At 43.0% G+C, this 144,179-nt stretch overlaps 1 protein-coding gene across 1 annotated transcript; it reads right to left on the bottom strand.

The window, feature by feature from the left end:
• Positions 1-1,633: 1,633 nt before the first annotated feature.
• Positions 1,634-71,714, bottom strand: ADORA2B (adenosine A2b receptor). The gene is made up of 2 exons (XM_066599530.1): positions 70,994-71,714; positions 1,634-7,697 (listed from the first exon to the last, which is right to left on the bottom strand). Exons 1-2 carry the CDS (start codon positions 71,341-71,343, stop codon positions 7,007-7,009), a joined length of 1,041 nt encoding a protein of 346 aa, XP_066455627.1. The 5' UTR covers positions 71,344-71,714; the 3' UTR covers positions 1,634-7,006.
• Between the last annotated feature and the right edge of the window lie 72,465 nt (positions 71,715-144,179).

The following is a 144,179-nucleotide window of genomic DNA, read 5'->3' on the forward strand; positions in this document are numbered from 1 at the left end:
ATCATTTGTGCGCAAACTAACCCTGGATTCATCAATGAAGAGAGCCCGGTTCCACAACGCCACTGCAAACGGAGGTGGCGGTGGGTGTCAATTGTAGTACACATAATGGGCACCGTGAGACCGAATATCCTTCAGCCAAGTGCCTGGAAATGGTTCTGACAGACACGGGCCTGTAATGATGGTGCCACCTGCCATTGGATGATGAACAATGAAACCATTGGATATGCTTGTCCTTGTAGGACAATCAGACAATCCTCTCTACTGGTGGTCTGTCGTGATTGTACTGAGCTTGGTCGCCTTGTGTGAGTGCTGTCATGCACCCACTGGCCCCAGTACTTGCTACAAGTATGGTCAGAATGGCTTAGGTGGTGGGCAATACATCAATACGACCTTCCATCTTCTCGCTTTACAATAATGCGCCCCCTCTCAACCTGTTAACTGGGCAAAATCTCTTTGATTGCGTTGTAGAGATGTCCAGTGGTCAACAAGCTCTACACAAGCGGACAAAGAGGTCACTACACACAAGGAGCCTCCGAGAGCCTTTCCATAGGTCAAGAGTGGAACCAGTTTTAGGTGGCAAGACTGTTCATCTAATCACGACTAATAATTGGCATATCTGCCTGAGATGTAACTGCATCCCAAGTTGAGCAGCAAAACGACAACTCCTTCTAGGGATTTGATTTTTTTTTCTACAAAGGGTGTAGTTGGATCTTGCTGTTTCTCAGTCTGTGGCATTTCCTGTATTATCCTGATACAGATAGTCTTGTAGAAATCCTACTGGTGTCTTCCACTTTTCTCTGGTGGCCAGCTGAGGGGCAGGGCTTATTTAAGGAGATGGAGTTTAAGAAGACTCTGTCAGCTCCTATGAGCCCCATGAACTAAAGCTGTCAGCTTATAGGAGCTGGTAAATAAAAGGGTTGTCCTGTTACAAAACAAGTTTTTAAAAATAAGTCCAACACTCAAAATAAAAAAGTGGAGGTACTTACCCATTCTCTGCCTTGGCAATCCAGCGGTGCAGCTTATACATCTTAAGGCCATCGTCACTCATGGATATGTGTATTTGCATGAGTGCAGAGTTTTTGCAGGACGAACTATGCTTTTTTGCGCATGCATCGGTGTATTTTACTGTACTTTTTCCACGCTCAAGGCATGTGCAGCCTGCACACGAGCGTTCCGGATTCCGCTAGCGGATTTTCACGCGCGTATGGTACCTAAATGTGCTTGCGGATAGGTGCGGATGCGTGAAAAATCACGCGCGGATATACGCGGATGTGTTGCGGAAAAAAACGCGCAGAAAAACCAGCAGACACCCCTTATTGTAAACCCAACCCCTAGAGAACTGCCCATTCCTTGGAAAACAGCTTAAAAACCAACACCCAGACTCCGTTTTGTCCCTCTTGCTTGTGCGAGCACCGTTAAATTATTCTGGCAACATGCTTTCACCCGGTGAGCAGATGTCTTTGTGGGCATGGTTGATCCATGTAACCTTTTTTAGGCGCTTCTCCAGCGTGACTTTATTTCAGTCACTGCAAAAAAATTCGCAAGAGGAATTCATTACTACAGATTTTGCATTCTTACATCCTGCATTGGCAAGAAATACTACCTATCTCCCTCTACAAATTTGCCTGTGAAGCTCTGTGCTGTGTGTTGGGACGCTTCCTACCATGCCTACTTCCTGTAGTCATAGCAACCAGTGACTCCATCTGCAGCTGCACTGCGGATGTACTGCGTGAAAAAATGCACCCATTCACTTGTATTGGAGGCTTCACGCGCAGAATCCGACCCAAATTAGAACAGGTTGCAGATTTTTTCACGCGTGTGAAAAAACGCGATACAAATCCGTCCGTCTGGGGACAACTGCGGATCCTCATAGGAGTATATTGGCTGCGGTCTGGGGCAGATAATGTGCCTAAAATAACGCGCTGGAAATTCCGTTCGTGTGCAGGCACCCTTAACCACATTTTTGTCCTACTGCGGACAGAGCAGAGGGGGGAGGCTCCTGCTGCTGTCACACAGGGGCATGACTGAGTTTCTGGGACACATACAGAATGTTTTTTAAATATACTACTCAATTTAAATTTGGGGAGCTGGGATATTTGACTATTTTCGAGTATTTTTTGTGCTTAATGTTCCTTTAAAGGGGCCATTAAACATGAAATACAAATGGATTTCTGTAAAACCAAAGTTATAAATATTCTTGTTAAAAATATATTTTCCTGAATTTTTGATTTGGAGATACAGCAGGATTCCTATATTTAATGACATGGCTAATGCACTGGGCGCCTCACATTAAAATGACTATATACAAATTTGTACACAGCGAATGTGCAGAAGTAGCAGAGATGTGTCATTCTACTATCATTGGCACACTATGTGTAAAGGCCCATTTCCACGCAAAGATGATCGCTCAAAATTCATTCAAAAGATAGCTTAAATGACAGTTTTGAGCGATCATTTTGCATAAACTACTAAGCAGCTACTTGGTAGTTTATTAGCTTCATTTGCTGTAAGCTGAGAACAGCTAGAGGTCTGTTACCTGCTTACAGCTCCGTTGTTCTTCAGCGGGACAGCAGCTAAAACAGTGTTATCCTCGCTGCCCGCAGAGAATACAGCATGCGGTCCCTGCTATCAGGAATGACAGATTTTATGCTGGCTTGAGGTTGGCGATGAATGAAGAGTGCACAATGGGTGCGCATTTACATGCAAAAATGATCGCTCATAGGCTGTCGTTCGGACGAATTTTGAATGATAATCGTTGTGTGTAAATGGGCCTTAAGACCTGGCCATACATTGCCGTCTCTGTTGAAATTAACAAGCATGCTAGTCCATGCTGCATGTATATGGAGGAATCAACAGAAGTAGGTTTTGGTCAAGCAAACCTTCAGATCAGGGCGATCTCATATCTATGGACAACTTAAAAATTAAATGCAGTCACATGACCAAAGACATCACATTGCAATATGGTGCCAAATTCAGCTTTGGCATGTTTCAGTAGGGCATGTTTCTTTAGTTAGCAATGGACCTTATGTATCAAAGCGTCCTAAAACTAGTGCAAGAGGGTGGCAGGTGGAGGACTTCATGTTTAGCAAATGAATTTTTGATACTGTTTGATATAGACAGGAAGGACATTGGCTTATTAGTCTTAGCTGGTGCAATACATCTCTTGGCAGGTTATACGTGTCCCTGCTTTACAGGTACATGTTCACACATTGTGGTTGAGTCATGGCTTGAATGAATACACCATAGAAGACCTTTATAAAATATGAGTCACTTTTAAGAATATGCTGTAGACATTACCCAGACACGTTTACATGAACCTCACTGATAAAACCAACAACTTACTATGTGCAGACAGCACATATATATGATATAGGTGTGTATACGGCTTTGTATTTCAGATCCTCCGGTCCATTATATCTGTTTTCTCCCGCAGTGCAGTCTTATCCAATTTCTTCACATTGTAAACTGTCCAAATAAAACCTGATCACAGTAATGTGTAGCCCTTCACCATTAAAGAGAACTTTAGATTATCTGCAACACAATGAAAACATAAGAGCTTCCCATTAGATCCATCACACAGTGGTTTTGAACCACGTGAGCCGCTTTGTATTTTCCTTCTTGCAATCACAGAAATAGTACAAATATATAAATATATATCTATTTACAACAACCTCTAGCGATTCATTGGAGATACTTAGGAATTGTGCTTTGCCCCCCCGGATCTTGAATAATCATTGACCTTTTCTTTCGGTTTCAATCTAAGATAAGCCTTCAGGGACAAAAGTGCCCTGCAGCTGTTCTCCGACTGAACCCTGCAAAGAGCAAAGCAAGACATAGCCAGTGAATTACTCAGAGTGCTTCCCAGGTCCAGTCATTAGTAAGAAATTCAGAAAGTGGAAAGTGTCTGGAATAGTTCACATGCATGACATTACAGTCCACCCCCATCGTTGGGCTTCCAGACCTTTTGCTAATTCTCAAACACTGGACAAAAGCACAAAAAGGAGTCTTGGATGTACAATTGTGCATTACATCATTTCCAGTAAAACATAGTTGGAAGGTGAACATAAAAGGGCTTTTCTGGGCAACTACTATTGATGACCTATCCTAAGGATAGGTCGTCGGTAGTTGTTGCTTGGCATCCACTGTTCAGGATCCTCAGCGATCAGCTCTTCGTCCAGCCTACTGTCAGTTTAGCGGGTCGGACGTTGTCATCAGGGTCAAAGCAGGATGTCTCAGAGGCGGCTTCACTCCTACTAAAATTAATGGAACAGAGCTGCCTCTAAAGGCTCATTTACACGCAAAGACAATCTTTCAAAATATTTAGCAATCGTTTTGCATAAAGTACTAATGGGCACTAATGCCCACTAGCCCTTTATCAGCTTCATTTTCATGTAAATGAGCCTTCAGCAGCTGTTTGCAAATCCCAGTATGTGGTCTGGACTTTGCACTCAGCTGCATTGTCTTTGTATAGGCTGCCACAGACTATCAGCTGAATACATTGTAATCAGCTGCTGCAGTGAAAAAAGCGTGCAGTCCCTGCTATCTCTCCTGCTGAACAATGGATTTTATGCTCAACTAAAAATCATCGTTCAGCCGAAGAGTGAAGGATGGAAGCATTTATATGCAACGATTATCGCTCAAAAGCCATCCTTTGAACAAATTTTGAGTGATAATCGTTGCGTGTAAATGGGGCTTAAGACTTTCTCCACTGACCCCAATGCAGAGCAGGAGGTATAATATGTGGCTTTGTTCTCATTGATTTCAATGAGATTGAAGCCATCTCTGAGATTTCCTGCTTTGACCTAATGAAGAAGTCCGGCCTTGCTACATTGACAGCAGACCAGCATTCAGCTGCTCACCAGAGATCCTGAGTGGTGAATTCCCGGTGAACTGTTCGTGACCATTCCTGAGGACTGTTTATCAATAGTATTTGCCTGCGAAACCACTTTAAAGAGGTTATATGGGAGTATAAAACATGGCTGTTGTAGCTCAGATTTAGCTGCAATACCTCATACAACCCACAGACAAGTGTAGTGCTGTTACTGCAGAAAAGTCGCCATGTTTTATACTTTCATGCAAACCGATTAAAAAAGTCAAGTGTGATAACCTGACATTACATCAATATTGTGGTTGGCTCTTGAGGGGATGTTACGATAATCAATTTGCACTAGGAAACTCTCCAAGATATTGGCATTGGTAAACCACAAACTATTACCCATAGCTCCTGAACGTCTTGTAGAAGCAAATCTTTGGCTTAGAAGGGAGGGAACAAACTAAAGGGTTGTTCACAAAATCATATTTTCTACAGGATAGGTGATAAAACTCTGATCAGGGGTGTCTCGCCGTTGATGCTCCACCAATCCCAAGAGCAGGGGTCCTGTGTCCCCCTCTCCTTCTTACTGCCCCACCTGCAGTGAAGAGGAGCTTGACTGGAGTGACGGCACTTCCAGAGATAGCTGAGTATAAGCACTTGGCTACTTCTGTCACTCCCATTGAAAATGAATAGACCGACACTGTGTATGTTCAGCCAGTTCTCTATTTAAGCTTCTCTTCACTGTGGGGGATGCACTGAAGAGGAACACATGACTCTCATTCTCGGCATCAGTGAGGGTTTTAGCTGTGAGAACCCCCAATCAGAATTTAAAAGTGTTGTCCAGTTGCAAACTGTTGACGGCCTATTCTTAAGCTTCGCCATCAAAAGTAGATTGTGAGGAGTTCACCATCTAGAACCCCATCGATCAGTTGTTTGCTGGGCTGATTTCTGCAGGAAATGGACAGCTCTGTTCCCACTTCCTGGCTCAGTATTACAGACAAAGTTCCCATTCTCTTCAATGGGAACTTTGCCTGTAATACGAAGCCTTGCCACTTGAAAGAGAACGGAGCTGTCAACTTCCTACAGAAATCAGCACCAACGCACAAGCGTTCTTGCCTAGTGAACAGATGTCTGACGAGGATCCTGGCTAATAGGCCCCCACTAGTCTACTATTGATGGTGTATCCTGCAGATAGGCCATCAATAGTTTATATCTGGACAACCCATTTAATCAATCACCAATCCTGCGGGTAGGCAATAAAGAATGATTCTGGGGATCCCCCATTAACTTCCCTGATCTGCATTGCAGAAAGACATCCATGCAAAACAGATAGCCTATGCTCTTGAGCGCTATGATGCCAGAAGTGAGAACAGTGATGCTACTGCCTCTGATTGGCAGTAACATGACATGTCTGCAGCGCTGGGGATGGGTATGTACCGCTGGATTTGATATTTTAACCTGTGATTAAAATTTCATACAGTTTACCGGACAACCCCTCTGATGCCGTGTATGAAAACTCCATGTGGAATTTGTTTTTAGGTCAACATAGTGTTTTACTGTTCCACTTCCTGTTCATATATGTAGTGAAGTAAACTTATTCCAAGTTACAACTTCTTAGCATGTATCATCTTCTAAAGATCACTTTACGCACCTTCATTTGGACAAATATACAGACGGACAAGCTAGAACATTAAACAGATTGAACTGTATGAAGGATCTCAAAGAAAAATAACATTTCTGAAATAAAAATGTACAAAAGAATAAAAATTTACTCTACATCCAACCAAAGTATAAAAGGTTGTATAAATAATGTGCTTTAGAAACAAACTAGTGTACATTCTTCTACAGATTTGAAGCTTCTCTTCCACTGGTACTAAACATGACTCGGATTGCTAACTCTACGTGTATTAGTTTTTGGGGATTATCTGCATATCCCTCTTATGGATGTTCATAAACTACAGTATAGGCATTGTCACAAGCTTATGGTAAAACCAGCAGAACATTTGTCAGTGCAGAGGAGTTAGGAGGAACCTTCAGCAACACCTTCGAATCAAAAATAATAATGGTGAACATCACAAATGAACAAAGTGCAGCAGCAAAGTGGTCAATCATCATATTCTCAATGGTCCCACCAACAGATTTACAGTATCTATCCATGTAACCCACCGAACAACAGTCTGTCTTAGCTGGGGGTCACATAAAAGCATTGCCAGTACTTACAGTACTAATATTCAAGTGCCTGGAGTTTGCAATGCTGCCCTTGGGGCATTTAGAAAAGTTGTCCTTTTTGCAGATAAGGTACTTTGAAATGATTTTACGGAAGGTGTAGCGAAAGTCTCTGATTTTGTAGGCGTATATGATAGGGTTCACCACCGAGTTGGCATGAGACAAGATAATAGCCAAGTCCATAGCCCACTGTGGTTTTTCCTTGTTCAATTTAGGGTCAAAGAGGGTAATGCAGTTCAGTATATGTATGGGCAACCAGCAAAAAACAAACAGGCCTACAATAATGGCCAAAGACTTGGCTGCATTCACTTCTTTCTGGAGAGTGGTCCTTGAGTTATCTGCACCCACACACTTGAGTTCGATTTGCCTGAGTTGCTTGCGGGCAACCATGAAGATCTTGATGTAAATTCCCAGCATGATTAACAGTGGAAGAAGAACGCAACCAAAGAAGTTGAAGTACACCATGTAAGTCATTGTGACTACTTTTTCAAATAAGCACGACACGGTGCGATTCTGAAAGGAAATGCTCTTTCCTCCACCACAATCTGCTTCGAGGCAATTCCAGCCCATTAGTGGTGTCAAACCTATACCGAATGAGAGAATCCAAAAAACCGCGATAATGGCTCTTGCCCTTTTTCCAGTGACCAAACTCTTGTACCTGCAAGAAAAAAAAATAATTTTAATGCAAAAATTATCATTTTGACTCTATTTATTATACTACACCAATAATATATTCATACTAAATATGCAAATTAATAGTGTGCACCTGAAATGGTTTAGAATGTATGGGACATAGTGGTTATAACGGTAACAAATAAAAAATATTTTTTTATGAGTTTTTATTACTTTGGCAGTAGTACTGATTTGGTATTGCAGTTAATGTATGGTCACTTTGTGTGGCAGTTATACTAAATATTGTGTTTGTAAGGTTATTACAGTATCTGTAGGTAAGGGCTTATTCAGTGCACTGAGCTCCCGCCCCGTCTCTGCCACTCGACACTATTTGCAATGGGAGGGGGTGGAACTTAGCTCCACCCCATCCTGCCCCCTCCTATTGCAAATAGTGGCGAGGGGCGGGAGCTCAGTGCACTGCTCCCGGCTCTTCCAGCCTCCCCACCCTGCAGAGAGGGACACCGTAATTTGGCCGGGCATGAAAACCAGGATGATATACGGTCGTCCGAAGCCACCCTAACTTTCGGATCCAAACCTATCAGGAGGTTTCTGTGATCCCCTATTTGACAATCAAAAATGATTAGCAGCAGCATGGTGATTGACAGCCTTCTCTTTACACACAGTCATACTGGGAAAGCTGTCTATCCCTGTGCATGAGCGGGACAATCAGGACTCTCACTGTGTCTCCTAGGGGTCCTATATGGACTTATTCCCCTGTTTACTCAAAAATCCTTCCCCAAATCATATAAAGCTCAGTTCGTCTCACCCTGTCATATCCTAGTCACTGATAGGGCGGCACAAATCATCAACTTAATAATGCATTTTCTAAACTGGCATCTCAGATAAAATCCACAGATAACAGTATAAGTTAGTACTGCATGTAGACTGATCATTTGAACCCACATTTTGACAGGCGGTAATAAATACCTAAATTTACACCTTTTATGATTTTTCTTTATAAGAAACCCGACTGTTTTGATATGCAAAAATGTCACTGTCCAAGCAAAAACCAGCATGCTAGTAACTTCAGTCTCATCCAGATGCCTGAATAGCACCATTTCATCAGCATGCCCTCCTTTGGCAGACAGGACAACCAGTCATTCTGTAGGCACCTGCATGGACCTGACACCGCTGAATGCTGGCTCTTATTACAGCAATTTGTAGGGGTGGGATTACCCGGCATTACAGAGACATCTGCCAGGTTTTAGCAGCTTCTAATTCTATATGTTAGAAAATACTCCGCGAGTATAAAGCCTTCAGACAGAGAAATCTGAGTCTTTGCTGGAGGATTGGCTTGTAAGGCATGCCTATTTATGTATCATGCAGGAAATAACTAGCGATACATAGAGAATCTCCGGCTAGAGAAGGAGTTTACTATGGACATGATGTGGAATTTAGAGGTTTAGTATAAATTATTACAGCAAGTGGACAAGATATAACTATATTGTGTTTTACAGCTTTACGCATCTATTTTCTGTCTTACAATGTATTCTGTCCCAGGATGTACGGTAAAGGCCCTATAAACATTAATGTTAAGTTGTCCAAACCTGCTGATTTTGCGGGACTGGATAAGTGTATGGGGGCAGCACAACTTTCTACCAACAGATGAAGTCAGGGAAAACGAGCATCGTAGACGTTAAATTTCAACATCCAATCCTTCTGTTCCATGAGATATAAGCCGTTGCCAGAGCTCTCCGTGGCTTTCCGCATTTTAAATATTTCTTGCATATCTGCAACAGCAAAGTTTTGCTGTGTGTGAAGGAGATTTGTAACATCTCATTCTCTTGGCTTATACTGGCTATGCTGCAGCGATTCTGTTAGCGGAAATTCCGCAGCGTTTACTGCCTGTGTGAAGGCGGCCCTAAACTTGTAAGCTGGTGAAATATTTGAACCACCCGCCATCCTCAAGGTCCTGCAGCTGTAGAATGAACTCTCTATTAGGGGCCCTTCACATGGCCATAGGCGTTTTTACGTCTGTCCACTGGCACCGTAAAAACACACGAACTGGCGCACAAATCTAACATTTGTGTGCCTATTCAGTTGGTACAGGCCTGGCGAATATATATGCCAAGGCCGCAATGCTGTTGGGCTGCGGGAGCTCTGCTAATCTGTTCTGCCCCTCGCCGATTCTTTGCCTCTTTCCTCTCCTCTGGCTGTTTGCAATGGGAGGAGGCAGAGCTAAGTGCCCGCCTCCCTCCCGCCTGCAGCTAGCAATGGGGGGAGCTTGGCTCCGCCCCCTCCCATTGCAAACAGACGGAGGGGAGGAGAGAAGGGGGAGGGAGTTTAGCAGTCACGCTGCTAAACCCCCTCCCACCTCCCTTCTCCAGGCACTGTCATTGGCTCCTATAGGAGTCTATGACAGCGGCCGTATTCCGGCCCGGAACAATAGTTCCAGGACTATCTTTCCTGCTTGACATGAAAGCGCCTGGTGCTATATTGGCCGGCCGGGCACTTTTACACTGCGGGAATGCACCTGTCAGATCTGATGCATTGGAATTCAATACATCAGATCGTAGCATACATCGGCCGGTTGTGAAAACATTTGCAATGGAAGAAGGCGGGACGGGGTAGAGCAAAGTTTTGGGACTTAGCTCCACCCCTCACATTATAAATAGTGGTGAGGGGGCGGGAGCTGAGTGCACTACTCCCGACTCTTCCAGCCTTCTCCCCCTGCAGAGAGGGACACTGTATATCGGCCGGGCTTTAAAACCCGGCCGATATATGGTCGTCTAAATAAGCCTGAAAATGCATTGATTGTCTGCTATTACATCTTATACAAGGGGTTTTCAAAACAATTTGCTAATACTCTAATAACATTGGATTGTAACAACTCTCAAACCACAAACTGATTATTATCATGTCGCTTGAATACTGTAGCTATGTGTTTGTGAATGTCATTAGTAGGCTGCTTTCACATCTGTGGCGGGAATCTCATTTCCTTGCCCCGTTCAGAGAGCAGGAAAGGGGAATCCCCTGGCCGAAGTGGATCCATCTTATGACGGAACCGAACAGCAGTGAATGAAATCCATTGACTATAATGGGGTCCGTTCAGTTTCTGCTCAGCTGCCCAGCATTTTACCGGAAGAAAAAGCTCTACATGCAGCATTATTTCTATTTCCATTTTCTGCCAGATTGGCCATGGAACCTCCAGCTCGGATGTGAACCCGGCCATAGGCATTCAACCTAAATTATATTTAGGATGTTTTTATACAAAGTAACAAGGCTTAAAATATGAAACATATAAAAAACACAAAGAATTCACCCCGTTACATAACACAATGCTCCGTATTTATAGCTGCGGTCTACAGCTGGACTGGGGGTGTTTGTGTCAAGCAGATTCATCGCAGCCACAGTCTTCATTAGCTAATGAGGTGTTAAGAGGATTTCAGTCCAATGGCCAAGTTGTTTTTAGCTGCTATCATCTGTAAATAGAGGGAGCAGCTAATAATTAGCGCAGATGAGTGCACCATCAGCTGGGATCTGGGATCAGCTCCTCAAGATGTGCCCCATTATACACAAACACTGTGATTTCCAAAGTGACACTTTTCTAGTAGACATTATTTCAGGAAGAAGAAAGAAAACTAAACAGGAGCCGCAGAACCTCACTGGAAGGTTTAGGCTTCCTTCAGGCAAGTGTTTTGGGTGGTTTGTAAGGCTTGTAATAAATTTAATGAATTTCATCTATTTTTTTAAAAACATTTTTTGGGCAGAATTTTTTTTATACAAACAGGGTTTTTTTTCCTATAGAAAAGTCTAGAAAAAGACACCAGAAAACAAAGCTTTGGGTCAAAACTTTGTTTGCCGGTCTAAGTAAAGTATGTGCGACTAATGTATTAAGAGCTGGTAAAGGATTGAGCTGTGAATTAACACCAGTAAATCTGATTAGAAGTTACCATCACACCCCCTAAGCGCCATTTTAACGCTCAGATAGCCGCGATACAACTTTGCGGCTATCTGAGCATTAAATCAGGTGAATGCATAGCAGCCACGAGCATGTCACAGCTGCTATTAGCGAGAGCGCCGCTCCCCTCCTGCCCCCATCCTTTGCCAGTCTATGGGAGCCACCGGCGCTGTGCCGTCAAAAGATAGGACATGTGCTATCTTCTGACAGTGAGAAATTTCGGCACGCGACAAAAACGTGCATCTGAAAGAACCCATAGGAAATTTAGGTTCTTTTAGATGCAATTTTTTTGTTTTGATGCACCTACTCAGAGTCAAATTGACGCTTGTGTGAAAGAGGCCTTACGCTGGCGCCCACCTACTTTTTGAAAAAAATAGCTGGCCTAAACTATTAATAAAGAGTCACATTTTTGCAACTTTTTTGCGCATTGAAGGATGTTTTTTTGCATGTGTATCGGTGTATTTTACTGTACTTTTTGCGCCCGCAAGGCATATCCATTTGCATGTGGCCAACAAAGACGCACCAATTTTAATGGCTAATTAGTCTAATGAGCTCCACATATGTTCCTTTTCCAGTGGAATTATATAGCGTATTACGCATCTCCTTGTATATTGTGCGCGCATTTGTGCATCCCCCCATTGACTTCTGTTTGGTGCGCAAATGTGAAGAAAAATAGAGTATGCTGTGTTTTTTTATGTGACCGAATGCGCAGGTAAAATGCTGCACATGTGAACAAACCCAGTGAGATCAATGGGTTCTATTCTCTTCGTATTGCGAGCACAAATTTTCCGTGCAGAAATACACACGCCAATACGCCCATGTGAAGAAGGCTTAAGACACTACATGCTGCTCTGACTGGCCAGCACTGCTCATGTGGGCAGGACTAGTCAATCAAGGCAGATGTAGCGTGTTAGACTAGTGATACTTACAAATACAGTGTTCACCAGGTAGTTCACAGTGTTCACCATCTTTGTCCAGGCCGGAGCTTGGTTTTGAAGAGGAGTTGGAAATATGCTGGATAGCTATTCCAACAAATGACATTTACTGCTTATTAGGGATGAGCGAGTATACTCGCTAAGGCACTACTCGCTCGAGTAATGTGCCTTAGCCGAGTATCTCCCCGCTCGTCCCTAAAGATTCGGAGGCCGGCGCGGGACGGGGAGCTGTGGGGGAGAGCAGGGAGGAACGGAGGGGAGATCTCTCTCTCCCTCTCTCCCGCCCGCTCTCCCCTGCTCCCCGCCGCAACTCACCTGTCAGCCGCAGCGGCACCCGAATCTTTATGGACGAGCGGGGAGATACTCGGATAAGGCACATTACTCGAGCGAGTAGTGCCTTAGCGAGTATACTCGCTCATCCCTACTGCTTATCCATGGATCCCACCTCTTTGACTCTCGACTATCACAGGGGTCATTCTCTCCGTCATAGTTTAAGCAGATTATGGAAACAGTCAAGAATCTTGCCTAATGTAACTAACATGGTAGATCAATATAGTCTATATTATTACATGCAGACACTAATGATCCTTTCTTTGCACCAATTTCAGGTACTGTTATCTATCAGGTAGTCCACACAATACCAGCAGCAAAAATATAGCTGCATAGAGAATAATATTATACAGTGATACACTTATGGGATGTCCATGTGATAGACATCATCTATTAACAACACTCTGGAGTCTTTACAAGCCATTTGGGATCCATGGGACACCTTTAACACTCCCATTTCTTGGTGAGATCCATGTTGCTGCCCATTCTTCTAGAAACATGTACTGTATGGCCTGTATAACCCCCCCCCCCCCAACCTTCTCAATTTACCTTGTTTTCTGTCTCATTTCGGTTCTATTAGTCTGCTTTAGATCAGGATGATAAAAAGACAGGAAATTGTCTGCAATTTCACCACGGATGTTTTATGACAGACTGTTATATGATGTTTTCATTTTGTTGCCTTCCATGTATTGCACATCTTATTTGCTTGATATCAAGATGTGTTTTATCTGTATTTATAGGTTCCTTGTTTGGCATTTATTTGGACACTTGTGCCCTTTTTTGCATTTGGTTTCTTTTTGTAAAATTCAATAAAAATTATAGTTATAAAAAAAAAGTCCATAAGAACAATTTGCCTAATGGGGTCCAAGTGTTCGGATTCACAGCGATCCCGACATCTACACATAACCCCCCATTTGAATGGAACTATAGCGTGCATGAATGACAACCGTTCCATTTATTTCTATTGGATAGAGGGAGATTGTTGCGCTCAGCAATCTTCCTCCAACCTATGGAAGTGAATGGAGCAGTTCAGGATGCGTAGATATCGGGATCGCTGTTAGACCCATAGTGACCAAACTATTATTTCCTGTCTTACGGATAGGAGATAAATGTTATTAATGGGAAAACCCCTTTAAGGTCGCTGGTAAAAAATTTTGTGGTATTTCTATCTCACTTCTGGGTCCTGGATCTCAACTGACCACCTATTACAACCACATTCAGGAAAGGTGGATGTTATGCATGTGGCGCTTTGGAGGTTATGAGAGTTAAGGAGCCAGTGGGTCTCTTAGACATCATATGACTGGTGGCCACTTCTTCACAGCATGGTAGGATTCATGAACAGCCATCGGAGAGAATGGGTGCTAGAGGCCCCCCAAAGTGGTGAAAGTCCCAATATATATGCCCTATGTTCCCACTGTATGATCCAGCACTGACTATTAGGTTCACCCATTTCTACAATGCCATATACAATACCATGTTCAAGACTAAGGATCCCAGCAAATGGGGAGGAGGAAAACGTTACCTCTGCTGTGATCTGTACTAATGAAGTTCTTAAAACGTTCCAACAACTTCACTATTTAATAATGGCAACAGCACAGAATCGTATCATCAGTTTACAATCTTCTGGGGCCACATGCCAAAATATAAAAGACTCTGCAAACAGATCTGGGACTATGACAGAACAGTCCCATGTGAGACATTAAACTAGCGTCCTGTTTCTTGGATGTATAAAGCAGATGTCTTTATTTTCTTTTTAATACGCATTTTACATCTAACAATTCAGGGACATTCAATTTTCTGACTTGGAAACTCCATTTCTATATATATAAAACAGTACATCTAACATTTTACCAAATATGTGCATACACACTGACGTGCCAAAAGTCACGGGATAGCAAAATATAAATGAAATGGTGTTACCTCAGGTGATGGCTTGGGAACACCCACACCGGTATAAGATGTGAGGCATTATCATGTGAGTGAGGTTGAACACTGGTTAATGCACTCATGGCAGGGTAACATGAATTATCTGAGTTTGAGCAGATAAATGGCATGAGGCCCCACATGCATATCTTGCAAGGCTCTTTATCTTTGTGAAGTTGCTAGCTGGACCTTAGAGGACTGGCAACATGTGGCATGATCTGATGAATCACAGTACCAATTGTTTTGGGTTTCATGGGGTTTGTGTGTGCCACGGACCTCAGTTCTCATCAAGGCACTGTGTAGGTTGGTGGGGGTTCCATACCGGTGTGGGGTGTGTTCTCATGGTATGGGATGGGTCTACTGGTCCACCTAAATGCATCATTGACTAGTGGCCACTACGTTTCACTGCTTGGTGACCATTTGCAGCTCTTCATTGACTTCACGTACCCCACAATGATGCGATAGTCCATTAGGATAATGCATTGTGCCATTAGGCACAATATGTCCAGAATTGGTTCATGGAGCATTTTGGAGAGTTCCCAAGAATGGTGTGACCTGCACATTCGCCCAACATGAGCCTAAGGATATGGTGGATAGGTCAATTTGAACCCGAGATCTTGCACCTACAAATACCATGGAGCTTTGGGTAGCTATCCAGAAGACATGGCTCGATATCCCTGCAGATGTCTTCTTTCCCCTTGTGGAATTGATGCCATGTCAAGTTGCTGCACTTCACTAGGCTGGAGGAGATCCTATACGATCTTACAACCTGTCACATGGTTTTTGGCATGTCAGTGTATATACAGACTTACACATTACCTCTACAGTAACTTTTTAGGTTTTGCTTCTTTTAAAGTAATTTAAACATTGTAAATCTATTAAATGATTTAGAGGTAAGCCAATGTTACCTCCTGTATTCAGCTAGCTTCCATCCCCAGCAAATTATACTGAAAAATATATATATCCTGTACTATATGATCAAGCTTTGATGGGATTTTTAGGGATCACACACATCCATTCTACAGCTTCCACTATTAAGTAAAATTAACTTTGTGCATATAATTTAGTACATGTATCAGCCCTGACTCTGTGGGATGGACCTCTAAATGGGCCCTAGGATTGCTACTGTGCAATAATTTGCAGGTTGAAGTTCCATGAGAAACGGAATTTAGTTCGGACAAGTCATGGTCAGGTCATGGTGATAGGCTTACAGTAATCACTAAGTTGGACCATAATACAGAATGGTATTGAAAGGGATCACAAGGTACAGAGGATACTAGAAGCAATGGCATCACTCAAGCTATTGTGTAGACTCCGAGCAGAGATAATACTGGTTCTCACAAATACATGTTTATACCAAGAAGCATGCAAAGCATGATGTAAGGCCAATTTGCGAGTAGAAAATAAACATCTTTGCAGCCAAGAACGTACATAAGCACAGGAAGAGATTGTCCAAGCCAGTGTAACTTGAGTAACAGATCAGAGATAGTGTTGTCTTATAATTGCTCGTTTTTTTCGGTCTCTATTTAGGGTTCTGATCAGCAAGTTACACACTGCAATTTTTTTGAGGGCCCTAAAATAAGGAAAAAAAATTCCAGTAAATACACCGTAAAGGGCATTTTACACGGCCGAGCTATTGGGTAAGAACGTTTGCCTAAATGTTCATTTGCCCACTCATCCTGCCACTTAATAGGGCAAACATTAGCCGACCAACGAGCGACTTGCTGGACAGTTGCACATTGCCCTGTGTAAGGGTACCTTTACACACGCAGATCATCTGACCAAGCAAATGAGCACTGACCAAGAATAAGCATGGCAGTCAACGCTCTTTCATTGTTCACATGGGCAGATGATCTGCTGTAGGGGGACAAAGGATCATTACTACAATTGTTCTTCTTCATACTGCTGTTACTGGTTGGCAACACATTTTTTTGTTAACATGGGGTGATGTGCAGCTAACTAGCGAGCGTTTCTATGGTTGCATAAAAGATATGATCAGCCAATGAACTAGCGTGTGTAAAAGGCCCTTAAATGTGAGCATGTGTAGTCAACCAACGCTGAATGTATGGGGAGAAACCATTGTAGTAACGATTGTTTGTCCCGATACAGAAGATCATTAGTCCATCTAGACCAGTGGTGGCAAACCTATGGCACGCATGCCAGAGGTGTCACGCAGAGCCCTCCCTGCTCGTATTGCGCCGTCGTTGGCCGCTTACCACGTTAGTGAATACCAGCAGGGGCCGTGGCTCCCCTGCTGGTATTCACTTAGCTGCACTGGTACCGGTGCTGATCCCGGGGCACACTGTGACGTCAGTGTGCAGCCAGGATCCTCCTCCCCCCCTCCCCCGACGTCTCCTCTTAGCTTCCACGAGAGCAGGGGTAGGAGGTTGTTGGCAGCCCACACTGACGTCACAGTGTGCATCTGCTATCAGCGCTGTTAGCAGCGGCACTTCCACGAGAAGGAGGGACTAAGTATATGGGTCTCAGGGGGGCACTATTACTACTGGGGCCACTGTGAGGGGCACTATTACTACTGGGGGCCGCTGTGGGATGTCACTATTACCGCTGGGGCCGCTGTGGGCTTTCACTATTACTGCTGGGGCTGCTGTGGGCTGTTAATATTACCACTCGGGCCGCTGTGGGGGGTAAATATTACTGTTTGGGACGCCATGGGTGTAACTATAACCACTTGGGTATGTTTACATGTGGCGTAAATGTTGCAGAATATCCTCAGTGGAAATTTCAGTGGAAAATTCTGTATCTCTGCATCCAAAAAGCAGTGAAAATCTGCACCCTGTCTATTTTGAAGCGGCCCTGTCCTTTTTATAACGACGGAGGTAAAATCATATGTCGTGATAAGCCCCGCCCACTGATGTGTCGGCACTTTGCGATAAATAAGTGGGTTTTGGGTTGCAGTTTGGGCACTTTGTCTCTAAAAGGTTCACCATCACTTATCTAGACAATATAAACGAGCACTGACCAACTTGCTCATTGTTGGTTAATGCTTGATTGCACAGCAGATGATCTGCCCAAGTAAGAGAACCCTTAGTCTTTAAAGAGGTTCTCTAGTTTGGATACCCCTATCCACCTATAGGTTTCTTTGGCAGTATGACACTGGCTACAAGAATCCACCATTACTAGATATTGCCAGTGAAAGTGGTCAGCATTTTCAATGGCACCTACTGAAGTCAATTGGCTCTTTGAAGCAGCAATTTGCTCTGGGCTTTTGATGAGGAAGCAGGTCACCCCAACCCATTCCACTACTTCCCTTTATACGTCCAATAGAGCATAGTAAAAGGGGTTGTCCAAGTTTGTTCAAAATTCTAATCAAATATTTCTTAGGTATATATGTTTCTGGATGACAATGAATAACACGGTTATGTCCCAGAGTCACAAATGGAATATCTGCTTAGTTACGTAGCAGGATTGGAGCACTGCATGTGTCATTACATAACTGGGCAGATGCCATTTAGCTGGTTGACAGACATTATAACTGCCACTTAGCTTTCACAGAGTTCTGAACAGCAAGTCTGCCTAGTTGGCAATGTGAACTTCAAAGTTCCTGGCAATGCAAAATTTGTAATATAGTCCAATGTACCATATATAATACTATTGTCTTCTTCTGTTGGAGAGGGACTTCTGAGTTCCCTCAAGCACCAGAATTCTTGTAGCTATAATGGTGCCACCTCTGCACCCTTATAGCTACATCAGTGGATGTGATACATCTTCCACTACTGGACACTAAGGGTATATTCACAAGCAGCAGATTTGTTACAGAAACTTCTGCAATTGAACATCTGTTCCACTCATCTGAATGGGTTTGCTTCAATGGCAATCACATGTATTTCTGCAAGCCCCATTCAGATGAATGAGAACATCTCCGAAATTTCTGCAACAAATATGCCACATGTGAATATATTTTTAGAAAGACTGTGTCATATGCGTACAGTCCTGTCAGAACAGTGGCAGAAGAAACATGAAGACAGGTGGTAAAGATAGGTTAACTAGACTAGCTGGGAGAGTAGAGCACCCGCCCCGAAAAGGGCAACCCCAAGGCCAGGGCCTAACTCGATTCCCTAAAAGTCTTTACGTGTAATTCAGGAGTGTGGGAAGGCAGAATGACTGAGCAAAGAAGGTCTAGAATGCAGTACAGGGAATAGACAAAAGATTAGCTTAAAAACAAGTCCACAGTCAGAGTCCAGGAGAGAGTTAAGTCAGTACCAGAGACAAGAGCAAAAGTCAAAGTCAGGAGTCACAAGGCATACACAGGGAGTCAAAATACCACTAACATAGAAACCACCAATACCTAATGGAGACCTGAATATGAGACTATTACCAGCATTCTCAAAACAGAGGCACTGGAATAAATACCCTAAAAGAAATAATGAAGGCTGGCCGAGGCACTTGACAGTTCAGCCAGATTATCAGTACATTAACAGAAGGTAGATGTTACTCCTGCAGCATCTAGCACCGAAATGATACTGCACATGCGCCAGTCAATGTATCACGTGGTCCGGTGCTGACCCCGTGACGTCACAGCAGAGCCTTAAAGGGGTTGTCCCGCGCCGAAACGTTTTTTTTTTTTTTTTTAACCCCCCCCCCGTTCGGCGCGAGACAACCCCGATGCAGGGGTTAAAAAAACAAACCGGAGAGTGCTTACCTGAATCCCGGCGGTCCGGCGTCTTCATACTCACCTGCTGAAGATGGCCGCCGGGGTCTGCTCCCTCCGTGGACCGCAGCTCTTCTGTGCGGTCCATTGCCAATTCCAGCCTCCTGATTGGCTGGAATCGGCACGTGACGGGGCGGAGCTACACGGAGCCGGCATTCTGCACGAGCGGCTCCATTGAATGCAGCAGAAGACCCGGATTGCGCAAGCGCGGCTAATTTGGCCATCGGAGGCCGAAAATTAGTCGGCACCATGGAGACGAGGACGCCAGCAACGGAGCAGGTAAGTATAAAACCTTTGATAACTTCTGTATGGCTCATAATTAATGCACAATGTACATTACAAAGTGCATTAATATGGCCATACAGAAGTGTATAGACCCACTTGCTGCCGCGGGACAACCCCTTTAAGAGGAGACTGCTCTAGTGCTGGCCATATTGTTCTTCACTCAACTTTCCAGAATAGATATAAGAAAGAAATAACTGAATTTAATTTAAATCAACCTAATAACACAGAACAAAACAAGGCAATTTTAGCTGATTTTCAAGGAAAATGCTCTGAAAACATTACTAACATTCAGCACTAAATATCATAAATATTTCGGTAAAGTATCTAGCGGTCCTGTCTCGATTAACCTGCTCAGGCTGTAAATAGCTAACTTCATTGTACAGGGCGCTGACATATTTAAGACTATTTGCTTTGAACGGTAGCAGCTGCCAAATTTTACAAGGTCCCGCTTGAGCACTTCATAAAGGCACGTAGACATAGCTCGTCTTTAGAACTAAAAACTATCTTGTTTTGGGTCAGCAAAGCAAAAGACATATTACACTAAACACGATGTAGCCTACAAATACTTCCCTCAGCTTCGACATAAAAGAGCGGAATTGTTCTATCAGGACATAAAGTGCAATGGAGGAAAACAGAACAAGCACAAACCAGATAGGATTTGCCCAATGATAAAGTATTATCCAGTCTGGACATTAGACGAAAAGTTTATTCTCTTCTGCTGGGGAACAATTACCAGAAGCCATGACTTGTTAATCCTGTTGGAAATCCTGCGGGTGCAAAGTTCTATGGAGCAAAATGTTCAATGTATACAATGTACTCACAAGGTGCATGACGGCAAACAGACAACCTAATGTATGACAACCGGTGGACACAAAAAGGGGAGAAGGTTCCCAGATGGAAAAATCAGATCCTAGTTCTAATTACTCCATGGGTAGGTAATTACTCCATAATTACTCTATGGCTGGTTGGAATATAAGTGGTTGGTTATTTTTGCTATGGGTCGCTGCTCCATATTTTATTTCCTCTAATTCTCATGCTTAAGGCCTATTGTGTTTGAAATGGGCTTATATTCTTATATTTCACACAACTCATTTAGCATTTTCTTCCTCTTATATAATCTGGTCATGTTCCATGGCGCAGATTGCAATCAGATTATCCCTGTTCACCATGTAATTTCCTTATCTAAAGTATATGCTAGGGTTAATTTCAATGGAACCTATGACTATGTTTGTGGTGTGTGGGGGGATAATCGATGAAGAAATTCTATGTAGATGTTAGCCTTTGGTCAGGTTTGAAGTCAGAAACCCAATGCTGCTCGGCTATATACTTGGGGCTCGTTCACATGGGAGTCTAAAACACACAGGAGTTAGCTGTGTAAAAGAAAAAGCGGCTAAGTTGCCGGAAAATCGTGTGAATAGTCGATTTTTCGCGATTAAGTCCGAAGATTAATTAGCGTTGAAAGCGCCCATTCACTTGATCGGGAGCTGCATCTTGTTGAAAAAAAAGCGCCGCTGCTCCAGGAAGAGAGAGCAGGGATGGAGGGGTTTCCCTGCAGGGTAAATGAAGGGATTCCCCTGCAGCAAGGATAGTGGGGTTTCCCTGAAGGGGAACCCCTCCATCCCCGCTGCTGGTGAATCCCTCCATCTCCCCTGCGAATCCCTTCATCTCCTTTTGCCGGACAGCTAACATAATCTCCCATTGGAGACTATGGAGGCTTCAGCGATTTTCTGCCACAAGATAGGTCAAGACCTATTTTTTCACGCAGCAGGGAATTTCAGACGCTGAGTCCAGTCGCTGATGTCCCATCTTGTTTGATGTGTTTTTTTGGGGGCGTAGCTACAAATCGTTCATCTGAACGTTTCCATAGGAAACCATTGGTTCTATTAGTAGTCATTTTTTGACACATGTAACTCAGCTGCAGAAAATCGGCCATGTGAACGAGGCCATAAGGGGGCTTTCATACAAGTGGAATATTTCCACAATCCGCACCTAAAAACGCAGCTTAATCTGGATTTCTGCTCTGGTTGCTTAAGGTATCTTTACACAGGACAATAATCATCCGAATCATCGCTAACAGGGAATCTGCATGATAGCTGTCCCGTGTACATGTGGCCACCGACAGGCCACTGACCGATAATTTGCTCACTAGTCTTTAGTCATTCGTTTCCAGCTCACCTAACAAATTATTGTTGGTTGATGAATTATTGTCTTGTGTAAACACAACTGAGCTGCTGCAGCACCAACTTGGTGGGAGGCGATCCCTTAGTTTTAGCTCACCTACAAATATCTGCAGGTTTATTAATTATTTCCTGGTGTAAGCAGGGAATCGTTTGTCTTTGGACGACTAGCCAACAACTTTGCAGGGAGCTGCGCGCTTCAGCAATCGCAAAACTGAATAAGTGAACAAGAATCGTTCTGTGTAAAAGCACACGAAGAACAGTTATTGGTATTCTGAGAACTCCCTTTAGCAACTATTTCCTGTGACTATTTGGCCGATAGTTGCCCTGTGTATACCTACTTTTATAGCTAAGCACCTGTGCAAATGCACACGCTTCACCACAACGCATTTGCACTATGAACAAGGTTGATTTGTGTGCATGTCTGCGCATTGTACTATACTTTTTGCTCTTGCAGACCTTGATCATATGTGCACGCAAAGCGGCCACGCTCTGACCTCAATGGCTATTTACCCTTATGAGGTCCAGATGTGTTCGTTTTTTAATGGAATTGCGCAGCATTTTGCACATTTGTATTTGCATTGCATTTTCGCACCTCCCATAGACTTCAATGGAGACCTTTGGTGAACAAATTGCACAAAATAGAGCAGGCGCACACAAAATACGGAAAATGTATACAACCCCATTGATATCAATGAGTTCTATTCTCTGCATATTAGGCTTGCAAATTTTGTGTGCGCAAATATGTGTGCAAATACTCCCATCTAAAGGATTCCTTAATTTTATTTTATTCCTTCCCTTCTTTATTTCTTCCTTTATTCCATAAGTAGAGATGAGCGAGTATACTCGCTAAGGCACATTACTCGAGTGAGTAGTGCCTTAGCCGAGTATCTCCCCGCTCATCTCTAAAGATTCGGGGGGCGGGGAGCGGTGGGGAAGAGCGGGGAGGAACGGAGGGGAGATCTCTCTCTCCCTCTCCTCCCCCCCCCCCCCCCCGCAACTCACCTGTCTCCTGCGCCGGCCCCCGAATCTTTAGAGACAAGTGGGGAGAGATACTCGGCTAAGGCACTACTTGCTCGAGTAATGTGCCTTAGTGAGTATACTTGCTCATCTCTATTCATAAGAAGGTGCAGCCCACCATATATGATGTTAGACCCAATGGGTAGACGTATTGAACAACAAACAGGTCAAGAAAAACTTTTAAAAGTTGCTCAAACTTCTCAGTTAGAGACACGGTCGTCGATTTAGACATGTGAACCCAGCGAGTTCTGAGGAAATGGTTTGCATACCTCGAAACACGTATATGAGCTGCTTTTAATAAATAAACGGAGAACTTCTTGGCAATATTAAAGTTCATTTCATCGTATAACGTTTGAAGGATGCGCCAATTCCACCTCTTTCTTCACCTCTTTGTTCTACGTGTGAATGTGCCCTCAGAGACTTGACAGAGGAAAGATTGCTGGAAACAACATGACAATCGCATGCTACTAACTGCTCATCATTCATAATGACTTTTTTGCACGAGGTCCGTGTGTTATGTTATGTTAGCGATCATGGTCCAGTCAATAAGCACCTGCAATAACATAACGTACGAGTAGCAACTACCAAATGTTATGTCTCCAGCAAGCTGCTCTGTATGTGGAGTGACACATCATTGTTAGTGTAAGCAGGCATCTTCCCTCTCTCTGTTTAGGTTAGGTTTAGCAGGCTGGATAAGCTAAGAGCTACTTTGGGAATGTTGAGATATTATTAACTAATACTTCATAGGGGTATGCTGAGGTCATCAATCTAGTTTCACTAAAAGGCAATGCAAACAAGCAAAACAAAGTGAATAATCATAATTCTGTATAATGTCTCCCTAAAGTGGTAATAAAAAAGTAGTTAATATAAATCCTTAAGCAGTTCCACAGCGTTACAGGAGGAGAGAAGGGAGAGGAGGACATGATGGAAACCTTTATATATGTTACAGGAGGAAAGAAGGGAGAGGAGGGCATGATGGAAACCTTTATATATGTTACAGGAGGAGAGAAGGGAGAGGAGGACATGATGGAAACCTTTATATATGTTACAGGAGGAAAGAAGGGAGAGGAGGGCATGATGGAAACCTTTATATATGTTACAGGAGGAGAGAAGGGAGAGGAGGACATGATGGAAACCTTTATATATGTTACAGGAGGAAAGAAGGGAGAGGAGGGCATGATGGAAACCTTTATATATGTTACAGGAGGAGAGGAGGGAGAGGGGGACATGATGGAAACCTTTATATATGTTACAGGATGAGAGAAGGGAGAGGAGGAACATGATGGAAACCTTTATATATGTTACAGGAGGAGAGAAAGGAGAGGGGGACATGATGGAAACCTTTATATATGTTACAGGAGGAGAGAAAGGAGAGGGGGACATGATGGAAACCTTTATATATGTTACAGAAGGAGAGAAGGGAGAGGGGAACATGATGGAAACCTTTATATATGTTACAAGAGGAGAGAAGGGAGAGGGGGACATGATGGAAACCTTTATATATGTTACAGGAGGACAGAAGGGAGAGGGGGGGCATGACGGAAACCTTTATATATGTTACAGGAGGAGAGAAGGGAGAGAAGGACATGATGGAAACCTTTATATATGTTACAGGAGGAGAGAAGGGAGAGGGGGGACATGATGGAAACCTTTATATGTGTTACAGGAGAAGAGAAGGGAGAGAAGGACATGATGGAAACCTTTATATATGTTACAGAAGGAGAGGAGGGAGAGGGGGACATGATGGAAACCTTTATATATGTTACAGGAGGAGAGGAGGGAGAGAGGGACACGATGGAAACCTTTATATATGTTACAGGAGGAGAGAAAGGAGAGAGGGACATGATGGAAACCTTTATATATGTTACAATAGGAGAGAAGGACATGATGGAAACCTTTATATATGTTACAGGAGGAGAGAAGGAAGAGGGGGACATGATGGAAACCTTTATATATGTTACAGGAGGAAAGAAGGGAGGGGGACATAATGGAAACCTTTATATATGTTACAATAGGAGAGAAGGACATGATGGAAACCTTTATATATGTTACAGGAGGAGAGAAGGAAGAGGGGGACATGATGGAAACCTTTATATATGTTACAGGAGGAGAGAAAGGAGAGAGGGGGACATGATGGAAACCTTTATATATGTTACAGAAGGAGAGAAGGGAGAGGGGAACATGATGGAAACCTTTATATATGTTACAGGAGGAGAGAAGGGAGAGGGGGGACATGATGGAAACCTTTATATGTGTTACAGGAGAAGAGAAGGGAGCGAAGGACATGATGGAAACCTTTATATATGTTACAGGAGGAGAGAAGGGAGAGGGGGGACATGATGGAAACCTTTATATGTGTTACAGGAGAAGAGAAGGGAGAGAAGGACATGATGGAAACCTTTATATATGTTACAGGAGGAGAGAAGGGAGAGGGGGGACATGATGGAAACCTTTATATGTGTTACAGGAGAAGAGAAGGGAGAGAAGGACATGATGGAAACCTTTATATATGTTACAGAAGGAGAGGAGGGAGAGGGGGACATGATGGAAACCTTTATATATGTTACAGAAGGAGAGAAGGGAGAGGGGAACATGATGGAAACCTTTATATATGTTACAGGAGGAGAGAAGGGAGAGGGGGGACATGATGGAAACCTTTATATATGTTACAGGAGGAAAGAAGGGAGAGGGGGACATGATGGAAACCTTTATATGTGTTATAGGAGAGAGAAGGGAGAGGGGGAGACATGATGGAAACCTTTATATATGTTACAGGAGAGAGAAGGGAGAGGGGGAGACATGATGGAAACCTTTATATATGTTACAGGAAAGAGAAGAGAGAAGGGGGCATGATGGAGACATTTATATATGTTACAGGAGGAGAGAAGGGAGAGGGGGTAATGATGGAGACATTTATATATGTTACAGGAGGAGAGAAGGGAGAGGGGGACATGATGGAGACATTTATATATGTTACAGGAGGAGAGAAGGGAGAGGGGGACATGATGGAAACCTTTATATATGTTACAGGAGAGAGAAGGGAGAGGCGGACATGATGGAAACCTGTATATATGTTACAGGAGGAAAGAAGGGAGATGGGGACATGATGGAAACCTTTATATATGTTACAGGAGAAGAGAAGAGAGAAGGGAGACATGATGGAAACCTTTATATATGTTACAGGAGGAAAGAAGGAGGGAGAGGGGCGACATGATGGAAACCTTTATATGTGTTACAGGAGGAGAGAAGGGAGAGGGGGACATGATGGAAACCTTTATATATGTTACAGGAGGAAAGAAGGAAGAGGGGGGACATGATGGAAACCTTTATATATGTTACAGGAGGAGAGAAGGGAGAGGAGGACATGATGGAAACCATTATATATGTTACAGGAAAGAGAAGGGAGAGGCGGACATGATGGAAACCTTTATATATGTTACAGAAGGAGAGAAGGGAGAGGGGAACATGATGGAAACCTTTATATATGTTACATGAGGAGAGAAGGGAGAAGAGGGACATGATGGAAGCCTTTATATATGTTACAAGAGAGAGAAGGGAGAGGCGGACATGATGGAAACCTTTATATATGTTACAGGAGGAGAGAAGGGAGAGGGGGACATGATGGAAACCTTTATATATGTTACAGGAGGAAAGAAGGGAGAGGAGGACATGATGGAAACCTTTATATATGTTACAGGAGAAGAGAAGAGGGAAGGGAGACATTATGGAAACCTTTATATATGTTACAGGAGGAAAGAAGGAAGAGGGGGGACATGATGGAAACCTTTATATATGTTACAGGAGGAGAGAAGGGAGAGGGGGGCATGATGGAAACCTTTATATATGTTACAGGAGGAGAGAAGGGAGAGAGGGGGGACATGATGGAAACCTTTATATATGTTACAGGAGGAGAGAAGGGAGAGAGGGGGGACATGATGGGAACCTAATATATATGTTACAGGAGGAGAGAAGGGAGAGGAGGACATGATGGAAACCATTATATATGTTACAGGAGGAGAGAAGGGAGAGGAGGGACATGATGGAAGCCTTTATATATGTTACAAGAGAGAGAAGGGAGAGGGGGACATGATGGAAACCTTTATATATGTAACAGGAAAGAGAAGGGAGAAGGGGACATGATGGAAACCTTTATATATGTTACAGAAGGAGAAAAGGGAGACATGATGGAGACCTTTATATATGTTACAGGAGAGAGAAGGGAGAGGGGGGACATGATGGAAACCTTTATATATGTTACAGAAGGAGAGAAGGGAGAGGGGGGACATGATGGAAACCTTTATATATGTTACAGAAGGAGAGAAGGGAGAGGAGGGCATGATGGAAACCTTTATATATGTTACAGGAAGAGAAGGGAGAGGGGGGCATGATGGAAACCTTTATATATGTTACATGAGGAGAGACAGGAGAGGGGAACATGATGGAAACCATTAGATATGTTACACGTGGAGAGACAGGAGAGGGGGACATGATGGAAACCTTTATATATGTTACAGGAGGAGAGAAGGGAGAGGGGAACATGATGGAAACCTTTATATATGTTACAGGAGGAGAGAAGGAAGAGGGGGGCATGATGGAAACCTTTATATATGTTACAGGAGAGAGAAGGGAGAGGGGGGACATGATGGAAGCCTTTATATGTGTTACAGGAAGAGAAGCGAGAGGGAAGCATGATGGAAACCTTTATATATGTTACAGGAAGAGAAGGGAGAGGGGGGCATGATGGAAACCTTTATATATGTTACACGAGGAGAGACAGGAGAGGGGGACATGATGGAAACCTTTATATATGTTACACGAGGAGAGACAGGAGAGGGGGACATGATGGAAACCTTTATATATGTTACAGGAGGAGAGAAGGGAGAGGGGGACATGATGGAAACCTTTATATATGTTACAGGAGGAAAGAAGGGAGAGGAGGGACATGATGGAAACTTTCATATATGTTACAGGAGGAGAGAAGGGAGAGGGGGACATGATGGAAACCTTTATATATGTTACAGGAGGAGAGAAGGGAGAGGGGCACATGATGGAAACCTTTATATGTGTTACAGGAGGAGAGAAGGGAGAGGGGGACATGATGGAAACCTTTATATATGTTAAAGGAGGAGAGAAGGGAGAGGGGGACATGATGGAAACCTTTATATCTGTTACAGGAGGAGAGAAGGGAGAGGGGGACATGATGGAAACCTTTATATATGTTAAAGGAGGAGAGAAGGGAGAGGGGCACATGATGGAAACCTTTATATATGTTACAACTATAAAAAAGGTTCAGGAGAGAAGTGTTTTTATCAGGAGGCTAAACATTAGAACAAGGGGGCACAACCTAAGATTAGTTGGGAAAAATCAGAAGCAACGTCTGGAAATAATAATATTTTATATTACAGAAAGGGTAGTAGATGCTTGGGAAAAAACTTCTATCAAACAAGGTTGGAAAATCAACAATAAATGAATCCAAGCATGTCTGCGATAAGTACATATTCATCCTAGAAGATGAATAAAAAGGAAATAATGTAAAGGCAGGCTAGATGGACCATATGCTCTTTTTCTGCCATCAATTTTCTATGTTTCTAAAAAGACCCTTAAAGACCTGCTAACATCTGATACAAATCAAATTATCGACAACTACCGCTGCCGCCCAGGAAAATTCGGTTTAGTTTATCTAATTTTTATGACCAAGATGTGAATATATTTATAAATGCTTAGGAAAATTGATTTTCCACCAGAGACCATAAGTCAGAGCTGTAGGAACCCTGTGTGCTTATTAGATCTATGCTCTTCTCATCAGTGACGAAGATATTGATTAGCAATCCTGGTAGTGTTCTAGATGTTAATCATGACGCTCTCTGAACGACAGCTATTGGCAAGAAGCTCTAGACTCTGTTATTCTTAGCACTCTTTAGGAAAATCTTTAGATTAAAAACACATTTTGTACATACAGTACGCACTATTTTGCATGGCTCTAAGCACATACTGAATATATACCGTGTTTCCATAAAAATAAGAAAGTGTCTTATATTAATTTTTGTTCAAAAAGGTTTAACTTTTTTACATGTATGCCTGGACACTATTTAAATTGACTTTTTTAATTAACTGTTAGCAGGGCTTAATTTTGGAGTAGGGCTTATATTTCAAGCATCCTCAAAGAGCCTCAAAAATCATTTTGCATCCTCAAAAATTCTGGAAAATCATGCTATGTCTTATTTTCAGGGTATGTCTTATTTTCAGGGAAACAGGGTAGTTATATTGGGTTAGTAAGTCTGTGAGTGTGTTTCTAAGTAATGCTACCAAGCACCAGCTTTAATCTTTATAACAATCCCATGCGTTGGTGACATGGATTTAAAAGCTGTCTGAAATGTGCAAATGTAATACTTGCTATACCAGACTGACATGATGCCTCTGCAAATTATACATAGCTACTATACTTATTTAGTGGTTGCAGAAAAGAAAACCTAAGTCCATTTAGTTTAATATCATATTTATAAAGTTGATTCAAAGAAATGACAAAACCACCATTGAATGACATAGACCAGCTTGCCGAAAAGTGGAAAAATTGATTCCCGACCCCTGCTAATCCCCGGAAGAACATTTTACTTTAATACCAGTAATCTTGTATATTGTGTTTTACAAGGAGGATGCCTTCATAAATCTTTCCACATTTTCAGCATGACCAAATAATGTGGGAGCAATTTTCAGTTGCAATCCCACTTCCTTTAAGTGTGATGATATGTTTTCTGTGGGGTACCCTAGTCTTGCTGTCAAAATTAGAGGGGACCACATGTTTTTTTGTGGGGTGTGTTATTCTTGTTGTAAAAAATACTGGTTCCCTGATTGAAAACTGCATACTCCATTATGAGTCAATGGCTGCCTTACAAAAAAGGAAATGTCATATCTGTTAGGGCTCTATTATGGACATAAGCTATCCCAATAGTGTGAACAAAGCCTTAGGGGCCTTTTACACTGCCTGGTAATTGGGCAACGATCCCCACCTGGCTACGCCTCCATTCACTAGCAATGATCATTCCTGTGTTAACGCAAAGGAACAATCATCGCTGGGAGGACTTGTTAGGCATCTGCGTCCGACAGGTCGTCCTGTCTAAGAGCACCCTTACCACCAGCATAAAAGGTCTTGCTGGTTAGCTGCATGTCTTCCTTTGTAAACAGGGAGATGTGCAGCTGAACAATGATAGGTGTATAACGATGAACGATACGATTGTAATAACAATTGTTTGTCCACATAGAAAATAATCTACCTATGTACACAAAAAGAGAAAGCACTGACCAATATACTCACTGTTGGTCAGCGCTCATTTCACGGACTGGTTATCTATCAATGAACCCTTGGACAGTATTATAGACGTACTGCACAGTCTATTTCAATTAATTCCAAAAAACCTTACTGGGAAGTAGGATTGAGATTTGTTAGCTATATGAGCCTCTGATGTAACATAAACTACACTATCCTAGCAAAAGTAATTGGACAAGAATCAAAAGTAGTATTTACTTACATATGTTACAACTTAGTGGGGCTCCATTGGCCCTAATAATATTGGATACTCTCTATGGAACACTTCTACTAATACACTTCAGCTGGTATTTTCCTCAATTCATCCTGCAAACATCTGGAGAATTCTCTCAAGGATGGACTCTGTTCATATTTTTGACATGACATTCCAAACCAGTCCAATAGTGGAACATGCATATCTTCAAACCAAAGTAAAGCAACAATGGATTCGTGGCAAGGTGCATTATCTTGTTGGAAGTATTGTCGACCATTCCCAGAGTATTGCCACATTGGCGGCAGCACATTATGGTCTACAATGTCAGGGTACACCTCCGTGTTCATGGTTCTTGTCACTACAACCAACGGACCGAGACCATGCCACGTAACACATCCCCAGACCATAATGGAAACTCCACTGTACTTAACTGTTGGCACAACACACTCAGGCAGAAGGTGTTCCCCAGGTGTTCTCCACACACAGGTAAAGCCATCTGATTTGAAGCTAGAACTCTGCGATTTGTCCCTCCATAGAACGTTCTTCCATTACAACTTTTGAATGACGACGCTCCTTTCACCATTATAGATGGACTGATGTATAGTGCTTTGTGAAGGACAGTTTGTGTGCGAAGTCATAACTGATGTATCCAATGGCGTGCAGTTCCCATTGCAAGCTATGGCTGACACCTCCAAGGGTCTGCAACATGGCTTCGGACACGTGACATGCCAATAAGACACGATCCATTCTACTGATAGGGGTGTCCAAATACTTTTGGTAGGATAGTGTATATAAAGAAAATAACCATCAAAAATAGGCCACAATCAAAATGATATATTCTTGGTTTATTCATACAAGGGTAAAAGAAAATGCATAAAATAGCAATAAAATAAATGTCCTTTTTTAAAAGGCACTGAACTAATTTACTATTGATAGCAATCACTTAGATATTCCAAATATCTACTGCCACAAAACGACTAAAATGTTGCTCCGTGGCAGAGTGGTTACATAAATAGCAATCGTACTTGGGCCCCAACGTTACAGGAAAAGCAGAATTCTAACAATGGGGAACATTGAATCCTACTGAATGACAATATTATAATCAAGGGAGCTTCCTTACTGTACAAATAACGGCATTTTTTGTAACGTTATACGGCGGTGTTGTATAAAGCTGATTAGCGGAGATTATAGGAAAACATCATTAATATTTTACTTAATCAACAGCTGGTTTGGAATGTTGCAAAAATTTGGTAAAGGGGAAAATGATTGTACAGTTTTCGACAAAAGAAAAGAATCAATAGTCAGACAGACAGACAGATATTTTCTATGGGTGTTTCTGGCTAGTTCCCTAATAGTATCCTTACACGTTCTGTGTAATCAGCCTTAAATCTTATCAGGATTATTTAGACAGAGGATTTAGCACCCTAGGGTGCCAAACATGTAATTGAATATTCTAAGCAATCAATGAAAAGCTTTCTTTATTAGCTGTTCCGGCCTTCTTCTGGAATTGTAATATTGAATGTCACTAAACTTATTAGTTTACAGTCCAAATGAGATCAGCTTAAACTTAGTGTGAATCCAAATTTTAGTTTTGTGGTCTTGGGTAAACTCTGGCTCCCTAAGGGTGTGTGTGTTTCAGATGCTTGCTGCTAAAACGTTTCTCACGGTCAAAAGTCCATAAGGTCTTTTGCTTTTCAAATGCACTGTGAGAAATCCAGTGTTGTATGCTTGTCTTCATTGGGTATTCTATATTGTATAATGGTAATGAATGGGGTTCAGCACTGCAAACTGGGAATCGCTAGAATACCCGTTAGTTACAAATGAACCTACAGAAATACTGCATACTGCTTTTTCTCTTAAGGTACTTTTGCACGGGCCGATAGTAACTCGAATGACGACTCAAACGAACTATTACGGGCAACTGTCATCCCGTGTAAACACAGGCCCCGACAGGGCAGGGAAGCAAGAATGGCTTACTTAAAATAAAACTAAATCTTGTTATTTGTATAGCGCCAACTTATTCCGCAGCACTTTCAAGTAATTTATTTATTACCCCCACCAAGCTGGGTACTCATTTTACAGACCTCGGAAGGATTGAGTGCTGAGTCAACCTTGAGCCAGCTACCTGAACCAGGCAGGGATTGAACTTGCAACCTTCAAGTCATGAGCGAGAGCTTAGGACTACATTTCTGCTGCCTTAGCACTTTGCGCAAGATGAGGCTCACTTGTTTGGTGCAGTCACTCAGTTTTTAGTTCGCCTAACAATCGAGCAACTATCAGACAGTTTGAACAGGAAGTCATTCATTTTATAAGCAACTGCCTGTTTATAGTGAATAGAGGTGGGCTATGTAACGTTTAAATATCATGCCCTCTTATGGAGAAAAGTAGCAGACTTTGGCGTATGATGACTGCGCCATCACACACCATCCCACCTACATCATACAAATGCTTCTTAGGTAACTTGTTCACGATCAGTAGTGTAATTAGAAGGGTCCAAAAGCTGTGTCAGAAGGGTCCTAGACAGGGGCGTAACTATAGAGGATGCAGGGGATGCGGTTGCACCTGGGCCCAGATGCCTTAGGGGGCCCATAAGGCCTCTTTTCTCCATATAGGGAGCCCAGTACTATGAGTAAAGTATTATAGTTGGGGGCCCCGTTACAGGTTTTTTCATTGCGGCCCGGGAGCCTCAAGTTACGCCTCTGGTCCTGGACACTATGCCTGTAAGACCTAAATGTCCTTCACAAAGTTAAGCAGAGATCTCTGACATATAGCAGCTCATCTACAGTCTCTACTACTGAGACGGAAACTTCACAAACCAGCAAAATCATATATTTATATATAAATACCATTTTTAAATATTCAGAAGAAGAAGAAAAAGCAAAACCCTGCACAATATGCTGACGGCCCCTCTCTGTCTGCCAACTTTCCAACAGGAAACCTGTAAACAGACAGTGTGGCATGATGAATGCGGATGGAGTGTGAAACTGTCTGGGCTTTATTAGAGTTTTTATATTATTTCTGTTCCTTCAAACAGTGGGCTTCTGTAAAAATCCTGGGCAGATTTAGTAACATTAATTTTGGTTTGTACTATTTTGCCTTAATTTGCAAAGGATATTAGAGCTCTATACACCCCCTCCCCCTTGGGTGTGCATGCTTAGTATATACATCAGGAGATGCCAGTGCATATTTTGTATGGTATACAGTGGCATGCTCAATGTGTCTTGGAGACAACTTGAATGGCCAGACAACTGCCCTTTTCCCAATTGGAGCTTCCTTGTATGGAAATGAGACGCATGACTTTTTGGTGTGCAACATAAAGTGAAGTGAGCAGGTTTTCCATGGATCAGTTTCCGTGTGACTCCAAATTATAATGGGAAAATCCAGCGATGTGAGTGACTGTCAATGAGGCCTGGTCATCGGGACTAGACTAGCCGGGGTCAGGATCTCAAAAACTGACAACGATGTGGGGTTTTCTTGTGTAATGGTGATGAGAGGATACCAAGATCGAGGAAAAATATCCAGCGAAAGGGGATCCAATGGATGTAAACAACTCATGGATGAAATGGGTCAGAGGAAAATGTCAAGAACTATTCTGATGAAAAGCCAGTATACAGTCATGAAAATTGCAACCAAAAACAACACTGGTGCTCCAACTAACATGTCCAAATGCACAACTTGTCGTTCCTTTGTATGGATGGGCTATAAAAGCAGAGCTGCTATTGCTCATAAAAACAGAAAGACGAGACTCCAGTGGGCAAAAGAGTGCAAATATTGGATCACTGAGCAGTGGAAAAACATCACCTGGTCAGCTGATTCTATTATTGCACCATGCCAATCCAAGGGTCAAAATATGGCAGATGAGGAATGAAACAAATAACTCATCCTGTCAGCTGTTTGGAGCTTGTCAGTACCTCCATCTAATTTGTGGCACCTACAAAAAGCTATTCTATCCACATGGGCCAATATTCCTGCAAAAAGTGACTTCAACAACTACTAGAATCTATGTCACAATGAGCTGCTGAGATTCTGAATTCCAAATGAGGTCCAACACATTTCTAGATGGGTGTCTGTAATAAAGTGGCCATCTTTTGAGCGATAACCGTTGCGTCAAAACACGCGGCCATCATACACTATTCGTTCATCGGAGATTTCTAGCAAGCTAGAAATCACCGATGACTGTTATCAGCGCCGCATGCTGTTTTTCTCAGCGGGCAGCGCTGATAGTATTCTTTCAGCTGGTATCCTACTGGCAGTTCTCAGCGGGACACCAGCTGAAAGCTTCGAGAACAATGCAGCTGTTTGCATATACAAAACAGCTGCTTTGTTCTCTGAGCTATCGCGGCGGTATCCTGCTCCACCTGCATTAACTCTTAAGTAGCTAATTAACTACTTAGAGCTATGTAAAGATGATCACTCAAAACTGTCACTCAAACTGTCGTTTGAGTGATTTTTGAGCGATTATCTTTCAGTGTAAATGGGCCTTAACAGAGGCCAGATATCTATATTGACCCTCACAGTCTAGAGATTCTTTTCAGAGTTTATTTGTTGACTTTGAGGGTTGATCTGGACAGAGACTACTTTAAAGCAACACTGAAAACTGCTGAGACAGTGGTGTTCACACAATACTCAGAAAGGCAGAAAGTCCAGACTTTTTTTTTATTTCTTAAGCCGGGTTCACATCTGCACTGGGTTCTGCATTGATCCGGCACACAATACTGGAAGAATAAGTGTTACATGCAGTGCTTTTTCTTCCTAAAAATGCCGGGCAGCTGAGCAAAAACCAAATGGACCCCATTAAAGTCAATGCAGTCCGTTCGGAGCGTTGCTATAGGGCAGTGTTGGCGAACCTATGGCACGCGTGCCGGGGAGGGCACGCGGAGTCCTTTCTGCCGGCACGCGTGCTGTTCGCTGATATCACCCGGCCGTCGGCACTGCAGAGAGAGCTTCCTGCCCAGTCAAACGTAAGGCAGGGCAGCGCTGACGGCAGAGTGAACTTGATTGCCGGCACGCGCGGTCTTCTAGCAGCTCCTCGTCCCCCCCCCCCCGCCCCTCCACACATCAGGCCAATGGGAGCGCTTCCTTACTCCCCTGTCACTCCTATAGCGGGAGATTTAAATAAAGCCCAGACGGCAGCGGAGGTGAAGGAGATGCCGGCACGCGCAGGCTGTTGTCTGCTCCTCATATCCCCGCCCCTCCGCACAGCAGCCCAATGGGAGCGCTTTCTACCTCCCATGTCAGAAGTAGTGCGGGGATTTCCAATGCAGAGCCGACAACAGCCTGCGCTCAGTGAGTGCCCGTGGTGAGAGAAGCAGAGCAGAGCTTCAGCAGTAAAGAAGAGGTTTAAAAGAAGATCCTTGCTGCCTGGGTTAAAGTAAGAAGCGAACAGCAGTTACTGCAAAGATAACTGCTAAACACTTCAGTTCACCGCTACACACATAAACACGGGCGTTTTGGCATTGCGGTGTCCGCCTCCGGATTCCGCAATGCAAATACTGCACATAGACATGCTGTTGGAAATCAGTTTTCCATGTCGCCGAGCGAAAATCAATTGCGACTTTTCGCTCGCGGATGGAAAATCGCAGCATGTTGTATTTTGGCCGCCTGCAGACGGGCGGGTCGGATCCGGCAGCGAGAATTCTCGCCGCGGGATCTGACCCGAGCACCTGCAGGGACCAGTGCGTACGCACCCGCGCCCCGCAGCTCCGGCTGTTTGATGTGCTGGCTTGCTGGGCAGACCGGATCCGGCAGCGGGTGAGTGACATTTCTGCGAGCCCTGCACAGAAATAGAGCGTGCCGCAATTTGTTTGCTGCGCGATATTTCTCTCGGCCAAACCGCGGCCGTCTGCATAGGATTGCGTTTGTTAACGCAATCCTATGCAGGCTTCCAGCAGCGGAAATTCCGCGGGAAATCCCACCGCGGAATTTCCGCTCATGTGCAGGCGGCCTTTGGCAGAACGCACACAGGTGGATTTGCATTGTGGAGTCCACAGCGGGCGTCCACCTCCGAACTCCACAGCAAATACCGCCCCATAGCATGCTGGGGAAATACGTGGTTTCACTTCCATGAGCAGAAATTGATTGCGATTTTCCGCTCGCGGAAGAGAAATCACAGCATGCAGCGATTCTGTGAGGGCTACGCACGGATGGCTTCCATTGAAGTCAATGGAAGCAGCTTGTCCTGCGGCCATTCCGCAGTCATAATTACAGAATGGCCGCAGGACCTGCGTCAGCGCGGCATAATCTGTACTGCGCATGCATGCTGGCTGGTAGAGCCGCAATACAGATTATGAAGAACCCGGATAGGTACGCGGGGATCACTGGCGAGGCACAGGGTTGATTCCGCTGCGGGATCTGACCCGGCTATGTGCAGGTGGCTCAAAGTTCACGTTTAACCCTGTAATGACGTGGACTCGTTTTTTTTCCCCATTTTCGTTTTTTCCTTTTCCCTTTTAAAAATCATAACTCCTTTATTTATCCATCGACGTTGCTGTATGAGGGCTTGTTTTTTGCGGGACGAGTTGGTCAGTACGATTACAATGATACCAAACTTGTATAGTTTTTTTTGCTGTACTACTTTTATTTTTTTGTAAAGACATCTAATTTTGTAAAATTATTTTCTGCCGCCATCATCTGCGCACAATAACTTTTTAATTTTTCCATCAACGTAGTTGTGCGAGGGCTCATTTCTTGCGAGATGTCCAGTAGTTTATTTTAGTATCATTTCGGAATACATATGACTTTTTGATCGCTTTTTATTGCATTTTTTTCTGGGAGACAGGGTGACTGAAAGTGCATTTCTGGCGTTCTTTTTTTTAAATTTTTTCGGATGACGGTCACCATGTGGGGTAAATAATGTGCTACTTTGATGGACGCGCATCCAAAAAGCAGTTAAAATCTGCACGCTGTCTATTTTGAAGCGGCCCTGTCCTTTTTAGAACGACGGAGGTAAAATCATACGTCGTGATAAGCCCCGCCCCCTGACATGTTGGCACTTTGCGATAAATATGTGGGTTTTAGGTCGCAGTTTGGGCACTCGGACTCCAAAAGGTTCGCCATCACTGCTATAGGGGATGCAACGAATGCGGTTGTACCCAGGCCCAGGAACCTTAGAGACCCCATAAGGCCTCTCTTCTCCATATAGGAAGCCCAATACTATGAATAAAGCATTATAGTCGGGGGCCCTGTAACAGACTTTACATTGGGGCCCAGGAGCTTCGAGTTACGCCTCTGTTAGTGATACATACATATTCTAGATTTATATATTACTTTATGGCAAAATTATGATAAATGGGTTTTATAAATACAAAATAGTAAGAAAGTATCTTTATAAAATAAAGTTTAGCAGTATCCAACATTTAATTGTTTAGATGAAACCCAAAGGCTTGGATTTTTTAAAATTTGTTCACTCTTTTATATAAATTTTAATCTGAAATTGAGAAATAATCAAGAATTCAAACGCCACATAGGAGGCAAACTTGTAACCAGGAAACGAAGGAGACATGTCGTAGTGTAGCTGAGGAGAGCAATTTTGGCGACTAAGAATTAGACTACACAGGATTTCCTGGAGAATCTTTACCCACAAGACAAATTTTTTCTCTCATTTTTACGAGTCTTATAATTTGGAAAAATTCATCCTTGTGTGATCCAGATGATCAGAATTTAGCTATATGGACATTCACACTCTACAGTACTTAGTGGTTTGTTTTCCCGATACATTTAACGTGCTCAGCAAATATTGAGTTATTTGGCTGGAATCTTTCTCCATGTGACTCATGCACAAATCAGTCCGAAGTAACTCCGCACTTGTTCCACCACTGAAAGAGGTTGTCCCATCAGGACTGGATGCAGAAAGCTGGGTAATATATGTTGTCTGCATATGACTCTTCAATCACATCTCCAATCCCTCCAATCCCTTATGATCCGAAAGGTTATAATTAGAGATGAGCGAGCAAGCTCGTTTAAGGCTGCTGCTCGAGCAAGCATCGGTCTTTTCAAGTAACTGATTAGTTGTCTGAGCACCATGCGGTGTGTGTGTGGGGGGGGGGGGGTGTGGCGGGGAGAGAGAGATCCCCCCTGCTCTCGAAAAAACAGTTACTCGAAAAGACCGATGCTTGCTCGAGCATCAGCCTGAACGAGCGTGCTCGCTCATCTCTAGTTATAATATGATACAACGATGTGAAGACTAGCTTTAGGCCGCCTGCCGACGAGCGGGTCGGATCCGGCAGCGAGAAATCTCGCCGCGCGATCCGACCCCAGAGCCTGCAGGGACGAGCGCGTACTCACCCGCGCCTGGCGGCCCCGGCTCTTTGATGTGCCGGCTGCCGCGCAGCCGGCGCATGCGCAGACCGGAGCCGGCGGCCGGGTGAGTGCGTGCCCCGCAGAAAATTAGAACATGCCGCGGTTTGTTTGCCGCGCGAGATTTCGCGCGGCCAAACCACGGCCGTCTGCATAGGAGTGCGTATTGTAATGCACTCCTATGCAGACTTTCAGCGGCGGAAATCCCGCGGGAAATCCCGCGGCGGGATTTCCGCTCGTCTGCAGGCGGCCTTAGGGTGGTTTCATACACTGTTTATATAAAAATAGCACATTTTTTGTGGTACTCTTAGACTAAACTCAACACAGATGAGAAAATGCAAGGTAATTTCTTCTCACCTTCGAGTAGTAAAAATGATCTTGTTGTGTTGGAGCTCTGTGGGAAATTTTGATATGGAAGAAATGTCTCCATGAATGTTATCCAGAGGAAGGCAAAAATGAGGAAGAAGTTTCCTCATTTTAGGGAAAAAATTCCTTCCCAACTCCAATCTGGCAATCAGAATAATCCCTGGATCACCGACCCTTCTGAAGTAATTTAGTGACTATAACATGTAATATTATAACATTCAAAAAGAGGCGTCCAGGCCCCTCTAAAACTCTTATCAAGTTTGCTATCGCCACATCCTCAGGCAGAGAGTTCCACAGTCTCACTGCTCTTACAGTAAAGAACCCCCTTCTATGTTGGTGTAGAACCCTTCTTTCCTCTAGACATAGAGGCCGCCCCCTTGTTACAGTCCTGGGTATAAAAAGATGACAGGAGAGATCTCTGTATTGTCCCACATTATATTGTATCGCTCAAGAAAGGCGTCCAGAAAGTAGAGACATTAAATATGGAGACAGGATCTTTTGAAGTGATATTCTTTCCCTCCCCCTACCCCCTTCTCTTTTTCTTTTTTTTCCCCCTCTTAGTTACACTTCCCAACTTTTCTGTGAAAGATGAAGGTTCAGCTCTGGATTAGAAGATACAATCAAAAAGGAATTGTTCTTTTTAGCATTACCATATGATTATCGGTCCTGCAAGACTAAACTCATATATGTAAACAAAATATTGGCCCTGTGTGGCTTTCACCGATCTTGTAGTATTCCATTTAAAATTTTGGATGCTGACAAAATATTTTCAAGAAAAATAAATAAATGTTTAAAAAAAAAAAACTAAAATGAAAGGCGTCCAGGCCCCTCTTGTACTCTTTTAGCAAGTTCGCCATCACCATGTCCTCAGGCAGAGAGTTCCACAGTCTCACTGCTCTTACAGTAAAAAAAAACCTTCTATGTCAGTGAAAGAAACATTCTTTCCTCTGGATGTAGAGGGCACTCCCTTGCCCCAGGTTCCTGGGTACAAATAGATGATCGGAGATATCTCTGTATTGTCCCTAATACATTTATACATAGTTATTAGGTCGCCCGTCAGCCATATTTTTTTCTAAACTCAATACCCCCAATTTTGATAACCTCTCTGGGTACTGTAGTCTGCCCATTCCATTCATTACTTTAGTTGCCCATCTTTGTACCCGCTCAAGCTCTGATATGTCCTTCTTGAGTGCCGGTGCCCAAAACTGTCCATAATATTCCATGTGTGGTCTGACCAGTGACTTGTAAAGAGGAAGAACAATATTCTCATTATGTGCCCGTAGACCTCTTTTGATGCACCCCATGATCCTATTTGCCTTGGCAGCAGCTGCTTGACACTAGTTGCTCCAAATAAGTTTACAGTTAATTAAAATCCCAAGTCCTTTTCCATGTCAGTGGTCCCCAGTGGTTTCCCATTTAGTGTGTAATGGTGACATGTATTTTCCCTGCCCATCTGTCCTCTCGTATTAATTACTTCACAAAGTCTTGTATCATTTGCAAATATTGAGATTTCACTGTGCAATCCCTCCACAATGTTGTTAATAAATACATTAAAAAGAATAGGCCCCAATACACGACCCCTGTAGTGCCCCACTAGTAACAGTGACCCAATCAGAGTTTGTACAGATGTGTGTGTGCATATATATTCCATTGTATATATTTTGCTATTATCTTTGCAGCGATGCATAATAAACAAAGAAGAGTATATATTATACATAAGGCTTAGAATAATATACAAGTAATACATCTCATTGTCACTGTAATAGATTCTTGCCATGTCTGGATTAACTAGTTTGCACAACCAAAGGCGACAAGTTGCAGATAGAAGGATGGAGCCGATTCGGTAGCTGATACTGGACTCACTAAAGATTCCTCTTATACAGCGTGGCCAGTATACACACAGTATAACCGGTACCATTAGAATCTAGGGGCCCGTTTATATACTTTATAATTACCTCTGATAGGCTGAGACAACTGAGCCGGCCTATCAGTGTTGGCACTGAAGGGATGTGTTACTCCTTCGCTGTCCAGCGCGCATGCGCTGCCTGCAACATCAAAAGGTCTGGGGTGCCGTTCTAACATAATTCTGGACCAGCCGAGAACCTGGATGTCACAACGCTGTTGGCACCATGATACGTCTTCACTTGGGCCATGTTGGATCTCTAGCTTGGGACAGAGGTTGTCCAATCATTAACCCATCCATACACACCATGGCCTCATCTTACCTCATTCCCAACCTCAATTCTTCTTAAAGAAAGGGATGCCCTAGGTTTGCACAGCATGCTTGACGTCTTCTTCTGTGTTGCCTGAAGAGCATGTCATTGTGTTTTCTAAATTTAAAGATGATTGAAATTACAATGTCACTTGGAAGGAAATCATCCCCCTGGGGCTTTGGATATGCCAACCTACTTCCTGTGAAGCAAGGCAATTTGGCCTTAAAATATACAAGCGCTTCAGGATATCACACATATTTATAGTCAACTGTCCTTTTGAACAAGCCTCTATATCTTTATTTCTGCATATGAAGCACATCGGCCTTTGGGGCCTGAGGCGGCACCATAAAAGTCCTGGTATCTGCTACTTGTGACCACAATGAATCTTTTTATTAGTTGTATAGTAGTGTTAGCATAGCATGTTATTACATTACTTTGCTGTTGTTTTGATCATCGTTGGTATTATTTGAGCAGTGTGTGGGGGTATTTATTTAGTATATGTGTGGCAATATGTCGCACTCCTAAAAAGTGTATTAGTTTTGCAGTATCCGATGGTGGTGGCACAGTACATCATTACTTGTGTATGGTTAGTGTTTTTTGGCCAACGTATGACAACGTTATATGGGTTTTATTTTGTATGGTGTCTATAAATAGGGTGTATATGGTATGGATATTTGTAGGCTGTACAACAATGCACAACATGAAAGGGTGCGCCAGAAGGAGGTATGACCCAGTGTAAGTCTGACCCTGCATCTGGAACAACTCAACTGGTAGGCTTGAAGATCAGGGAAGTACGTTTGTTGAAGCATTTGTATGCCTCATCATCAGGCCATGTGAAGTTACAGCTGATTTACCAAGAATCGGGCAAACACTTGTTCATCGGCTAATTGCATATTTTGAGTAGCCGAAAAATTTACTGTTGTCTGCAGCACAGTTACCCGTGTAAATGGAGGATTATCTGCTGACAATGATGAAACTACATTTGGTATTGCATGGGGAAGTTGTATGGGGTATCGTATGTATGATCACATGTCCCCCGTTCATTCTCATCCAGCCTGTGCAGAGGCCCATGAAACGATTGCCGATCTTGTTGATCAACATTCATTATCTGCCTCACATCACACTATCTAAACGAAGCCTTAGCTATAGCAGAAGACAGAGAAGTACGTTTAGACAACGGATTAAGAAAACACGTCATTTCTGAAATCTAAGTAAGCCTTCTGTCTAATAAATGTTTTAGTACTCAGATGTGTTGATCTCTTTGTGACCACAGCTTTAACACGGTATATTTGATAGAAGAGAGTATGAGAAGTGGCACAAGACCATATTAATTTTCCATAGAAATCAAGGTATGATTAGATCAAGAGACTTGTGACTGGATAAGAGGCTCAATTACGTTTCAACTGAGGAGGTTCAGAACCGTAAGATTTGTTCTGTATGTATGAATGAATGATTGCTTCCTTATAGTACATATACAGAGTGTCTAAAATATATATACCCTATGAATGATTAAAAAGTCAGTGTTTATTACAGCTCATTCATTCATACAGAAATGGCTAATTCTTTTTGTCTAATTCAGGGGCGTAATTAAAGGCTCAGGGGCCTTGATGCAAAAGGTGACCAGAGGCCTCCCTTCTATCTGTATCTGTATCTGTACCTGTACCCATACCTAAACCATGCTGCACAGAGGCATAACTTGAAGCTTCTGGGCCCCAATGCAAAACCTGTAACAGGGCCCCAACTATAATGCTTTACTCATAGTACTGGGCTCCCTATATGGAGAAGAGAGACCTTATGGGCCCCCTAAGGCTCCTGGGCCCGGGTGCAACCGCATCCCCTGCACCCTCTATAGTTACGCCCCTGGTCTAATTGTTTTTCTCTTGTTTTCCAACTCATGACCGTTTTGGTCCTGGGACTGCAGCTAAAGCAAAGCAATGTAATCACAAACATCAAGAATCATTTTATTTGGCATTTTCTGCGCATCCTTGTTCAATGTCTGCCCTCAATTCGTTGACTTTGCTGTAAAGTTTATATTTTAAGTATCCCCATAAAAAAGTCTACTGACTTGAGATCTGGTGAATGCAGGGGGGTATTCTACTAAACCTCTGCCTTCCAATCCATCTGTATGGTAGATCATCATCAAGGTAGGGCATTACATCATGAAAGTAGTGTGGGGGTGCTTCATCTTGTTGAAAAGAAAGTTCCTCATCCTCAAAGTTCTTTTGAATGCGTCACATAACAGATTGCAGCAGCAAGTTCAGGTAAACGGCATCAGTCACAGTAGCGTCAAAAAGAACGGTCCAATTAATCTCTTCATTGATGAGCCGCACCACGCTGTAACTCCTGGTAAATTACCATGATGTTCTTCCACATTTCGGGTCCCCGGTAAGTGCAATTGTGGCCGTTAATTGAGCCATTTAATTTATTTGCTCCAAACAATCTTTCTTGGAACCTGTGCACCCTCTGCACATCTTGCCAAGTGCCACTCAAAAAACTGCACTCCCCGGTCTGGATCATCTTCATTGCAAGCATGGACTATTCTTGGAATGTAACTTTTCAAATGACCAAGCTTAAAAATGCCATGGACACAATTTTTCAAATTCCTATCTCACGACCCGCTTGCTGCATAGATTTTCTTGGACTCTGAAGATACTTTTCCATCAACCCTTCTTGCTTTGTAGGGCTTGTCAATGTTCACGGTCTTGACGAATGTTTCTTGTGGACATTCTGAACAGTTTCATCTACTTCAAATGCATCTCTAATACCAGTGATAAGAAGTCACGTAGGGGGATTAATTGGAAACTGTCTGAAACTTCCTTTGCACTTCAAGTGCGTTTTCAAACTTCCAGTAGCACTCTAGGATAAATTTCCTTCCTAATCCTAATTAGCTTATTCCTAATCGGTTCAGCCTGAAAAGGAGTGAAAATTAACTGGGGAGATAAATCAAAAGTGGGGGAAAAGTAAACTGGCTTAGTTGTCCATAACAAGCCATCAGGTCTATACTTTCATTTTCCAGAGGTGGAATCTGGTTGCTTGCTATGAGAAACTAAGCCAGTTTTCCTTTGCGCCACTTTCGATTTATCTCCCCGGTTAAAGTTTGCATACATTTTTGGGACACCCTGCATGTATATCTCACAGAGGTCATAGAGGGATTTCTGGAGAATAATAACCAAAGCTACATGGTAAGTGTTAAATGTCAAAAACTAAACTGAGTAATTCCAGGCCAATTATGGGTATAAATGAGATACTGTACATTCTGAAATAAAACAGATGTGATACTTTTCTTTCAGAACTCCAGTAAAACTAATTCAGTTCCGCAATAAAAGATGGCTTTATGTAATTTTGTTTTCTAATAAAAAGACATGTCCAAGAGCTGGGATGTCAGAGAACCGGTCCCGACACCAATTTTAATGTTCAGATCAATAGCCATGTCCAGCCAACTTTCTATAGAAAGTCATGGAAACTGCATGCATCAAAAGATCTGTTATCATAAACCATCTAGTACGGATTAATGGGTAATGTAGTTAATCCACACTAATCATTGCAGTGCACAAAAATAGTTAATAAGGTGGATGACCCATTAAATGCCCTAAGGATGTCCTTGAGTTCTGAACTCCTGGTGCTTTCCAAGAAACTTGAGCACCTCCTCTTGAGCTTTTATCAAAATTCCACATCAAATATTTGTAAGATTACAGCATGGTAGCAATGTTAGCACTATTGCCTGGAGTTTCTGTGGAGTTTGTATGTTTTTCTCATGTTCATATGCCTTCTCGTGAGTCTTCGATTTCGGGTATTGGGTACAGGGACATTAGATGGAGCAACATTTGGAACAGGGCTACTGACTAAGTGATGACAATGTCCGTGCACTGCTGTGAAAAATGGTGTGGCTTTACCGTAAGTGAACTATTTGGAAGTACCTGGATTTCCACTTTGACATATAAGAAAATGTGGCCTGAAAGTTATTTGTCACAGTGCTACACAAATACAATTATAGTGAACTAACAACACACAAACAGTTGTACTGTTCATGTCTTGAAGATATTAAGTAAATATCCACAGTGCAAGGGGAAAAAAGTAAATGATCCCTCAAATTAAACAACCTGGAGATCCCCTTGAGCAGCAATCACCTCTATCAAACCTTCGCTGTCGCTGTATATATAATTTGCATGTTGAGGAAAATGTTTCAGTTCATCAATATTTCTGAGATGCCTTGCATACACAGTATTTCCACAGGGTTAAGGTTTGGGACTCTGACTTGACCATTCCAAAACACAATGTTTCACAGTTGGAATGGTGTTTGGTGTAGTTGTGCAGGGTTCAGTGCTGAACAAACCGAACTAGTAGAGCCATGTTTTAGGTACATTCCCAACCAAACTTTTAACAAAGTTCTACTTGGATGAGACAGGAAGCGTAGTCAGATGGAAGCCAGGAGTCGTCAGCAAGTAGTCACAGTTTGCAGGGGAGGAGTAGGTTAGGAAATGCAGCTTGATAAAGGCAATAGAGGAACTAGGACTGAGCTAGAACAGGGTGTGGGTTGCAGGATCTGGGAACAAGGCTACATTTGTACTGCAAATATGACTACTCGATAATGACTCCTGGCTTCCATCTGACTATGCTTCCCACCTCATCCAGTTGTACTGCAAGCATGACTACCTGATAACGACTCCTGGCTTCCATCTTACTATGCTTTCCACCCCATCCATTCGTACTGCAAATGTCACTACTAGAGATGAGGGAGCACGCTCGGATAAGGCAGTTGCTCGAGCGAGCATCGCTCTTCTCGAGTAACTGCATTCTTGTCCGAGCAGGCTCAGGGGGGTAGCGTGGAGTAGCGGGGGGAGAAAGACAGAGAGATCTCTTGAACTCCCCCACCACCCTTTGCCGCCCCCCCCCCCCCCGAGCCTGCTCGGACAAGAATGCAGTTACTCGAGAAGAGCGATGCTCACTTAAGTAACTGCCTTATCAGAGTGTGCTCGCTCATCTCTAGTCACTACCTACTGATGACCTCCAGCTTTCTCCTGACTACTCTCTAGTCCCACATGGCTACTACACCTGAGGTTCCTATCCAGCGCCAGTAAGACATAACAGGTTGATGTACACTCAGGTCTTTAGTAATGCTATTGTAGTCTTTTCCAGCTTTATGCCTCTCTTTAACACATATTCTCAGGTCTTTTGAAAGGTGTTTGCATCATAGCATGGTTCACACTAACCAATCTTCAGAAGAGCAGATTTGTCAGGTTTTGTGAACCTTTATTTAATGGTCAAAGCACCTCTGAAACCCACTTCTAATCTAATCTACTTAACTAAAACACATTTTGCTAATTATCTCTTGGAAAAAGTCACTAACACAAAGATTCACGTAAGGTCTATTTACACGCAACGATTATCGCTCAGAATTCATTCAAGCGAGCGAAAGTGAGCGATAATTGTTACGTGTAAATGCTAAGCCATTGTGCAACATTCTTTCACTTGTCGTTTATCGCTGAGTTTCAACCTACATAAAAATAGTTGTTAGTTCAATTGCTTGTCTTTACGCTTAAATGGCATTTGTTCAGTCTTTCAAAGGACTTGAGGGGTGGGTTGATTGTTTATTATGCTAAACACAATGATTCATGTGGCAGAAGACAACAGCACCAATTAAAAACTTCTCAGCTAGAGATTCTTCGCATAAACACATGACACCAGAGCAAACAACCGTATATATTATTCACTCATCACTTTGTTGTCCTATGCATTACTACAGACTGTATTTTAAAATGTTCTATTGGGCAGCTTGGAGCTTGAAGAACATAGATAAATTCTTTGCAAAGCTACTCCTTTCTATGCACTAAATCATAAATGATTAATAGTGATCATTTGGCCAAACGCTATTTAACATGCAGGCAATTGATGTCCCATCTCCCATTGCTGGACCTGCAGTATTGATCAGTCTGCTCTCTGTGGGCTGGTTCATTATACACTGTGGTTATTACATAGATCCTACGAACAGCACAATAAACTATGCAAAGACAGCGCGTCTGCTGAGCTGTATAATAATTGGGTTACATTAATACTGTCAATTTGTTTAACAATTGAATAACTGTAGTCTAAGCCAAATGCTAATAAAACAGTAATGCATTTAAAGGCCCAACTCACTAATATATGGACCCAGGTTAAAAACTATAATTAAAGGAAGTCTGCCACCTTAACGCAGCCCATACATCACTGCCGACCGTAGATTTGCACTACGAAGATATGCAGGATTGTACCTTCTGTTTTAATGGATTCTTTTGTTTAATGGATTCGTTGTGTATAAATGTGCACCCATCGTGCACTTACCGTGCACTTTTCATCCATCACTGAGTTCAGGTCAGCATGAAATCCATCCTTGCTGGTTAGACGGACCGCATGCTGAGCTCTCAGCGGGCAGCGCTGATAACAGCTAATTACATTCTTTAACAGCTGCTGTCCCACTAGAGAACAATAGTGAAGTATTTAGAAAACAGACCACCCGCTGTTCTCTAAATACATGCACATGAAGTACTAAAGGGCTGATTAGCCCATTAGTACCTATGCAAAATGATCACTCAAAACTGTCAGTTTCTGACAAATTTTGACCACTCATCTGTGTGTGTAAATGCACTTAAACCCTGAACTGTTCATTAACCATATAAATAGTAAAAAGACTAATACTGAAAGTGTTGGTCCTTTAATAAATAATGTGGGAAAAATTGAAGACGGCGATGAGCAGAAAGCAAATCTATTAAATATTTTTTTACAGTGTATTCACGGAGGAAAATAAAATGACAGATGAGATACAGAGTGATAAAGTAAACTCTCAACTAAATGTTACCATTTTAACCCAGAAAGAAGTGCAAGCCTTCCTTAAAAAGATTAAACTAGACAAATCACCAGGTCCCAATGGCATACACTCCTGGGTTCCAAGGGAATTAAGTAATGTTTTAGACAGACCATTGTTTCCTATATTTAAGAACTCTAAAGTGACGGGTTCTGTTCCACTGGATTGGAACAATAGCCAATGTGCTGCCAATATTCAAAAAGGGGTCAAAAAGTAAACCTGGAAGCTACAGGCCGGTAAGTCTTACTTCTATTGTGGGTAAAATGTTTGATGGGTTTCTAAGAGATGCTATCCTGGAGTACCACAAGGAAAATAGCTGCATCAGAATGGGTTTGTGAGAGATCGCTCCTGTCAAACCAACTTGATCAGCTTCTACGAGGAGGTAAGTTCTAGACTGGACCGGTAAGAGTCAGTGGATCTGATGTATCTGGACACATTGTTTGATACTGTGCCGCATAAAAGGTTGCTATATAAAATGAGAATGCTTGGTCTGGGTGAGAACTTAAGTGGGTAAGTAACTGTCTCAGTTGTAGAAAGCAGAGAGTGTTTATTAAAGGTACATACTCTGATTGGGTCACTGTTAGTAGTGGGGTACCACAGGGGGCAGTACTGGACACTATTCTTGTTAATATCTTTATTAATGACCTGTTGGAAGGATTGCACAGTAAAATATCAATATTTGCAGATGATAAAAAATTATGACAGAATGCAGTTGCAAATGTAGGTGGATAAGTTTGGGGACTTAAACCTCACTTGCCACTTTTCTGTCTAACGCCGATAAATGTAAGGTTATGCACATGGGCAGGGGAAATTACACACTAAGGGCTCAGTCAGACGAGAATTTTTTTTTTTGCGCACCTATGAGTGTAGTGTAAGTGCTGGTCTGATTGGTTGAGCACTCAGCCAGTCACAGGCAGTGCTCAGCCATTCATTGAATTCATTGACCAACCAATGGTTCTATCAGACACGCTTTTTCTGCGCTCATAGGAGCGCGCGAAAAACGCTCGTCTGACTATGCCCTAAATGGGAAACCACTGGGTAAGACTGACATGGAAAAGTACGTAGGGATTTTAGTTAATTGTAAATCAACTGGAGCAACCAGGGTCAGGCAGCTGCTGCCAAGGCAAATAAAATCATGGGGTGTATCAAAAGAGGTAAAGGGGCAAAATGACAAGAACATTGTTTTTCCTCTTTACAAGCAACTGGTCAGACCACACATGGAATATTGTGGACAGTTTAGGACACCAGTACTCAAGAAAGACATATCAGAACTTGAGCAGGTTCAAAGGCGGGCAACTAAAGCAATAAATAGAATGGGCGGACTACAATACCCAAAAAGGTTATCAAAATTGGGGTTATTTAGTTTAGAAAAAAAGACAGCTAAGGAGCAACCTAATATCTATGTATAAATATAACAGGGGACAATACAGAGATCTCTCCCATCATCTGTTTATACCCAGGACTGTAACAAGGTGGGGCCCTCTACATCTAGAAGAATGAAGGTTTCTACACCGACATAGAAGGGGGTTCTTTACTGTAAGAGCAGTGAAATTGTGGAACTCTCTGGCTGAGGATGTGGCGATGGCAAACTTGATAAAAGAGTTTTAGAGGGGCCTGGACACCTCTTTTGAATGTAATAATATTACATGTTATAGTCACTAAATTACTTCAGAAGGGTCGGTGATCCAGGGAATTATTCAGATTGCCAGATTGCAGTTGGGAGGGAATTTTTCTCCCCTAAATGAGGAAAATTGGCTTCTACCTCACTGGTTTTTTTTGCCTTCTTCTGGATCAACATTGGGGGGTAATAGTGTGAACTGTATGGACATGTGTCTTTTTGCGGCCTAATATACTGTGTTACTATGTAACTTTTTTTTCTGTCTTTGTTTTCAATTGTGAAACATCCCACTTTTTGAACTTACCATGAGGTATGTAACTTAATATCAAATCGTCCTATGGGCAGTTCTGCTGCTGAAGTCATCCAGGCTCTCTTTGTCCCCCATGCTTGTAAACATGCCCCCTCACCCTAATGATTTCGATCAGCCGCTCAAACTGACGAAGCTGTGAATCTGAGCCAGCGCATGCACAATGATATCCATGGCCTCAAGGAAGTCACCCGCATGTGCTGAAGATGAAAGCGCATTAGCAGCACAGATGCATAGCTCCTACAGCTCAGGCTGGAGATGTCAATTACCAGGGACTGTGTTTACAAGCATGGAGAGAAAAGGGAATCTGGACGACTTCAGCAGCAGAACCTCATATTCGATATGTATGTCATGTTCCTACAGACCTATCAAAATATCCAGATGAAAGACAGGGAGACAGGTCGAACAATGTGTCAGAACTCAGATGACAATTGTGTACTAGCTGTACAAAATAGCTTCAAAGACCAAGTAAGTCTCAGAAGGGAAGTCAGGGATCTGTCCCTGGTCTGCCTTGACTATACTAGATGGGGAAGTGGAGCACTCGCCCTGAAAAAGGCGATGCCATGGCCGGAGCTTAACTGGCTTCTCTAAACGTTCCTAGCTGTACTCTGGGGGACAAGGGAAGCAAATGGACCAAAAACGCAGGTAGAGCCAAAAGTCACAGTCAGAAGTCATACACAGAGCATCAAATAAAGCAGCACTAAACACTGACACCACCAAGGCCTGCTGAGACCTGACTACAAGAGTATTACCGGCATCTTTTGTGCAGAGGCGTTGGAATAAATACCTAAAAAGAGACATTGATAGACTGGCTGAGACGACAGGTAGCTCAGCCAGCCTATAAGTATAATATTAGCAGGGACATCCTTCTCCCTCAATGTCCAGTAAGAAATGCCATTGCGCATACGCTGGCAAAGCATCATGTGGTTCAGTGCTGAAGTCATGACTTTACATCAGACCCATGGCCATGCTGGGACTTTGTCGGCACTAGCAGCGATGTGAAAGGATAATTCAATACAAATTTCTGTACTACACAGAAAACGCAGAAAGTGGAATATTTTGTAACTGAAAGAACAGACAGAGAGAATAAAGTACCATTACTTGTATCTGTAATTGGCAGAGAATATACTGGGATTAGCTTCATATGCTAAATGTCTCTTTTAATACCACAAAAAAGTATATACATCTCAATGAGCAATGAGACCGGTCTCCACAACATTTAGTATAGTCAATGACCAATTTCTGAGCCAATGCTGCCGAGTAAACATTCTCGTTAAGAAGAGTTATTGTATTATTTCATCTCCCCTCTAAAATATTAACTATGTGAAATTCATTATAAATAATATAATAGTTTATATAATTTGGGTTAAAAGATTACATATAGTTTACAACTTGCAAACGCTGCTCTCAGAACTATATATATGTCATTGGTCCCACATGCCATCAATCCTCACTTACCAAACATTTTCTTTTCTGTCAAACGTGATTTTATCATAAAGCCACTCACCAACATAAAATCCAATTATATCAATGCATCTACTGAGATAAAGTAGTACGGAAGGACATGCGAGCCGAATGCCTTGAGTCACAAATAGACTTAGAAATCCCCTTTAAAGTAATGTGGTGCCAGTTAAGTAGATTTACCTATCATGACTCTAAATTAAGCCAGCCATTGGGAATATAATCAGATAGCATGTATGATAGAATTACATCTCCTTCCCTCACATCATCACGGCCCAGAAGCCAGGCTGCGCAATATGCCCGAGATATTGACAAGCCTGTTGATATTTTACTGCCTGTTTTTATGGTTTCTGCCTGGCATTAGAAGGACCATCATCTGATAATTGGATGGTCCATCATCTGATAAGAAGGTAGTAATATCAATACATGCATTATAAAGGCACATAAACTAGGCTGTAGCCAAAAGGTACCCTTACAGAAGGTGAATATCATCCGACTAATCATTGGAAAGAGTGTTTTACGAGATAGTCGTACCATGTAAATACAAACAACAACAGGGCACTAAGTAATAATTCGCTAACTAGTCGTTCCTTTTCAGTGCATCTAAAAAATTGTTGTTGGTTGATTAATTGTCTTCTGGTGTAAATAGTATTTCAATGACAAAGCACCAACCCCTTGGAGGCATGTGGCTGTTCAGTATGAGGAAATGTAGAAATAATAAATACACGCCCACCAAAAAAAGGAAATGCCCCTATCTAGTGGATAACCGATAATTCGACCTGTGTAAATACTCTCAACAATTTGTTCGACAACTGTAAAAACTGAACAATCAGTGTGAAAGCTTTCGAACAACTACCGTTCATTTGCTGTTTGGAGCGATTATTCAGACAATTGTCTTCTAATGTTTTAAGGCCCATTCAGACACAACGATTAGCACTTAAAATTCGATCAAATGCCATCTTTTGAGCAAATCATTGCATGTAAATGTGCCTTAAAACAGTTTGGCTTGAAATCCGTTGTTCAGCAGAACAGCTGATAAGAGGGACAGGGACAGCTGATAACAGCTGATTGCATTGTCTCAGCTGTTCTCAGCTGTCAGCCCCGCTGGCAGAACAAAATGAATTTATTCAGAGAGCAGCGGGCGGTCCTCTCAATAAATTCAGCTCCTGGCGACTCACACACTGCAAATTCTTACTAATGGATATTAGTACCAATTAGTAGTTTATGCAAAATGATCGCTCAAAAGCCATCTTTTGATCGATCATCTTTGTGTCTAAACACACCTTTAGATGTCGAGATTTCACTCTACAGGAAAAGAGGTTTTCTGGACCAAAACTATTGATGACCTATGCTTAGGATAGGTTATCAGTAGTAAATCACAGGGGACTCGCCACTCGGGATACATGGCAAAGTGCAGCAGGACGGATGTCATCATAACAGACGGGAGTGGAAGTGCCCTAGCTGGTTTCACTCTCATTGAAATCAATGGGAGCTGAAGCGTATATTACACTTCCGCGTCTGTCTTTCTAGTTGAACACAGATCAGCTCATCATGGGAGATGACCTGAGAACAGGTGATCAATAATTTTTGCCCAGAAAACTCCTTTAAGGACATCAGTTTATGGGGATTTATTGATCATTTGGGACCTAGACATATTAGAATACAGCCTTATTGGTAATTACTTAAATTACTGTTTTAACATGATTAATAATTTTAGTAGTTGGAAGATTACAATATTGTAGGGCCGTGGGGAATTAGATTACACTTTCCTATACAGTGAAACAAGGTATGCTCATGCCATGGTCATGACTTGATAGGCATTCTGCCATGACAGCCCTGGGGCCTTTCAGAAGGCCCCTGGCTGCCATAACACCCACACAGCGCCCTCCGATCTCATCGCAGGGGGCCGTATGGGACCCCGAACATTCTTCGGGTGATTTTAAAGGGTTAACAGCTCCGATGAGCCGTGCAGCTTATCAGAGCTGTTGCCGCCGAGTGTCGGCTGTAAGAAACAGCTGGCGCTCGTGTTGTATGGAGAGAGATCGCCGCACGATCTCCCTTCATACATACCCTTCAGCTACAGGACATAAAAACACAAAGTGGTTAACGAACTTCAGGGTACAGGCTGTCATGGCAGCGTATGGAACTGAGTAAAGCTGGCCATATAAATGCCAGGATATTTGTGACTCCTTTCTGCCTGACTGAAATAGTTGCTTTCCCAGGTGAAGACACCAATAACAGTGGCACTCTCTCATTTCTAACTGGTAATTTGATGACAGCAGGGTGACAGCCATTGACTCTCTCATTCATGGCTCTTCCTGCACCTTTGTAGAACTCAACCAGTAATAGCTGCAATAGATGTACAGTACATCACAAGAGCCCCTCTGGCATATATAAGGTTAGGAGGAATCTGGTGTGTGACAAGACTGCAGACACAAAAGGCTAATAAGCAGGACCAGTCAATCAACTATTGTAGAACCTCCTGAGAATCTACCCCAATTAGTGACAGACACTCAAGTTTCAAGACTTCAAAGTTATCACAGCACTGCGACATTTAATTAAGAGCTTTGTAAGTTTCGGAGGATAGATTTTTAGGAACAGATTATTTTCAAGAAGAAGAACTGTGAAACTTGCCATCAATAGCCATGCTAGAAAAAAAAATAACATGCTTGGAGCAAACATCCCCCAATGAAGCTAGAATGACAACTGCAATACCCTTGAGCTACACAAATCTAACTTCCTATAATGTACAGTATACTATAAGAGCAGGCCTATATAATAGGCAGAGTCAATGAGCTTCTTCTTCTTTATTTATGGCCACGGCACTCTGGCTTTAAATTTCTAAGTGTGAGGTCATATAAGAACGGGGTCATTATTCACAATAACAAGATGTGCTCAGCACTCTGTACATTACACAATCACTGATTCATAAAAGTGTCTTGACTTACGTCAAAGAATATTTAATTAAAAATTACAGTATTCTGGCTGAAGAACCGCCAAGTCCTCTAATAAGCAAAACTGCCTTTTTATCTTAAGTAATAGCCGTTCAGTGAATGAAGGCATAGCGCACCGAGACCTTTTCTGACCGCCCGCCCCCATTCACTCTGAACAGGCAGTTGCTCAAAGATGAACGGCTGCCTGTTTATACTAAGCAAGAACTGGCTTACCAGTCGCTTAAACAATGTGACTAGCAACTACTGAGTGATTCTCACTCTGTACCCATTGGGTCCTGTGTTACAGAGGTGAACTATTGCTTAAAATCACCTATTTGGGTGTTTTTTCAGCTGATAGTTGTCGTGTGTAGAGCCACCTTTAAGGCCCTTTAATACACAAAGATAATCACTTAAACAACCTCAAGACTGAACGAACTTCAAGGGAGCTGCCAACATTTTTGAATACCAAGTTTATTGCTTCAATCATCTGTTTTTCCTCCGCGAGTTGTTTGCTCAGCTAGGCATGTGTTTAGACGATTGTTTATTGTATGAACACTGCCCAGCTGAGCAAACATCTGTTGACACATTATATTATTCTCCTCGCGGCTGATTAAACATTGTACACATTGTAATCATTGAGTACTCGTTGAATATTGAATATACAAAGCAAACAAAGCCATCTCTTAGCTGCTGGAAACACAGAATGAACTGCATTCAAACTGAAAGACTTTCCAACAGCCAAATGATGGATTTTATGCTAGCCTAAAAACCTTTGCTAACGATAATTAAACAAATAGTGCATGACTGCCTGTGTTTATCACTCATTTTTGTCCGTTTGAACGAATTTTGAGCGATAATTGTTGTGTGTAAAAGGGCCTTTCGTTTTGGTGCCCAATACTAATAAATTGCTATGTGGGCGGTCTCCACCTCTCAGTAACAGTGGCTGAGGTTGATAATTTATTGACCCTGGGTAGTGGAGGTCACCCACATCACAATTTAATAGCAATAATACTTAAAAACCTTTAGTGTCCATATTGTAACATAAAGACAAAACCTTCCCTCCACTTAACACTTCATCCTGGATAAAGCGCTGGCTGGGCGCGGCACTATAAGAGCAGAAAAAGGGGGATACAAGGAAAAGCAAATAAGGAAGATGAAACAATACCCCTGCAACACCAACTATTCAATGGCAGTATTCCTTCAAATCAATGTCAGACCCTTTATACAGGTCTTGGTTTCCTATTCGCAATCATTGTCATAAAGACCTGTATAAAGGGTCAGACATTGATTTGAAGGAATGCTACCATCCAATAGGTGGCGCTGCAGAGCTATTGTTCCAGTTTCCTTATTTGCATAAATTGCCCAGAGGAGCCTGCATGGCCGTAACAGTCTATTATTTTTCCCTGGATCCTCCTTTTCCTGCTATCACAATTTAACAGTATTGTGCTACAAAACTAAGGGAAGTATATACAGGCAAATGGAGGGGGCTAGACGGAAAACAAACAGCGATGGATCTGATCCATTTAGTAAATATTAGAATTGCTGCCAATTAAAAGCTATTAGAATTTTGTTTGTGATTCAATCCATCTTGGCAGGGTCTATCACCAGTCTAATGTTCATTAATGAATCCAGACAGCCTTCTAATATTATCAGGGAAACAAGGTTTCAGATAGTTGAATATTTATCCGTATTTGTTTCACCCTGTAATAAGCCGTTTCAGAGATGTCTGGTGGCCATTTATCTCCCAACAGGTAACAAGACTGTTTGCCCCAAACAATTCTGAAGGACAATCAAAAAGTAGGTTGATGGAGGTTGGTGGAAGACTATCTGGTGCTTGTGGCTTGAATTAGTGTCTTTGTCACAAGGATGTCAGGCAATCAGGTTATCCCTAGCCTTTTACAAGGCCTGATATCTGACAAGAACGTTCATCCATAGCTTCTTTTGCCTGATCACCACACCATGTAAAAGTGCAAATGACCACCAACAGATGAGTCAATGCTCAGCTGTGGGCCAGTATGAACAGGAAGATGCACAGCCAACCAACAACAGCCTTATGGGGACAGATGATCATATGAACCATCGTTCATCCACCTAATACAGTCTGAATTAGCCTGTGTAAAGGTCTGGTAGACAAGCGCTTATCTCGTTGACCTGTGCTGGTCTACCATATCAAACTTCCCCATCTAAATGGATCCTTAGGGGTTAACTTTATTTGAATATCTTTTTGTACCATTTAGCATATGGGAATAATGATAGCAAAGAAAAACTGCTCCCAGTGAGCCCCTAAATATACAACGTGGGTTCAAAGTTCCTATTTCCATAGTTTAGCAAGAGCAAGTGGGGTGCTCAGGTGTCAGAGACAACCTAGGATCCTAAGGAGAAGACAGAGGTGGTCTAGAATCACTTTTGTCTTGTCTTTTCCAGCCTACATAGCGCTCAATGAGTACAATGTAGCGAACAGAGGAAGAGGCAGTGCTGTTTCCTCTATTGGACCTGCCTGGCGATATCATGATCACCGGCGACCCCCAGCATGGCAGAGCAGCTGGATCTTAGAAGACCCAGGTGAGTTCTACCAGTGACTACGGTCACAAAAGGGGGATGTTCTCCATTGTAACTGGGGCTCCTATGGATGAATATAAATAAGAAAAAAAAGGACATTGGGAATGTCCCTCAGAGGTCTTACTTGATATCATGGGGAACATATATGTAAAAAAAAATATACAAAACTAAGTAAAAGAAATTATAGAATAAAGAGAATGCAGCAAATATAATTTGGTAGCTCAAGAAAAAAAGGGGCATAAAACCACCACATGCATAAAATTGCTAAAAAGTGTTTGGTCCTTTAGGACTGAGACATTCCGGCCAATAAGGAGTTAACCACTGGAATGGATTGCGCACATCCTAAAATGTGTTACATAAGTAATTGGAGCGCTGGTAGTCATCTGGTATTGAGCAGACGAGGACTCGACATTTACAAATAGGAAATGTTCATCTTCTGTTGCATTTCCTAGCAGGGTCTTTCCAATTGTGCACCACTTACATTAAAAATACATACGGCACATAAACAAAAGCATAAAAGTGCTATATTACAGCTAGAGCTGCCCCAGGCAAGGGAATCACTCATCTATCATTTATCACTTGTGGCCCCTACATTCCAAGCATTCAAGCACTGTTGTCCACTAAATGTTTCCTTTTTTTTGAATTAGGTAAAATAGTTTGATGTAGACATTTTTCACGTTTTTATTTGCTTCCTAAAGAGCTCTTTTAGCTTATTTAAAGGGATTGTCAAGTTGTAAAGTATCCTCAGAATAAGTCAGCCAAAGCAGATTGTCAGGGGTCCGTTATCAGGGGACCCTGCAGATCACATATGCTCTGGGCCATTGCACTGGTGTACCGAGCTGATTTTTTTCTGCAGGAAGTAGACAGCTCTGTTCCAAGTGCAGTGGCCATGCTTGGTACTGCAGGCCAAGCACCCATTCAAAAGAGTGGAAACTTGGTTTGTAATACCAAGCCTGGCCACTGCACTGTGAGTGAAGCTGTCTGCTTCCTGCAGAAATTAGATCAGAACACGAGTGCAACTGCCCAGAAAACACCTGATGAGATCGGGTCTCTGGCGACAGACTCCCACCACTCCACTGTAGATTACCTATCCTGAGGATAGACCATTAATACTTTACAACTGGACATCCCCTTCAAGTAATATAAGAATTTAAATTACCCATATACAGTACATTAGTCTACAGTCGTCTAAACTCGCAGTGGGACCAGACAACTATCGCATGCGTATGGGGGCCTTCTGACTTTCACTCAACAGATGATGTTCTGGAAAAGAAGGATTAAGCATGCTGAATATCCCTCCTGTAGATAAGCCAAAGCTATATGGCTGAACCATGAGTGTTCGTGTGTATGGTGGAGATAGAAGAAACTGTTGTCTTTGAAGGTGTATGGGCAATTTATGGTTTATTTTAATCTATATATTGTTTTATGTTAAACTGAATTACAATCTCAGGCAATATCACATGTAGCATAAGTCTATAGGGTTCGATGACACTGAATGCATATATGCAATGTCATGCATTTGTACGTTTGTAACCTCCAAAACTCAGTGTTGGATTTTTGTGTAATTATCGCAAAATCACAATTCAGTGCCTTCCTTCTACTTTCTATAATCAGCGTGATTTACAAAGGTGAGTATGACCTCGGTCTGAGAAACTCGGACCGGTATAGCACTAAACTTTAGAAAGCTACAGACACAAAATCCAAAGAACCACCACATTGAAAACGTTAAAAACTTTTGATTGTCAATCGATACCAACTTTGTGCAACTGGAATACCCCTTTAATGCCACACAGATGACACACAGCAGTGAAAAAATGAACGCATACAATGCATACGGATGCAACGGACCAAAACCGAACACACTAATTTCAATAAGGACTCATAGATATGAAGCTAAACAATGGGAGATGTTGTAATGTATAATACTTGCAGGAACAAAATGTCTCTCGTTGGCCAATGGTGAATACCTCAATGCAAAGAACACCTGCTGTGATTTCACTTGTGTAATCAAAAGATATCAAAATAGGCTGGTAACCATAATAAAGACACACTGCAAACACGTGTGTGCAATAATGAAGACAATGAGCGTACTCTGGGCATCATTAGCCAACATTAGTATCACTTAGTAAACAATCACATCTCAGCTCTATGAGTTTTCAAGTGACATCTGGGTGCGTTGCCAAATGCAGTCTCAGATTGTGAAGTTTTGATGGACGTCATAAAAGTCTTTCTTTGGAAAACCCAACTGAAATTATCGTCATGTTTGCAGGACCTCCGGCACAGATCTGGCACAAAATCATGGACGAAAGGGCACAGAATGCCAAACAGCTTGATGGAAGCCCAACGAATGCCATTATAGTCAATTGGGTTCATTGGGTGCTGTCCGCTTTAAGGCCCATTTAGACACAACAATTATCACTCAAAATTTGCTCATCTTCCATCTTTTGAGCGATAATCGTTGTGTCTAAACGCGCGGCCGTCGCGCACTGTTCGTGCTCGGATACAGCTGATACTATTGTTTTAGCTGGTATCCCGCTTGGAAAACAAATCACAAGTATGCAGAAGACATGCGGTTCTCTTCTGCATACCCCACTCGGACTGCTCAGCTACATAACAGCTGAGCACTCCGAGAAGAGAACAGCTGTATACAGAAGATGGTGGTCCCGCGTGTCTTCTATATAGAGCAGGAGCCTTCATTTACACACTAATAAGCTGTTAAGTAGCCTATTAGCTACTTAACAGCTTATGCAAAGTGAACATTAAAAACTGTCACTCAAACTGCCGTTTGAGTGATCATCTTGCTGTGTAAATGCACACAATGATTATCTCTCACAAGATGGAAGATGAGCGAATTATGAGCGATAATCGTTGTGTCTAAATGGGCCCTTAGTCATAGGACAGATCAGTTTCTGGAACGTGAATGTAAACTGCAGATCTGAACATGGCACATTCTTGAGGAATCTTAGCCCATTCTTCCAGTTCAGTAATATTTTTGGTTTGTGTGCTGCAACTGCCTTCTTTAAATCCCACCCAAAATTTTCTATGGGGTTCAAATCAGGCGACTGTGACGCCCATTCCAGAATCTTCCAGGAGAGCTTCTGAATCCAAGCCTTGGGGGACTTGGAGGAATGCTTGGAAAGTCCAAAGACATCTAATTTCAGCTTCTACTTAGAAGACCTGACATTTTCTCCTAGGCTTTACTTATGCCTAATTGAATCCAACCTGACGCCCTAGCAAGTAAAACTTTCAGCTGGTTACAAAAGAACAATTTAAATAGCTCAACACAACTAATATAACAGCAGCCCATCCTTGTGCAAGGCAATGATCTCTTCTCTTTGCTTTATGGACCACTCACTAATAGCGCTTTTACATGGGCTGATAAATCATTCAGATTCCCGCATCCAGGAGGAACCTGTACGATTATTGTTCAGTGTAAATTCATGCCCCTACTGAACGACGAATGAAAATTTGTTCACTTATCCTACATCGTTCAATTTCTGCATGCAGAAAACTGATCAATGGATCGGTTTGTGTAAACCGGCAATCATTCATTTATGAACAACTGACCATTTTCTGTGAATGGAGACGGGTAGGCTGGAGTAATCCCCAGCTCACTTCACCTCCATTCACTAACGATGATCGTTCCTGTGTAAAGGCACAGGAAAAATCAGCACTGGGATGACCTGCTGGGCATCTGTGCCTGACAGGTAAATCCCATGTAAAAGGACCCTTTGCCATATTTCTAACATGTAATCAAATGTCACAGTCAATAAAGCCTTAGCCAGCCAAGACATTTGATGTGTTTTATCTCAAGTACATCTGATGCAACTAATAAAGCCCTTGATTAGTTACACCAGGTGTGCTCGACAAAACACCTGATTTGCAAATGTGTTCTGTTATGAGAAATTCTATTCATCGTGTTGAATAATTCTGAGACTGCAGTAGTTATTAAAAGTGGCATTTTGAGTTGAATTTGGAGAAACCGCTTGTTATATTAATTGGGTTGAACTATTAAAATTGTTTTTTAATTACTTTTTTCTTTTCAAACAGCCAAATGTTTGTAAATTTGACAAATAAACCTAATTTGCAAAGAGGTCATGGGGTTCAATAACCTTGATTGCAACTCTACATTTCAATGGGCCATTTTTTTAATAAGAAGAGGTACTCTTCCTTGCCCTACATTAGCTTCAAGACTCCAATTTCGGATATAATTTTTAACAAACCGAAAAAGGAAAGCACAATGGGGTACATTTGCTTTTGGTGTTGCACCAGGACTTTGACATTAATTGTGTCTTCTTTTTGGTGCAAATCAAATTTAGACAAATTTACTGCTGAGTTGTGCCAAAAAGAACAAATATTACGCCTCATTTGATGCTATTCAAAGGAATCTAAAAGGGGGGGCTAAGTGGAGTTAGAATGTTGGTTGGATTCTTTAGCTGACAGATTGTTTAGAAAGTCCCAACATTTTTGAGCAGTCTAAATTCAAACCGGGCGTATATCCAGTAGAATTCCCATGGTTTGGCCGCACCGAAAAACCATGAGAATTCCGCTGGAAAAGTGCAGCTTCAAAACCCTCGGCATTTCGCCACGAAGAAGGAGCGAGGCCGCAACAGGAAAAAAAAAGATTTGACATGCTGCATATTCCAAATCCGTGCCACAACGCCAATTCCGCCCCGCTTTGCCGTGACTGATAGGCCGCCTCATGTGGACGAGAATTTTTCAAATTCCACATGGCTGGCTAATCCCGGGATTAGCGGCCACAGGTGGATTTGCCGCAGTGAAATTCCGCAGCAAATCCGCCCCGTGTGAACCTAGCCTTATAGTCCTTTAGCACGGTATGATCATCGCTACTCACACAGGAGCAATAATTGCTCACTGAATGGAGGTGGAGTGCACCAGAGATCTCTTCTGGCTGCCCGCCTCCATTCACAGTAAACAGGCAGTCATTCATAGGTCAACGACTGCCTGTTTACATGGGATGATTATCAGCAGATTTTTAGGCCTGCATAAACCGAATGACGAATGTTAAACAAAGAAATTAGCGTTTGTCGCTCGGTCATTGGCAGTATTTACACTGAACGGTTATCGTTCATGTAAATGGGCCCATACTCCTGCAGTTCAGCTGTGTAAAATTCTAGAACCACCACTAGACAAATTTAAAGACATGACAAATGTATCAACATCGTGCAAAATTATGATAAATTTTTGCACATTTTGTGCTGGAAAGGTTAAAAAAAAAGCTGCAAGAAAAGTGGCATAAAAATTCCTCTGATGATAAATTCCCCCTCCCGATATTTGTGTCTTCTAAAAAATATTTTAATCTTTCTTTAAAAGTAGAAGGAGAGGGGTAACACAATACTAGAGATCTGACGACATAGGCTTTGAGTCACTGAAACCATTCAAGGTTTTAATAGTAGCTGTACAAAATGGTAAAATGTCTCTAAATCAAGTATCTTCATCTTTTCAGATGCATTAAAGCAACAGTTGCAAGAGAAGACATCCACTTTTTCTTCTAGGTCAGTGCTCATACCTACATCAAGACTCATACTTCTTCATAAGTTTATGTTCTGCATGTCGGATGTCGGCCGTAGTAGATTTATCGAGTTCATTTATAATACAGTTACATAATTTCCTTAGTCTACTTACATAATACTTTCATTATTATTTCACACAGCATACTTTACCTTACAACAGCTCTCCTCCACCCTCTACTATGTTTTTTTTCCCTAGTGATTATGCATCAGATTTTATATCTTATGCAAGCCCACTGACATAAGCTATGGAAATAATGTTGCAGATAGTTATGCAATTACCAATTGTTGCGCATCCAGCAACCTTCAAGCACTATAAGAATCACGTATTGCAAGGGTTTTTCTTGTACGTCTCTTTTATCCTGGAGTCACATGGCCGTATGCGAGTTGCACTAAACTCAGATGCAACTTGCATCGGAAAGCACACAGACATCCTTCTGTGTATTGTAGACTCTCCATAGTCCCTGCACAGTGCATGGTCTATTCTTGTTTGTGAAATCCATTCACTTCAATGGAAGTAAGCTGCAATACCACCCACAACCCTATGGACCCTAAGGATGGCGCATGCTTTTCTATACCTAGACAACCCCTTTAACTACAACACCTAGTCTTCTGGACAGCAGCTTGCAAAATACTAGCATAATGTAAGCTAGTACGTTCAATCTGGTCAATATTATTACTTTCCATGTCTGATTTATAAATTTGCTGGCGTACATGTCTTGCACCAAATTTATTATGTGTTTAAAACACTTTTTAAACCTTGCTTGGCACGTTGGTGTGGCTTCAAATGCACCAAAAATTTGCTGCAAAGTAAGTCAACCAGTAGGTGGTGCAAAGCTAGAAAAAATGTCTGAAGATGCACCAAAATTTTCACAAACCATCAGGTGACCATATCAGCCAATCACTACCCATTGTAGTAATCTCATGACAGACAAAACCACTTTCTGTTTGTTTACTCTTTAATTACTTTGCAATGGGTTTTGTTGTGTTAAGATAACCATAGCTTTTGAATGTTGTAAGATAATTTGCTGCAGAAAGTTCCCACAGTCAAGCTAAACTTTGTAACATCAGCATTAGAGATGAGCGAGCCTGCTCGGATAAGGCAGTTACTCGAGCGAGCCTCACTTTCCTTGATTAACTGCATTGTCATCTGAGCAGGAGGGCGGCAGGGGGGAGAATGAGAGAGATCTCTCTAACTCTCGCTACCCCCCGCCGCCCCCCACACACCCCCTGCTCATTCCATGGACTATCAACCTAGATCGGTACCTGAATCTCCTGCAGATGCTGGATGACTTCCTGGATGATCTGTCCCTATCGCAGCAGAAGGAGGATACTTCGAGTACGCTTTCCCTACTTCAGTCATAGCAGCGGTTCCACAGGACACGGAAAGCGAAATTTCTGCTTCTCACATACTACTCTTCAACTTTGCAATTGGGTTATACTCCCAGTCTCTTACAGAAATTCGTGTTCTAGGGCCCCCAGGGGCCCGTGCGCTATGCAATCGTCTAGTGCATCCATGCCTTCCTATTCAAGTACACTATTGTTATTTCAATATAGGACACCAGTATTTAGATATAGGGCCTTTATAGTGTATTTTTAACTACACCCTTTATAATCATATATTACTACAGTGCTATATTTTATTACTATCCCTTTATTTCTTTCGTGGCTTTACACATATCTGGGTTTGCTTCAATGTGACTTGAATCTGAGGTTGAAATAACAATATCTACGGACCATCATTGAATCCCTTGGGTATTATCATTCCCTGGATAACCCAATCTCATCACAATGACTTCTAGTCTAGATAGTGATCAATGAGAATAATAGATTCTCTTTGTCAATGCAAATCTCTGACCAGCATCCCAATCATTAACTAGATAACTATGTGATGGACGATCAGCACTAGAAATGAGCGAGCACGCTCGGTACGGTGAGTTACTCGAGCGAGCCTCGCTCATCTTGAGTAACTGCCTTCTCCTCCGAGTGTGCTGGGGAGGGTGGCGGGAGGTAGAGGGGGGGGGGGGGGGGGGGAGAGAAATCTTTCTCACTCTCTTCTCCGCTCCCCTCCGCTCTCCCACACCGCCCCTGCCACACGCTGGAGGAGAAGGCAGTTACTCGAGATGAGCGAGGCTCGCTCGAGTAACTCACCGTACCGAGCGTGCTCACTCATCTCTAATCAGCACCTATAAATCCAGGCTTCATTATGTTACCACATCATGTATTCCCATATGAGCGTATAAGGGCAGTGCACAGTATGGATAGACTGTAATTGGTATTCCGTGTATGTTTATATTCGGTGTGTCCCTAGATTGTTAGTCAGTGATTAATGGTGTTGTCAATGCAATCACTGTCCTATACATCCTGGATTAGTAATTTAGGGCTAAAGGCTGAGGCACATGTCTCATAGGATAGGAATGGATGTGGGTGTGTGCTCTTATTAAATACATGGCTTTACACCTCCGGGTGAGAATATTACTACATGGCGATATTAATTTTCACACTATTGTCTATTCATAGTTGGTACATGTCTTTTCTAGGGGAAAGTGAACTGACGTATATCATACATAACAGAGCACACAAGACTGCAGCGGTGCCATTTAGAAATTGGCAAAATTGTTTTAATATAGACACGCTGTACAAACTGCAGGCATCAAGGTATAAAGCAGGAGGAGCTGAGCAGATTGATATATAGTTTATGGGGAAAGATCAAGTATAACTTGTATTTTATTCATTTGAACCTCTGCTCATTCTGAGATGAACAGTCCAATGGGCGGAGCTATCAGTGATTGACAGCTGTCTGTGTACGAGTGTACATACAGTGAGTGAGGGCTGTCAATCACTGGTAGAACCGCCCATTGGACTGTTCAGGTCAAAATGAGCAGAGGTTTAACCCTTTCCAATCCAATTTTGGATTCAGGGTTTCCTAACAGGGTTTCATTTTTTGCTGTTATACAACGGTGCCATCTGCTGGCTAAAGCCAGTGTGTGTGCACCAGAGAGGCTCAAACAGCGGAGTGGCTGGCAATAGACGGTAAAAATACCCTGTCGGACATCTTATGACATTGGAGCTGTACAAGCTTCAATCAGAATGTAGGAGGGCATCAGACAGTGGATTGGAAAGGATTAAATCAATGAAACACCAGTTATACTGTATCTTTCCCCATCAGTGGCGTGGCTATAGGGGTCGCAATTGCAACCCGGCCTCTAAGTCAGGGGGCCCAGAGGCACCCACTAACCACATCTCTGCAGTGCCAAAAGCGCACTATCCCTGCCTGAAGCTTCAGAAGGTACCTAAATACACTGTCTCTCCAGCCCTTACCCTCAGCGCCCTTGCACCTCCATTGAGTGGAATTCAGCATTATTTCTTCTATAGTGCCCTGATTCTAATGCCAATGAGCAGGAGAAACAAAAGAGATTGAGTCATGCCAGGCAGGAAGTCAAATTGCCCGACAGGCAGGCGGCACCATAGAATTAGGAAAGAACTAACGCTGAATTACGCTCAATAGGGGTGCAGGTGGCACTGAGGGGTGACGAGTGGGTGGTTGGAGAGACAGTATATTTAGGTAACTAACGTTGGATGGAGCTGCAAGGGAAGGGACTGACAGACAATATTAACCCTCTAGAGATAAGCCTATTTTTTGCCTTAAAAGGGTTGTGTGGTTTTAATATAAAGAGGTTTACAATCCGGGCATGCATTAAAATAAAAAAAATAACATATCCTCACATGTTCTTGGTCTTCCAGGGCATCAATAAGTGACTCAGCTGCTCAATCCTCCGCTGTGCAAAGTCAGGTGACCGCTACAGCTATTCAGAGGTCGCAGCAAACTCCTGGCATCATGACACCCAAGCTGATGCCAGGAGTTCAGAAAATGATGCTGTAGCCTCTTATTGGCTGCAGCCATCATCTGATTTCTGGCAATGGATGATGTAGCAGCGGAGCCAGTTAGCAGTGCCCAGGGAAATCCAGGATGGGTGAGTATATGTCACATATACACATGCCCAAACCGTAAACCTCTTAATTTTAAAACACAACCCCTTTAAGGACAAAGTATTTTTAATTGACACATTGCAAGAGCCATAATTCGATAATATAGCTGTAAGGGGGATTGTTCTTTTGTGGGACGAGTTGTATATTTTAATGGAACCACTCTGGGGAACATATCAGTTGTTGTAGAACTTTTATTACGTTTTGGGGAGGAGATGGAAACTAAATGTCCAGAAATTCCGCTATTGTTTTGAGTTTTCTTTTACAGCGATAACCATTCAGTAGAAATAACATGATGACTTTCTTATCTGGATCAGATTACTGCGATACCATGTTTAAACAGAGATTTTATTTTTCACTACTTTTGCATGATAAAAACACATTTTTAAAGAAAAACAACTGAGGCGGCATCGCTGCATTCTAATACCGATGACATTTTTATTTTTCTTGTAACTGAGCTTTGTGAGGGCTTGCTTTTAGCGGGAAGAGTTCTAGTTTTTATTGGTACCATTTTGAAGTACATCTAACTTTTGGATTGCTTTTTATTGTGTTTTATTGCAATTCTGGCATTCGTTTTTTTAAATTATTTTTACGGTGTTCATCATGCACCAAAAATGACAAAATATTTTAATTGTCTGGGTTGTTACGAATGCGATGATACATATTATGAAGTAGACGTGACAAGTAGAGATGAGCGAGCACCCAAATGCTCGGGTCCTCGTTATTCGAGTCGAGCTTTTCGTAAAATTGGAGAGCTCTATTCGAGTAACGAACCCCATTGACTTCAATGGGAGACTCAAGCATTTTTATATGGGACCCGCTGGGTGCCGATTTTTTTTTTCTCTTCTCTCTTGCCTCTTCTCTCTCTCCTCTGCCCAGCCAGCCACATACTGCCGCTGACATGCACGCACTGATATGTTGCAGCGGGGAGGGGTCAACACTGAGGCGGGGTCGAACACGGCGTGGTACTCGCTCCAGTATCGAGCACCATCGAACAAGCATCAAGCTCGGAAGAGTACGTTCACTCAACTCTAGTCACAAGCCTGTGCTACTCAGAACAGCAGCTGTAAATAATAGGGTGTTCTGAGTATGAGTACGATTGTGCTCAGATGTAAAAACTGAATAGGCTGCAGTGCTGGCACGCGTACCATGGCTCCTAAAATCGTCAGGGCTCCCGAGCAGTGGAACCCCATCGATCAGATATTGATGACCTATCCTGAAGATAGGCCATCAATTTTAGAAGACTGTTTAACCCCTTTAAGTGGGAACCATTACTTTGATGGCACAGAGGAGGCTTGGTGGCTCTTTGAGGGGGGAAAAGAAACACTATTTGGGCCTCAGTCAACTTAAGGGGGCACTAGTACTTTGTGGGGCACAAAAAAAGGTACTGAGAGGGGCACTGTGGGTAGTAATAGGATGGGGAAAGTGTACAGAGAGGAGTCGTGACTGCAAGGGGTCGTCATGGCATTTGGGACCCAGGCAGAGAAGAAAGGGGAAGTGGACTGCTGTAATCAGCAAATACATAAATTCTAATCACTGTAATCATATTACCATATAGAACTGCAATCTGACAGTTATATGGTGACTGCTGTATTGGGGTGATAAGTGTGGGGGGGGGGAGAGGGGGGGCAAGTTGAGTTTTTTTACCTTAGCCCACCAACCTTTAAATATGAACCCTGTTCCCTATAAAACTATATATGAATCTCCTCAGCTCCTCCTGCTCTATAACATCATGCTTGCAGTATGGACAGCAAGTTCGAGCTGACAGATTCCCTTTAGGAGAGGGGAAACTACTACATTTTTGGTCTACAGGCTGCACCTGTGTATAGACAAATAGGAGAAACCCTCGCACTTTATAATAGTCTTATAATTACAAAATAGAGTAAGTGCTTTGTAATAATATTAAAAGTAACATTTTATAAAAAGTAACTGCTTCAACTTTGGGAAACTTTCAAAGAAATTTAATGGAAATAAATAAAGCTCAGATGTGTTTTATACAGTAATTCATCTAAATGCACATGCAGTGCTGAACATATGGTGCGTAAATCTGGTACATGTGGGCCTTGGGAACTAGGGCAGTTCCTAGGCAGGATTTCCGTATATCAGTTGTGGTTTTATGCCACAGCCTGACACAACTGATGACAATTTGGTGCACTTTGTGCACTACTCCTACGTCCATAGAAAAACGTAAAAATGCTGCATACTACAGATGCCAATAGTGATCCCACAGAAAACTATCGGTTCAAGCATCTGTTTCTCTCTAGAATTTCACTACAATATCAAAATAGGAACGACTGGATATTTGGCAACTGCTAAGTTACGGCCATTGATGGAACAATTAAAAAAGTTAAAGGGGTTGTACCAGAATTACCAGTTATACACCTGGCCAAAGAATAGGGAAAAAGTTGCTGATTGGTGGGAGACTCACTGTACTCCCCCTTTTCTTGCACCCGCAGTGATGTCACACTGAATGGAGCGCTGGTCGAGCATGCGCAGTTGGTGCTTCATTTATTTCAATGAGGATGATGGAAATTGGCGCTTGGCTATCTCCATAATGTCATTGAGTATGAAAGGAGCGACAGCACGCTTGGGCGAGCTTCACTCTATTCATTCTATACCTCACTGCAAGGGCGCAGTAAGCCAGCAGTGAGGAGGACGGGAACACAATTCATCACTAAGACCCCCACAGATCCAGAGAACGGGGGTCCCATGTCACCTGTTCTTCTCGCTGCAGATATAATGTACCCTCTGCAGCAAGGAGGAGACTGAAGAGCGTGCTGGTTGCGCAAGCTTGCTGACGCTCCATTCACTTTCAATGGGGCTGCGGAAATAGCCAAGTGGCAATCGCTCAGGTATTTCCGCCAGCCTCCTTGAAATGAATGGAGAGCTGACAGCGCATGCTCAGTCAGCGCTCCATTCATTGTGACGTCACTGTTGGGGGAGAAGTCACCCCCACAGTGACAGAGAGAGGGGACATGGGAGACTTGTTTTCGAAATTAGTGGGCGTCTAAACGGTGAGACCCCCACCGATCAGCAAGTAACTGCCTATTGTCCGGGCAGGGAATAACTTGTAATCTTGGTACAATCCCTTTAAATCAAGCCAATAGACTAGTCATAAATACATGATCAGTTGAGTTTGTTTGCTGTTTTCCCCTCAGTGCTGCACCCCTTTGGTTTCAGTCTGCTGCGCTTTATTCTCCTTTGAGGACACCACATTGAGTTTTTAGTGTCTAAATGCCAAGTTGATTCTCTCAAGTAAAGTAGAACAGGACTGACTAAGGAATAAAAGCCCCACCACCAACTCCTATTTACTGACTGATGTGAATGATAGCGGACAGACCCCCACAAGCACCCCATAATGGTATATCTCCTTACAGGTCCTATATAGGACCCTCCTACAGGTCATATATAGAAATAGTCAGTATTACATAATACAATGCTTTTTACATCGCACTGTTTACATTGCATGTGTATGGGCATATTTAGTGTTTTTGGTATGTATACATTTTTTTTACACGTGTTGTATCCGAGTTTACTACATTTTTTTCATTCGTGCCAAAAAAAAAAGGCAAGAAAACCCAATTCATGTTACTTTTTTTCCCACGGTTTCCTGGCAACATGCATAAAAACACAATGAATACGCATGGAACTGTGTATTTGCTATGTTTTATGTGATCCAATTGACTTTAATGGGTGATTTGAGTTTGTAATATGGAAAAAAAATAAGACATGCTGCGGATTTTTTGGGGTGTGTAAAAAAACACACATTTGAAGACATCAAATCAATGGTATTGTATGCTGTCCGTAAAAATTACCAGTGCAATATGGACAGAAAATACGCCCATGTGAATGAGTCCTAGGCTCCGTTCAGAGCCTCTGGCGTAGATCAGGCATGAACTGCTGGACGAGAAAGTCATGTGTACAGGATATATGGCAAAAATGCCGGACAGGTGTAGCAACCAAACAGACCCCATAATAGTCAATGGGGTCCATTCGACACAGTTTGCTTCTGTTATAAGACAGATCCATTCATCTTGGGGATTCCGTTTTCCGGCTCCCATAAAGAAGCAGGGAAACGGAATCCCTAATGCAGATGTGAATTTAGCCTTAACACTAAATATGGCAAACATAACAACTGCAACAATGTAACAGATTAAATATTTATCTGACCTTCTACTAAATACAAGCACCCTTGACAAATATATAAAGATGAAGGATGAATGAAAATTTGACATACTGCATGTTTTATGTCTTTTATTAGCTTTCGAAGATTTTTAACGGATCGTATCTGATTGTTGATACCATAGACATAAGAATTATTGCTATATAGTTTTAATTAACTTTAATTCTATAAAAGGTCTAATGGTGTAACAAACAAGCCATTCATCTTCTCTCCCCATCCCCATGTGTCTCTTACCTGAGAGGGATCTTGATGGCCAGGTATCTGTCAATAGCCACCGCCAGCAGGCTGAAAATGGAGCTTTGGGTCAGCACCAGCACAAAGCAGGCAAAGAACAAGCAACTGTGGAAATCAGTCTCTAAGCCTATACTGATGGTGATGGCAAAGGGGATGGCAAGCAAACCCACCGCTATATCAGCCACTGCCAGGGACACCAAAAAGTAGTTGGTGGCATTTTTCAAAGTGCTGTTGATGGCCACTGCCCAGCAGACCAACACATTCCCTACAATGGACAGGACAGCAATGATCACCTCCAGAGCTATGTAAACTGGATTTATGCTCATTTCCACTACTGCTTCATAACCCATAAGGAGACAGGTTCAGGCATCTGTGGCTGGGAAGGAAGGAGTCTTGCAAGACTCAACTCCTATCCTGGAACTTCTTAGAAGAAATGTAGAAGAATGTGGTTTATATGTCCTGACAGTGTGGCAATGCCCACCTGTCACTTCTTGTCCCCAGTCTTCATAATGTCACTTGTGATCCCTTCACAACATGGCCAAACCCAGATGGGACCTGATAGCAGCATGTCATAGCAATCTTCTCATCTCATACTCCAAGGACTGCATGCAGATGGTGAAATGCCCAGATGTGTGCCAGGTTGTGCCCAGACATCACAGCACTGATGGGTGCATCAGCAGTAATCCACGATGGGACGAGGGAGCTGTGCTCCGGATGGTGCTGTCAGCAGCAGTAGCGCCTCCCGTGCGCGCAGTCTGCACTTATACACTATACGGGCAGCAGAGTTAGGAAGCGCGTCAGCGGCTGCCCCGCTGCTGCGCCTCCTCCGGCACTATAGGGCACTCCTATAGGACACGGCTGCTTGCATAGGACTGCCTCTCCGCCCTCTGCTTCCTCACATTTCTTCACTTGTTTTCTCCAGTTGCTGTGGGACTACAACCCCCAGCAGTTCTGAGGAAGATGCGACTTGTAGTGCCGCAAGAGCTGTTAAAGAACATAGCGCTATATCTATGTACTCACACTTTATGTCTCAGCAGTGCAAATGCCCAGAGGTTTATAGAAGGGCACTGCCAGGGTATATACTTTGCCAGGGTGTTGGAAAACTGGTACACATGGGTAGTTTGCTCAATCTGTAGGATTTAGCAAAATCTAAGGTTTTTACTATTTCTCTCTCCATTTCAGTTCAGTCATTGCCTGGTAAAACTGGCACTTTCTCTGGCTGGCACATTGGGGGTATTGTTAAAGTTGGCATATGGAGTTGGGGATAAAGGAGAGGGGGGGGGGGGGGCTGCAGCTGGCACAGAGGAAGATCTTGCTGCTCTTTATCTGGCACTCCTTATGGGGGCATTGTGCAGTTAACTTTTTGAAGAAACTGCCACGATTTTAGTGGTGTTTTTTTCATCATTTTTGCGACAAAAGCAATGCAACCAAATGCTATGTGGGACATGTGTGACGTGGTTTTTTTTTCCACTTGTTGGACTTATTTTGGGTTAATGACTTTTTTCTTCGACCACCTTCACATGTGGGATATGCGCCACGGGCTTTCTGCACCGGAAAAACTAAAGTAGATACGCGCCAAATCCGCAGTGGCCAAATACACACCCAAATGGCTATATTTTTTAATTGCGAATCTGCTGCAGAATTTAACCCTTGTAGGTATGCTGTGGATTTAGAATCTGCAGCAGTTTTCAAAAGCGCTGCAGAAAATTCCTGCGCCATGTGTAGGCGATTTCTGAAATCTCCGCCACATAGTTTGTACTGTAAATGCTGCAGAATTTCTAGAGCAAAATCTGCCATGGAAATTCTGCAGTATTGACTGCCTGCGTGAAAACGCCGTAAAGGCGATGGATGGTCCCTAATATAGTGGATCTCCTCCAGCTTCCCGCACGCCTCCCAGCATTTCACTAGACAAAATAGTGCAGCATACTGTGCTATTTAATTCAGGATTTTACACCAGATCTCTCCAAACTGAGCCTCCAGCACAGATGTGAATGAGCCTCTGAGCCTATGTCTCTGGTTCACATTTTCAGCCTATGGTTAGGTTCACCCTAGCCATAAATGCGAGTTGTACCTACGGTTCTCAGGCGCAATCCGCATTGGATGTGTGCTGTCTGATTTACACGGAGGCAGCACACTTGCATGCTTTAGCATGTTCTATTTCTTGTCCGTGATACAGAGAGGAATAGGACATGTGATGAGATTTTTTTTACCCAGACCATGAGTTTGCGTCAAAAACGTCAGTGTGCATGTCTCTATAGCCGTATACCTGGGCATGTGCTGTCCGTCGAAAGTACACGGCCCTAAATTCTCCAGTATGCAGGGTGCCTAAGCCAGACAAAGAGCTCTGTTCGCAGAAGAAAGTATAGTGTTCCCTTCCCATAAACGCCAGGCGTCTGGACGCCATTTTTAGGGGTACTAATCAATGTCTGTTACTGCGGCAATGCAGTGCCAGACGATCCAAATGTACAGTATATGACGCTTGCATACATATACTTAAAGGGGTTTTCTCAGTATTTACTATTGATGACCTATCCTCAGCATAGGTCATCAATAGCAGATCGGTGGGGATCTCCGCCGATCCGCTGATCCTCCAGCCCGCTGTCAGGAAGCCGGCAGTGTAATAGATTGCTTGACTCCCATTGAAATGAATGGGAGTGAAGACTTCTATTAAACTTCCAGCTCTGACAACGACTGATGCGAACGTCCAGCCCCACTGAACTGACAAGAGAGCTGAAGGATCATCTGATTGGTGGGAATTCTGAGTTGTGGATCCCGCCGGTCTGCTATTGATGACCTTTCCTAAGGATAAGTCAACAATAGTAGAAAGTGAGAAAACTCCTTTAATATTAGTTTGTGGAGGACTGATAAATATTCCAGCGGAAATAAAAAATTGGATCAGATGTCAGTTGTATGCTACTTGTTGATGAATATGTTTGAACAGAACCAAAGGGTTAGGGTAAGAGCGGCTTCACATAGACGTATGTGCAAAAACGTATTTTTGCTGTGATCAAGTTTTTTTTGTGTGAGTCCGTCATTAGGCTGGGTTCACACGGGGTGGAATTCTAGCGGAATGTCAACAGCGGGAGCGCATAGTAATTCAACGAGATTTCCGCAGCAGAGAGGCTGCTTCAAACCCTTGAAAATCAAAGCCGCAAAACGCAACGAGGCGAAACCTTTGAGTTCAATCGTTTCATTTTCACTATTGGAATTCTCGCGCGTTTATGCTACATGTGAGAAAAAATAGGACTTGACCTATCTTTCTCGCACATAATTTTTCTACGTGTGAAAAAGACATGGCAGGACCTATCTTTCCATCTTTTTGCTCAAACTCTTGCACAGTAACGCAAAATTTGAATCGTCGGGAAAAAAAACTGGTTCATGTGCTAATACGCTTTGAGCGGTGAGCATGGTAGCGCCAGCAGGAGCAATTTAGTTAATAGTATATTAGTGAACAGCAAATCCAAAGAATTCTTTAAAGGCTTATTTAGACGACGGTATATCAGCTCGATTTTTACGCCGAGCCGATATACGGTGTCCTTGTCTGCAGGGGGGGGGGGGGGAGGATGGAAGAGCCAGGAGCAGGAACTGAGCTCCAGCCCCTTCCCCAGCCCTTGCCACTATTTGCAATGGGAGGGGCCGGGGCGGAGCTAAGCGGCGATACTTAGCTCTGCCCCCGTCTCGCCCCCTCCTATTGCAAATAGTGCAGAGGGGCGGAAGCTCAGTTCCTGCTTCTGGCTCTTCCATCCTCCTTCCCCTGCAGACAAGGATACCGAATATTGGCTCGGCGTGAAAACCGAGCCTATATATGGTCGTCTGATATAGCCCTAAAGGAGTATTCCTGCCTGGCTTTTACATCAAATCTAGAGTCAAAGAATAAGCCGAGCCCCATGGTTTAATTTCATCACATTTTGCAGTCGTGATGTTTTGAAAATCATGCTCGCAAAATGTTCCAGAATCACGGCCATTTGAAGAAGCCCTTAAAGCGACCCTCTGGTCCTAGAGAAACGAAGATGGCTGAACCACCTTTCTGACTACCTGACGCACACTGAGTATATCCATAGTCTAAGTCTCGCTTCACATGACCATACATACATTTGCACGTGCCTGAGCGCTGCATTTTTGCAGAATGAACTATGCTTTTTTGCGTGCGCATCAGTGGATTTTACTGTACTTTCTGTGCCCGTAAGACATGTTCATTTGCGTGTTGCAAACAAAGACACACCGATTGATATGGCTAATTAGTCTTAATGAGTTCCAGATATGTTCTTTTCCCAGCAGAATTACGCAGTGTGTCGCACCTCTCCTTGCGTATCTCTTTTTCAAAAGCCATAAGTTTTTTTGTTTTTTTTTTGGTGACATGGCCATACAAGGGCTTGTTTTTCGCATGGCCATCTGTAGTTTGTATTGGTACCATTTTTGGGTACATATAATGTATTGTAAAACGTTTAATAAAATTGTTTTGGAGGGCAGAGAGAGAAAACACAAATTCTGCTGTTTTCTTTTTTTTTTCACTACAGAGTTAGGGCTTATTCACATGAGTGTATATCAGCCGTGCTTTCACGGCCGGCTGATATATGCTGCCCATCTGATGCATTAGTTTACAATGCATAAGTTTAGATGGGTGTATTCCCGCGGTGTAAAAGCACCCGGCTGGCCAAGATAGCGCATTTCAGCCAGGTGCTTTTACGCTGCCGACGGCTCCCATAGACTCTGGTAAACTCCCACCCCATTTCCTCCTCCTCTCTGCCCTTACCCAGCTGTTTGCAGTGGGAGAGGACGGAGATTAGCACACTAGCTCCCACCCTGTCTTGCCCTGTCCCCTTGCAGTGCTAAACTGTCTCCCCCCGCATGATGTCAATCCGAGTTCGGTGTATATGCGCCAGACCTGGGCCGTCTGAACAGGCGCACAAAGCAGACTTGTGCGCCCGTTCATGTGTTTTTACGGCGCTGGCAGGCGAACGTAAAAAAACGTTTATACTCGTGTGAATAAGCCCTTAATCATACAGCATAAATGAAATGTTTTATTCTGTGGGTTGGTACAATTAGAATGATACCTAAATTATTAATTTTTTTAAGGTTTTTCCACTTTTATCAACTAAGGATGCATTCACATGAGCGTGTGCGTATGCATACATTGGTGTGCCCAAAACCGTGCACCCACGTACATGCACAAACACGCTTGAATGCAGATCCTGCAGTATCACTTTCAATGCGGCCGCAGTTGCTGCCGGCGGCCGCATTGAAGGCAGTAGGATGCCGGCACCCCTGCAGTGATTTTCAGGGAAGGGCTTCAAATATAAGCCCTTCCCTGAAAATCAGCCATGGTTTGTGTTAAAAAAAAATACATACTCACCTCTCCGATGCTGCTGTGTAAATGTTCACCGTGGGGAGTAAAGAATCCCTTGCCACAGCTGTCACAGTTGACTGTCATTGATTCAGCAAGAGCTGCCTGTGATTGGCTGAGCACCTCAGCCAATCACAAGCAGCTCTTTCAGCAGGCGGAGATTTTAATTCCCCGCCTGCTGAAAGAACTGCATTGCAGAGCTGGGGAAAGCGCAGAGAGGACGTGGCTGAGCCCTGGCAGCTGAAGAAAGGTGAGCATGTGGTTTTTATTATTTTTAACACTACTGTGCCTTGTTTTTCAGGGAAGGGCTTATATTTAAAGCCTTTCCCTAAAAAACAATTACAGGATTCCGGCAGCTGGATCCCCTACTGCAGCTGTGATCTGTGACAGCTGCTGTAGGGAATTCTTTATTCCCCGCGGGGATTTAGAATTCCTCTGCCGCATCTGTCACAGATGTGACAGGTGCAGCATGGAAATTTTTTATTCCCTCGGGGATGAAGAACACATCTGACGCATTTTATATACTAAAATGGTTGTTTTTCAGGGAAGAGCTTATATTTAAAGCTCTTTCCTGAAAAACAATGAAGGGGTGCCGGAAGACCATTGCCTTCAATGAAGCCGCTGGCAGCAGCCGCGGCTCCATTGAAGGCAATGCATGCATTCCCTATGGTGCTCGCATGCCCTATCTTTTCAGGCGCACGCTTGTAACACGGACATGTGAACACACCATAGGGAATGCAGTGGATGCAATAGACGCTTGTGTGAAGCCAACCCTTAGAGACTACTTGCATCATAGTACACAGTTCCCATGTTATGGGCAGATTATTCTTGTTTTATTACAATTTATATAATTCACCATCCTCAGGCACCACTGATAGTGATAACATACTGGGCGCCATGCTGCTGTGTGTTCTGCGCTCAAGTCCTTCTGATGCCTCCTTACTGATTGCTTCTTGTAACCTTGGACAGCTCTCTATACATTATCCTCCTATATATAGGCTTTGGGCTGTGGACTATTGCTGCAGGGGGCCATGGAGGAGTGCATTAGATTTCAGACAAATCTCTATTCCTCAATATACCATTCCCAGGATTAGGCTTTGCACATAGTTCCCAGCTGCATAACGCTATTTGGCACCCACAGAGCTTGCAGTCATAAGGGGTGAACGGGGTCAGGATGAGGGTCCCATTTAAATTTTTTTTATTTTGCTTCCTTTGTTGCCTTCTTTTGAAAATCAGCTGAAAATGAATATCAGTGTTTGCAGATGATGTTATAACCAACTGGAAAATGTACATTTTTGTTACATTGAGTGGAGGCCAACAAAACAAACCGAACTTGGCTTCTTTAGCAGTCAGCTGCTGCTGTGTGACTCCCAAATGCATTCAATTGCTTCACTATGCTGTTTTTTATTATAGTTTATTGTAGTGTGCTGCACAGTGAATGTGTTCATCCCCATCTGTCCCTGCACCCTAGTGAAGCTAAATGCACTACCTCAGGCAAATAATACACATCATAGGGATGGTTTTATTAGGAAGCCAATTAACCTATTAATATTTTACAGTGTGGCCATAGAAAACTTACATGAAAAGAGAAGAATGCAGAAATTTCATGCAGATCTATCTTTGCCTTGGGGCTGGTGATACCCATTTAAAACTGCTATGCTAAAGCACATTCACAAACGACCAGTCTACATCATTTCCTGAGACCTTCACTCTTCGGAGAATATGGAAAGGTGCTGCATACACTCTATGTAAAAAGAAATCAAGCCTTTAGAAGCAGTTTTCATTTTGTTGCAAAATTCGGCATGCTGTTACATCTCAGGCAGATATGTAAATGATTAGGGTTGTGGTGCGATTAGATGAACGGTCCTGCCACCTGAGGCCCTAAAAGTGGTTCCCCCTTGGCCTATAAAAAGGCCCTCAGAGGCTCCTTGTGTGTAGTGACCTCTCTTTCCACTTGTGTAGAGCTTGTTGACCACTAGACGCCTCTATGATACAATCAAAGAGATTTTGCCCAGTTAACAGAGTTTAAAACTGGCCACAATTTGGGAATGTGAGAAGCTAGATGGTCGTATCAACAAATTGCCCCCCACGTGGGCTGTTCTGACCAGACTGTTAGGAAGTGTTGGGACCAATGAATGCATGAGGGCACACACACAAGACTTCCAGGCTTAGGATACCCTCGACAGACCACCAATAGAGAGGATCGTCTGATCATCCAACAAGCATGAGCAGCTCCAACTGTTTACTTGTCCGCCATCCAGAGACAGGTAGCCCCATTGTTACAGGCCCTTGTGTCTGTTGGAACCATTTCCAGCTGCTTGGCTGAAGGACATTTGTTTTCACAGAGCCCATTACATGTACTGTCTTTGACACCCACCTCCATTTGCAGTGGTGTCCTGAATGACTAAAGGCCCTTTTACACACAAAGATAATCTTTCAATCGACTGAATGATTGAATGATTTAGCGATCTATTTGCATAAAGTGTTAATGGCCATTAACACTTTATCATCTTCATTTGCATGTAAAAGGACCTCCTGAAATTGTTTGCAGAGCCCAGCCTGTATTTAAACACACGCCCAGCTGTGCAAACAGCTGCCAGGACATTCCATTGTTCTCCTTGATGCTACTGTAAACATGCCACAGGGAGAACATCCTGGAGTCTCTTTAAAAATTAGTGAAATACATTGAAATGGAATGTATTTGCTTAGTCTTTCGGCGGATGAACGATGGATTTTATGTGAACTAAAATCCATCGTTTAAACAAAAAGTGCACGATGCCTGCATTTGCATGTAACAATTATTCCTCATTTTCGGCCATTTGGACGAATTTTGAGCGATAATCATTGCGTGTAAAAGGGCCTTAAACTGGACTACTACAGAGTGGAAGCATATTGTCTTCAGTGATGAATCCAGGTTAAGTTTGGGCGCTGACGACGGCCGTGTTTGTATCTGGATATTTAGGAGTGAGCGCCTCAATCCTGCCTTTGCTGTAAAGCAGTACACTGCCCCGACTGCTGGTTTGATGGATGTCGCTTCACCCCTTACAGTGAAGTCAAAATGAATAAATAGACAGCTGGCAGAGCATGTGCAGTCGGCGCTCCATTCATTTCAATGGAGCTGACCAAAATACCATAGTGCTTGCTGATCGGCTATCTCCAGCAGTTCCTTTGAAAATTAATAAAGTGACAGCGCTCTTGCCCAGCCAGCACTCTTTTTAGTCTCCTCCTCACTGGGTCTACAATGAGGAGGACAGCCGGCACAGAACCCCTATTGTCAGGATTGGTGGGAGTCTTATGACCCCACTGATCAGCAAGTTATCCCCTGTCATGAGAATAGGGGATAACTGGTGATTTTGGTACAACCCCTTTAAATGAACACACATATTTCAATTTAAAGGGACAGTCCACCATTGCAAACAATTTTTTTAAATTGTTCCAGTTCACCCTACATGAAAAAAGGAAGCATCATTGCTAATATTCTTAATGAAAAATATCCTATCCTTTTGTGTCTACACAGTTCATAGTCGGTTACCATGGAGACATATTGGTCTGCATATCAACTGTCAACAAAAACATTATCTGAGATTTTTTAATTTAGACTATCTGCAAAGTTGTTTCAATTTTAATTCTATTTTTCTTTGGTTGAGACTCATAGGACTACTATATCTGTGCACATAACAATTTCATGTATGTTGACTCTTAGGGACCTTTCACATGTGCGGAATATTACCTTGTGTGGAATTTTCTGTGTCATTAGGTACATAGTGCAGAAATATGTACCGCACGTGTAAAAGGTCCCTTAAGGGGATTTTGCAGACTCATGAAATCTTTTGCAAACAGCTGACAATTGTATAAAATAACAAAAGGAGTAATACCCACTTTATCTCCTGCCACTCCCGTATCTGCAATCCATCTATGTTTACTGGGCTTCAACAAGGACTTAACATGTCAACACCATTGAGGTCACTGCTGTAGCTAATGAGATTGGCCAGTGATCACATAATGCTGGAGATGGGCAAACAAAGACTGGCAGAGGAACAAATCATCAGCACTAAAGAAGCAGGGGATTGGTAAGGTAAGCATTAGGGCCCTTTTACATGGGCAGATAAATCATTCAGATTCCCACAATGCAACGATTGTCATTCAGTCCTACAGATTAGACATTTCATCCAATCTCAGGGCCCACTGGCCTCTCTTCTTGCTCCCTTCCCTCGGTTCGAACAACTCTGTGTCTCCTCCACATCGGGAGTAGCGAGTATTTTAACACTATACAGTCTCTTACTGGCAGTGGAAACCTGTGATGATACAATGGGTTTCTTGAGATCTGGGAGAGGGAGCTGGGGAGTTCCTTTCAAGGGAAGACGTGGACCAAGCTTTTACACTGACTCACTCGCTGGTGAGATTTCAAGAAACATGTTACAAAATTCTATCACAATGGTACAGGACGCCTACACGTTTGGCAAAGATGTACCCCCAGACTCAGAACACCTGCTGGAGATGTTCCAGAGGGAGAGGAGACTTTCTCCACATTTGGTGGTCCTGCCCTTTGGACCTTCCCCTGTGGCAGGAGATTACTAACCTTTACAAGGCGGTATACAGAGACTCTGTGATTCTTGCCCCAGAAGCGGCTTTGCTGTCCCTGATCCTGGGACCTTCGAGTGCGGGAGTATTTTATAATCCTTTTTTTTCCACGTTAAAGACTCTCCTTGGTCTAGTCTTGAACCTACCTCATCATAGAAACTCAGATTGGTTTGGCAGGAGCGACACCTCATAAACACATACTGATAAGGAGTTATACAGCTATTTTTCTTGAGGTCATCCAAGAATAGGATCTTTTAGAAACCCTTCAAACATTTTACCCACAATAGAAGTAAGACTTACTGGCCTGTAGTTTCCAGGCTCTCTTTTTGACGCATTTTTGAATATCGGCACTACATTTGTTATGTGCTAATCTAGTGGAACAAACCCAACCCCATCACTATAGAGTCCTTAAATATAAGAAACAACAGTCTGTCTATCACATTACTTAATTGCCTTAGAACCCAGGAATGTATGCCATCAGGACATGGTGATTTGTCTATTTTAATCTTTTTAAGGTGGCTCCACACTTCTTCCTGGGTTAGACTGGTGACATTAAATGGAGAGTTTACTTTATCACTCTGCATTTCATCCAACATTTCACTTTCCTCGGTGAGTACAGTGGAGAAAAAACAGATTTGCTTTCTTCCCATCACCTTCTACAATTCCTCCCTCATTACTTTTTAAAGGGCCAACACTTAGTTTTAATCTATTTACTATTTATATAATTGAAGAACAGTTTAGGGTTAGTTTTACAGTTTTGGGCCCTTTAATGACCCTTTAATTTTTAAAAGACAGTGCTTCAAAAAACTAAGGCCATAAAGCCACCCTCTGGTACCAAACAAACCAAGATGGTTGCACCTATTCTCTGACTACCTGATGCACACTGTGCATTGGCAATCCATCAGTACTCTAAGATGCTACATGCTGCTTTGATTGGCTAGTGCTGCTCACATGAGAGGTGTGTAGTGTCTTAGATTACTGTTGCACTACCAATGCAAAGTGTGCACCAGGTAATCAAACAAGCGGTGCGGCCATCGTGGTTTGTCTGGGACTGGAGGGTCGATTTAATCCTGACATGCAGGACATGATGCCTGATTAAATTAGACAGTGCTAGGTTATGGTCAACAGAATGCATAGTACAACAACATATTGCTTAGAGAGGACAAAGCATTACACATAGGGCATAACTATAATGGGTGTAGAGGATGCAGTCATACCCGGGCCCTGGTGCCTTAACGGGCCTATAAGGTTCCTCTTCCTAATATAGGGAGACCAGTAGTACAAATAAACAATTACAATTGGGGGGCCCTGTTACCGATTTTGTAATGGTGCCCAGAAGCTTCAAGTTATGGCTGTAAATACACACTATCATCCATTTAATCATGTAGGCATCCTGTTGAGGTCAAAGTAGACTTCTAGAGATCCATGGGTCATCCGTCAATTAATAAGTGTGCTTTCACACATGGTGTAAATATCCACTGCCGATAAACCCAATGCAAAATCTGCATGCTTTATGTGTGAATTTTGTAGCAGACTTGCTGTAGAAATGACAAAATCTGCACCAATTCTGCAACAAGTCTCATGTAAGACATGCAGATTTTGCAATGGATTTGTCAGTAGCGAATTTTTCCACCACATGTGAAAGTACTCTAAGGGCTAATTCCCATGGGCGGATTTCTGCCGTGTATCACTCGGCGGAAATCCGCGTCGTTGCCCCACAGCTATTGGGTTCTATTGAACCTAATAGTGCAATGCCCCCGGTGCGGAATTCCACCGTGGAATTCCGACCCGTGAATTCTTCTGCACTCACCCGCGGCATGTTCTATTTGCCGCGGGCGTACGCGCGGACGACTTCCATTGCACTCAATGGAAGCCGTCCATCACGCTATCTTCTGCTGTGTAGCACAGCGGAAGATAGCAAGAAAATGCTTCCCCGCCTACGGCGGTGGGCGTGTCATGTGACGCGGCCGATGCGTCATGCGCTCTACTGCACATGCGCGCCGGAGCATCATGCAGGACGTCGGGCGGCAAATCCGGAGGTAAGTATGGGGTCTCTGGGGGGGCGTGGTGACGAGCTCCGCTGCGGTATTCCGCTTGCGGAGCCTGTCACGGCCATGGGCATTAGGCCTAATAGTGCATATTGTACAGTTGTCAGTGTATGCTGGAAGTTGTAGTTTCCCCACAGCTGGAATGCCACAGGTCTTATATATGCCAACATTATATTGGATCTTTAATCACATTTCTCACTAAATGTTAGAGGAGCAATCTGTCTTGTTTTCTGAGAGTAAAAAGCGTCATTCATCTAACTGATTAAATTTAATCTTTACTTTCTAATTTTGATCATTTATTTTGCATGAAGTCCTTAATTATGCTTGGCAAATCTATTCCTGACAGCAAAGACAAATGGCGCAGGATACCTAAGTTTTTGTTCAGCACATAGAATTATCCTGAATGAGGAGACCTTCAGAGAAGATGAGTTTTAACACATCCTACTTTTTCTACAGCTGAGGGTGGCTTCACACGAGCATGTTTATGTGCGTACAGTTGTGCACAAAAAAACACGCTCCTATTAGAAACATTGGTTCGCTATGGTGTGTTCACATGTCCGTGTTTACAGGCGTGCAAACGCACGTACCTGCAAAACATAGGACATGGGTGCACTATAGAATTCAATGAATGGCCAAGCACTGACTGTGATTGGCTGAGTGCTGTGACCAATCACAGGCATCACTCAGCTGTCATTCAATGAATGGCTGAGAGCTGCCTGTGATTGGCTATGAGCTGCCTGTGATTGGCTGAGAGCTCAGCCAATCAGATACAGCCCTTTCAGCAGGCAGGTATTTTAAATCCCCACCTACTGAACGAGCTTCAGAGCAGTGCTGGGAGAAGACAAGCTGGACGCGCCTGAGTCCCAGAGGCTGAGGAGAGTATAATTTTTTTTTATTTTTAACACATTCTAGGAATTATTTTCAGGGAAGGGCTTATATTTAAAGTCCTTCCCCGAAAATCCCTGCAGAGCTTGCCAGCAGCCCATTGCTTTCAATGGGACTGTAGAAGTGCCTGTCCCATTGAAAGCAATGGGAGAACATTGTGATCGTCTGCTACAGCTGTCACAGCTGTGACAGTTGTGGCAGGGGATTCTTGACTCCCCGCAGGGATGAAAAAAACCTCTGCCACAGCTGTCACAGCTGTGGCGGGGGATTCTTCACTCTCCGCGGAGATTAGGAAATCCTCTGCCACAGCTGTCACAGCTGTGACAGCTGTGGCAGGGGATTCTTGACTCCCTGTGGAGAGTATTTACATGGCAGTGGCAGATAGGTGAATATATATATATATATATAATTTTATTTTTTTTACACAAACAGGGATGATTTTCAGGGAAGGGCTTATATTTAAAGCCTTTCTCCAAAAGTTACTGCAGGGGTTTGCTGGCAACCCATTCCTTGCAATGGGGCCGTTGACAGCAGCCACAGCCCCATTGAAGACAAAGGGCACGGACCTATATTCACGCATGTTTGTGCACGCACATGGGTGCGCATTTTTGTGAGCACCTATGTACGGCAAATGCACATGCTCGTGTGAAGCCACCATGATGTAATGCCGACAAGATACTAAAAAAGTAATTACATCTAAACAGCAATGTCACAAGACTCTTTAGTGTACATTAAAAAGGAAAAAAATATTTTTTTAAATATCTTACTTCAATACTAAGATGATCAACTGAAGTTACAGGTCCAAAAATTGAATCTTCATTACTGAGAGATTCTGTCAACAGCATTTTCTTATAGCTGTACATCGGCATTCACGTTTTAATTGTTCCAATGCATACAAGTTGAACAATGAAGCAACTTTGCAAATAGTTTTAATTCAAAATGCCCTATTATCTACAGCTCCTATAGAGGCATATATGTTTCCATGGTAACAGACAACACACAAACTCTGTGTAGTCTGATTCAGCATATTGCCTTACATCTCTCTTCTAAAGGCTTCTTCACATAAGCATACTTGCTTGCGTTTTTTAATTCAATGGGTTCATTCTCATATCCTTTTTTTTGCGCATGTGAGAAAAAATAAAACATGTTCTATTTTGTGCGAATCTGCGCACCAAAGGGCAGCATAAAGGTCTATGGGGGTTGCGTAAAAGCGCACACAATATGGAATAGGATGTGCAAAATACAGCACAAACCACAGGGAAAAGAACACATCTGGACCTCATTAGACTAAGTAGATTTTTAAATTAGAGCGGGATATGTCCCGCACCCATATGAACATATTTGACAGAATTAAAGCACTGGGAGCCAAACATAAGAAGAGTCTGTCTAGGCGAACAGATGTGAGTGTGAGAAACAAACACAGGGAGAATCAGCTATCCTTTATAGCTGACACCCGCCCACAACAGCCGCCATCAGTGCTCAAGCTGATCACAGCTGTCAACCTTTTAGGAGTCGCTGTCAACTCTGACAGCAGCATTTAAATGCCCGAATTGGAGTTCAGGGGTCCCAAATGCCCCCCCCCCCTTCTTCCTTGTGATGAGATTGCGAGGTGCGATTCAGTATTCATGGCAGCCGAGGGCCTTCTGAAGACTCCAATGGCTACAATGTATTTTTGACTGTGACTTGTGCTAATAGAATGCCGACAGAAATATCATATACTGCAATACTGAAATATTGCTGTATATGGCATAAGCGATCACACAATTGATAGATACTTCAAGTATCCTATGAGGACTAAAAAATAAAAGTAAAAATAAGTGGAAAATATTTTTTTTTGATTATTACAAAAGATGAAGGATACAAAAGTTGAAAAGTCCTCTTTTTTGTGTAATGATAATAAACACCTTGTCACTAAACACAGAGAATGGAACCCATTAATGTCAATGGGTTTGTTCTCATAAGTATGCAAAAATAGGTCCTGCTTTATTTTCCTGCGTTTTGCGCTGCAAAAGTGCCATAAAAGTGTATGGCAGGTGCGAAAAAATGCAAGGGGAAGGGTGTGATACGGCACAAAACGCAGGAAAAAGAAAACAGCTGGATCTTATTAGGATCTAAAAGCCATTAAATTCCCCGAAAAAGGTGTGTCACATGTGTGCAAAAATTACAGTAAAGTGCACTGATTATGGTCCTCTTCAAACCTCGTTCATGCACTAATACGTTGCCGCGAGCATATTTGCGCAAACGTTCAGGTGCTGCCGCCCTTACTTTGATTTCTGTAAGTCTGCTGATTTTGCTGCCGATTTGCTCTGAATAAGATACAATGAATTTGTACAGTTTTAATCAAAAGTGTGAACTGACCGGTTACATAAAAATACTGAAGTTGTATTTAAGCAAGATGGTATTTGGAATCCTCTTAAAAAGGAAAGACATAACGACTGACTTCAGAGCACTAGACACCATTTAATTCACTTTAATACACTTGAATAATTTCCTGTAGGCACAGCCAAAAAGTGGAGGTACGTGTCATTTGTATGCCAGCTGTGAAACACATTATCTTCTTCAGGATTGTGCACATGTGGCCTCTCAGCCTCGCAGAATAACCCTGTCTAGAACAGGGAAGCATTGTCCGGCTATTAGGTACAGGGCAGGATCTCATATTATCAGATATTATCGTCATCATTGTTCCAGGCCAAAAACAGTATTTGCTCTAGAGATCCCAGCAGACAATATATTCAAGCTTTTATGGTTTAAACCAATATGCGAATATTTGCCTAGAATTCATCAAGGGATATTACTGTATCTGATGGAATTAGTAAGCTTATTCTCAAAAACCACTATGTGGATATAGTAATGTATGGTTTATTGCAACGCGTTTCAGCTCGCAAGTAGGGCCTTTCTCAAGCATACGGGCTGAAACGCGTTGCAATAAACCATGCATTACTATATCCACATAGTGGATTTCTCCTTTTTCCCGGGAAGCGCTTTGGGACATTTTTCTTTTACTTTGGAACCATTTACCATTGGGTCCCCTAACATTAGGGGCTCCCAAAGATCCAAGCAGCTCTCCGCCGAGGATTGGGAAGAAGGATTATCCACTTTACAGGCATTCCAGGATTTGGAGGTACTAGTGAGGCATCCCATCGTTTTGGGTCCTCATTTAGTGCCGGGTAAGTCCATTATTTTGTGTTATTCTCCATCATAGTCACCCATCACTGAAGGAGCGCTAACCTGCTCCCAGCACCATTGCTATTAAGTCACTTAGGTAATTCTTTGTCATTTAATTCTGTTCAGGTAGAGAGTACAAGACACTGCTGTAACTATAGGGGATGCAAGGGATGCGGTTGCCCCCGGGCCCAGGAGCCTTAGGGGGCCCATAAGGCCTCTCTTCTCCATATAGGGAGTCCAGTACTATGAATAAAGCATTATAGTTGGGGGCCCTGTTACAGGTTTTGTATTGGGGCCCAGGAGCTTCATGTTACGCCTCTGGTACAAGACATTGTTCTCATTGGACTAAAGGTTCTCATACACATTAGACTTTAGTCGTCCAAACCTGCTGATAGTGGCAGGGTGAGGCAACTCTAGGGGACCTTTCACGCAGGCGAAGAAATCTCTTAGAATTCTGCAGTCAACAGGAATCTGAACGATTATTGTTCGGACTAAATGCATGCTGACTGAGGGACGACCGATGCATTTTTTCATCATTCAGTTTCTGTATGCATAAATACTGTTCAACAGATCAGCCTGTGTAAACAGGCAGTCCTTCATAGATGAAGGACTGCCTGTTTACTGTGAATGGAGGTGAGCCAGAATAATCCACGGTCCACTACGCCTCCACACAGGAACAATCATCGCTGGGGCAACCAGTCTGTGCCTGACAGGTTGTCCCAGGTAAAAGCACTCTAATGTGTATGGGAGCAAGTCAACTTTCCCCTGACAGATGATGTTGAATTTCAACGCCTGAACATGAACACTTGACCGAGCTGAATACGCATACGAGTCAGGGAAAACAGCTGTTGTTCATTTCTTATTTCTTTGATTTTTGCTAATCCCATGATGTACTGTTGTAATGAATACAATGAAGGAGGGGACAATAAAAATATATATTGTCTTTACCCTAAAATGTTCTTCATGTATTATACACTATACTACCAAAAGTACCTGGACACCTCAACAAGAATCGAAAGTAGTATTTATTTCCATATGTTAATACTTAATGGAGCCTCCTTTGGCCCGAATGACATTGGATACTCTTCGTGGTATAATTACTACTAATATCTGATACACTTCAGCAGTTTTCTTCCTCCATTCATCCTGTGCAAAGTCTAGTAATTTCTCTCAAAATTCTTTCTCTCTGAAAGGAGCTTGGTCATTGGACAGTTCAGCAATGGAAGACCGTTCAATATAGTGACGAATCACATTACTTCATCTTCAAATCAGAGGAAGGTACCTGGTGTAGAGGATTCCTGGGTAATGCCTTTTGCCTCAGTGTGTTGTGCCAACAGTTAAGTACGGAGGTTCCGTTATGTACTGAGGATGTTTTATGTTGCATGGTCTTGGTCCGTTGGTTGTAGTGACAAGAACCATGAACATGGAGGTGTACCAGGACATTCTAGACAGTAATGTGCTGCCGACAATGTGGTAATACTCTGGGAAAGGTCAGCAATACTTCCAACAAGACAACACACCTTCTCACAAATCCAACACTGTTTAGGTTAGTTTGAGCATATGAATGTTCCAAAATTGGACTGGCTGCACAGAGTCCCAACCTGAACCCTACTGAGCATTTCTGGGACAAATGAAAGAAAATACCAGCTGAAGTGTATCAGACGTTAGTAAAAAGTATACCACAGAGCTTATCCAATGTCATTTGGTCCAAAGGAACCCAACTAAGTATTGACATATATCGAAATAAAGTGACCAACTACTTTTGGTAGGATAGTGTATATAAAACGAAGTTGCAAAATTTACAATATATTAGTCAAGGTTATTTTAGGTTCTGTTTGTGATACATTATGTAAAAACCTTTTCTACAATAGGTAAAAATTTTACACATAATGCTGAAATTTTGGCTAATTAGGTCATTTTAAACACAACTGACATTAACAAAAGTGACATTAACTCAGTGTAAAGGTCCTGTTGCATAGGACAACCATCCCTGCAATAATTGTGAGGAGTGAAGATCTCTCACTGAATGGACGTTGGTGGGCTGGAACAATCTCCAATCCGCCCGCCTGCATTTGCAGTTAACAGTCCATTGTTCATAGATGAACGACGACCTGTTTACAAAGGCCCAAAGTCGTATGATTTTTATGCCTACAGAAACTAAACGATGAACTAGAAACTGAGTGTTTCCAATCCCCAGACTAGTTTTTTCATGCTAGCTGTTTTCATGAAGAGTCCACATAAAAACCCAGCTGTTGACATGTGGGGATCGTAAACACGGCTCGAACAACCAGTTCTCAATTTGTCCTGGACCCTACAATTTCCCATAACTTCTGAATCACTTTCCTGATAGTTCGTGCACTCACTGGATGTCTTTCTGGGTGTTCTTTATTGAGAACCATGAACATCTGTTACTGGTCATCAGAATGATCTGAATTCTATTCTAGATTGTTAACAATATCTGATACCTGAAAAGACATGCAGTTGGTGTTCTCCATATCACATAATCCAACATAATATCTTTATTAATACTCAACATGACATCCATAACTCAAAATGGCTGCAGGAATTGAAAAAAATGACCGCAGTTATCAATTTCCGCTAAATTCTACCCTTATAGTGTATTATCCCATGATTGAAGTTTCTTGGCCTGGATCCAAGATAGCTGCCACCAATATGGCTGGCACCACCATAGCGCCAAAAGCTTCCACCCCCCCCACACACATCTAAGTGTTCTACAAAGTTTCCTACTTGTATCTCTTTTCATACAGAAGATATTCTGGGTGGCCCTGACTTCTGAGTCACCCTGTACTTGAAGTAATAAATCTTGGACTTTGGGCTTATGCAAACAGTTTCTTAATTGGTGATGATGAAGAACCTAATATATTGAGAGCACAGCCTTTATATTTCTAAAGAAAAAAGATTTAAGCAGCATTTTAAAGAGGACCCATCACTGACAAGGGTAACAGGCTGAATACCTTTACAGCTGTCTTTACTTTACTTTCAGTTCCCCTCCAATGACTGCATTAGCCCCCATTACTTTGGGAACCTGAGTCTAGTCTACTGTGAAGTTTCCAATCTCCACCACCCAGTATTAATACAAAATATGACCATCTGTATGTCAGCGTCTAGCTCTAACAATACAATCAACTTCCATTATTGGACTAAGTTAATGAATGCCCTCCTTTTTCCTATTAGACCAGACTACATAGCTTCAGTACATTAGGTTATAAAACGAGGAGAACATTTGGTCAACAGTATCATTATCTTACATATTATTTTGCCTTCCGCGATAATTCTTGGATAATAAAACTTATTATTTTTTCCTTTTGTCCGTGTTACATTGTATTATTTTTTCTTTGTTATTGGCAATACTGTAGAAAACTGGCTGAAATTCCTTTGAATTGATTTTTTCACATTCAGTAAACAAGACATCAGAAGGTTTCTCACACTGACATAATCAGTTTTATTAACTTAGAGTCCTTTTACAGGAAGCAAGAAATCCTTTGAATCCGTTTGCTTTAAAATGCCGTCAATTTAAACTTGCAGATAATAGTTTACATTTTTTTGGCATTCACTCGTTCCCTGGAGCGTTTGTCATTGAGGCGACTATACAAGTGAATGGGAACGACCGCATGATTACTTTTTACATGTAACGACTTGCAAACGACTGAATGATGATTTTTATGTCTGCATAAAATAAACGAGGTACAATAAGCATACTAATTACTGTTCATCATTCAACCATTGGCCATGTTTATAGTTATCGTTCAAATTCACCTGATCCAACGATTTTTTTTGAACGATAATCATTCTGGGTAAAAGGGCCCTTAGCTTTGGGCACCCATGCAGAGTACCACTAGTGTAGGAGAAGATGGTTCCACAGAATTCCTAATGAAGGAATTCTTTGGCTCATAGATAAGCAATTGGGAAGTTTAAGAACTGTTTCGTCTCAACTGAGAGGACATTAATCTCAGATACAGGTAGCTTTAAATAACAACACCAGAACATAACAACCTGCCCAAGAAAAGTCATTTGTTTGGATAGCTCAATTTATTAAAGCCAACTAATAATTTATGGGAAGATAAGTCCCAGTCAAGATATATTACTAAGCGTTGGAGCTTGGTTGAATTATTTGTTACATGTATACACTATAAATGTATGTACTTCATAGACACCATAAACTGTATTTTAGACCACATTATTCTTCATTTGGTTATTTAGTATTTGTCTTTAAGATGTGTATGTCAAATATTTTTCATGTTACAGTTTGTTGTTTTTCTCTCTTCTCCATAATCTCACAACATTTTTTTTACAACTATCTATTAAACTTCTTAGGCTGGGTTCACACAGGGTGGATTTGCCGCGGTTTTGTCGCGCGGAATTTCGCCGTGGCAAATCCGCCCGCGGCCGCTAATCTCGGGATTAGCCAGCCATGTGGACAAGATTTCTCGGAAATCTCGTCCACATCGGGACGGCCAATCTGCTGCAGTAAGTCCGGCTAAAACCGCGGCTGCGGCCGCTGCAGCCGCGGTTTCAGAAGATGCAGCATGTCTGTTTACTTTTACTTTTTCGTTTATTTTCATCGCGGCCGCACTCTCCTCTATAGGAGCGCCGGCCGCAACGGAAAAGCGAGCGGCCGGGCCGCTTCAAAGCCGCCGCGGCTTAAACCGCGGCGATTCTCCTGGCGGAAATCTCGCGGTTTTTGCTGCGGCCAAACCGCGAGATTTCCGACGGGAATACGCCCCGTGTGAACCCAGCCTTAAAGGGAACCTGTCACCAGGTTCATTCTGCCCAAACCAAGGGCACCCTAAACATGGGACAGTTATGCCCACTGCCCCAATTTATGTTTTATTCTGAAATGCAGCATTTCAGAATAGATACACTTTGATGTAGAACTGAGCTCTGAGTCATGAAGGTGGACCGCGCTGGCCTCTCTCTGCCCGCATCATGTAGAGTGACAGCTCTCTCCCCTTTTTTGTATGTCTGTCATCTGTATACCATCATAAGGGTCCTTTTACATATGTCGACAGTCTTCAAAGTTATCACTCAAAAGAGAGTCACTCACTTGACTGAGCCACTTAGTTTTCAGCTCACCTTTAAATCAAGCAACTATTGGCCTGTTTACTGGGAATGGAGGTGGGTGTCCAGAAGAGATCTCTGGCATGCTCTGCTTCCATTCAGTGAGCAATCATCGCTCCTCTCTAAAAGCACAGGAGCGATAATCATTGGGATGGCTGTTGAGTAAATAGAACTATTCATACAGCAGCAACTGGAGACTACTAAAGTCCTCCTGGTGATATACTAGCCTGGTTCACAAGGCAAGGAGAGCAATGCCCAGCCCTGTTTAGGTCAGGATCAAAGACCAAAGAAACATCCAGATGAAGAATGAGAAGTCCAGGCAGCATAAGATGAAGTAAAAATTGTATTCTTAATTCCTCCATAGACAAAAACCAGCGACGTTTCGACCCATCAAAGGGTCTTTATCAAGCTTGGGATGGCTGTTGAGTGCTTAAGTTCTCGACAGTCATCCCATGTAAAAGTGCCCTACGTCTGCCATCGCCATATGTCTGCCATCTGGTCCTGTACTCCATTTTGTAACAAGATCTTATAATCTCTCTTTGTTTCTGCAAGGATGTGAGAAGCTTGTTTATATGTATACAGATAAGATAGCGAGCCAGACAGGGAGGGAGAGGGGTTTCGCTTTGTCTGGTTCTTCTTCAATTAATAATTTGACAATGCGACAATTTAGTGTCTCTTCTTGGTAGAACAATGAACCGATTATTTACGACTATGGAATATGTGAGCGCCGTGTGCCCCTACCCCATTGGCTAATATTTCTATTTAAACATTCACTGCAGTTGGATAATAGTTCATTCTGAGAGGCTATATAAACTTCTACTCTTTCTGTTTAATATTCCATGGAAAAATGTAGTGTAGCATTTTCACAATTAGCCTTTCTCACATATTCCATAGGCAGTTGGAATGTGCAATCTTTTATTTTGGCTTTATGATTTACATGGGTCTTTCACATATAAATCAGCAATTTCTAAGTATGTTGTTTGGTCTGAGAGAGCATTGTGAGCAGTGTGATTTATGTCTGTTTCAACATCATAAGTATAATCTGTTACATTAACCCTTTCCAATCCACTGTCTGACGTCTGAAGACATGTCTCCTCATGCAGTACCGGCTTTAGCCAGCAGATAACACCATTGTATAATGGCAGAAAAAGAGTAAGCCGCCTAGGAAAACCAGGATACAAATTGAATTGGAAAGGGTTAAGATCATTTATTGATATAGGGATGTGAGGGTTTAAATGGCCATGTATATACCTATGAATAAAGCTGCTGTAATTTATTTATGTTCCTGACAGGCCCTTCAGAGAGAGGTCACATGACTTTGTTCACCCTGAGTGTTGGCATTATGAACTGACAGGACCTAAGTTGAACACTTATTGGTTGAAGGTCTGGGTATAAAAGAGAGGTCCTGTTCCCAAGCTCTGGTGTGACTCATAGAGCGCAGGAAACAGAGAGAATCAGTCTTTGAGATCCGCAGAAGAACTGACCTGAGTTGGACTAGTGTCCCTGAGAGAAAGAGGGAGACTCAGGTAATTGAAGCAGCGTTCACTGACAGATACAGTCCGGGCTCCAGAGACAGATTCAGCTGGTGCCCGATTGTCCGATTGTAGTCACCAACAGCAGGCTCTGACATTTCCACAGGATAAAGGATGACAGCAGGAATGAAGAGCTCAACAGCAACTATGTGAACAGCTAAGTTTGAGAATCTGAGTTGTGTGCGCAACCTAGAGTATCTCCACCCCACGCCATTTCCGATAAATTGGAGTGTGTTGGATATATCAGTGTACAACCTCCCCAAAGATACTGTGCTAATCAGTCCTTCAATGGAGAGTCAATGTATATTCTAATCAGCTGGATTTTGAACGAACACATTTGAGTTATAATCATGCAGTGCAAATGAAAAAAAAAATCGCTCACTATTCGTTCGCAGGTCATTGTCACTGACTTTCAGTCAGCATAAAAACTATCAATGGATCACGGGCGTCTTGTTCAGTGTAAATGCTCCACGCTCACACTTCACATAGAAGACGAAGCGTTGAGCAAGAAGCCAGCATGAAGCGTGCAGTCCAGCAGCGAACTCTGCCTGTGTAAACGTTCTGCACAACCGCTAACGACCTTAGCGGTGACATCAGTGCACAAGCAGTTGTTTAACCGATTTTCATCCCATATAGATGGACCATACAGCCCCATTTACATGCAACAATTATTGCTCAAAATCCGTTCAAATGATGGCATATGGGTGATAATCATTGTGTGTAAATGCTACCATAATTTACTCTTCGGCTGAACCATAATTTTAAGGTGAGCTTAAAATCCATCGTTCAGCTGGAGAGTAGATAACGCATGCTGTGTTCCCTGTAGTCTCCACGAGCTGTTAGAGATTACATTGTATTTAGCGGACAGCCATTTGGAGAACAAAACAGCTGATTGCAGAGCTCAGACCACATGCTGTGTTCTGCAAATAGCTCCTAGAGGCTCATTTACACGCAAATGAAGTTGACAAAGTGCTAATGGACATTAATCACTTTATGCAAAATGATCCCTAAAACTGTCAATCTTTCAATCGTTTGAAAGATTGTCTTTGCATGTAAATGAGCCTTTAGTTGCTTAGGAGGATGCTCTCATCTTTAGATAGTGGAGCTATTTACTCCAAGTCAGTGAAAACTTTAAATGAACTGTGATTTTTCCAAAATGAGCTCATTAAGTATATCTCAGGCTGCCTTCACACGAGCGTTTTATCACGGCAATTTTGCTGCGATAAAACACTGGCCGAAAAGTGTGACCATCCGATGCATTGGAATCCAATGCATCCATTCAGATGGGCAATTTTCTGGTGCGTAAAAAAAGGAAGCCGGAAAAGATAGCACATATGGTGCGAATTCCGGCTGGCCAATTTTACGCTGGCTGGAAAAAATAGTTCTGGAACTATCTTCCGGATGTAATTTGCCGGCTGGTCCCTTAGACTCCTATGTGACCTATGAGAGCTGTCGGAAATGGGAGGTGGGAGGGAGTTTAGCAGCGATTCCACTAAACTCCCTCCCTCTCTCTGTCACTTGCCAGCTGCCTGCAAAGGAAGGGGGCGGGACGGGGCAGGAGATTAGTTAAACTGCCTCCCCCTCCCTTTGTCAGCAGCTCCCATAGGCTTCTATGGGAGGTGCCGGCTGATCGCGGTCAAAAGATAGGGCAAGACTTATCTTTGCCGGTCTTGTCAAAATTCGGCAGCCATATGTGCTACCTTTTCCGGTCGGCCAATTTGTATCCAGCTAAACATCGTCCATCTGAAATCCAATGCTTCAGATGGTAACAATTTTCGGCCGATGACTTATCGTGGCAAAATAGATGTGATAAAATGCTCGTGTGAATAAGGCGTTATGATGCATGTTTACGTCATTGATCTGAAGATTGGAGACTGTTTGTTCCATTGTAGAGCCTCGTGTAGCGCAGTGTGTTAAGGCAGCAGAAATGCAGTCCTAAGCTCTCACTCACAACCTGAAGGTTGCTAGGTAAATCCCCACGTGGTTCAAGTAGCCGTCTCAAGGTTGAATCATCCTTCCAAGGTCATTAAAATCAGTACCTTGCTGGGGGGGGGGGGGGAATAAATTAATTACCTGAAAGCACTGCGGAATAAGTTGGCGCTATACAAATAAGATTTATTTTATTTATAACTAAACGGAAGCAGACATAAAGCTTAACATTTCTTTTCCCGTTTTTGTTGTTTTTTAAAAATGGAACTGAAATTAATAATGGTATAAACTGCACCGTTTAATTCCATTTTAATTCCATCTCTCTGCTCCGGAAACGGAACACAGCGACAGAAACCCTGAATGGAGGCTAATGCTAGCGCCCTTCGTGGTAAAAGTGCATCATGAAATGTTCTTGTATCTCTAGTAGAGATGAGCTAGTATACTCGCTAAAGGCAATTGCTCGAGTGAGCATTGCCTTTAGCGAGTATCTCCCCGCTCAAGACGGAAGGTTCGGGTGCCGGCAGTGGGCGGGGAGCTGCGGGGGAGAGCGGGGCGGAACGGAGAGGAGATCTCTCTCTCCCTCTCCCCCCCCCCCCCGCTCCCTCCTGCTGACTGCTGCTACTCACCGCTTCCCCGCGCTGGCACCCGAACCTTCCGTCTCGAGCGGGGAGATACTCGCTAAAGGCAATGCTCGCTCGAGCAATAGCCTTTAGTGAGTATACTCGCTCATCTCTAATCTCTAGTGTCGGTTCCATGGAAATAAATACAATTTAGCAAAAATAAATCAAATCAATAAATAATACTAGAAAATGTCGACAACATCATAGGCGCACTCATAAACATGAGCAAAAGGAAGAGGAGCTGCAAAACAGGCCCTCTGGGAAGAGGCTTTTAGTAAACCCAACTCCTTGAGGAATACACATGAGAAACTTTCAGTAGCTAACATGTCTCAAAGGGACCTAAGTTCCTTCCTAGCTAACTGATACGGGCGCAGTGAGTTACTCATCCCACCCACATTTATTGACCTGTCTGTCATCTCCAGTACATTAGAGCTGTGTTTGTCAGGCATTTTTTCATCTGTTATTGTCATGACTTGATTATGTGTGAAAACACTATGATCGAGGATTTATTTTTTTCTTCACTTCTGTTTTTGGTTGTTTTTCCTTTTTGTATTTTTTTTTTTTTAATGACAGCAGCTTATCTCCCACTAAAGCCGATGGCCATTAGTAACCACAGATCCGTAATTGACTTTCAAGTAGTTATAAAAAATCCTGATGATATTTTGCTTGTAACTTTTATTATTTGACGCTCATAAAATTCACACACCAGAAACTAAAAGGCAATGAATGAATCTTTCTTCTTAACTGGAAAAACAAGTCTCTCTAGGACATTAGTACACAACATTGTATTCCAACATCTGTCAAGGTATACTTTAAATACACTTTCCAGGACTAAAAGATATTGATGACCTATCCTCAGGGAAGGTCATCAAGATCAGATCAGTGGGGGTCCACTGCTTGGGACCCCTACAGGTCAGCTGTCTGAAGTGGGCATTGCATTCATGTGAGTGCCGCATCCTCTTCAAAGCTAATCAGGCACATACATGACAGCTGTGCCTGGCATAGCAGCTTAATCCCATTTACTTAAATGGGACTAAGTTGCTCTCAGGCCATGTGGCCGATGAACATAAACTGCAAGGTGCTGTGCCTGGTAAGCCTCTGCAATCTGCTGATCGAGAAGGGTCCTAAGTAGAGATGAGCGAGCACACTCGGATAAGGCAGTTACTTGAGCGAGCATCGCTCTTCTCGAGTAACTGCATTCTCGTCCGAGCAGGCTCGGGGGGGCAGCGGGTGGAGAGAGTGAGAGAGATCCCCCGAGCCACCTCCCGCTCACCCCCACCCCCACCACCCCCCGAGCCTGCTCGGACGAGAATGCAGTTACTCAAGAAGAGCGATGCTCACTCAAGTAACTGCCTTATCCGAGCGTGCGCGCTCATCTCTAGTCCTGAGTGGTGGACCCCCTCCAATATGATATTGATGACCTTTCCTGACAATAGGATATCTTAGTCCTAGAAAACCTGTTTAAATAAATTATATAGCTTTCTCAATTAGCGTAGTGAGGCTTAAAAGTGCTGGGTGGTCTGTGCTGTAGATGTAGCGCACTATCCCATCCGGTATTAGTGTATCTTGATGCCACCGGAACTGATGGGTGGAGACAAGGCTCAGACTGTTTGACAGCCAGGTTACACCCCCAGTTGATGATTGGCTGCAGTCCGGTGGTGTCCACATACAGCAGTACCCAGCTCGTCAGTTCTCCCTGCTTACCCCCTACCATCAGCAGCCCTTCAGTGTGTGTTTTTCCTCACCAGGTGATCGCAGCCACCTCCTCCTCCCTCTGGATCGGTAACTGCGGTGCGTGTAACGGGTGACTTCTCCCTGCTTGACCCCTAGCATGTCCTTTGCAGTTCTTGGCCTCGCTGCTGTAGTGGTTGGGCAGCGTCCGGCATGTTCAGAAAGGCATGCAGGGAAAAGAAAGTGTGTTGGGCGGCGGAGGGGGCATTGACTGCGGTGGCTGCCACCTTTTACAATCACCACATGGAAATTTAAGTGTGCTCGGCAGTGGAGGGGGTACTCACACCGGAGTATGTTCGGCAGCAGAGGGGCAACTAATTGCAAGTGTTGTGGCCGGCGTAGGGAGCACTCCCAGCGGTGGACAGAACCGCAATGCTGCCTACGGAAAGGGGGAGGCAAGCGCAGGGAAAGGGAAGCAAGCTACAGAAGGGTAAGAGAAAGGGAAGCAAGGGAGCCGCTCACAAACTTACATGTCTGCCGTCCTGCGTCTGCTACATAGTGCCAAAGCCTTGCCTACACTCACAAGCTCCTGCAGCCAATCATCAGCTGGTGGAGGGGGCTTACCTGATTGTCAAACAGCCTGAGCCTTGTCTCCACCCATCAGTTCCAGTGGCGTCAAGATACACTAATATCGCACCATCCTCCAAAGATGGCGCTGCTACATCTGTATACACAGCTTTATTCCTATGCAATCAGCCTAAATGACTGTGTTCACATGCAACCATAGGGTCTCATGTGAACAAAAATGTTTAAAAGGATTCTGTCACCAGATTTATGAAGCTGAACCCTGAGTCTTGAAGGTGGGCCACACCTGCCTCTCCCCGCCCACAGCTTGCAGATTGACAGCTTTCTCCCTATACACAAAAGGGAGAAGCCAGCATGGTTCGCCTCCATGACTCGGAGCTCATCTCGGAGTCAAACTTTATGAACTTGGTGACAGAATCCCATTAGCATTACAGATTAATTTCAATCATCATGGATGTGATTATTGTTATTAGACAAAAGTTGCTGTTTATGCCCAATGATTATCACCAGTGGTGATAAGAGATGGATAGGATTGATATTTTTGCAAAATGCAGAACAACCAGCTGTTATGGAGATATCACTTTCCATTGCTTTGTAGGCAGTGAGTAAAAGTATTCTTATAAAGATACACATTCGTGACAAATCCTGCTGCCTTATGTCTAACTAAGAGAGTGTAACAGCTGCTTACCCTTTTGGTATACTTGCAATGCCTTTCCCTTCCGTATCAGTCTGCTTCCATATGGTTTCAGCCTAGAAGTAAGCAATATACCATATGCCATTGTCAATGGTGTGAAAGTGCTCGTAGCTTTGTTTATGTAATAAAAACTGATAACTATAATTAAAATTTCAAACAACACAGGGAGGCAGCGCCCGCTCCGAGCCGCTGGGTAGTACAGATGTAGAAAGAACATATCTGTCAAAGTTGATTACTTGAGAGGGTGTGTCTGACAAGTGTAATCTACTTTCAGGACACATTATTGCTAACGGGCCTTGCTGTCCTTTCTCAGCGAACAATCTCAAATTAGTTCCATCACAGCAAAAAGAAGTGACAGGCAGATTATAGGAAAGCCATATAAATCCAGATGATTCCAGGACCACCAAGTATCAGCACAGAGCTGTCTCTAGTCCGAGTCATATCAGAATATATCTTACTTGATTCATTTCAACGTCATTTTTTTTTCTTACTGTCAGCCTTAATATATACCGTATTTTTCGCTCTATAAGACACACCTAGAATTTAGAATTTTGTGACAGTGCAGGGGATAGTCCAGAGCGAAGGAGGGCCACTATAACTCCTTTCTTTTCTCTTTCACAGCAGGAGCAAGGGAGCTCTGTAACAGCGGCACTCCTGGTACGGTGGGAGGAAGGGAGGAAGCTGATTGGTAGAGATGGGGGAGCAGCAGCAGATCCCGCCAGCGCTCACCACCAATCAGTGGTATGGTCTCCAAGCTAGAGGCAGTACAACAGGATACTAGAGCCTCCATGCTTGCCCTTATCACATCTTGTATCCAAGCTAGAGGCGGTACAACAGGGTACTAGAGCCTCCATGCTCACCTGTATCACATCTTGTATCCAAGCTAGAGGCGGTACAACAGGGTACTAGAGCCTCCATGCTCACCTGTATCACAACTTATGTCCAAGCTAGAGGCGGTACAACAGGGTACTAGAGCCTTCATGCCTGCCCGTATCACATCTTGTATCCAATCAAGAGGCAGTACAACAAGGTACTAGTGCCTCTCTTCAAGTGTTCAGTTTTCCACAATAAATTCTCCTTTTGCTCTCATATTGCAATCACTTAATTATATCAATGTTACAATCACACATAGAAAGTTTCATTTGATTCCGACCACTTCTTCCAGGTCCTTTGTATCCACTCTGTGTGGGAGTTTGCACCAAGCAGCCACATCCCTCATTATCAATAGGCAGTATGAGTGGCTGTCTCATCAGTGTCCCGCACAGGTGCAATTAGCTCCCTCATTTGGTAGTCAGCTACCTGCATGGTGAGAGGAGGATGCATCTATATGCACTCCTTACTCAGTAAGTAATAGCCATTTTCTGTGATTGTTTTTTCTTCTAGGTCCTAGATTTATTTTGACAATTTGTGCATTTTTGGAACTAATTAGCATAGTAACATAGTATGTAAGGCCGAAAAAAGACACATGTCCATCAAGTTCAGCCTATTACCCCCCAATGTTGATCCAGAGGAAGGCAAAAAAAAAAACCAAACAGGAATAAGCCAATTTTCCCCATTTAAAGGGAAAATTTCCTTCCAGACTCCATTCTGGCAATTGGAACAATCTTCAGATCACCGACCCTTCTGAAGTTATTAGTGATTATAGTATATAATATTGTATCGCTCAAGAAAGGCATCCAAGCCAACTTATCCAGATCCTCTTGCAACTGCCTTGCATCGTCTCTTGTGTTATTTTCTTTAAATAGTTTTGTGTTGGCATGACATTGTATCTGTATCTAATAATTTAGAATTTGCTCAGGATGAACGGTGGCCACTAGCTTACATAGCGAATCAAGTTCATATTGTAGACCAATTGGCTAGATGAATGTGGAGACAGTAAGTGTGGACTGATGGATAATAATTATGACAAAGAGATATATACTCAAGAGCAACAATGCCTGGGAGACCCTTGTTTACTGTATTACAATTATAGATGAGCGAGTATACTCGCTAAAGGCAATTGCTCGAGCAAGCATTGCCTTTAGCGAGTATCTCCCCCACTCGAGACTGCAGGTTCGGGTGCCGGCAACGGGCACGGAGCTACGGGGGAGAGCGGGGCGGAATGGAGGGGAGATCTCTCTCTCCCCCCCCGCTCCCTCCTGCTGACAGCCACTACCCGAACCTGCAGTTTTGAGCGGGGGAGATACTCGCTAAAGGCAATGCTCGCTCGAGCAATTGCCTTCAGCGAGTATACTCGCTCATCTCTAATTACAGTACTTCGGTTATTATACTGTGATAAAGGGTTAATCACTGAAAAATTGAGTACACAAGAAAGTTGCTTCCTTGTGTAGAAACTGATTCTTGTATTATTTATGGCAGCTTCTCACTGGTATAAGACTCCAGAGTTATTACATATGATAGATACAAACTATTCATGAGTTTGCTGGGGAAGCCTGGGGAATATTTCACACTTATGCTTTAAATGTGATATGATAAAACCTTTCAAGGACAACCTAAGTGAAATCATTAATGAGTGTTTCAACTGAGATTTATGCTCATCTCCGGATAAACTATAAATCATAAAACAATTATTGTAATCCTAATAATGCAGCAAAAGCATTAGTCGCTAAATACTGGAAGCATACATCCATACCTTCTATTAAAGGGGTGGTCTCGCGAAACCAAGTGGGGTTATACACTTCCGTATGGCCATATTAATGCACTTTGTAATGTACATTGTGCATTAAATATGAGCCATACAGAAGTTATTCCACTTACCTGCTCCGTTGCTAGCGTCCTCGTCTCCATGGTTCCGTCTAAATTCGCTGGCAGCTTGCTTTTTTAGACGCGCTTGCGCAGTCCGGTCTTCTCTATTCAGCACGAGCCGCTTCAGTGTGCTCCCCGCTACAGCTCTTCTGCGCATGCGCAGACGAGCTGTCACTGCTCGGGAGCGCGCTGCAGCGGCCATTCTGCACCTTCCTCTGTTAGAGGAAGGTGCAGAAACTGGAGCTGCCCAGCGGAGAAGCCCAGCCCAGCAGCCCCGAGAAGCGTCCCAGGTAAGTGATGGGTCGGGGGGGAACTAGCGCTGCGCCGGGGGAACTAGCGCTGCGCCGGGGGAACTAGCGCTGCGCCGGGGGGGGGGGGCTGTCGCTGCGATGGGGGAACTAGCGCTAGGCCGGGGGGGCTGTCGCTGCGATGGGGGGGCTGCCGCTGCGCCGGGCTGCGCCGGGGGGGGCTGTCGCTGCGCCGGGGGGGGGGGCTGCCGCTGTGATGGGGGAACTAGCGCTAGGCCGGGGGGGCTGTCGCTAGGCCGGGGGGGGCTGCCGCTGCGATGGGGGGGCTGTCGCTAGGCCGGGGGGGGCTGCCGCTGTGATGGGGGAACTAGCGCTAGGCCGGGGGGGCTGTCGCTAGGCCGGGGGGGCTGTCGCTAGGCCGGGGGGGGGCTGCCGCTAGGCCGGGGGGGGCTGCCGCTAGGCCGGGGGGGGCTGTCGCTAGGCCGGGGGGGGGCTGCCGCTAGGCCGGGGGAACTAGCGCTGGGCTCCGGAACCTAGCGCTGGGCTCCGGGGCCTTCACCTGGGCTGAGGGTCTAGCGCTGGGGAGCCGGGGGCTAGCGCCTTACCTGCTGCCTGGCGGTGGGCGTCTGGTCGGCGGCTGCGGGGCGTCTGGTCGGCGGCTGCGATGCGTCCGGTTGCCATGGAGACACAGCTGGCGGCGTCTCGGGAGCGCGCACGTCGGGCTGCAGCGAGCGACGGGGAAAGAGCCGGCGGCCATCTTGAGAAAACTTTATAAGTTGCTGAAACGCTGGAACGGTAAGTACGAACCAGCTAGAAATGTCATTTACAGGGGGGCTTAGTAATGTGTACTTAATGGGGGGGACTGGGCAAAAAAAAAATTTAACTGCTTCCTCGAGACATCTCCTTTAAGCAATCGATATCTGAAGTCAATACAATAACTATTCTTGAAAAAAAAATCAAATGGAAAGAGATGGAAATGTACGATCAATATACGGAAATATGAACTAATTGGGCTGACAGTCAGAAATCTACCAGAATGGATTCATGTGGTCTAAACCCAACAACACACTGCAAGTTTTACACCTTGTAGCAGGGCAGTGCCAGACTAGCCTGCAGAGGGTGCTAGATAGACATTCTGACACCTGGAAAAAAAAGAAGTAAAGTGTGGCAGGAAAAGGTTGCATTTAAGCCAGTTCCTGCCAGAAGCAAGGGGGAAGTTGCAGCTTGGCAGTGCAGGACAGGCTGCAAGCTGAGGTCCAGTGTGGACCAGTTGGGCCTGTCACCCCGTCTGACGGAGGAAGACGCCCCAGGAGGGGTTAGTGACAGGACCCTGTGGGTTGTGAGCCCAGGATTGCAGATGGACTGCGTTTGTATACGCTGTTTGCTGTGAAATAAATGCTGGCAGGCGCCAGTCTTAAAGAGAATCCCCGTCTCATTAAGTGTTTCTGCATGTGTGGTGGCCATTTTCCTGTCTGAGAGGTCAGCGATCCCGTGGCAAGCACACCCCAACTTGCCACAACCTGTATAGTTTTTTAAAAATACTGTTACATTCATGCAGTGCGCAACTCTGTCGCTCATCATGGACAAGAAAAATACAGGAGTAAGTCTCACGTCTCGAACCTAGGTGACCTAGGGCTGTCCCTAGGTGGAGGATAGGAGAGAAGTTTAAATAGAAGCCCCACACAGAATCAATAGCCCCGGGAAATTAGCTAGCAGGAGTCTATTGCTTACCCAAACACTACAGACAGGACATAATTTAGACAGTGGTCAGGATTCAGGTGTCCGAGAACCTATTAGATGGAGTGAACAGACAGGATAGGGTTCAGCTGTTTGTTAACCCTTCGGATGGAGGAAACAGACTGGACATGGATCCGACAAACCTTCAAATGAAGGTAACAGACAGGACAGAACACAAACATGGACAAAAGTGGATCCAGACAAACCGAGGTACGAACAGCATGAAGCCAGGTGAATAACCGGCACCCATGTAGGGTAGGACCAGAACAAATATACTTTCACAATGGCTGATTGGCCAGGTAGGGAAAATACCTCCTTGTTGTCCAATCAGTCCATGCACCATAGGAGATGTTGAAGTAGGGTAGAGAAGCTAATATTAAACATTGAGGGATTTCCAACAGACGGCATTTAAGGTGCTGTCTGCAGTGACCATTAACAATGAGGGATTTCCAACAGATGACACCTAAGGGCCTTCTGTAGTAACAGTGAAGGGGCACTACCCAGCACCAAATTATAGGGCATATGTGCCGTTAGCCCTGTAATGTGGGCTGGGGCTGACATCATAAGGCCACCTCAGCCCCACTATCTGATTGTGACCTCAATGCTACAACAAATTCATGCTGATCTATACCATATATCTGTATTTGTGATGTTCATCTTCATCTTATGACACTCGAGTTATGTTGGATTGTTTGTAATTCTATTTGTAACCTTTTGATACCCACTTAGTCTTTATTCACACGGACAAGCACAATATCTGTCCAATTTTCTATGCGAGAAAAACACATCACGATCCGTTTTCACACGCGTGAACATCACATTTTTAAATTTTTTTTTTGTGGTTCCATAGAAAATAATGGATGGGATTGCCCAAAAAATGCTGTGATATGTGTATATCTCCCAGCATAACAGCAAGAGAAAAATCACCCATTGTAAATAATGGATTGTATTACCATTCAGTTTTGTGCATCTCGCTACACACAAAACGTGCGCGAGAATAATGGCCATGTGAATACAGCCGTATAGAGGGACTTCATGCTGGTCTTTCTAGTTTTTTCTTCCTTCTTAAAACAAGATTGACCCTATGTTCACTACATGAACATAAAATGTTTGGAAAAATAGTTGTAAATGCTTTAAAAACTGTCGAGCCAAGGATTCGGCTTCAACTGTTCGCCCTCCACGGCTTGATCTTCCACGTTTTGGGGACATGGCAACAGTCAATTAGTGTATATTACATGTCGGTATATTACACCACATAGTATGGTATATGTTAATGTGGAGCCCCTAGTATATTTGGTGTATCCTTCAGTAATATCTCTAGTATGCTCTACAGATTGGATCTACTACAGAGAGAGAATACATTCACTGAACTGTAGACCACTTTATACCTGCGTGCAGCAGAGCCGAGTGTATATACCTGCATGCAGTCACTAAGCTGTAGAACACTACCTGCGTGTAGAAGAGCTGAGTGAATGTACCTGCGTGTAGCATACCTGAGTGTATATTCCTGCATGTAGCAGAGCTGAGTGTGTATACCTGCGTGCAGTCACTGAGCTGTAGACCACTATATACCTGCATGCAGCAGAGCTAAACCAATCACAGCCATTCAGTGATGTCATTCTGAATGGCTGTGATTGGTTTATCGAGCGCCGGCTGGCCGCACCACCGAGGACACAGATGCCGGCTGGAAGGTGAGTATTGAGGTTTTCTTTTTTACCTACTATACGCTCGAGTATAGATAGCTAGGCAATTTTTTGTGGTAAAACTTATTGACTCGGCTTATATTCGGGTCTGCTAATACTCGAGTATATACGGTATACAAAATATCCAAATCATTGCATTCTTTTTTCCTTAACATTTGTCTACATTTTACACAACATTCCAATTTTTTTGTCCTGGGTTCAAGTTGTCTGTGGTTCGGGCAACATGAATCTGGCGAGAGGTTCCATTTTTAAAAGTTAACAGGGAACACAAGTAGTATTTTAGAGAATGTGATAGAGACCATACCAAGCAATTATATTTCAATGGCTCTTTGACAAGAGGTGACAACATTTTAGCTAATCTGTTTAAGCTCCTTTTACAGTTTATCTCTGGATTGTGTGAAACTGAATAATAATCCTTCAGTGTAAACCCTGCCAGCAATTTAACGACAAATGATAATTCGTCCGCTTATCATTTGTCATTCCGTTTATGCAGGCATTAAAATCAAACGATGATCAGCCCATATAAACAAGCAGTCGTCTGTTTTTGAATGACTGCCCGTTTACTGTGAATGCAGGTGGGCGGCTGGAAGAGATCTCCAGCCCGTTCCACATCCATCACGGATTGATTACGACTCCTGTATGAAGCACAGGAGCAATAATCATTGGGATGGCTTAAGCACCAGACATGTAAAAGGACCCTTAGTCAGAAACTACATTCCAAAATAAAAACCCTGCTAACTCTTAAAGGGGCTGTGCTAAAATTAAAAATTATGAACTATCCACAGGATAGAGAATAACTATCTGATGGGTGGGGGGTTCAACTGCTATGACCCCCCTCAATCACGAGAACAGGGTTTCCTAAAAGTCCCCAAATGAGTGGAGCGGTGGTCAAGCACAAAGGGTGCTTCTGCACCATTAATTTCAATGAAATTACCAGAAATCGCTGAGTTCAAATACTCCACTGTCTTCGGCAATCCCATTGAAATGAATGGAATGCACATGCTCGGTTTACACTGTTCATATAGGAGGACACAGGGCCTTTTTCAACCCCCTCACTGGACACTAGGTACCTACATACCCGCTCAGCAGACTAATGTTGGGCTCCATGAGTAATGGGAGTCATAATGACCACATGGAGGGTTTAGAAGAAAGGTAAAAATGGCAATGGAGTCAGTAGAGAAGCAGCTCTATAGGTATACAGACATGATAAATCCCAATTTTAGGCATTTTGTTAAATGTGCCAGATTTGTCAAGAGACATGAGCCTTTAAACACATTTTGGCAAAGCGCTACAACAGTCGTTTTTGTTTTTTTTTAACTGGCATATGAGACGGCAGTCTTAAAAAATGTGGGCCTATGTCTTCAGGAAAGTCATTCACTAGAATGCCTATGAGAATATCAACGTAGTTGTTGGATCTGTCTAGCATTTGTATACAGTCTATCTGTATTTAGAGCTTTTTCATAAGATCATAGGACTCGGAAACCAATTACCAGACCCCCCTGGGTCTTCACACCCTACAACAATGTGGCTTCAGGTCATTCTCACCTTTCAGCTTCCAAAACAGTAGTACCATATAATTATGAGAACCACATGTGTATAGTATGGTATCTACACACGCCCTGTTGTTACCCAATTTAATAAATGGTCTCTTTGTCTCCCGGCTATGAGAAAACAGCACTAATAATTTGGAAGGCTCTGGTTGTCCTAAACTAGCAACAAGACATAAAGTTACCAACTCACAATAATTACTTTGAAACTTGGTGTTCCATTGTCCCATACACAAAGCAGTAGGTGTAATGGACCTTATAATCTAACACCTGCTACTTCTGCCGTACATAAGGCCTGTTATTAGTACGTGCATTCCGGTACAAAGAACTCTTTTTTTCATGGTGTTCAATGTTATCATCCTATATCTACACATAACAAGAAAGCAGGTGATGTGTGATGTGAGCAGAATTTGCAGAATAAAAAAAAGCAATGCATCTATTATAAAAAAAAACTTTAAAAAGTTCCAAATAAATTAAAGTTATAAAGAAATACATGGGACGGCCAACACCGTCAACAAACTATATATATATATATATATATACTAGCTGATATACCTGGCTTCGCCCGAGTTAATTTAGTACTGGTGTTTATCTGGTGTTCACACAGAAAATCTTATGAAGTCGTCTTTACTTTAGAGATACCGAGGAAAAAAATATGTTCACCATTTTGCATGGTACTTTGCGTTACCCAGGAAACACCACGGGAGGTAACCATGCAACGTTTCCTTTATGTAAAATGACATCAGGAAGTGAGAGAATTAGATTTCATACGTAAAATGTGGACGCTAATTCTTTTGCGCTTAGAATTGAACAATCGAGGTGGGACCGATTAGCTTTTCCTATTTATGACATAATCAGTGCTCGTGCCAAATTTCATGTTTCTATGACATCAGGAAGTGAGAGAATTAGATTCCGTACGTAAAATTTGGACGCTAATTCTTTTGCACTTAGAATTGAATAATCGAGTTGGGACCCATTAGCTTTTCCTATTTATGACATAATAATCAATGCTCGTGCCAAATTTCAAGTGAGAGAATTAGATTACGTATGCAAAATTTGGACGCCAGTTCTTTTGTGCTAGAATTGAATAATCAAGTTGGAGCCCATTAAATTTTCCTATTTATGACATAATCAATGCCTGTGCCAAATTTCAAGTTTCTATTACATCGGGAAGTGAGAGAATTAGATTTCGTACGTAAAATTTGGACGCTAATTATTTTGCGCTTAGAATTGAATAATCGAGTTAGGACCCATTAACTTTTCCTATTTATGACATAATCAATGCTCGTGCCAAATTTCATGTTTCTACGACACCAGGAAGTGAGAGAATTAGATTCCATACATAAAATTTGGACGCTAATTCTTTTGCGCTTAGAATTGAATAATCAAGTTGGGACCCATTAACTTTTTCTATTTATTACATAATCAATGCTCGTGCCAAATTTCAAATTTCTACGACATCGGAAAGTGAGAGAATTAGATTACGTATGTAAAATTTGGACGCTTAATCTTTTGCGCTAGAATTGAATAATCGAGTTGGGACCCATTAGCTTTTTCCATTTATGACATAATCTATGCTCATGCCAAATTTCATGTTTCTGCGACATCGGGAAGGGAGAGAATTAGATTCTGTACGCAAAATTTGGACGCTAATTCTTTTGCGCTAGAATTGAATAATCGAGTGGAGACCCATTTGCTTTTCCTATTTTGAACATAATCAATGCTTGTGCCAAATTTCACATTTCTATGACACCGGAAAGTGAGAAAATGATATTCCTATTTATGACATAATCAATGCTCGTGCCAAATTTCACGTTTCTATGACACTGGAAAGTGAGAAAAATACATTCCGTACGTAAAATTTGGACGCTAATTCTTTTGCACATAGAATTGAATACTCGAGTTGGGACCCATTAGCTTTTCCTATTTATGACATAATCAATGCCCATGCCAAATTTTAAGTTTCTATGTGAGAGAATTGCATTCCGTACGTAAAATTTGGACGCTAATTCTTTTGCGCATAGAATTGAATAATCGAGTTGGGACCCATTAGCTTTTCCTATTTATGACATAATCAATGCTCGTGCCAAATTTCCCGTTTCTATGACACCGGAAAGTGAGAAAATTACATTCCGCATGTAAAATTTCGACGCCAATTCTTTTGTGCTAGAATTGAATAATCGAGTTGGGACCCAATTACTTTTCCTATTTTGGAGATAATCTATGCTTGTGCCAAAATTCATGTTTCTACGACATCGGGAAGTTGGAGAACTTTTGGTGAGTCAGTGAGTCAGTGAGGGCTTTCGTCTTTATATATATAGATGATATCAGGAAGTGAGAGAATTAGATTCCGTATGTAAAATTTGGACGCTAATTCTTTTGCGCATAGAATTGAATAATCGAGTTGGGACCCATTAGCTTTTCCTGTTTATGACATAATCAATGCTCGTGCCAAATTTCAAGTTTCTATGACACCGGGAAGTGAGAGAATTAGATTCCATACATAAAATTTGGACGCTAATTCTTTTGTGCATAGAATTGAATGATCGAGTTGGTACCCATTAACTTTTCCTATTTATGACATAATCAATGCTCGTGCCAAATTTCAAATTTCTATGACATCGGGAAGTGAGAGAATTACATTACGTACATAAAATTTGGACGCTAATTTTTTTGCGCTTAGAATTGAATAATCGAGTTGGGACCCATTAGCTTTTCCTATTTATGACATAATCAGTGCTCGTGCCAAATTTCATGTTTCTATGACATCAGGAAGTGAGAGAATTAGATTCCGTACGTAAAATTTGGACGCTAATTCTTTTGCACTTAGAATTGAATAATCGAGTTGGGACCCATTAGCTTTTCCTATTTATGACATAATAATCAATGCTCGTGCCAAATTTCAAGTGAGAGAATTAGATTACGTATGCAAAATTTGGACGCCAGTTCTTTTGTGCTAGAATTGAATAATCAAGTTGGAGCCCATTAAATTTTTCCTATTTATGACATAATCAATGCTCGTGCCAAATTTCATGTTTCTACGACACCAGGAAGTGAGAGAATTAGATTCCATACATAAAATTTGAACGCTAATTCTTTTGCGCTTAGAATTGAATAATCAAGTTGGGACCCATTAACTTTTTCTATTTATTACATAATCAATGCTCGTGCCAAATTTCAAATTTCTACGACATCGGAAAGTGAGAGAATTAGATTACGTATGTAAAATTTGGATGCTTAATCTTTTGCGCTAGAATTGAATAATCGAGTTGGGACCCATTAGCTTTTTCCATTTATGACATAATCTATGCTCATGCCAAATTTCATGTTTCTGCGACATCGGGAAGGGAGAGAATTAGATTCTGTACGCAAAATTTGGACGCTAATTCTTTTGCGCTAGAATTGAATAATCGAGTGGAGACCCATTTGCTTTTCCTATTTTGAACATAATCAATGCTTGTGCCAAATTTCATATTTCTACGACATCGGAAAGTTGGAGAATTAGTGACGAGTCAGTAAGTCAGTGAGTGAGTGAGTCAGTGAGGGCTTTCATCTTTATATCTATCTATCTATCTATCTATCTATCTATCTATCTATCTATCTATCTATCTATCTATATTTATATATGTATATAGGCTCATAGCTACAGGGGCTAGAAAGCTAGCAGTCATGATCTAAGCCTTGATGCCTATAATCCTCTGCCACATAAGAAGCTACCAGTAATATAGGGGCTCCTATAACAGATTGTACATTTGGGCCAGGAGCTTAAAGGGGTTGCCTTGCGGCAGCAAGTGGGGTTATACACTTCTGTATGGCCATATTAATGCACTTTGTAATATACATCGTGCATTAATTATGAGCCATACAGAAGTTATTCACTTACCTGCTCCATTGCTAGCGTCCCCGTCGCCATGGATCCGTCTAATTCTGATGTCTTCTTGCTTTTTTAGACGCGCTTGCGCTGTGCGGTCTTCTTCCTGGTGAATGGGGCCGCTCATGCCGGAGAGCTGGTCATCGTAGCTCCGCCCCGTCACGTGTGCCGATTCCAGCCAATCAGGAGGCTGGAATCGGCAATGGAACACACAGAGCCCATGGTGCACCATGGGAGAAGACCCACAGTGCACCATGGGAGAAAACCGCAGTGCATCCCTGGGAAATGACCGGCGACCATCTTGGGCAGAAGATTTTTAAAACTTCATATTTCGTCGGATTGGTGAGTAGCAAGCAGTTTAAAAAACGCTTTAAATTGCTATTTTATGCCAGGGGCGTGACAGGGGGAATGGGGTAAAGTAAAATTTTGATGTTTGCCGCGAGACAACCCCTTTAAGCCAATCGGACATATAAAGTATAAATTTAGTGTATAGAAAATGTTGCTTGGCTCAAGATGGCTTCATTGACCTATGAGTAATCCATCTTATATAGAGTGGTGTCAGGTGTGCAACTTCAGGTGGCAGAGGTAGCAGTCATTTGAAAATGTCATTTGAAAAGGCCCCTCCACCTTGTAAGAAGTATCGAAGTATGAGTGACTGAGTGAGTTACATGTTGATGACATGACGGTGACATAATCACAGGCCCTTCAATATTTTGACCAACTCCAACCGTCACCACAGGTCCTTCAGTGAATTACATATGATGATGGGGTCCCGTGTCCCTCTCTTCCCATCACTGCGGTGATGCTTCTCCCACCTGTAGTGAGTCACAGTGAATGAAGCGCTGGTCGAGTATGATAACAGAAATACCCGAGTGCTTACCACTCGGCTATGTCCGCAGTCCCATGAAATGAATGGAATGGCAGTGTGCTTGTGTGCCTGCCGCTTCATTCATTCTCCTCCTAACTGCGACAGGGTGCAGTAAGCCCACAGTGAGGAGGACGGGGGACACAGGACCCCCATACTCAGGATCAGTGGGGGGAGGGGGGGGGGTGTCGCAACAGAGAGGCCCCCACTGATCATCAAGTTATTTCCTATTCTTTGGATAGGGAATGACTTGTATTTCTCGTACAACTCCTTTAATATTTCAGGTGACTTAGCGACCACATAATGTCATTTGTTATTCGCTCTTGTTTGTCATTGAACTTTTTGCATGTACATGATCAGCGCCTGTCTCAGGGAAGATTATAATGTAAATTCACTACGTCCACAGAACAAAAATGTTGATAATTGCTAGTTAATATTCCATTATAGGCTGATATGAGATAGCTCTGAGACGCCAAGACTGAACAAATTTATTTCACAAGACTCTTAGGCTAGTCTAATGGCCAGTACCAGTTAAAGTTTTGCCCCAGGCACAAACTTTTGTGTTGTTCTCTCCCCAGTAGCAGTATGACATCTTTTTATTCATTCATGTTTTGCTGCTGGGAGCATCTGAGAAACTCTGGAAGGGACTGGGTGGTGGAGTCAACATAGGCCCACAAGATGGTTGAGATCCTGGGGTACATATCTCTTGTGCCCTCTCTATAATCTGTTAATGCCAGTAGCATACTTGGAAGAGAGAGGGCCCCATAGCAAAGACCGGAATGGGCCATCTTTTTTTATCATCGAAGACCTTTGGGTCAATTTTCCACTCCCTTGGTTTTTAACAATTCAGTTCTTCTGCAGATGACTATCCTGCACAATTAGAGGTCCAACCTTGGCTGTGCATTCCTTTTTCAGGGACCATGTAAGAGTTTCTTGGTCTGGTTGAATGCTGTGTACAACCTTGGAGTGTACCCAATAATCAATAAGCATGCAAGTATAGTGTCATGGTCCCACATGCCAGAGAACTCCGAGAGCATGCGTGAGTCTGGCGTGATGTCACGATGTCGCCACTAGACCACGTGATGCACCTGATGATGCACATGCATTGTTGTCTGGCACAGAGGGAGAAACGTTTCCTTTCAGTTGTTAGTTCTGTTAGGCTGGCTGGACTATCATTTGCCCAGTCAGCCTATCAGTGCCTATCTGATGGTACTTATTCCAGCTCCTCTTAACAGGGGATGCCGGATATACATCCTGTGCACTGGTTCAACTCAGGGGCGCTGGGTTCTGTGCCTATCGCTTCTGGATATTATCTTGGAGTGTGACTGTTTGACCTTGTGCCTTGGGCCAGATCTGTTTGCCAATCTGTTAGTGCTCATTACTATACACATCGGCCCTCAGTTTGTGCGCCTGTTCATTCGTTTGTCTGCCACGTTCCATCATCCCCTTGTACAGTCCCTCTCTTCCTTTTTCCCATCTCTGGGGACACGCAGGGAATCCTTCTAGGTTCCTGATGTAGGGTCATCCTTGTTAGGGTGGGTGCTCTGTTTAATAGGCAGGTCCTATCACAACAAAATTAGGGATACAAATAAAGATTAGGGTACTAAAAAAAAGAGATATTATTGAGTGCATATGTGCATACTACATGGACCTCTAACTAGGGGGAGAGGGGTGTGTAAAGTTTCCGCACACAACTTTGCTGTCCTGTGTGCATGAGTGCTTACTTATTTAGTCTAAATTTCTTAGGGCAGTATGTAAATCACGTCCCAGGATGTTCTACAGTGCTACTATATACGAAAGTGTCCCTGGAGTGCTACATAAAAAAATATTTTGGGCACATTTAATTTGATATTCGCTTTCAGGCATGGAATTAAAAGTCATGTACTACTTCTAATTAGATTTGGTTAAATGGAAACAAGTCACCTTTACACAATTGCTGGCCTTTATCCCAAATGACAATATCTTGCTAGAATTGCAAATCACTTTGATAATGATTAACCAATGGTTTTGTGCTATTAGCAATGTGCAAAATCTGTATCTTAGAGATTGTATTTCCTCTCTACTGAACAGAGTTATTGTTTTTTAACGGGACCATTGCACTTCAATTTAACATTGCCAGCCAATATAGAATGGTCTAGAGGGTATATATTTCTGATCCAATTCATGGTCTGAAATTCACTCCAGAAAGTAGAATGATAGAAGTTTAGTGACTGCTCTTAAAGGGGACGTTAATCTTTACAATTTTGAATGTGTACGGGTACAACTATTTTTGTATGTAATTACCTTCTTTTCATGTGTCCATACAGAATGATAAAGAAGCTGATTGTCTTTCACATCCTTCTGAGAAGTGGGGGTTGTAAGGGATTAATGAAAACATGGCTGCTTTCTCCCAGAAATGCGGCCACTTTCATCAATCGGATGTCTGGTACTGCAGTTCAGTCACATTGAAGTGAATGGTTCAGAGCCGCAATAATATACAGCCCATGAAGAAGAGCAGTAATGTCTTTGGAAGGAAGCAGCCAAGTCTTAGGGCTCCTTTACACGGACGTATGCCCATTTGTGTGCGCCTCAGCACTGCATTTTTGCGGGACGAACAATGTTTTTTGCGCACGTATCAGCATATTCCAGGGTACTTTTTTCACCCACAGGGCATGTTCATTTACGTGCAGTAGATAAGAAACATCGCTTGAAAGGGCTAATTAGTTGCAGACATGTTCTTTCTCCAGCAGAATTAGGGCTCAGTCACACGGGCGTTTATTGCCGCGATTTGCGCATGCGCATGCGTCCGGCGATTTTTTTAAACCATTGCTTTGCAATGGTATCGGACACATGAGCGCTTTTTATGCGCTCGTCCGATAAATTAGAGAACAGAAATCGCAGATCGCACCTATCTGCGATCTGCGATTCCTGTTCTCTTCTCTATATGCGCTCAATGGGGCCGGCGGCAGCAGCGCCGACCCCAATGAGAACATATAGAAGACAAATCATTCTTCTCTGCCACAGCTGGAACAGCTGTGGCAGAGAAGAACGATGTTTGCCCATGGAATTCAATGGAGCGGCAATACAGCCGCTCCATTGAAAGCAATGGGCTGCCGGCGTGCGCGGGGTTAATTGTCGGGAAGGGGTTAAATATATAACCCCTTTCCTGCAATGCATCCTGAAAAGTGAAAAAATAAAAAAAAAGGATGTACTCACCTGCTCCCGGCAGCCTGAGATCCCCGCGGCCGTCCTGCAGTGGGTGTGAAGGGGGTGTGACTCAGGCTTGCCCCTGATTGGCTCAGCCTCAGCCAATCAGAGGCTGATCTCAGTCATACCCATTCATGAATTCATGAATGGGTGTGACTGAGACTTGCTTCTGATTGGCTCAGCGCTGAGCCAATCAGGGGCAAGCCTGAGTCACACCCCCTTCACACCCACTGCAGGCCGGCCGCCGGGATCTCCAGCTGCCGGAGCAGGTAAGTACATACATTTTTTTTTTTTTCACTTTTCAGGATGCATTGCAGGAAAGGGGTTATATATTTAACCCCTTCCCGACAATTCATCCCACACTCGCCCGCAGCGCTTGCATTCAATGTGTGAGGGTATATATATATATTGCCATATGTGTTTTTTTATGCTTTTATACCTATATGCAAGTTTTATTCAATTCCAAATGAAAAAAACTTAATACGTCGCCTTAAATCAGATATCCCAAGGTTTTGCAAGGCTTTGCAAGAAGATGTTCTAGAAATTCAGAGAAGATACGTAACCAGACGCAAGGACGCATGTACTTGGCCGATTTCCCAGAAGCCCAGAAACAAGATATCAAGATGTTCAAATGTACATAATTTTCACTGTCTTAGGCCGGACTTCTTAGAATTGTGTGGGTAATTCTTTGTACTGGAGTTAATTGAATACGTGATTTTCTGTATAAGCCAGAGGCGCCTCACTGTCTAAGGCGGAAATCCGGACTGCCCATATATGATTATGAGCCCATCACCCCCTAGTGGTGAGAGGGCAGAGGGTATAAGATCTCATGTAATCTGTAATAAAGTGCGCAGTTTTTTCTCCCGTGTGAGGAGCTAGACCAGACTCCTGTGTGTGGTGTCTCTTCTTACGGCCGGCAACGGGGCAAGTGGGGTGGGCCGATTGGTGTTGCACTTAGAATTTTAACCCTCATAAATGGCGCCCGAACGTGCGGCGGTAAAATCGGAGCTTACAGCGCAATTCACCCGGATCCACGCTACTGAGAAATCGTCCTGCTGCAAACCGAGCCTGATCAACTCACTTAGAACTCCAGGTAAGACAAACATATATTTATGTTGTGTTTTACGCTGAGAGTCTTGCAGCAGGACTGACTATCTGTGGTTTGTGACCGGACGGGTTGGGTTAAGAGTTCTACACGGTAACTCGTGTGGGCTCCGGGTTTGCCGTCATGGACCACTGACCGTGATATGCGCACCAATGGCTCACCCAGAAATTAGTCTGTAGTTTATTTGTTGTTGAAGTCCGTAGTGTTTTAGCGATAGTGGAGATTGTTTGATTGTTTGTTGTATCTGCAGAATTTTTTTCTCTTACTTTTCATTTGATCTCACAAGAGAAGGGACCCTCAGGTTAGTTTAGTTAGTTGTTAATGGTTTAGCAGAGAGGGATGCATTTTGTGAGATGTCTCATAGAAAGAAGGGACTTTCGGTCGGTTTGCCTTATATATGGGGCTAGCGATTTGATTTCAGAGAGATGCATTTTTATGGGATTGGTTCCATAAGGAGAAGGGACCCTCGGTTGTTCTGCCGGTATATAAGGGGCAGACAATTTGAAAATTAAGAGGGATGCATTCTATGGAGCGTGTTATTTTTTGTTGTTGTTGTTGTAATATGCGTAAGATCTTATTAAAGAAGATAGAGCCCCTCAAGGGCTGCCGCCGTGTGGATGAATTTGTAGAATGTAAGAAAAATCTAATGAAAATGTGTGACACCGACCGCATGGCAGATTACAAAATGGTGTCTTGGAAGGAGGTCTTTAGGACCGAGAGGTGCCTTGGAAGATCAAGGTTTGCTAGAAGAGAGAGAGACAGTCAGAGTAAGTTAGGTATGTACACATTATTTGTTTAAGAAAGTATCCGTAAGTGAAATGTTGAAAAGTACAGTAAGTGATCAAGAGGGCGTCAGGAGAGTGTCTATTGAAGGTTATATTGGCAGTTAGGTAGGGGAGAAAAGTGCTGAAGGAGCAAGCAAGTCGATAAAGAATGTTACAATGCACGTGATTTGTTGGCAAAAAGAAAGAGATGAAAATGTGTATAATACAAGATAGATAATAGATAATATATAATCCATACTAGGTGGATATATATGTGTGTGTATATATATATATACTGTATGTGCAAATAGTTAACAGCTTGCTCTTAGGGGAGAAGGGTTTGTTTACATGTAGCTGCAAAGTCTGTTCAGTCTCCAAGGTCTCGAAGATAACAGCGAGAGAGAAAATACAATAACATCCTTGGTTAATATCGTTGCTTGCTTGCAATGAATTGAAATGAATTTAATTAGTTATACTGTCTTAGTAGGCAGGGAAATATAGTAATTTCTAATGTATATTCTTACTTATACAGGGGTTGAAAATGAATGTTGCAAGGTCCCAGCATATGTGTTAATTAGGAGTTCAAATGTTTTTTCAATAGATACGTTCTAAAACTTATTCAGTCTGTGTCTCATAGTCGCGGAGAGATAAGAGATTTGTTTTGAAAAAGTGGGGGCTTTCAGAATTCACTCCAAAGTCAGGGTCACAGAAACTAAATACTTCAGCGTTTAATACAGCATATAATAGCTTCAGTAGATAAGAAATATAGAATATTTCAGTCACTCAGCAAACTTTTTCACATAATTTGTCATAGATAGCGCTCATTCACAATCTCATCTCAATAGAATCATGTACTTTATAAAATAATAGCACTCACCTCGGTGTTTTTCAGCTGATGATGTATGTTTGTCAAACTTTTTTTTGTCCATGCATCTGTATGGACTGGTACACCTTTAAAGGGGGGTGACGGAGCAGACTTGAGCGCATGGATGGATGTGAGTTAGTGACCCGTGTTTGGGCTGTGGTGGAATGTGTGATGTGGAAATTGACTGGGGGTAAAAGTCCTACCCCATGCATGGGACTTTGCTTGGTTGAGATGTGGATGCTTGGACGGTTAAGCTGAAATTAAGTTGAGAAGACGGACGCACGGAGCCAATATCGAAGGGGTGGAGCTAGATGATGTAATAGTACGTAGTAATGTTTCATCCCTCCTCTCGACGAGGGAGGGGGTGAGCAGCTAGTTTTTTGTTTTGTTTTTTTTTTTCTCCTGTCTCAGATTTTGATAAGAAATTGCAGGCAGGAACAGACCAATAATGAATTCACTTAAAGGGATCTCACATTTCAAATATTAGTAGATGTTTTGTAGGTTATTCTTCCCCGGTGTAACTCATGTTTCTGTTATAGGTGCTAACATTTTACAGGCCTTATCTGCTTCCATCAAATCTTTTTACAATGTTGTAATAACTTAAACCCGGCTACTATTGTTCCAATTGAGTACCCTGGTTTAAAGGGGGGGAGGAGAAGGCATAAGTGATCTAGGTATTGCAAGTCAGCCATTTTAGGTATGGCAAGTCAGCCATTTTAGGTATTGCAAATCAGCCATTTTTAAAAATTTTTTGCAAGCCATTTTTTAAATTTTTTGCAACAAGATTCTAATCTTTTTGAAATACAATACCAGCCTGATTGTCTAGCAGTGATGCAACAAGAAAATTTAAGTTTAAAAAAGTTACTGAAGCCCTTGTTAATAATGCATATTTTGAGTTGTTTTTTTATAGATGGTACCCAGGGTGATTGACGACTCCACACTGGATATACGGTGGTTACACAACAAGATGTCCTAAAAAGCAGAATGTCTCCGCATGTCGCAGTACAAGAAGCGGAATTAAAAGCACTCACGGAGGCGTGTAGAGTGGAGGAAGGTAAGACGGCAAACATTTACACTGACTCCCGGTATGCATTTGGCATAGCTCATGATTACGGCCCAAAATGGAAGGCCAGACAGTTTTTTACCACAGCAGGACAGCCAATTAAGAATGTTGCAGCGGTGCAGAGTCTCATGGAGACCCTACTTCTACCTGACAAAGTGGAAAGCTCACACCAATTCCTACACCGGAGAAACAAGAGGCAACGCCATCACAGGCCACACAGCAAAAGCAGCGGCCCTCAAGCCGTGGAAGAAAAGAAGAAGAAGAATTTGATAATAACTTTGGACTTTGACTACTTTGATAAAAATTTTGGACTTTGATTTGAACTTGGACTTTGATAAAAACATTGAACTTTGATATGCTAAAGACTTTACAGTTAAGAGAAAGACAAATGGACTAAAAAGGGACGGCGTATGGTGAACAGTCAACAGAACTTGCTTACCATAGTCCCTGTGCCCAATAATGGCCCAGCTGACGCACGGAAAGACGCACCTCTCAAAGCAGTAATGATGTCTACGCTTGAACAAGGACGGGTGGCTCCTTGGTTTTCTGTAGCTGCTGCATCATTTGTCCAGTTTTGCATGATCTTTGCCGTAAGCAACAGGGCAGAAGTAAAATTTGCCACATCACACTTGCCTAGACCACTCTACCCATTTCAGGGATTGCAAATTGGCTACACTCAGCTCCTACTTGTTGGGAAGCATGAAAATGTGCTTGTTGTTGTTAATGTTTTTCAGGTTGGAGACCTACCCTGTTACCAAAGTAAATAAGCAGGTAACCGCACAGAAGCTCATGAATGAGTTAATCCGCAGATATGGGGTACCGGAAGTGATTGAGTCAAACAAAGGTACACACTTCACAGGTGAAATAATGTAACACATCATGTCTGTTTTGGGTATATTCCAGGTTTTTCACACACCCTACCATCCGCAGAGTAGTGGGAAAGTAGATACAAAAGGCAATGAGGAAAATGGGTAAATTTTGAATTGAGTGTCTTCCATTAGTTTTTCTTTTCTTAGGAGGATACATGCCACAGTAGCAGAGTTTGGGGAATGATTTTCCTGTTAATGTTGTCCTAGGCCTCTCTAAGGAATTGTCAATAATGTATTCTGTAGTCTCTGCTTTTCTCCCAGGTCCTACAGATGAGTGTCACAATCTTAAACCAGGTGACAGGGTCTATGTGAAAAAGTTTGAGAGACAAACCCGGTTTTAAATGTCCTTACCAGATGTTGTTCACCATCCCAACTGCAGTCAAGCTCGAAGGAAAGCCCACTTGGATCCACACTTCGTACTGAAAAAAACTAATGATCCTGCATATCCTTTACATGCTATAATGTGGTACAATTCCTCTAACACACACCTTTGACTACTGTACACTAGCCCCCTGTTTCAGAACAAATTAATACAATGAAATGTGCAATATGAAGAGTACACTGAGGGTGAGAATCCAACACCGCATCGTGCTAAGAGAGACATTGACACTCCAGGTGGTAACTTTGACTATCATGTACACATAGATGCAATAGGAGTGCCAAGGGGGGTGCCAGATGAATTTAATTCTAGAGATCAGGTTAAAGTAGGTTTTGAGTCCTTATTTGCTATTGTCACTGTTAATAATAATGTAGATTAGATGAATTATATCTATTACAATCAGCAGAGGTTTGTAAACTACACCAGAGATGATTTACAGGGGTTAGCTGACCAGTTAGGGCCCACTGCATCCATGGCGTTCCAAAACAGAGTGGCCGTGGATATGATTTTAGCAGAAAGAGGTTGGGTATGTAATTTCTTGTATGTGTATTTTCCCTTTGATCAAAAAGAGTATGAGTAAGGGACTGGATAATGTGACCAAAATTTCCCTTGTTTGAAAAAGATGAAGAGCCAGTTCCGATAATGCCAACCAGATACGTTACCAGAAAAATGGAGAGATGGACTAGTACTGTGTCTGCCTCAGTCTCATAAGATGGACTGTCAGTGGACTTCCCATTTGCCTAGGGAAAGTGCAGAAGACCTTAGGTTCCGGCGAGGGCACACCCTGTGGGGTGTTAACTTGTACAGATAGAGGGTATGGAGGCCCGGAAATAAGCCCAGGGAATCCATGGCCTCCTTCTGAGGTTAGGTAGGGATCCCTCCCTTTTAGGAGTAGGGACTTACGGGCAGTGGAGAAACCCTGACGCAAGGGAGAGACGACCGAGGAAGAGTGCAAGGTCTGATGCTTGATCTCCATATTAAGTTTTTTAGGGGGGTTTGTGAGGGTATATATATATATTGCCATATGTGTTTTTTTATGCTTTTATACCTATATGCAAGTTTTATTCAATTCCAAATGAAAAAAACTTAATACGTCGCCTTAAATCAGATATCCCAAGGTTTTGCAAGGCTTTGCAAGAAGATGTTCTAGAAATTCAGAGAAGATACGTAACCAGACGCAAGGACGCATGTACTTGGCCGATTTCCCAGAAGCCCAGAAACAAGATATCAAGATGTTCAAATGTACATAATTTTCACTGTCTTAGGCCGGACTTCTTAGAATTGTGTGGGTAATTCTTTGTACTGGAGTTAATTGAATACGTGATTTTCTGTATAAGCCAGAGGCGCCTCACTGTCTAAGGCGGAAATCCGGACTGCCCATATATGATTATGAGCCCATCACCCCCTAGTGGTGAGAGGGCAGAGGGTATAAGATCTCATGTAATCTGTAATAAAGTGCGCAGTTTTTTCTCCCGTGTGAGGAGCTAGACCAGACTCCTGTGTGTGGTGTCTCTTCTTACGGCCGGCAACGGGGCAAGTGGGGTGGGCCGATTGGTGTTGCACTTAGAATTTTAACCCTCATAAATGGAGCCGCTGTATTGCAGTCTCCATTGAATGCAATGCGCTGGACAGCTCCGGCCCGTTTCTAATGAAACGCGGCTAGGAGCAGATTTTCGGGCGATTTTTGGGCCGATTTTTCGGCGCCGGTCACGCGATTTGCGCATGCGCATCCGTCATGCGATGCGCAAATCGCGTGAAAAAACGCCCGTGTGACTAAGGCCTTATGGAGCATATTGCACATAAAATTGCAAACCCAATTGACTTCTGTAGGAACCTTTGGTGTGCAAATGCACAGAAAAGTAGATCATGCTAAGTTTTTTTTGTGTGTGATCGAAATCCACGTAAAACGTTACGCCAAAAAAATAGGACATACGCAACAGAAATCGGCGATCGAATTTATACACTGCTGGAAAAGATAGGTCTTGCCCTATCTTTCGACCGATATACACTGGTGGCTCCCATGGACTCCTATGGGAGCTGCAAATAAAAGGGATGGGGAGGCAGTTTAGCAACATCCAATGCAGGGAAAGGCTTACAGGTGCCTCTATTTAGGCATTAGAAGTCATTTCGAGGATTTATGCCAACCAAGGGATTTCCAGGCTGCGGGGTATTTTTTCTCGCTAATACATCGCACCTGGATGTGCGAATGGACGAGAAAATGCTAATTAAGCTCGAGACTTGATCACAGATTTTCTTCGTCCACGCAATTTACGCCCATGATGCGGCCAAAGTGAAAACACATACGCTCATGTGAAAGAGGCCTAAGAGGCCTATCAAACAATGCTTTTTGCAAAAACGCTCCGTATTTGCTGCAAGCATTTTGGACCTTTTTTTTTGTATCCAGATAATAGGACCAATTCACGTCTTTGTTAGGACTTTTCATCTATCTGTTCCATTACTGGAGCAGAAAAACATAATTATAATGGAATTGTAATTTCCGCTTTCTCACCATTGATTCAAAAAATTATCAAAGAAAAAAAAATGGAATGCTTTCAGTTTGTTTCCATTTCATTATGTTTCCGTTTTTGCAGATTGCACTATTTATCTTGGCAAGAAACTGGAAACATAGTGAAACAGAAGCAAACTGAGGCCATTCCGTTTTCTCTCGATAATCAATTGAGAACAATAGGGGAAAGAAATGAAACATTTGATTCCATTTTTCTGCTCCAAAACCCAAAACAGGAAGATTGAAAACCCCATAACGAGCCCTTAGCTGTAGTTTAAAGAATTGTGAAACGCATTGCAAACACTGAAGTTTTTGCAGTGGCGTTTCTTACTTTTGATGTTTTCTTGGGCCCAGGGTGTTTTTTTTTTTTTAATCCCAGCATGTTCTGAATATGGTAATTGTTTTTTGGTGTTTTCTAAAGAAATAAGGTTTCTTTATGACAAAAAAGACCAAACTTCAAAAAAAAAACCCTATGTATGCCTAAAAAGCACAACAAAAAAGTCTGTGAAAATGCAGACGTCATTAAAAAAAATGCTAATTTTTGGTGTTTTTTTTTACAAAATAAACCCTTCAGAAAAATGGTCTGAGGCTAAACTACTTTCTGAAATAATACATGCAAGTAAGGTTCTTTTAGACAAGGGATTTCTAGGTAAATGTCATTTCCATGGTAGCAGATAGATATGTATTCTTCTTCTTGGGGAGGGCAGATTGATGTTTGCAGCATACTAATTACACACTGCCACATTCTTCCTGACGATCTGGAGGGTTTCTTTAAATGAGCTGTTATTTGTTTTTATTCCGTTGGTAAGACTTGTCAAATTAAAGTATTCCAGGAAACGGCACCATTAGAACATCATGCATTTCTTTACGATTTCATCGTCAATCTCCTCAAGTAGCACCTCCAGGGTTCTCAGAAATCCCAGCCATTATGCTTTCAACGGAAAAGCTTTGCCCTGCGCTAATTAAATGACAACAAATATTCTTGAACAGCAATAACTGGAAGCGATCTTGGTCCCTTACAGAAGTGACTGTAAAATGCTAGAAAAAAACATAGCTGCTTGTCTGCATAGATGTCCAATTAGCTGTGTCTGGAAGCAAAGTGCTTTTGAGAAATACAATGAATATGTGAGCGGATACATAACTTTATTTCATTTCCTAATGTACTACATCGACGTCAAAAATTAAAATTTCGATATTTTTCAGAGTCTTGACTTAGAACGTTTTGCACAGGAAGTTGTAGATTTGCTAAAGGTCTATAAACACAAGTATGACTAATCTTCTGCTAAAGGTACCTGTCTGGCAAATGTATGTGCATCCACTATGCCACACAACAGTTTGACTTATTTGAGGAAGTGGGGGGAACTCCGTTTTCACCCGAGACCCCTCCAACCAGGATACGACTTGCCATGGAGTCCCCAATCAGTTACTTTTACAGACAGTCTCAGGTTGTGTGGCCACTAGAGATGAGCGAGCATACTCGTCCGAGCTTGATACTCGTTCGAGTATTAGGGTGTTCGAGATGCTCGTTACTCGTAACGAGTACCACGCGGTGTTCGGGTTACTTTCACTTTCTTCCCTGAGAAATTTGCGCGCTTTTCTGGCCAATAGAAAGACAGGGAAGGCATTACAACTTCCCCCTGCAACGTTCAAGCCCTATACCTACCCCCTGCAGTGAGTGGCTGGCGAGATTAAGTGTCACCCGAGTATATAAATCGGCCCCTCCCGCGGCTCGCTACGGATGCATTCTGACATTAGTTCAGGGAAAGTGCTATCGTGTTGGAGCTGCTATAGGGAGAGTGTTAGGAGTATTTTAGGTTTGAAGAACCCCAACGGTCCTTCTTAAGGCCATAAATCTTCTCTATATGCGCTCAATGGGGCCGGCGGCAGCAGCGCCGGCCCCACTGAGAACATATAGAAGACAAATCCTTCTTCTCTGCCACAGCTGTAACAGCTGTGGCAGAGAAGAACGATGTTTGCCCATTGAATTCAATGGAGCCAGCAATACAGCAGGTTCCACTGAAAGCAATGGGCTGCCGGCGATCGCAGGATGAATTGTCGGGAAGGGGTTAAATATATAACCCCTTCCCTGCAATTCATCCAGAAATGTGTTACAATAAAAATATATACCGGCGTATAAGGCGACGGGGCGTATAAGACGACTCCCCAACTGTCACCTTATACGCCGGCAATACAGTGGAGCAAAGAATAAAAATCATTACTTACTTCTTCTGACGTTCTGCGGCGCTCCTGCAGGCTGTCACTCCCTCCTGGTGTTCTGCGGTGCTCCTGCAGGCTGTTGCTCCTTCCTGGTTCCCGGCAGAGCATTGATTTCTCTACGAAGGGCTTTAAATCCCCGCCTCCAGAAACACACGTGCCTTCAGCCAATCACAGCCAATGACAATGATGTCATTGAATGGCTGTGATTGGCTGTGTTTCTGGAGGCGGGGATTTCAAGCCCTGCATCCAGAAAGCAATACTCTGCCGTGGACCAGGAGGGAGCAACAGCCTGCAGGAGCGCCGCAGAACGTCAGAAGAAGTAAGTAATGATTTTTATTCTTTGCTCCACTGTATTGCCGGCGTATAAGGTGACAGTTGGGGGGTCGTCTTATATGCCCCGTCGCCTTATACGCCGGTATATATTTTTATTGTAACACATTTCTGGATGAATTGCAGGGAAGGGGTTATATATTTAACCCCTTCCCGACAATTCATCCTGCGATCGCTGGCAGCCCATTGCTTTCAGTGGAACCTGCTGTATTGCTGGCTCCATTGAATTCAATGGGCAAACATCGTTCTTCTCTGCCACAGCTGTTACAGCTATGGCAGAGGAGAACGATCTTTACGCTGACAGTGCGGGGGGGGGGGGCACTCTTGCCGCTATTGTGGCTTAATAGTGGGACCTGTGAACTTGAGATGCAGCCCAACATGTAGCCCCTCGCCTGCCCTATCCGTTGCTGTGTCGTTCCCATCACTTTGTAGAATTGCCCAGATTTTCACAAACGAAAACCTTAGCGAGCATCGGCGATATACAAAAATGCTCGGGTCGCCCATTGACTTCAATGGGGTTCGTTACTCGAAACGAACCCTCGAGCATTGCGAAAATTTCGTCCCGAGTAACGAGCACCCGAGGATTTTGGTGCTCGCTCATCTCTAGTGGCCACTGATGCTGCACAGGGCAGAGGATGAGTACCTTATAGTGTGAACAGGTGTACACAGAAAACAGGCTTTAGTCAGGGCTGGCAGCACAGGTGCAGAAATGAGATCCAATCAGAAAGTCAGGGCAGGCATCAGGCAATAACAAAGTCCAGAATACAGAGCCATAGACAGGTAGAACAGAAATTAGAATTGTCAGGAACAAAGAGTCAGAAACAAAGACAAGTGGGAGCCTTATCGCAATGGCTGATGGGACCAATTGCTTAGGCATCCTACATAGGGGAAGTTCTCCCAACTACCGCATACATATGAATTCTTGGTTTGGCCAAACATTCATGTGGGGAGAGTAAAGAAAGCCACAACAAAAAGATCATTGAAAATCTATGTACCCAATCCTTATTTTCCCCAATATCGTTACCCAATATCAAATTCAGGAGGCTTTCATACATATAGGATAGTCAGCCTACCAAAAGTAGTGGGTCTGGTTGACTTTTCAATAATTCGTATGGAGGTCTTCACATTTGAAAGCAACTCCTTTAGGATAGTTAAGGGGCTAATATTTACAATCCTGCTGGCCTGAGGGAGTGAAAGCATTATACTAATAGCCCTATCAATCTAAGGTAGTAAAATAGTTAATGGCCACTTACCTTGGTGGTCTAGGATATTGAAGGGATCATGCCACTATGATTAACAGTCTAGAATATTGAAGGGGTCAATGCCAATGTTCTTAATGGCTAGGGTTTTGTAGAGGTCAGTGGCTGCTTGACTAGGGTTCTAGCATACTGAGGAGTTAAATGACAACGTCCTTGGTGGTCTAGAGTGTTGAAGTGATCAGTGCTAACATCCTTGGAGGCCTAGGGTACCAAAGTAAATGTTAAGCATCCATGAAGGTCTAGGATAGCGAAGGAATTGATAACAGTATCCCTGGTGGTCTAGAGCAGAAGCATTGCTTAAAATGTCATACCTGGTGTTCACTCAGCCTTCTCTTCCTTCCCTGCACTTATTATAGAGATCAGTCACTAATGGGGGTCTCATGGGTGACTATTGGCCTGTGTAAAAGGACCTTTTCACTGCAGTTTGTATATACAGTGATATGTAGAATCTGCAGAAGAAGAACAGTGCAAAATTTTCAATCTACTTGCATCTACAGAAATCTAAGCTATGAGATAATGAAGTTTAGATATGGGCTTCTACAAGATGCTCCAAAGTTAGTTAGCATAGCAGCGATAGTGTTGTAGTTGGAATACAAGTTTTATATTTGTTTGCCCAAGTTTTGATTTACGGTTCCACATTTGTTATAAACCAGACAAGAAAAAATACATCATCTAAATACGCTTTAAGGAATTTCTCCATTGATTTCACAACAAGTAGATCATGAAGCCAAGTAACAGACAAACAAACATAACGAGAGAATTATATAAGAGTAACAAAGGAATGATATAAGATAACATAAGAACTTGACCACAATAGATTGGCAATTCTTACACATTGTATTATCCAACTGTAGTCATCTGTCTGGACTTGTGTATCCAGGTGATGGAAAATGACTGAGAACAAATGCAGATTACATTTCAGAGAGGTTGTATAAACACAGAATATCAGGCATCAATAGTATTTATTTGGCCAAGGCTTATAATAATGAAAATCCATATCTTCTTAGGGCTAGAGATTGGTGGACATAGAGTTGTTAGAGGCATCCAATGCTAGCAGATCTAAAGACTGATTAGTCAGACATTTATCGTTTATTGTTGATCCTGGTCATCTGGCGTAGGACTCTGATTAACAACAGTTCATACAGACTCTTGAACTTCAGGGCTTCTTCACACAACCGTGTTTGCACGAGCAAGATATAGACATGCTAGACACAGAGAATAGAATCCATTGATTTTAATGGGTTCATTTTCAAGAGCGCGTTTTGCGTGCATGGAAAAATATAGGACCAGCTCTATCTTCCTGTGTTTTGCGCAGCAAAGGCCCCATAGAAGTCTATGAGAGGTGTGCAAATAAATGAGGAGGGTGAATAACTGCTCAAAACGCGGGAAAAAAGAACACACATAGTACACAAAAAGAGTAGCGTACGAACTGGCCATGCTCGGTAATATATGCAGGTACATTCGCAAATGTACCTCAATCAACCTCATTTATGCTTAATTACATTGCGCTGCGGAGAACATTTTTGCGCAAACACTCGAGTGAAGCCGCCCTTACTGACAGACTACCGCGTCAAATGTTACCGTTTTCTTGCTTTACAGTTAATAAAACTTTGTGTGTTCAGCAATTGTGACTCCTGCGCCTTATATCAGTCTGGTTGACAAAGACTCATTGAGTCGAAACGTCACATTTTGGGAGGAATAAAAACCGTTTTGTATTTGCACCGCAACTGCTTCCTACATCAACTTTCTTCACATTATATCAGTCTGGTTGACATCGACACGAAAAACTGGGAAGGCCCGGAACCCGCTGCCTGCAGCCCCTTACACTCAGTAATGAGAAGTTAGGTAGAAGACAGTGTGGCTCAGTCACACTCCTGAATGCTTTTCGACCATAGCTCATGAGCCGACAGCAGTAGCATGGCATCAGCTTTAGGGTGGAGGAGAACGCCCTGATGTATAGGGGAGGAGCTGTGGGCCAACGCTAAAAGCGTTGAGTTGTGCAAAATCTTGCAGTAAGTATCTAAAGGTACAAACACAGACAAGAATAAGCTGCACAAGGTGCATGTACATCACAAAGTACCTACAGCGCTATCCCAACCACTGCCACCCTAATGAGATCTCCAATAATTAACACCTGAACAAAGTACCTGGCACTTGCATTAAAGTGCAAGTTGGAAGTTGGATTAGATGGTTGAGGTTCACCTTGTTAAACAAATGTGTGCTGTTTGTGACTGTCCATTGTGTCCTGAATTGCACTACTCTGTATGGTTAGCAGGTCTTAAAAGGGTGGTAGTAACTTCCAAGAACATTGCTAGTGACTGTTCAGTGACTATCCCAGCCATCACCCCTTCCTTCAGTTGTGCCATCTGTGAGCCTTCTAGCCTGCAATGGTCACCATACCTGAGGAGAGAGTGCTGCTATGCTGAGCAGTAGTTCACTATTGCTCTGACCTACAGTTATGTCAAGAAGTTTGATCGAAATATAGGCCCAACAACAGGGCCAAGTGTGGCACTCTGACCCCTAGTGTTTCCATAAAGTAGTGGATTACTCTTGCAGTGACCAATGAAGGCATATTCGATAACTTGAGTCACGGGGAAAAGTGGATATCTGGTGCAACTAATTTCTAGGGAAAGTGAATAATAATTATCCTTCTGTCTAAATGCACGCCAACAACTGAATGATGAACGAGAATCGTTCACTTCCAGCTCGTCATTCATTTTATGAAGGCATAAAAACTAGTGATGAGCGAGCATACTCGCTAAGAGCAATTGCTCAAGCGAGCATTGCCCTTAGCGAGTACCTGCCCGCTCGAGAGAAAAGGTTTGGGTTCCGGCGTGGGTGACAGGTGAGTTGCGGCAGTGAGCAGGGGGAGCGGGGGGAGTAGAGAGGGAGAGAGAGATCTCCCCTCCGTTCCTCCCCGCTCTCCCCCGCAGCGCCCTGCCCGCCGCCGGCTGCCGAACCTTTTCGCTCGAGCGGGCAGGTACTCACTAAGGGCAATGCTCGCTCGAGCAATTGCCCTTAGCGAGTATGCTCGTTCATCACTAATAAAAACCATTGTTGGCTTGTTGACTTATTGTTTGGTTTAAACAGCAATCGTTTGGTAATTCTCATTATTTATACGGGGATGAAATAATCCTGAATGATTCTCGCTTGAACGAGCCAACGATGCCTCTGCCTGTCTAAACAGAGTGCGTCAGTGCGAATGAGCTAGCGGTGATTCGTTCAAATGAGGATTGGCTCATGTAAAATAGCATAACTCTAGATAAATACAGAAGTTTCCTTTTTTTACTAAGAAATAACCGCGCTCAAATGGTTTTGTAGCAAATAAATGATGCTTGTTCCAGGGATAATACGTGACCGGAAGAAAGAAAATCACATAGGATAATAGATTTGTCTTCATTTGGCTTCAAGGATTCATGTTTGTGTTTCATTCCAGCAGCATATGGGGAGAGCGATGGGTTCATTTGTAACCTGCCACAGTGTAGTCTGAACACATGGGCGCTCGTTATGCAGATTGATGGCATGCTTTCATTTGATCCATAGTTCTGTTGGATCAACTATCATGAGACTTTCTACAAGCTTGTTTGTTTAAGACATAAACTAAGATATGCTAATGAAACACGGCTGTATCCAATGTCCATTTATTCTCATTCCCAAGCTAATGACTTGTAGGGTGCAAATAAATACATTATACAAGTTCAAGCAGTTTACAAAGAGTTTCACATTCGCAGTAGAAGACTTAAATTCTGTAACTGAACTACTTGTTATGGCCCGTCTGTACAAATGTGTCCTTTTTTCCCTAACATATCCCTGGGAAGTAAAAGTGTCCATACACAAGACTTTAGTTGTCCAAACCCGCCAATAATGATAGATCAGGATGGCTCTCTACTGCGTATGGGAGCAGCTCAACTTTCCACTGAGAGATGATATTGAAGGCAAAGAAGAATTGGGCACATTGCTTTTCAAAGCCTGATCCTTGTGTTTCCTGGGAGGTAAGCTGTCACCAGAGGTGTCTGGCTGCAGCGTCACTCGCTAAACACACTTTTAGGGAGCTGAACATTCACGGATGAATCGTACAGCTAATGGATCTATAGTGGCCAGAAGTTGGCGGTACCTTTGTAGTCTGTGTACTTGTTTTGTGTATATCTGTGTGTGCATCTGTGTTGGTGAAACCGATCTTTATGGTGGCAAGTCTGTCTTCTTTAACTTGTTGTGTGTGGCATGATTGGAGGTCTAGAGAAGTTAGGGGCAGCGTTAAAGAGAGAAAAAGAAGATGCAGTTGGTGGAGGAGAACATGTGAGCAGGAGGTCGAAGTTGTGCTAATTCACCGGGCAGAGCCTTGGCTATCCCTTTTGATATGGGATGCGTCTCCTCAGGGGACTGGAGCTCAGAGTGCAGGGCCTTTTGGAAGAGTTGGTGGTTATGATCGCACGTTCCTCTACTTAACTACTGCGTCAAAGGACAAGGTTGCGCGTAACCAGGGACTTCACAGAGTGTGGTTGGAGTTATCAAAAGAAAGGACGATAACAAGTAAGCAAGGACAACAATGTTGTGTTTTCCCCTTCATGCCAGGAGTGTATCCCTAGGGACTGTACCTCAGATAACTGAGACTGAGGACACCTAAAGTGTCAGGAGAGAAGAGTAACTCCTAGAAACCTAACCTAACCTATGAGTATGGACTCTTATTTTGTGCAAGTGGTTGTTTAGTGACAAAGAACTCGTTCGACCCATGGGCTTTAAGACGTCCCCCTTATGTTTATTCCATGGGAGCAGTGCTTTCATCTTGTCCTCCATGGATTTTATTGCAGAGGGACAACATAGAAGCCCTTCAGGCTAACTCGGCCCATCTATGGCCCTTTATTAAGGAGTATGGGGACCAGAACTTTTCCTTTGTTTTTCAAGATGATAGGATTAAGGAAAAAATGGGTCCCCCATATTGTACTGTCCCACCAAGGATGAAAGGACCGAATGTTACTTCGCTTCATTTTCTACACCTGGGCACCCGACAGATCTACCCAAAATTGGTGACCACAGCTGCAGAATAAGAGAGGAGTGCTGAGAAGGACCAAGAGGTTCCTGTCTGGATGAGTCCTGGTCCCTCTGTCTGTTCTGCAGTTGGGATTTGGTCATGGGAAAGTAATCCAATGCCCAATGGGTTTCTCCACTGAATCGGAGAAAGAAGATCCCATGCGCCCGTTGGGACCGCATGGTTTGAACTTTGAAAAAAAAAATATTTGGACATTGTTATTGGACTTCTAATTATAAGGTACAATTGAAGTGTTAGGATAATGGGATATGGTTGCATTAATGCCCTATTGTATTTGCTAAACAAATTCCACAGTTGGACTACAATATTTTTTATTATGTGGGACTTTGAATATAACTCCACGTGAAATGTTTGCACTATCACTGATATGTTTGTTTTTGTTTTGTGCATTGTTAAATATTTTGCATAATATTACCTAACATATTTTGCATACTGTAGTGTGGTGAATAATATTTATGATACTAAATGTTGAGGGAAGCTTTAGTAACGTTCAAAGTAATCATACAGGAGTGGAGATATGGGGTGTGTTATGGTATTAGGAGATAATATGTTAATGTGATTAAATGTCTAGATAGGGGAAGGTGTGTTCTTCTAACAAGGGAAGATCCCACTTCAGAGGTTATCAGTTCAAGTCTCAGTGTCTGCTTGTGTCTCCTCGGGAGATTAGTGTCTCAGGAGCACATCCCCATTTCAAGTCAGCAAGTGTGGTAATTTCAGTCTCGACTGGGGGTGTTAATAATAGTCCTGCCACCCAGTACGAGTGTGTGTGTGTGGGGGGGGGGGTTGACGGTCATTCCACTTCCTCCCATATTCTTGCTGCCTAACCAGACACCCTTTTCTATCTTAGTGTCAGAATCAGAGTGTTATAATGTTTGGTGACGAAGGACTCGTTCGACCCACGAACTTTAAGACGTCCCCCTTATGTTGATTCCATGGGAGCGGTGCTTTCATCTTGTCCTCCATGGATTTTAGATTCAATCAATTTTATTAAACCTTTTCAAATAAACAAATTCAATGCAGTACAACAAGCCGAAAACCAGTCTGCCAACCGTATTTGACTGTTCATACATCTCGCATTATTTGTAACTGGCAAATGAGAAATTTTCTTCATCATAGTAAAAACTAGTAGAAAGAGAAAAAACAAGATAAGATAACACAAAAAAACAAAACAAAAAGATAAAATTAGCAAAGTGCCTGACTAAGTAAAAGAAGTATGGGAGGGAGGGACTAAGAAAGTGGAGTGTAGGGAAGGTGGGGGGGGGGAGGGGTTAGGGGAGTAGAATGACTTAAAAAAAAAATATTTGGACATTGTTGTTAGACTTCTAAATATAAGGTACAATTGAAGTGTTAGGATAATAGGAAATGGTTGCTTTAATTTCTTATTGCTTTTGCTAAACAAATTCCACAGTTGAACTACAATATGTTTGGTTATGTGGGACTTTGAATATAACTCCACATGAAATGTTTGCATAATCATACAGGAGTTGAGATGTGGGTTATGTTACAGTATCAACCAGAGATAATATGTTAATGTGATTAAATGTCTAGATAGGGGAAGATGTGTTCTTCTAACAAGGGAAAATCCAACATCAAAGGTTATCAGTTCGAAGAAAGAATATAGATAGGGAACAGCACTTCCGATATAAGTCCAAAAATGCACTTACAGGCTTTTAAAGGTGCACAATCCAAAGCAAAATTCCGGACCCAGAGACCAGAAATAGCAGGACATCTATATAGGTTGTGTTGAATCAACACTCCAAGGGTTTTTTCAGAAAGTAAAAAACGGTTTATTCCTCAATGGTAAAACATAGCTGCAACATTTCGATCCTTACAGACACTGGATCTTTGTCAAGCAAGGTTATCAGTTCAAGTCTCAGTGTCTGCTTGTGTCTCCTCAAGAGATTAGTGTCTCAGGAGCACATCCCCATTTCAAGTCCACAAGTGTGGTAGTTTCAGTCTCAACTGGGGGCATTAGTAATAGTCCTGCTGCCCAGTACAAGTAACCGGGGTTGACGGTCATTCCACTTCCACCCATATTCTTGCTGCCTAACCAGACAAGCTTTTCTATCTTAGTGTCAGAATCAGTGTGCTAAAATGTTTCAGGCTTTGGGGAGAAGAATTATGTATGAGCCCCATAGCCTATGCTGATGCATCCCGGGTTTCACCCAGCTCAGCAAAAAAAAAAAAAAAAGGTACTGGCCAGTCTTCATTTTAGTATGCATTGTGGTAAGTAAAAACGAACACTGGAAGTGAGATTCGGGAGGTTTTGGTGGGGTGGATTACAGGCTTATTTATAATCAAACGGGGTGATCGTTTTGGTTCAGCCATGCCCTCGCCAGTCTGTTTTAGTGATATTTATAATCTCCAGCCTTCTCTTTATTGGGGTTAGGAAATGCTCTCTTTACTAGGAGATTAGAAGGCAGAATAATGGGTTAGTACACTGAAGAATCCCTTCTCCGGATTGATTTCCCTCTGTTTTTGGAGGACGCTGGGGTCGGCTTTTTTTAAGTAAGGGGGAACTGTAGTGGCCCGGAGCTGGGGGTACCTTTGTAGTCTGTGTTTTGTGTATATCCGTGTGTGTATCTGTGTTGGTATGTGCTTTGTGTTGGTGTTACCAATCTTTGTGGTGGCAAGTCTATCTCCTTTAACTTGTTGTGTGTGGTGTGATTGGAGGTCTAGAGAAGTTAGGGGCAGAGTCAAAGAGAGAGAAGGAAGATGTATTTGGTGAAGGGGGATGTGTGAGCAGGAGGCCAAAGCTCTGGTGATTCTGCCTGAGCAGAGCCTCGGCTATAACTTTTGCCATGAGATATGTCCCCTCGGGGGACTGAAGCTCGGAGTGCCGAGCTTCTTGGAGGAGTTGGTGGTTATGATCGCACGTTCTTCTACTTAACTACTGCGTCAAGAGACAAGGTTGAGCGTAACCAAGGACTTCCCAGAGTGTGGTTGGAGTTATCAAAAGAAAGGACAATAACAAGTAAGCAAGAAGAACGAGTAGTGTGTTTTCCCCTCCGTGCCAGGAGTGTATCCCTAGGGACTATACCTCAGATAACTGAGACTGAAGATGCCTGAAGTGTCGGGAGAGAAGAGTAACTCCTGGAAATGTGTGGTTTGGAGAAGTGCATAAGAGGGAAATTTGCAAGAAGTAGTATGCCTAAGATTGTTACCATTTTTGTTCTTGAAAAGTCAAAGTTGAAAATGTGAGTAAAAGTAAACTGTGTGCCTCCAGTTTTGAAACCTAACCTTTGACTTTGGACTCTTTTATTCTGCGCAAGTGGTTGTTTGCTTAGTAAGAGACACTGGTGTCACATGACATACAAGTAAAGAACTCATTTAACAAGGTTACAAAACTTGGGTCCTGTACGCGGGTGGACAGGCTGTCACTTTGTATGCATCGGGTAGAGACGGTAGAGCCACCCATGACATAACAGCCGTTCATTCCCCTTTATCTTCCCGACTGAAGGTCTGACCCAGCATGCTACTGCTGAAGGATTATCTGTTGTTGAATGTGTATGGGCAGCTTAAGGAAGACATTCACAAAATTTTCTTTTGAATAAGTTTTCCTTGTTCACTTTTCTCGATTCCTTAGTGTATTTAGATGAAAAAAATTCCCAGAAAGCAAATAGAAGCATATAAAACATATATAAGTTATACCTAATCCGGTGAGTAATGAGGACCCGTCCACTTCCTCGACATATGTATAAATAATTGCATTCTAGTATATATTCTCTAAGAAATCATCTTGTGCTGTTCTTATGATATTGTAAATGTATGAATGCATTGACAAATGAGCGTTACCATTTTTGTTAAGCTGCCTTTACAAGGGCATCAAAATTGCATGAGATTTGTGAGTTGCGAGATGCTCAAATCTCGCACAAATATGAACTTCATTCTTTTGAATGGGGCCATGCACATGAGCAATGTTTTCCTGCATGGCACCGCGATGCGATGCTGTGTGGGAAACAAATCGTGGCATGTTCTATCTTGCTGTATGCTCTCGCAATGCCCGTTATTTTCAATGTGAGCGACTGAACAGTTTCTTGTTTCAACGAGCCAACAATGTATCTGCCTGTATAAACAGGCTGCCCGAGAGCAAACGAGCGAACTCTGATGTCATTTGCTCGTTCAAACAATAATCTTTTGGTGTGAAGGGACCCTAACATGCTGTACTCTGCCTATCAATATGTATTTCAGTTGGGGTTGGGGGCCCACCTAGGGATTCACCTGTTCTCCTGTGGATGAGTTTGAGTCCGTGCATGTGTATGGGCAATTTGCTAGCAATAGTTGGCTGGCCGCGGGTGTATTCCTACATTTCCAAAATAAGAGATGAATTTTCACTTTGCAGCGTTCTTAAAGATTTTACTATATCGACTTTATCAGCAGCACTGACAGGTCCTATGAAACTACTAACGACCATTTGTCCGTCTGTGCATGAGTGAGTTACATGCTACGTCCCTGATCACATGACAGTGATGTAATCAAAGGTCCTTCATCCTCAGCCAGTAAGTTACATGCTCTGCCCCTGATTACATGGTGGTGACGTCATCACAGGTCCTATTCCATAGCAATTGAGGTCGCGGGGGTTTGTAGGGGATGCATAACTCAGTCGGGATGGACTCCGGATCAAGGACCTGTGATGACATGACCATCATGTGATTAGGGGCGGAGCATGTAACTCACTCTGAAGGATATGGGGTGGAGCAAGAGTGAGTGAGTTACATGCTCCGCCCCTTATCACATGACGGTAATGTCATCAAAGTTCCTTCATCCCAAGTGAGCGAGTTACATGCTCCGTCCCTGATCACATGATGTTGACATCAAAGGTCCTGTAAGTACACGGCTGCTGTCTGCCTAGGTGTTCGTTAGTAGTCCACAGCAACTGAGGCCACTGGGGTTTGTAGGGGATGGAATACAAATGAAAACCTACAGTAGCCGTGTGCTTACTGGACCTGTCATGATATCACAGTCATGTGATCAGTCACCTGTTTGGGAGGAGTCCAGGGCCACCTGACCAGGGGTGATCAGTGTGTGCAAGACTCTGCTGTGCTGCTTTTAATCCCTGTTGTATGAAGAATGTATGTAGCAGAGCTGGGTATTAGTATATCTTGACGCCACCAGGGATTCCTGGTGGAGTCAAGATTGGCGAGGGAGGCGGGGGTGACGCCACCTGTCCCTGATTGGCTGCAGTGCTTGTGCGGCACCAGGTCCTGCAAGGGAACTGAAGACTGCTGTTGCAAAAGGCATATCGCATCCCCCGGCGGTGCAGCCACACATCCATTCCAGAAAGTCAGTTCCCCACCGGCGCCCCACACTGGCCAGCAGGGAGGGCAAACCTTGCCATTGCCAACTGTCAGCAGGGGAGTGCTGGTAACGGAGCAGACATTTGGACAGCCGGCGGCACAAAGCTGTCTGCCTGCGTTCGGGACAGAGCCCTGAGGGGGCGGCAGCGACAGAGCGATGAAGCGCCTGCCGGATGGGTGGCAAGCAAGGGGATAAATGCCGGCCATTACTGAGCACAGACGCTGCAGTCAGTGCTGACCTTTCTGCCGCGCAGCTGGGAGAGCAGGTTGAGGCTCGCTTTTAAGTCCACCGCCGGAGCCAGCAGCGCAGCCGGGGGGTGGGTGGGGATGAGCACCACAAGCGGCTGAGCAGGGATCACAGATGGGTGGACATGAGCATTTCAGTCCACCGCTAGAGCTGGGCACTGCAAGCGGGCGACCACGGAGCAGAGACGGGGGGGACATTAAGCAATGCAATTAGTGCAGCACAGGGAGCGGGAAGCACAATGCCGCCCCTATGACCTAGCCCTGCCATCAGTATTTCCTGCTGGAACCTCACACTCTCTGAGCACTGCAGGACGGCAGAGCGGCGAGTCCGTGGGGGGACTGGTAGCTACCTGCACTCTCGACACTACAGTTCAGCGCCGGCCGCTTCAGGCAAAAATCAACAGTAGTAGCACCTTCAGGTCTTGAGCCAATTCATAGCTAAGGGTGTGAGGGTGGCGTTCCTCCTGTCAAAACCCCTAGCTTCCGGTGGGAGTCAAGATACACTAATACCGCAGAGCCGTATGTGAAGTACATGTAGCAGTACTGTGTGTGTGTGACGTGCATATAGCAGAGCTGTGTGGCGCATTGCACTACCAGAAACACTGGTACTATAATTTCCTAATAATTACTAGTTTAATATATAGGTGAGCAAAAATTTCCTAAGTATAATGAGGCTACTCATGACAAATTGTTCTCTGCCGGGCAATATTCAGTGCAGCTTTCTGAACAGTAGCCAATGTAAAGACAGGAAGCCTAGAATGGAAGTTCTTCTATCCAGGGTTTTCCTATTCAAAATATTTGTTTCCAGATAAGACGTCTTTATTGCATCTTTCATATTAATACTATCGATTCTCCAAAATAAACAGAAAGCTTGGGTATTAACAATGCACTGGTTACCTGCCAATAGCGGCTGAACATAGTGTTTGGGGAGTAAACATAGGTTCTAGGAATATAAATGGCAAATTATACACATAGATGATGTACCTTACGTTTTCTCTGCCTCATGCCAATTCTGTAACTGGGCTTCCCAACTCTATGTGCAATTTATGGTACTTGTATCCTCTTACGTGGCAGAGGAACACATAAAGCACCGGGTTTCCAGGTTAGACTATAATCTCTACACCTTGTATATTTACCTCGAAAGAACTTTTCACACAGACGGAATTTTCTGAATTCCTCACCGCAAGTTGTGGTAAATCCTGCACCAAAATCTGTACGTCTCTCTGTGGATTTTGATGCGGAAAGAAAATGGCTTAAATTAGCCTGCAATTCCACATCGAAATCCAAAGTTAACCATGCAAATTTTGGTGCAGAACTCCGCTGCGTTCTGGCAGAAATATTACACCTGTGTGAAAGGGCTCTATGGCCAATATCAGGGCATTACAGGTGGTACTGCTAGGGGCCCAATTGAAAAAGATGCCCACCCTAACATGTCAGCTCTTATTTGCTGTCAGGTAAGTCAAGAAGTCATCTCTGCACAATTAACCTTATATTAAACGAACAGCAAAAATCTTCCAAATAATTAAAACACAGGATTGATAATAAACCACTGGGTGTTTCCATTTGTTTTGATAAACCCCTGTATGCAAAATGGACCCAAAGTATTTCATGCAACTGGAACGGCACAAGCCCCAATTAAGTCTTCTGCGTCTTACCTAGTTTATCACCAAATATGTGGCATGGATTCCAACAATGTAATGAAACCACTGTGTCATGTCTCGATCGACTAGTTTGCAGAACGGGAGGCAACAAGTTTCGGAAATAAAGACAGAGTACAAGTGGTGAATAGTATTATGGGTTTTTTCGGAATTACAAAAGATAATGGGACTGAATATAGCAAGGTATGAAGAATATCATGGGCAAAATAGCCAGAACTGCCTGGAGTGGTCTGTCGAGCTGAGCACCCACCCCAAAAATGGTGACTTGTTGCAAATGTTGTTTCAAACATATCGGTAAAAATCAGGGTTTTATTTCATAGAATGGTAGAATTGGAATGGACTTCCAGGGTCATCTGGTCAAACCCCTGGCTCAATGGAGGATGCACTAAATAATCCCAGATAGATGTCTGTCCAGTCTTTGTTTGAAGACCTCCATTGATAGAGAACTCACCACCTCCCGTGGTAACCTGTTCCACTCATTGATCACCCTCACTGTCAGAAAGTATTTTCTAATATCTTTTCTGTCTTCTCCCTTTAGTTTCATCCCATTTCTTCTAGTCTTTCCATGTGCAAATGAGAATAGGGCTGATCCCTCTGCACTGTGACAGCCCTTCAGATATTTGTAGACAGCTATTAAGTCTCTTCTCAAACTTCTTTTTTTGCAAGCTAAACATTCCCAGATTCTTTAACCGTTCCTCATAGGACATAATTTGCAGATCGCTCACCATCTTGGTAACTCTTCTCTGAATTTACTCCAGTTTGTCTATGTCTTTTTTAAATTGGGGTCCCCAGAAATAGACATAGAAATCCAGGTGAGAGTACAGTAGAGGGGGATAATTACCTCACGTGATCTAGACTCTATGCTTCTCCTAATACATCCCAGAATTGTATTTGCCTTTTTTGCTACTGCGTCACACTGTTGACTCATGTTCAGTCTGTGATCTATTAATATATCCAAGTCTTTTTCACATGTGCTCCTGCTTAGCTCCCATTCCATATGTGCTTTTTTCATTTTTCTTGCCCAGATGTAGTACTATGGATTTCTCCTTGTTAAATACCATTCTGTTAGTCACTGCCCACTGTTCAAGCTTGTCCAGATCTTTTTGACTCCTCTCTCTCCCTTCCCTAGTGTTAGCTATCCCTCCTAGCTTTGTGTCGTCAGAAAATTTGATCAGTTTCCCCTCAATTCCCTCCCCCAGATCATTTATAAAATGTTCCAGAGAGGTTGCACGTGAGTGCAAAAAAATGCATCAGCGCTGCTTACAGGGGTCTGTAATCGCACAAAGAATCCACCGAGTAGTAATAACAAAAAAAAGGATTCTTTATTAGGACGCACACGTCCTTCAGTGCAACGCGTTTCGTCTAAACAGACTTTGTCAAGCACACAAAAAGCATAGTATAAACTGTACACAGAGACATCACCTTATATACATATGGATCTATGAAGAGCAATGGAAAAAGAAAATGAAAGTACTTGCTCATGTTGCTACGTGGCGGCGGCCATGATGGGGGTGGGGATTGCAGGTCACCTGATAGCGTGACAGGTCACGTGGTAGCGACGTGATGACGACAGGAGGCGTCATCAGGGAGGGGGCGGCGTTGTAGTATAACATTGCTTATTGGCAGCCCAAAACTTGCCTTACAGATGTTAAAAATGAATATACCAGTAATATGGATGGGTTGGGTGAGCTCTATGTTAGTAATGAGCCCGTATGTGATGGCGGTAACGCCGCTAACCGGAATGGGACTGACGTGGGGGTCACATGTTATGAACAGGGGAGCGCGGCTTACGGAGCCGGGTGACGTGTTAGTAACACGTGTTGGACTGGGGCATGTTTGTTTGAACGTAGAGCCCCGTGATGGAGATGGGTGACGTAGTGGTCACATGTTTAGGATGGGGGCGGGGCTGAAAACGCCGGCATACCGGGATAAAAATGTAGTGGCTGAACTGATGTTTAACCATTCCTCATAGGACATAATTTGCAGATCGCTCACCATTTTGGTAACTCTTCTCTGAATTTACTCCAGTTTGTCTATGTCTTTTTTAAATTGGGGTCCCCAGAAATAGACACAGAAATCCAGGTGAGAGTAGAGTAGAGGGGGATAATTACCTCACGTGATCTAGACTCTATGCTTCTCCTAATACATCCCAGAATTGTATTTGCCTTTTTTGCTACTGCGTCACACTGTTGACTCATGTTCAGTCTGTGATCTATTAATATATCCAAGTCTTTTTCACATGTGCTCCTGCTTAGCTCCCATTCCATATGTGCTTTTTTCATTTTTCTTGCCCAGATGTAGTACTATGGATTTCTCCTTGTTAAATACCATTCTGTTAGTCACTGCCCACTGTTCAAGCTTGTCCAGATCTTTTTGACTCCTCTCTCTCCCTTCCCTAGTGTTAGCTATCCCTCCTAGCTTTGTGTCGTCAGAAAATTTGATCAGTTTCCCCTCAATTCCCTCCCCCAGATCATTTATAAAATGTTGAACACTGGTCCTAGGACAGAGCCTTGTGGTACCCCACTTGATACATTCTTCCCCTTGGATGTGCAGCCATTTATGACCACTCTTTGAGTACGATCACTCAGCCAGCTGTGAATCCACCTAACAGTTGTCTTGCGAATCCCATATTTGGTCATTTTTTCAATAAGTATGGTATGAGATACTTTGTCAAATGCTTTACTAAAGTCAAGATATACTATATCCACCGCATTTCCCTGATCAACCCAGTCAGTGATTCTGTCATAGAAGGAAATTAGATTTGACTGGCATTCATTTCAATGGGAATACCAAATACAGCTGGGTTCAAGCACTATACAGTCCCATTGAAATGAGTGTAGTGCTGGTGTTCATGCTCAAGCACTGCTCCATTTATGCGAGAGCCTTTGAGAACACAGTTCCTGGGATCAGTGGATGTCCCAGTGGTCTCAACCCCTACTAATCTGAAAGTTAACCCCTATTCACTGTGGATAGCAGATAGCTTTTAATCCTGGCACAACAAATATATATTTTCATATAGTTGTTATTTTTGGAATAAATGTTAATTTTATGTAAGAGATGTGAACAGTTCATGGTATTTAAACCAGACTGTATGGCCTCTGTCTACCATTCATAAATTTACAGTAGGATATGCTGTCACACTTGGACATAGCAGTAAAACAACATTGCACCACTAAAAAAAGACATCCCATAAAAACATGAACTGGAAATCAGATGAGTAGATCACTGTCTGAAAGATGCAGATTAATGTATCCACAAAGATGAATATAGTCTAGTACTGCAATGCCAAAGACTAAGGAATCAATTTATTTCTGCAATAAATAAAGAGTGTGAAAAATCTTAAGAAATTACACATCATGAGAAATAAATATGCCTTAGGAGCACAAGTGGCCGTACATGATTACATGGCTCTGTTTTGCATTGTTTGGATAGCTCTACATTGCAACATCGGGGAAAATTTACTAAGCCTGGCATTAGTATAATTTCTCCCAGCGCACGATGCATCTAATACATAAGGAATAGTGACGAGCGATTCATGGAATAATTGGTTTGTGTTAATATTGGGCTGATTTCACGAAAATCATTGTGAATCAGGATGGTCAATTCAGACTCCTATTAAAGTCAGTGGCAGTAAAAATCAGGTTCACTAATTTGCCCTCCAGAAGGTCACCAATGCAGCCAAAAAACCCCAAATTGCATAGTAATATAGTCAAACATCTGGGGAACACTATGCTCCTCCCAAAAATTGGTAAAAATGGTATATAGTAGTATAGGGGGTCAATCGCAGCACAGGAGTGTCACTGAACACAAAAGAAGTCCCACATAGGGTCTCAAAGATCAAAAATTGTACCAAGGAAGACCGCAGGTGTGCTGCTTCTTTTAAAAGTAATGTCATAAGTTTTACAAGGAGAAACTCTCCCAGCTGAACACAACACCGAAGCACGGGCCTGCTCCAAGGATCAGCTGTAGAGCTACTAAAAACGTTTTGCTATGCAAGAATACAGGTGGGGTGCTAATTTTAAAAGCAATTTCGTAAAGTTTCCAAAAGACAAATTCTACCAGGAGGACAGAATAGCCAAGCACGGGCCTTCTCCAAGGAAAAGCTTTAGAGCTACAGCTTTAGAAAATTTTCCTTTTGCGAAAAGGAGAAGGAAGCATGGCAGAAGCAGGAGAAAGAGAGTACCAGCAGTTCCACCATCAGCAGCAACAGCACCTTGAAGGCTCAGTGTGGTCCTTGATATAAATCTATGCTCAGTCATATGTGAGTCAAAATTGCTAGCCTGCTAACTAATCAGTAGAATCTGATTATGGGGGTGTAGAAGTCAGGTGGAATCCATGCTTGGTTTAATTTTTTAAATATGCACATTGTCTGTGGCAGGGCGAATGCGTCTGTCAGTTATCACACCTCCAGCTGTGCTGAATTACCCTTTTTAATAGCACACTGGCAAGAAGGCAGGCAAGTATCTCTAAAGCATGTTGTGGAATCTCTGTCAACTTGTCCAGCTTAGACACCCAGAAGTCAAAGCGGCCAATGCTATGTCTGAGTACATCCACGCAGAGCTGACATACTCTTGGGCCATCATGGATAAGTGCTGCCTATAACTGTCAGTCCTACCCTGATATTTCGCTGCAAGATGTGACCAGTGGTGGTATTGCTCTGGCTGCTGCCTGTTCATCCACCATGAGACTCAGATGTCTCAAAGTGTCACATACAGATATTTGTGCCAATGTAGAAAGGTGGTATGAAGAGGTAGAGAAAGAGAAGGAGAAGGGGACAGACAAGGATGAATGTACACAAGAGTACCCCCATGCCCCACCTGCCAGAAATTGACCCAGTGTACTGTTTAGGATATGTAATCCCCCTGATCATGCTTGGTGAACCGCATGTCCGTGGTCAGGTGCACGCTGCCACTGACAGTTTTCTACAGTGCCAGGGTTACATTATCACTCACATGATGGTACAGGACTGGGCATTTTTTGGCCAAAAATAATGGCGGCTGGGCATCTGGTACTGTGAGTTATCATGGAGCATCATGTTGTGGAAGGCATTAGTGTCCACTAGCCTGAAGGGTAGCATTACTATTGCAAGCAGCTGTTCAATGCTTTTGTTCAGGCTCTTAGATGCTGAGGTGGTAAAAATGGTTAGGCATCAATGTCTTGTTCTTCTACCTCTGGTTGTTTGGACTGCCCGGTTGACATCTATGACATTGAATGATCAAACAGCTCCTGAGACTGATCCTTGTGGACTGCTTCAGAGAGTGCAGGAGATTTGGCACACCGTGAAGTAGAGAGTGGATGTACTAGTGCAGACTGCTGTGCGCCTATGACTGGTAGGAAGAGGAGGTGATGGTATTTGAGGCATGCTGTGCCATCCACCCTACAACCTGTTCTGCATGCTGTGGATATAACTCATGGGCAAAATCACTTCTAAGGAATGACAGTGGGCTTGTTTGCTTCAGTGGGAGCTGCTTGAAGTGTTAACTTGGCTGTCCTCAACCACCTCCACCACCATCACCTTTCTTTCTTGATCTTTCCTTTTTTTTGTT

This window comes from Eleutherodactylus coqui, chromosome 4 (assembly GCF_035609145.1).
Source record: "Eleutherodactylus coqui strain aEleCoq1 chromosome 4, aEleCoq1.hap1, whole genome shotgun sequence".
Classification (NCBI taxonomy): Eukaryota; Metazoa; Chordata; class Amphibia; order Anura; family Eleutherodactylidae; genus Eleutherodactylus; species Eleutherodactylus coqui.

Bases quoted from the DNA above. Each gene is read 5' to 3' on its own strand.
- ADORA2B (XM_066599530.1), bottom strand. From the start codon at position 71,343: ATGGGTTATGAAGCAGTAGTGGAAATGAGCATAAATCCAGTTTACATA. The intron at 7,698-70,993 runs GTAAGAGACACA...TTTTTCTTGCAG, and splicing joins GCCATCAAGATCCCTCTCAG to GTACAAGAGTTTGGTCACTG.